The 112,374-nt window shown below is 37.9% G+C and overlaps 3 protein-coding genes across 3 annotated transcripts; 1 reads left to right on the top strand and 2 right to left on the bottom strand.

The window, feature by feature from the left end:
• Positions 1–2,330: 2,330 nt before the first annotated feature.
• stab1 (stabilin 1) lies at positions 2,331–78,232 on the top strand. The gene is made up of 69 exons (XM_088636143.1): positions 2,331–2,641; positions 3,224–3,360; positions 4,186–4,301; positions 4,656–4,741; positions 6,913–6,982; positions 7,179–7,274; positions 7,497–7,613; positions 7,844–8,040; positions 8,364–8,494; positions 9,278–9,405; positions 12,579–12,655; positions 13,350–13,472; positions 14,316–14,450; positions 14,528–14,599; positions 15,571–15,684; positions 15,828–15,881; positions 16,130–16,210; positions 16,908–17,066; positions 17,355–17,417; positions 18,242–18,331; positions 20,566–20,652; positions 21,180–21,291; positions 21,369–21,555; positions 21,940–22,033; positions 22,371–22,529; positions 22,708–22,803; positions 23,158–23,253; positions 23,487–23,534; positions 25,308–25,435; positions 25,580–25,691; positions 25,992–26,069; positions 30,257–30,358; positions 30,634–30,741; positions 31,039–31,173; positions 31,307–31,435; positions 31,756–31,809; positions 33,690–33,797; positions 34,528–34,723; positions 40,348–40,443; positions 40,932–40,977; positions 41,994–42,073; positions 42,601–42,726; positions 43,215–43,288; positions 45,370–45,441; positions 45,524–45,643; positions 46,222–46,269; positions 48,005–48,085; positions 49,504–49,650; positions 49,921–50,055; positions 50,857–50,916; positions 54,969–55,145; positions 60,884–60,970; positions 61,422–61,568; positions 62,015–62,071; positions 64,681–64,891; positions 65,371–65,520; positions 69,373–69,477; positions 69,977–70,084; positions 70,188–70,381; positions 71,369–71,513; positions 71,612–71,745; positions 71,931–72,093; positions 72,803–72,909; positions 73,370–73,489; positions 73,953–74,105; positions 74,517–74,621; positions 76,973–77,131; positions 77,440–77,553; positions 77,898–78,232. The coding sequence occupies exons 1-69, from the start codon at positions 2,567–2,569 to the stop codon at positions 77,943–77,945; spliced, it is 7,719 nt and encodes a 2,572-aa protein (XP_088492269.1). The 5' UTR covers positions 2,331–2,566; the 3' UTR covers positions 77,946–78,232.
• LOC148661814 (5'-nucleotidase domain-containing protein 2-like) lies at positions 74,687–104,705 on the bottom strand. The gene is given in 16 exon segments (XM_088636144.1): positions 74,687–80,450; positions 80,660–80,724; positions 94,652–94,792; positions 95,151–95,237; positions 96,719–96,800; positions 97,122–97,223; positions 97,582–97,653; positions 97,655–97,682; positions 98,281–98,341; positions 100,027–100,155; positions 100,526–100,584; positions 100,587–100,615; positions 101,900–101,955; positions 102,278–102,352; positions 102,490–102,674; positions 104,238–104,705. Coding segments are annotated over 16 exon segments (1,680 nt in total). The 5' UTR covers positions 104,485–104,705; the 3' UTR covers positions 74,687–80,188.
• A 2,000-nt stretch (positions 104,706–106,705) lies between these two features.
• On the bottom strand, positions 106,706–107,741 carry uqcc5 (ubiquinol-cytochrome c reductase complex assembly factor 5). Its single transcript, XM_088636145.1, has 2 exons — positions 107,306–107,741; positions 106,706–106,967 (listed from the first exon to the last, which is right to left on the bottom strand). Exons 1-2 carry the CDS (start codon positions 107,457–107,459, stop codon positions 106,885–106,887), a joined length of 237 nt encoding a protein of 78 aa, XP_088492271.1. The 5' UTR covers positions 107,460–107,741; the 3' UTR covers positions 106,706–106,884.
• Between the last annotated feature and the right edge of the window lie 4,633 nt (positions 107,742–112,374).

Consider the following 112,374-nt stretch of genomic DNA (forward strand, 5'->3'; position numbering starts at 1 on the left):
TGTTGTTCTTGGTGCAAAATCTCTTCTGGGTTTAATATCTCACAGTGTAACCTTTGTAATTCTGCTGCCTCGGTCTTGTAAATGTAGATTTTTGTATTGTCATTCCTGTACTCTGGAGGTTGTTGACAATTCCAGTGGCAATGTTTTAGTATTCCTGACAGCTTTAAATGTTTCCATTCCATTAACTGCAATGTTTTTCTTGGCCATTCCAGTCTGGTCTGATTGGTACTGTATTTATACTTGTGATTTTTAGCTTCTTGAGTACATTCCAAATTGTTTATTTTGGATGCCTTGTTTGCGTGTTATAGTTCTGATTGCATTTTCTTTTCTTTCAGATTTACTGTTGCCTACTTTTTATTACAAATATTTTTGGTTCAGGGTGGCATGGTGGCACAGTGGTTAGCATTGCTGCCTTGTAGTACTAGGGCCCCAGCTTAATTGTGGACTTGGGCTGCTCTCAGCGTAGAATTTGTATGTTCTCCCTGTGCTCACACGAGTTTCCTCCAGGTTCTCCAGTTTCCTCCCACAGTCCCAAAATATACAGGCAGGTTAATTGGCTTCTGGGAAAATTGGCCCTGGTTGTGTCTGTGTCAACACTCATGGATGCATCAGCTCTTGCCTGCCCTGTGATGGACTGAGTGTACCCTGCCTTGCACCTGTTGCTTGGATAGCAGGATAGGTTTCAGCTCCCATACAACCCTAATTGGAAGAAGATTAGAAAATGGATGGATGGGTGTTTGGTTCATAGTGAAAATCCTAGTTTAGAAGCCACAGTTTGTTTGGCAGGCACTGTAGAAAGAAGTACTGAAATATAATTTCACTTATATAAAGACAAATATAGTCTCACTTTTTTTAGAAATCTGAACTCAAAAGTTTTAAAGGATATGTACACAATTTTTCTGCTGCACTGAAAACAGGCTTTCTGATTCACTGGATGTGAAGGGCTAATATAAGGAAGTGTAGCACCAGGCTACATTCGAACACTTTTTACATTGGAAGGCCAGTGGAGGTGGCTCAGCAGATCATCATTCAAGCAATTGTAAGAGAAGGCTATGCTCTTAGAGCATCCTGTGGCCTTTCAAGATGATATGCATAACAAGCTTTTCAGAGTCAATACTTACAGTATGGCTGCCTTTTTAGAATGAGCTTCATAAGTGATTTTTAGAACTGAGATCTAGGTTCTCTGTACATTTTTTAACAAAAGCAGTTCAATCAGAATAAAGTAGTGCGGTAAGAAAAATTTCTTACTGCAAGCAATTTGGCATGCATGGAAAAATCTCTTGCAAAACCAAGATCATTTCTCTTGGCCATGAGATGCTTGTGTAACACTCATGGATGCATCAACTCTTTCTTCATATTATGCTAAAAACCATTTAAATTGAAATGTCATGTTAAAATTGCAGTTTCAGCAGTTCTTCTAATTCTCCCATTTCAGCAAAAATTAACTTTTACTTACTCATCAATTAAAAAAGAATAGGTGGAAATGTCTCTCAACATTCACATGCAATAAATGGCGATGAAGCTTTTTTATCTAGGTGGAAGAGAAGGGCAGAGTAGTTCTACACTCCCTCATTGTTACTATTTGACCCTGGAAGTCACAAGATGTTTGTCTCCATTGGAAGATCAGTATTTAAGACTTGCTAAGAAATATTTGTATTTCTCCATTTTTCAGTTCTTATTTTACTTCTGACAGATTACATATTATTATACGTTCAATTTTGAAAATAGCTGTAAAGAAGACTATCTCAAAATTCTTATTTTGTAAATTTTACTTTATAAAGACACATCTTAAAACTTTTCTATTATGCTTAATTTTATTAAAAGTAAATATATTCTCACACATATGCTCATTAAGAGCATTTTTGTTTTGTTTTGTGGTTCTATATCAAATCCTCTTTATTGATCAAACTAAATCATCCACATCTAAAATAGACTGAAGGAGAAATGTGTATTGAAGAGGAAAGATGGCAAGTCTAACAAGAGTTAGACAAAGTATCCAAGTAGAATATCAATTTATCATAAATTAGCATTAAATATACTGTAGTATTAAAATTAAAAATTGTCATTTTAAAAATGACTTTATTGGTTTTATAAATATATACATGATGTGATCATATGTAAATATAAAAATCAGTTTATTATGCATTCATATCCCGGTATGAAAAATAATCGTTAAGATTACTGAATTCAAAAAAATTGGTAGACAGCAAGCTATACTTATTTTTTAACAGATCCTTTGTTCTTTAATGGTGCTGAATTTTGCAATCTTATCGGCTGACAGGCAAGGATTTCCGCCTAATGCTTTGAGCTGATATAAAAGAGGAAATCGGTAGACTTTCCTGTTTGGAAAAGATTTTTCTACTCTTTTCTCTGTTGAAACATACATTCAGTTATTTCACCTTGCAGTAACTCAGATAAGCTGGAATGTGTTTAAACTAGATTTACTTCTTAAAAATAAAAGGTGGAATGTGAAATACACAATATATTTTCTACAGCTTAGTTCCTGTTTATGTCTCTCAGGAAATTTTGAGGGAAATTTCTCTGATGCACTCTGGGCAATCACTGTATGCTTACTGGATACATAATGCATTTTTTTCTTATTTTAGGTTTAATGGTTTCATCTAATGCACAAAACAATGAGGTAAGGCAATTTATTTTTTCATTTAGAAATTTTCAAACCGTGTCACCTTCTTTGTGAAATTTAAAATTGTTTTGTTTTACTGTATAGTTTTTATATGACAATAAATGCTTCTGTGCATTTCCATTTAAGTTAAACCTGTAAATATCAATTATAAACTAAAAGAAAAGCAATTTTGAACTTTTCCTCTTCTTGTTACATGGCTTTAATAAAATAAAACATTAGGTTTAAATATGCAGTTCCTCACTCTGGTTATGGGAGGTTTTCCCCATTCCATAAGACATCAACAGCTTAGTACCACAGAGATGATGAGCAGTTTACCTCGGGGGTTTATAACTTCCAAAGACAAAAAACACCTGTTGGATTTTGTATCTTAAAACCAGAGATGGGAACTCCTGATTTTAAATTTATAAAATTATTTTAAATGCTGATTTGAATGTTGTCATTGAAGACCATAGCAGAAGATTCTTAAAAGTAATTTTGAGCAACAGGCAAGAATGGAAAGAGATTGTAGATATTTTTCAGTTCACCACATTTATTTAGAACCCTGTGCACTGTGGTAAAAAAAAAGCTCATTTTTTAAAGACAACACCAAATCGCTGTGATGTGGTCAGTACTGTCCAGTTCATGACTCCTTGCACATCCTGTGCTGCATCACCAACTGTGCTGTGTCCCAGAGGCTCACGCAAAACAACAAAGAACATTGGAATCAGAGACTGCAGGTAAAACTTGGTGTTAATTCTCGAGCAGTACTGACAAACCTAAGAAAAAAGTGGATATGACTTTAGAGCTGGTAAACACATTGGATAGAAGGCATACAGTATATTTGGAACAAGTAATAGGTTTATTCCATGCTGAAAAGAGACAAAATACAGTATATTTTACATGCAGACATTGTTGGTCCTCCTTAGCAGCTGATCATATGTGAAATACACTTTTAGATTAGCATGACGATTGACTAGAATGTTTTTAAGATGACAAAGTAAATTATGACAATATATGATATTGCGACCTAGGTCAGGGTTTTATAGTTCTAGTACACAGACCTTGTAATTTTGGACTGCCAATTATTATACCTACCCAATCTGAAATAGCGGCTGTGTTTTTCACACTATGGGCTCGCACCTATGAACCTCACAACTGCAGGCAGGCTAGAACAAGGAATTGCAGGCTCACTTCTCCAACCAGCCCACCTTCTAGGCACATGTCATAGGTAGCACAGCTCTGTAACGCAGGATCAGATTGGATGATTGGCATGTCCTTCAACAGCAGCACTGAATGCTTGCAAGCACATGGGAGGCTACATGGGATGCTATTATGGCAGATTAATCCCACTTTTCCCTCAATTGCACTTGCAAAATACTGATCAAAGCTTGAACTGGATCATAGAGCTCAAAGTACTCAGAGGAGTCTCTTCAGCACATCGGGCTTCTAAAATCCACACCCTGGTCTAAAGAAGATGAAAATTGAAAGAAACACATGAAACCAACAGATTTTGAGGTGCACTGCTGTTTGTGGCCGTGCTCTTTCCCCCTTCTGTATTCCAGTTATTCCATAGAACAGGCAGGCAAGAGCATTACCCTGCCTGGGTGCAGACACTCCTGTGAGAAGACTATTACCGAGCACAGGTGTTGTCCAGATTACTGGGGTCCTGACTGTCTAGGTAAGTCATTAATTGCTTTTGTATAAAAGTTTTTCTCACAAGCATTATATATTTTGTAACCCCCGCCGCTCATCAATTTCTTACAGCTTTTCCCTTCTGGCATTAATGGATCTGATAAAATATCTGTAGGAGTTAAAGTTTTGCTGTAGTTCTGGTAGGGAGAATGAAAGTGGTTTGAGTTATGCAACCATAAAAAGGATGGTTTGGAACTGGGCTTTTGCAATGGTTATATTTTCATTGCTGTAGTTGAAATTTCTGGGACCACCTTTACCCCGGTGTCTAAGAATTACTGACATTTAAACAAGCTATAGCAGTTTTTCACCTGCATTTTTTCTGTTTATCTTGTTTTGTCAGCATGCCCCAGCTGGTCAGGCAGAACATGTAATTGGCATGGCACCTGCATGGATGGAGCCACAGGCAATGGAGCATGCAAGTGTGAGGTAATAAGAATATGAGAATGGGTATAGACTAGACAGGGCATTCAGTTCATTCATCCTGTTTAGTAGTTATTAGCTATTTGATTCAATGTACAGTAGCTGTATCTTGACAGATGCCGGGGTATCTTTAACAGCATGTCTGGGTAGTTTGTTCCATACCCCCATTTCTCTTTGCCTAAAGAAATGCCTCATTTTATTAGTTCTAAATGCACTAAAAGCAATTTCAAACTTTTTCTTTATTTTGTGTTTTGGATCGACTGGCGTGACCACTTGAATCAGGTCTTCCCTGTTCAATACTAAAAAGGCTCAGTTCCTTCAGCCATTGCCTTAAGTTTCATAATGTATCTGGGCTGATTCCACAGCAGCAATATCTTTTCAATAATGTGGTGAACAAAACTGTAAAAATTATTTTCAATAAGGTGCTACAAGTGCATTGCACATTTTTAATTTAAAAACACTTGATGTTATTGATTTAAAGTTCTGTACATCTTTTATCTATATATCCTAATATTTTTTTTGTCTTTTAATTGCTTCCCCACATTTTTAGCAGATGATGGTCACACATAAACATCTAAGTCTCAGTATTTCCCATTTTTATTGATTGTTTATGCTTTATTGTTACCAGCATGTACAGTAGATTTCTGCACATTTACATTCTAAAGCAGCTGCCAGCTGTTTGCCCAGTACTGAATCTCATTTATTGCTTTACAATGTTTGCTAATCATCTCATTTTGATATTGTCAGTTTCACTGGGTTCCTAACTGTACCTAAATCTGAATTAATTTTAATCAATATAAATTAGGACGAGCAGTAAGACAACAGTTCTAATACAGATGCCCATAGTATCCTACAAATTACTATGATACCATTTGAGAATTCACCCCATATCTGTACTCACTATTTTCTGTTAACCAGTTCTCAGTCAAAAACTATTTCCCTGAAAGCTTAATGCCTGTAAATTGAGAATTATTGTTTTATGAGGAAGTTTGTCAAAAACATTCTGAAAAGGTCAGTACTGCATACTTTTTGTGTGTCCACTACTGTTGTTGCTTATTTAGAAACAGTTAAATAAAACCTAAATTTTTTTACATAACCAATCATATAACATGAGTAAGACTCATTGGTTTTAAATTACTTAGTTTAGTTTGTCACCCTCTTGTACGGATAGACTTTGCTTTAGTAATTTTTATCATGGCTACTTCTCTGGTCTTGAGTGCCTGTTGGAAGAGTTGACCTATGAATAGCATTTGTTAATCTTAAGTGCTAGTAATACCCAAAACACAGTGGCCTATTCTATGCAATTACTGTTTAATACTGAACTTTGTCCTTCCTCTGCCCAGGGCATGGTGTTTGACGCCTTCCTTGTTAAAACACCTGAATGAAATACTTAGATAATCAGCTATTTTCCTTTCATTGTCTTTTGTTTCCTGTTATTAACCCAGATAAATGTTAGTTCATCCTTTACTGTTCTTTTGCTGTTTTAGTACTGAAAAAAAAAATATTTTAGCATCCATTACAATATTATTTTTCTTGGCCTCTCTAATATGCTTTTTAACTTACAATTCATTATGTTCATTTTTTTAACTGAAGCCTGTTACTTTTTAATTATTTCAAAAAATTCTTTATTCGTATATTTTTCAAATCAATTTGCTGCTGCTTTGTAGCTATTTTTTGTTAGATGATATCAGAGCAGTTTCTTACTCATGAGATACATCAGTTTTGTAATTGAATTGTTACAAAAAATGTAATTGTCTTTTATCGTACATTTTATTACATTTGCATAATTTTACAGTACATGATTTACAAAAATTACAGAATACAGTCAGAATTGTGAAACTGGTAAACCAACATTATTTGGATGTATGTAGAATCTTTGGATTCTTTGGTTCTTTGGATGTAGTTAATACTGTGTTGTATTTGAGGAGTCATAAATGTTTAGCTATGCAACAGATGAAAACCCAGAACTGGAGAGTTTTTCATTGTAATTAAGAATGCAAAGTACATTTTTCTCTATATATACTTTGCACAGACCTGATTTTCCTAAGAATTCAGAATAAACTTGTGGCAGAAAACCACACAGAATCAGAAAAGTAAAATATGTTTAGGATGTTAAAGATAACTAACCGTTCATCATCTTTTCAACCTGCTCTTTTTCAATTTCCTTGTTTATTTAGGATGGATTCTCTGGCATTGCATGTCAAGAGTGTAAGAATAAAAATACTTATGGAGAGCATTGTAATTCAGGTGAGTTAATATGATTTTTAATTTGAAATTTCTAACGGTGAGATCCATAACCATAATTAAAACACTCTAGATATTCTTTTCCTCCTTATTAAAATCTGAAGCAAATAAAGCTGAATAAAAAGGTAATATTAACTTAGTGTGAGTGCTACTGTTCAATTATCTATGAACTCACAATAGCTTTGCTGCTCCTCTGCAGAATGTGACTGTGGCGGTATGATGTGTGACACTGGCCCCAGTGGAACTGGAATGTGCTTTTGTCAGGCTTCAATCAGTGGACCAAACTGCAAACAAGGTAACCCAAAGACTTACTCTTTTTTTATATCCTCTTTCTACTCTTGTTATTGTGATGACAGGATAAGGATATTAAAAAACGTTATACAGTATGTACAGTACTTTAACTTTCATTGTTCATTGTAATGAATTTTTAACATAAACTTATCAGTTTGCACATAAGATCATTTGTATTTTACTAACATTTATATTGTGCTTTCCAACATATTGTTCTTTCCTCCAGAGAATCCAGCCTGTCTCCTGCTGAACTGTAGCACCTACTCATTTTGTGTGGTACATGGATCTACAGTAGCCTGTGAATGTATTCCTGGCTTTGAGAAGGTTGGAAAGATATGCACAGGTGAACATTAATAAATGTTTCTATTATGATGATGATTATGGTGATTATTATTATTACTATTATTATCATTATCATTATTATTATTATTATTATTATTATTATTATTATTTTCTTATATTATTATATTGCACCTTGCAAGTCAAAGAAAATGCAAAACCCAGTGGTAGCATCTTGATGTTTTCTGTTTTAAGTAAATGCTGCTCAGTGAATAAAAATGTGTTTGATTCTAGATAGGAATATTTGCTCGAAGAATGTCTGTGATCGGAATGCTGAGTGCATCTATCATGGACCACAGAAATATGATTGCATATGTAAAACTGGTTATGAAGGAGATGGCAAAGTGTGTATCCCTGTAAACCCTTGTGCCACGGACAATGGAGGGTGTCCTACCAACTCAACCAACTGTGTATTTATAGGCCCTGGCAAGGTAAACAATTTTACGTGCACAATATTTATGAAGCATTATGAAATGATTTCATGTGACTGCAATATTGGATTACTAACAGAATAATACTAGTATTTGTTAATTTTGTTATAATAATATTATAACAATTTCCAATATGAAAACTACGTGCTTGGGTGTTTGGTATTACAACCATACATAAATAGTTCTGAAGCTGGCAAAACCTATTTGTTGGGTGATATCAGAGCAGTTTCTTGTAATTTAAATATCTGCATTGACAACACAATACTGAAGAAATATTTATCAGTCACCACAAACCAGTAATTGTCTGCCTACTGCTGTTTCAGTCTCGTTGTGCTTGTAAGAGTGGAATGGAAAGGTCAACACCAACTGCTGGCTGCACACTGAGGTCTGCATGCACTGAAAAATCCTGTCACAAAAGTGCAACGTGTGAAACCGGCCAGGATGGTACAGCCAGGTAATACTAAAGACTAGGAATAAACAGAGAGTATGCTATTTCTGACCAGGTTGAGAGACAGCAAAGAGAAACAAACCCTGACACTGGGCATCACAAGCAGGCCTGCCTGGAGAGGACAGGCTATGTTCCCACTGCCAACAGAGAGAAGCAAAGGCAGAGATGCACTTTCAGCTGGACTGTGAAAAAAAGAGAGATTAGACAGACACTTGGCTAAAATAACAAATGTAATCACAAAATTCCTGCCAGAATCTGAACAGCTTCCAATCATACTAGGGGATGGGGGAGGAAATTAAATACAGCTGCAGCCTTTCACAACCTGGGAAACAGACAGCGAGCCTGTCTCACAATAATGTTTTATGTGATGCATGTACGTGTCCAGTAATACATGCTGAAAAGAGATGAAAAGAAACATTTGAAACTCTTGAACTACTGTCCAATAATATGTTTGTGCTGTAGACGTCTGTAAATATTGCACTAATTTTATCTGATTTGGCAACACTGTAATTCATTGGTAATGCCAGTGATGGTTTATTGATTTGTATTTACATTTATAAGAATTGTACCTGGAATCCAAACTTTCATCATTTAAAAAAATAGATCCCTTGATTTGAATGATTTCTGCTTTCAAGAAAAACTACATTGCAGGTTATTTTCCTAATTAGAAAGTGTTCAGTATGATATTCTTGATATCACGATTTCAGGATGATATTCATTATATCAAGGCCTTCAGTGTGAAGGTCTCCTTTGTTCAAATAAAATACATTTTAACCTTTTCATTTGAAGCTGTGTTTGTCAGAAGCACCAGATGGCTGATGGCTGGCGCTGCTATGGAGACATTATGGAAAGGATTCTGGAGCTGGATAGAGAGGGCGGACAGAAAGGGAGAATCTCTGGGAGTATTCAGCTGTTTGGTATTTCTCTTTGTAAACCTGTTCTGTGTATTTTAGTGAAACAATAGTTTGTCTTTTGAATTTTTGGAAAGTGAGTATTAATAAGTTCCTCACATGTCACATACAAAAAAACAGAGACATCTAAGTAGATTTCTAATAATGATTTTGTATTAAAAGTCAAAGTAAGAAGCTGATGTCTGTTATGTCTGTTTATGAAATTATTCTTTTAATACCAGTATAAAGTTGTTAACATCTATTTTAGGAATTCTTTTGGAATACAGTAACAGTTACAGTGACAAAAATGAGTGTAGGACAATATGTTTTTGGGTGGGGACTATATTGATTATAAGTATGATATAAGTATTGCTGGAAGTTGAATTAGGTCAAGACCAGATGTCTCTAGAATGCGAAAGGAGCTATATAACATACATAGTTACACCAGGGAATCTACAATTAATCTAAAATAACCCCCATCCTTAAGCTCTGCCTACATGCAAGACCAGAAATACACCAAACCCACATTTTTTAGTCCTGAGCCTTTATAGGCATTGGTCAGGAGGACTCACGGCAGCATAATTCAAGAAGAACTTCTAGGGCACATATTAATCAACTGGACATAGAAGAGGACACAAACATCAGAGGGGGAATCTACAAAGAGTGTCAGAGGAAGTCTAAGGCATCATCTGCCCCCACCCAATATTGCACTCAGAGAAAACAGGGTAGGGGGGGCTTATTAGGGAAAATAGGAAGGGTAGTCTGGATGGCCACAACTGAAGAGAAAATTTTGGTGGAACCAAATTACAAGATGGAGTGTCATTGTTTCTTTTATTTGGCTGCAAGGGATAGGACACCAACCAGAGCTGTTTTTGGAGGATATCCCTGCTGCAGGGGCATAGCCAGGAATTGATTTTTGGGTGGGCTTGTGCAAAAGTGGGTGCCCCGGGCTCTAACTGACCATCCTGCCAGCATAGCAGCACCCCTCCAATTTACAATCCAATCCTCGAGTGGTATTATCAAACATCAGAATTAGCAGAGCCTTATACAGTATATTGTAACGCAACGGGGGTTCAGGTGGGCGGCCTTGCCACATTAGGTCGGCCCCGCACTGTCGGGGGCTTGAACCCAGGACTCCCGCATCACTCAACAGGGACCCAGCCTGGTGAGCCAGAGATCTCTCCACAGCCCAGTAGCTGTAGTCCTGCTATCACAGGGAAGATCACTGCTCTGGTAAGCCGGCTCTTACACACCCTGATGGCCGTATGCGTTACAATATATACATACTGTCTCTCTCTTACACACACACAACTTAAGCTGCCGAATGCAACTACGCCAGGGCGGACACACACAAAAAAACAATCAGTGACTACCTCTTATGTGAGATTTTGGCCTTCTAGAGCAGACACAGGCGTCGGGGCTTGGAATTGAATATGGCGATAATCTCGTCACTGTTTAGAGTTGGCAAATTTCCCGTTCAAATGACAGCTAGTTTGCAAAGGTGTCTCATATGAGGACTTTAGTTCAAGAAAACCTGCAAGATCTCATTTTCACTTGTTGCTTGTAACAGTTCTAAGTATTTCGTATGCCTGCTCTTAGATTGTTTAGTAGTTTTACTAGTTACTCTGAAATTAATATTTTATTGCAAAACACAGTGAACACAACGCAAAACACAAGATTCAAAATCCGTCCGAAATATTGTATTTACAATCCCATGAAGGGTTTACCTTGCCTTTAAATATTCAGCGGACTTTGCATAACATACCAGAAGAACTATGGGTTCCTCGCCCCAAGGGTAATATGGAGTGAGGGACCATGAGAAAAAAAACTGCAAAGGTATTAATATATTAAGTTCTGAAGATCTTGTTTGATCCTTCATGATGTTTTTAAACTTGTATGAAACCCACGAAATTAGTATTCTATTTTTGATGGCAAAAGATACCTCACTTGGAAATTCGTGACTTACTTCCCACAAGACTTGACACTGAATTAGTATAGTCGCATTACAGTGTTAACCAATTCACCGTACCTTTCATTGCAAGAATGGTCTGCTAATAAAAGTGTCAAATACATACTTTGGATGTATTCTAGCTCTGTAAACGTCGTTTACTTAAAAATACTGCAGGGCATTTAGAGGCGATATGAATAGTTATCTGTAAAATGCACACTCGCATTTATCCGTCAATACTATCTTAATGTTATTCATGCATTCCAAAACTTGTAATTTGCTAACAGGAGAAATTTTAGAACCTCATCTTTCTTAACTCATACAGGTCGAGCATGTATCGAGCTGCTACAAGCAAACGCGTGCACTGCCCCTTGCGTTCCAGAAACACTTGTATTCAGGAAGCCAGGCTGTACTCCTTAAAACCCAAGATGCCTGTAACATCTCATGTGTCTTATTTGTTTCGGGACTGGTCTAGTCATCTAAACGTGGCTTTTTGAAAAACGTAGATTTATAGTATCCATTTGTTTTGCCATGTTGGCAAATAAACCAAAAACCTAGCCCTAGATAGCTCAAAGAGTGTCTGACGACAACGATAGCCAATTGGGCTACGGCTACGCATGCACCACCCCACTGCATTTACATAATTTTCTTATTGGTCACAAAAGATACAGTGAGCGAATAGCAAATCACAATGAAAAAATCAAATACGTAACATTAAAAAGCAGATCATGTAACGCAAACAAGGACAAAAAAATTTTAATTCCTTTGGACTGATTGGGTTGGCCTAGGATCAATCAGGGTGGGCTACGCCCCTGCTCTGCTGTATTTCCCATGCTGTGTCCTTCTTTGAGATTTTCATTTTGGGTTACTAGGGTCCATGGGGATTTTGTGTATTTCTGTGAGTGTGTGTCCCTTATGGATACTTTTTTGTATGTTCTTTTATGAATATATGTCAGATTGTAGTTGATAAAGGAATACAACTCCAATCATGTAGTATTACTGCCTATTACTGTCTCTGGAAGATAGAAAATAACCTGTTGTGGGTAAAAGGGTCCTCAGGACCTTCAAAGCGATAGGTTGCTAAAATCTACAAAGTTTATGCATTATGAGGTAACTTTATACTAGCTTTTACAATACTATTTCATTCTCAACCTAAATTGCATTGCTTCTTTAGTTGGCATTTGATAAGCTAGTTATTGAAATGTATGTGAACATCTAAACAGTTGCTTAAAGTGTTTCTATTTTATTTCAGAGAAGGGTTGTCCTCTGACCTTAAGTACACTGGGGCCATTCACAGTATTTGTTCCTACTTTGAAATCGCCATTGTCCGTAAGTCATTACCAAGGTTTTAGTTGTGAACTTTGTGAAAGTACTGTATGGTCGCTATGTTGCCATGGGTGAGAGCTACAGTTTGAGCAAATTGTGATGTGAAGCAGCCCTTCCTGCTCACTAGTCACTGTAATGACTAATGAAATGCGATGTACAAGTGAATAAGTACATGTTGTACACCACAGAAATGTTCCAATGTAATCTGCATGCACAGTTAAATTGTATTTGTTGGCAAAACTGCCTCAAAGTTAATAGGAATATGTCTATTGGTTTAAAAGAGGTGTATTCAGAAGCCTGCATGTTTACAATGTAATAGGGCCACTTCACCTTACCAAAATTTGTATTGCCTCGTTCTGAATTGCAGACAATGACGGCAATATGGCGCTGCACATACCAGGAAATTTAGTCTATTTAGTGATGTTAATTGGAGGTTTTGCACATTGCTTTTAACAGTACATTTTACTTTCATTGTGGTTTGAAATGCACTAATCCGTGTTGATTCTTTCTAAAACTGCAATATAAAAAATAGCATTCCAATTCCCCTTTAATAACTACAGGAAAGTAGGATATCAGTGTACCAAAGGGAAAACTAATCATGATGTTAAAGCATAATTGATCAATGTGAAATATCGAAAACTTTTAAACAGTGTGTCTGAGTTCGGTGAATATTTTGATGTTTTTTTTTCTTATGCAGGGAGTCTTAGAAACAAGCCTGTGCAAACTGCATATTATAATTGGCCAGCATCTCTACAGAGACCTGCAGGACAAAACTTTTTGGACTCTTGGCGGTGAAGAAATTAGATTCAAAGCCAATAAGGTATAAACAGTTCTGACAATTTGTGTTCATCCAGTGTTCATACCATACATCCCTGTGTCATAAAGAGTCAAAAAGAAATAGGATGTTTTATGATATGCTTTTGGTTCAGCTTTAGCCTTCAGACAGATGGTCGAAAATTTTCTGCATTTTCTGGTACAGTATGGATAGCATGGTAGACTCGATGATAGCAAGGTCTAGCTCCATCAGGAGGCCCAAACAATCTCACCACCACCATCATACTTGATTGTTATGATTCCTCTAGTGAAAGGCAGTGTTTTATTTTCAACAAATATGACGTTTAGCACTATGGCAAAACATCTCCACTTTTGACTCTGTTCAGAGCACGTAGTTCTAGAAGTCTTTGTTTTTCATTCAAGTGCTGTTTTGCAAACTTACGTCATGCAGCAGTGATCTTCTTGGAGAGCAGAGGTGTCTTACTGGATATTCTTTCATGAAACCCACTTATCTTACATGGCCTGATAGTGGCCACATGAATTCTCACATTTACTGTTGTTGAGAGAGGCCTGTAGATCCGTGAATGTAACCTTAGTGTTCTCTGAGACCTCTAGGCGCATTGTAAGGTCTATCTTGGAGAGAATTTGGTAGCAGGGCCACTCCTGGGTAGATTGGCAACTGTCTAGAATTTGCAGATTTTTTTTTTGATGGACTTCATACGGTGTGGAAATAGCTCGGCAAACTAATGTTCATCTGCAATCACTCCCCAAAGGCTATCACATTATTCATTATATAATTATACAATTTTGGATTTATTAAGTATCTATTACTTAATAATTGTCCTGTACGTTTGTCATGTCTTTGTCTTGTTTTGCTGTTTTCTCATAGAAATTTATCTTCAGAAGAGACCCAGACACCCAATATTCAATTATTCAGAGTGATGTTGCCGCAGCCAATGGTATTATCCACATTACTGATAAGCCTATAACAAACATTCATCCTAAGTATTCTGAAAATTATGAGGTAAGGGCAATTTTACCTACTTGCTGTCAGATTTGTCTGCTCTTCATGTCGTAGTCAACCTGTGTTTGTTTCCACAGGATGCCAATAAAACCATTGGAGAAATTCTTGCAAAGAATCCAAAATACAACAGATTTCAGTCCTTGGTAGATGTAAGTCCTCAACCATGAGATGATCATATATAATATGTTGTGAAAATAATACTGTCATCTGAAGTTCAATAGTTTTTACTGTCAATGTATTGGATGCCAATAACTTATACCTGTAACTCTACAGATACACATAGCTTTGCAGATGTAATCATTGATAAATGTTCCAGTAATTCAGTGTAGTTAGTGCAGTGATTATCAAAACATTATATTTAACAAAACACATAAATGGAGCTTACGAATTACTTGTTTCCAGATACCCTTGGGAAATCAGTGTCTTCGATTGTACTGTAGTTACCTTGTATTTTGTAATCTGATTACACCTTAGATATTACTTTCAGGCAAACATGGACTATACCTGCCAAGCTCTATAGGGCATGATGAGCTGTAGTTCAAAGCAACTTTTCTAATGACAATGAGACTCTATACAAGATGCAGACAAATTCCACATGGTGTGCAAAACTGTCCGATCCAAAACATTTTATCTCTTGCCAGTACTGTTGTCATCCTGCAGAACATTTTAGCCAGCTGGCATACAGCATTTTTCTTTCCTGACATAGTGTCTCTGTGAGAAAACTGCTTTAACTTTCATTTACATTTTACAAAATACATTTATGATCATTGCAATAAACTGGTGCACAGTGAACAAAGAACAGTGTATGACTTTTTAAATAGTGAACAGAAAGTTTTATTGATTGTATGGTACTGTAGTATTGGTCTAGTACTCATTAGTTATGTTTCAGGCTATCAGAATATATATTTATGCTGTACTGTATAGATGCAGACTGTTTCACAATTTAATTTGTTTGTTTTTTTTATCTTAACAAGTGCACCATATCGTAGCATGCACCATATCGGGTATTCAGAAATAATTTGTAGGGCGCTTAACTATAGGAAATATTATACTTCAGAATGACTTCAACAAAAGACATGACTTTATTGATGAGATACATTTCTGCCTGTTGTATTTACAGAACTGTGGCACATCTCTACATTTGAAAAGCCCTGGATCTTTCACTGTCTTTGTGCCAACTAACGATGCAGTGGATCAATTTAGAGATGGCAGTTTAATATACATGCTTACTAATGTGAGTACGGCTTGGTACTTTTCAAGGTATTTGATGTACCCCCAAACACTAGAGCATGAAACAAAATCTTCTTTTATGTTTATACTGTTCTTCATGTAGTTCCTGTATGATGTCATCATTGTTTTTGTTTCTTTTTCTTCAAGGCAAAACACAAGCTTCAGGAACTTTTGAAACATCACATTTACTCATCTGCTGCGGTAATGAATTTTCACATTTAAGGATTTCTGTGATTTTGAAGATAAATAATTTTGTGTAGTTGTGTGATATTCAAATTACAAGTAAAGATTACTGTTACTATTTAATATTATGACACCAATACAAAATATTAATATGACTAATAAGACTAGACCGAGTAGCTATTGTAAAAAATCTTTTCATGAAAGATAACAGTACAAACACTTTACTGAAATTAATGCAATATATTATTTTCTTTTCCCTTTTCTAGGTTACAGTGGACCAGCTCTCAAGTATGTCTCAAATCCAAACCATGGCACATCAAGTGATCTTGGTTAATGTCACCAGTGATGTAAGTTGTTCATTTTGAAAGTCACTTTTTGATATTTTTACTACAAACCAGATTGGTTAGTGGGATTTGCATTTCAGCCATGAGCACACAGGAAGTACATTAGGGACTCTCTATGCAAATCAAATATTTTATTGTTTATAAGCTTGCACATATAAATCTTGGTGCTTTACATTCTTCTCTGGGATTCTGCAACCATAGATTCAGAGTTATGAAAGTGTTAAAAATAACAGTGGAGTCTCACAGAGATGAATAATGACGAGTGGAACACTGATTGCTTTTGGATTAAGTTTATTAAATGTCATTGTTCATGCCAGATAGTACCTAAACCAGAACAAGCTGTACAGTATTCTGATGACTAAAACTGTGGTACATTTGACATGAGGTAAACAAACACAAGTTGTGGCCTCAAAGCATTTCCTGAGAAGGTCACTGAATGATGAAGAATTATTGGTTTCTTCTTAAGGAAACTGTTGACCTAATTTAAGAAGGATTTTGACAGTTTTAAATAATTTCATAAATGTTCATAAATAAAAACACTGACATTTCTTTCTGCATATGCACATTTATTTTTAGTTGACTATCAAGGAGTTATTATACACTAGGTACGTCGAAAATATTAAATATTGTACCCTCTAACTACATAGCATACATAATAATTCTGTTATTCTTTTCATTGTTTTTCCTTTGCTGTGTGCAGGGAAGACTCTTGTTGGGTGACAAAGGGGTAATGTTAGATACCCAGGATATAGTTGCCTCCAATGGAATAATTCATCTGATAAATGGAGTTTTTGTGCCTCCTTCCATTGTTCCAATCCTGCCACATAGATGTGATGTGAAGGAACACAAAATTACAGTGGTGTGTTGGGTTCTCATTTTATTGTTTAGTCCAGCTGTTTTTTTTTTCAAGCCTGATGTTTACTTAAACATATTATCTACCTTCTGATATGTTTATACAGTATTTGCTAGTAACCTTCTATTGATAGTATACTAACAAATAACTTACTAATAAAATAGCTTTTTCAGCATCTTTTGTAGTTTCAAAGTGAAGCAATTATTCTCATTCTCATAAATACAGTACCCTTGCTGTTTGCTCTGTGTAAAATATATTAAAATCTTAAACACATTAAATTATATTAAATTTCAGGGTCCATGTGTTAGCTGCAGTTATATTTCTTCAACTCAGTGCCCAAATGGAAGCATTGAACTGGTAAGATTATACTTCTAAACTGAATAAAATATTAAATATCCTTTTTTATTAATTTATTGCTTATTTAATTAGTTCAACCAGGGTGGCCAGTATCTGGATGGGAGGCCTCCTGGGAAAGATAAGGTTACTACTGGAAGAGGTGTTAGTGGGACGAATACGGTTTACTCACCCTGAGGTCGGTGTGGGTCCTAATGCCCCAGTATACAGTAGTAATGCAGACACTGTAAAAAGGATGAGATGTAAAACCGAGGTCCTGTCTCTCTGTGATAAGGGGTGTTACCCCGGCGTGCTGGCCATATTTCCCCCTGGCCTTTACCAGTCTTTACCCTGGCCTCCTAATAATACCCATCTATGAATTGGCTTCATTACCGTGCTCTCATTCCCACTGATAGCTGATGTGTGGCAAGTGTACTCACACACTTTAGCTGCCATACCATCATCCAGGTGGGTGTTACACTTTGGTGGTGGAGGGGAGTCCCCCTTACCTATAAAGCACTTTGAGTAAAGCACTATATAAAGGTAAGTATTATTAAGATTAGTTTTATGCAAATACAGTGTGGCCTGTTTTTGCAACAATATTAACTTCACTTGCACACCACTGTTCAAAGGATTACAGTGATTTATTTAAGGAGAAATTTAGGCATATAATTTTCCAACTCCTCTGTCTGCTTAGCCAGTTGTGCTGTAGACATTATAAGTAACACTACCCAGTCTTCCATATGGTATAAAAAGTTATTTCATATCTTTCTGGCTGTTTGTGTTAATAATTGTTGTGTTGGTTATGTTATGTAATGGTTGTGACTACATATCTTTTAAATCTGCAGGATTATGTTGACTGTAACTATCAGTCTTCTCCTTTAAATACTGTTCTGAACAGGAAAGGATGTGCCAAATACTGTAACACAACTAGAATGGTGAGTTCTTGTTTTCTTAGGTTTCCTAAGTTCCCAAGGTCTTCACCTGGTGTTAATATTTCCTGAGATAATTTGAATTCTAATATGTCTTATCTCTATTTATTTCCTTCCTGACAAGATTTGACATAGTTGTAGTTTCCCCAGAAACTAAGAAGACACCATTTCACTGAAGCACTTGACTTGCAGAATTTAATGTATTCCACCAACTAATAGGGTACTTCATACCTACTGAGATGATTCAACCAGCTGAAAAAGTATACAGTATATACCCACCAAATGTCTGCCATTAATGAGGCTTATGTTACACTGTTTAATATAGGAAACACAGCAGAAGAAAGACAGTCGTAAAGTCTCCACAGCCAGCGTTGTTTCTTTTCTTCTTTTTTCAGACTGGAATAAACCTTTACTAGTTATTATATACAGTATTGCTATGTTTATTAAAAGTCATATAGTAGATCCATTATGCTAGATAGAACTTTAAGGTTTCAAAAGTGAAGAGGTGATCCGGCCATTCTTGTTTGTGCATTAGTTTAGTATCTAGTTGAATCTAAAATTTCACCTTGCCCCTTTTAAAGAACCCCAAAGATTGGGCCTCCAATACCTTGTGACAAATCTTGTTCCAGTTATCCACAACTCTGTGTAAAGAAGTGTTTCCTATTCTCTTTCACTCAAATTCACAAACACACATTCACACCTGGGTCAATTTTTCCAAAACCTGTTAATCTACCAGTCTTTGGACTGTGGGAGGAAACCAGAAAATCAGTGTGAACACGGGAAGAACATACTAACTCATACTAACGCAGATATACAGAAACCCAGTAATTGAACCCAGGGCCCCAGCACTGCCAGGCACAAGGTAGCACTGCAAAGCACCCTGCTCCCATTTCCTCTCTGGAGGAAATCATATAATAATAAAAACATGGAACTGTGAAAAACTGTTCTATATTTCTAAATACACAATGTTCGTATTTATTCATAACCTGTACATATATTGAAATATATCATATATATCAAATATATATATCAGGGTAGTTTCACTGAATAATTTCAGATATTCATAACCTGGTTATTTTGTTTATTCATAATTGGAATAATTTGGTTATTATTTGGTTATTCATAATTGGAATTGGTTATTCATAACCGATATATTCATAACCTGTACATATATTGAAAATGCATACTGTAAGTGTAATCGTCTGATGTTGTTTAGTCTTCGGGTAGTTTCACTGAATATTTTCAGAATAAGCTCATGAACTCGGTGTCCTTTATGGAAGCTTATTAGAAAATAAATATATTTTTTTACAGGATAACTGCGTTAAAACATTAAACGGAATACACTGAACAGTAACAGTAAACCAACAGTATGTATAAGTCTTACTTAAGTCATAGAAAATGTATTGCGTTCAATGTTTAAAGAGTAGACAAAAATCTACAGCACCTTTCTCTAGTTTCACATCAAGAATAATGTACAGTACGTTTGGAAAGCATTTCTACTTTTCACATAAACGGCTGAAACTACATGTATTTAACCTGCAAATGCTCACTATCACTGTGTTGTACTGTATATATACTAAAGACAGTAGTGCATGAGCTTTTTCTTACAAAAAGAGGAGTGTGTCAATATTCTTCTGTTGTTAAAATCAGTGCCACTTTGCATTTGACAATATTATTGAATATACAATGCAAGATATTATCATACAATAGGCAATTTTGTTAAAAAATTATCGAGTTTTAACGCAAAGTTATCTTGTATAAACTCAATAAGTTTCTTGTTTAAATACTATTTAACATAGCTTTCAACAGAGTTCCAGGGAAATTAAAAAAGAAAAGAGGTCACTCAAGTAATTGGCTTGTTTGCTTTATGCAACTAAATTAATTTAGTTTTTTGATAGCAAGGGTTTTGAATACAGTACTTATACAATCATGATTTTTCCATTTTATTTCATATTAATTATTAATATTAATATTTCATATTAAATTATATTTTTTGTTTTTGATTAGAATATGTGTGGAGGTTGTGTATATAACAAATATTAAATGCTTCTTCAACCTGTCACGACTGCAAGCTTTAAAGTAACAAATTCTGAAAACTGCAAGGGTTTGAATATTTTGCTAGGTACTATAGCCTTGCTGTCATCTCAGTTATAGCTTTCTGTCACTTAAATTATAATTACTTAACTTAGTTTAAACATATAGCAAATTAGGTGACAACTTGTTTAATTTTTCACTTGTAGAGACAAGAATGCTGTAAAGGGTTTTACGGTCCTGAATGTAAGCCTTGTTTAGGAGGATTTCAGAACCCCTGCTATGATCATGGGACTGTAAGTATGTTTCTAAAACCAGGTAAAACGTATTTTCTTCAGCACAGATCTGCAAAGTATTGATCAAGGCCAAACATGGGTTTGGGGAAGCTAAAACCCATCAAAGCTTTAAAAATAATTTGTAATTATAGCAAATATTGTAAATATTAATAACTGTGGAATATATCTAAACCCAATGTAGCTTGCTGGGACAGCTAGTGATTCTGTTTATTACTTAAGAAGCTGTGACAGGATAGATCTTCACGGAAGAAATACCTCAATTTTCTTCTTCCTTCAACAGGGTCATGGCCAAGTATTGCACAGTTTGAACAACATTAACTGTAGTTACCATTTTTATATCAGGAGCTGGTGTTTGTTATTAGTGCCATGTTACCAGAATCAGTGCCATAAAGTGACTTTCTATGCATTTTAAAGTTTAGTTACAAAGGCAATCCATTTTCTTTTAAATGAATTGTTTACATTCAAGTGATGATTACCATGCCCTGACTTGCTATTGTAAGAAAAATGTTGTTCTCTTGCTTTTGCAGTGCAATGACGGGATTGAAGGGAATGGAACATGTAACTGTGCACCAGGCTTTAAGGGCATTGCCTGTCATATATGTTCAGACCCAAACAAACATGGAGAAATGTGCGATGAAGGTGTGTAAGAAATTAAAAAATACTTTTATTGTGACATAAATTCTTTTTGTGACCATTCCTGTTTCTCTGCCTGCCAGATTGCCAGTGCCTGCATGGCATGTGTGACAACAGGCCAGGCAGCCAAGGAGTGTGCAGGGCAGGGTCATGTAAGGAGGGATATACAGGAGACTTCTGTGAGAAGACTTCAAAGCCCTGTGGCCCTGTGGGCTTGCTGGAATACTGTCACATTCACGCTTACTGTAGCTACACTGGAGACAGCACAAAGTGAATATTATCTATTTCTTTATCTATTTACATACTTATACAGTATATACAATATTTGTTTGATAGATTACTTGCTTCATATACACTATTTGTATATGTAAAGAGAGAGAATATTAATTCTTCAAAGTTAAAATATGTTAAAGCTTATTCTTTTTTTTCTGAGGACAGTTTTTAAAAAAATATGCTTAAATGAGAATGAATCAGCACAATACATTAGATAACAGTATATTAAATTCACAAATGATAATTACATTAATCAACCAGAAGACAATTTAATCTAGAGTGGCATCAACCAGAAATGGCCTGAGTGCTATTACATCATGACTGAATGAAATGAGAAGAGCTCTAAATAGATCAGTATATCTTGATCTGTCTCTCCTGCAGGTGTGTTTGCATGTCAGGGTATGAGGGAGATGGACATTCCTGCCTGCCCATTAATCCTTGTAAGAAACCCAATAGAGGTGGATGTTCAGCTAATGTAAGTCACACATTTATTGGCAAGGTGTTTATGCCATTGTTATTTGCTCTTCATGTTTTTGAGATTTGTGGTTTCAAATAATTCAAATCAGTTCTAGCATCAAGGCTTCATTGTGAGTAGAGGTTTGCTCTGTGCATAGATTGCGAGTTATTTAAGGACTTTCTACTAAGGATCAAAGAAGCATAAAACTCTATTCACTATTGCTCTTAATTTATCAATAACACTGTATTGGACAGAAATAATGTTTTTCAATGGAAAATGCTGAAGTATATTAAATACATATTACTGAAGAATATTGAATTTACATTTTTAATGATATCACTGTCTTTGCTTTAAGGCAAATTGTGTCTATGTGGGCCCAGGAAATGCCTCTTGTGTGTGTAATGAAGGCTGGTCAGGAGATGGACATGTGTGCGCAGAGATTAATAACTGCCTGCTGGAGAGCAGGGGTGGCTGCCATAGCAATGCAGATTGCACTTACTTAGGCCCAGGACAGGTATTCTCCCCTTCCTTTTACAGAAAATAAATTTGCTAGGCTTTTCAATACATTCAGATATCAATAATGCACATTTATTTTGCATTTAGCTTTATAAAAGCATATTCGTTGCAGTTGAGAAATAACCTGTATTTTCACCAACTAACTTACCTCATACTGTTCTACATCTATTTTTTAGAGTGAGTGTGTTTGTAAGAAAGGCTACATGGGAGATGGTACGACATGTGATCTTATAAATCCTTGTTTGTCTGACAATGGAGGCTGCCATTCATTGGTTTGTATAACTATTTTGACTATTTGCTTAAGTGCACATGCAAGGAAAAGTTTAAAATGGTTTCTTTTATATGCAAAATTATTTTTCCTTTGAAGTCAGAAGATGTATTATCCATAGAATAATAATAATAATAATAATTGCTTACACTTATATAGCGCTTTTCTGGACACTCCACTCAAAGCGCTTTACAGGTAATGGGGACTCCCCTCCACCACCACCAATGTGCAGCATCCACCTGGATGAATAAAAAACTATTATTAAAATCATGTGCCACTGATGGGGTAAGAATGAAAATAGAATGGAATGTTTTCCTTTTCTGACATGTTTAGTTATTTGCATTTTATTACTGCACAGGCCAAGTGTAAGCCTTTGGAAGACGGTGGACGTGAATGTGTCTGCCCTCAGGACTATGGGGGGAATGGAGAAATATGCTTTGGCAACATCTTAATAGTAAGAAAATTACATCATAAAATATTCTAATATTTTAGATAGAGAAGAAAACTTCAGCACAATGCTTTCATATACTGTAAATGTCTGAAAAATAATAGTGGTATAGTGCTTTTCATTCTTCAATACTACATAACCATATAAAGTATGTACAATTTTTGTCCTCATTGTTTTAACAAGTTGTTCTTGTATAAGATAATGTATGTTTAGAAATGTGTTTTTTGTCATTTATTTAGGAGCTGGAAGGCAATTCAGATTTTTCCAGCTTTCACCAATGGATCAAGGTGTGTATTTATAATTTCCCTGCATCTCTGAAAGGCAGCAGCATTGTGGTAAGTGCTGCTGCCTCACAGTTCTTAGATCCTCAGTTCAATTCTAGCCTGGGCACATGGTTCTCTCCATGCCCATATTGCTTTTCTTCTGGTGTACCAGTTTCCACACACTCTCCAAAGATGTGCTATTGAGGTTAATTGGCCTCTCCTAATCATCTCCAACACATACAGTATTTGAAGGTAAAGTTGTGTGTACCCTCCCATTGACTGTCCCATACAGGGTATATCCTGCCCTGTGCCAGTTGTCTGTTTGGTTAATATGTGCTTCACTGTGACCCTGTACTGAACTAAACTACTGTAAGTGTTTACTGGAAATGGATGGAGACACATTACAGCTGTACAGTATATTTTTTTAACTATTGAATCCTTTTCTTTCATTGGATTTAGAATGCAAAAATGATTGAGACATTCAGACCTAATGTAACTTCAGTAAAAATTTTTATTGTTTTTCAAGTTCAAGTGTATTGTCATTATACTCATATACAGGTATATGGTATACTGAAATGCTATTTAGCTAGCTCTCAGACGTTAAGTAGTACAAAAAAAGACAACAGGTAATGTGCAAAACAACATTAGATGTGAAAAAAACATACATTAACAGAATGAAATAAAGGATAGAGAATTATGGGGAGTGAGCTTTTTGACATGTAAGGTAGAGGTAGATTTCAATGTATGTTTGAGTTTTTGGTAAGAAAGAAGGCACTGTGTGCTCAGATCGTAGGTGAGAGAGGCTGGGAGTTTAATAGTTTGATAGTGCAGGGGTAAAAGCTGTCTCTGAGTCTGGTAGTCCGGGCCCGAATGCTCCGGTACCGTTTTCCAGATGGTAGAGGGTCATACAGTCTGTAGCTGGGGTGTGTGGGGTCTTTGATGATGCTTAGAGCTTTCCTCAAGCACCGTATGTCATAAATGTCCTGTATGGATGGGAGGGCAACCCCAGTGATGGACTGGGCAGTTTTCACCACCAGCTGTAGGGCTTTGCGGTCAGCAGCACTGCAGTTGCCATACCACACTGTGATGCAACCTGTCAGTGTGCTTTCTCTAGTGTATCTATAAAAGTTAGTGAGGATCTGGGGACATACTGTATCTTAGCCTTCTTCAAACCGTCTTTGGAAGTACAGGCGCTGTTGCGCTTTCTTGATCAGACAGGTGGCATTGAGAGATCATGTGAGATCCTTAGTGCTATGGACACCAAGGAATTTGAAGTTACTGACCCTTTCCACTTCAGTCCCTTTGATGTGGATAGGGGCATGTCCGTTTTGGAATTTGCTGAAATCAACGATCAGCTCCTTGGTTTTGCTGACATTGAGGGTGAGCTTGTTGTCTTCACACCACGTTGTAAGGAGATTGACCTCCTCCCTGTAGGTCCTCTCATCATTGTCTGTGATCAGACCTACAACTGTGGTGTCATCTGCAAACTTGATGATGGAGTTGGTGTTGTGTTTGGCCTTACAGTCATGGGTGTAGAGGGAGTAGAGTAATGGACTAAGCACACACGCCTGAGGTCTGCCTGTCAGAAAGTCCTGAATCCAGTTGCAGAGGGTGGTGTCGAGACCCAGTGCACCGATTTTCTTGTCTAGTTTCTCTGGAATTATAGTGTTAAAAGCTGAGCTGTAGTCGATGAATAATAGTCTTGCGTATGTGTTCTTTTTATCCAGATGGGATAGGGCAGTGTGTATGGAAAGGGAGATTGCGTCATCTGTGGATTTTTGTTGTATCTTTGAGCAGAAACTTTCCGATTTTGATCCTGGAAGCAATGTAACAGCTCTCGTTCCATCTGAAGATGCTATTAGAAGTTTAAATGAAGAGGACGTGCAGTTTTGGACAGACCCTTATTGGCTACAATATTTAATTAAGTAAGTGCTAGCAAAAAAAAATTAAGAATTTATTTAAGAATTTAAGTATTGTACAAATACATTTTGTACAAACTACTTATGTGACTAAAAGAGCATCGTTATTGTAATTTCTTTTTTGCTAAGAGTATGGTTCTCTGTTCCTAGAGTACACTTTTTGGAAGGGGTATTTACCAGCGATGACCTAAAACTTCCAGCAAATAAGAATCTTTTGACACTCAACCCACACACAAAATGGGAAATAAAGAATAGAAGTGGGGTATGTTGTGCAATTTCTTGCTTTAAAATGGAGAAACAAAAGTGTTTCTTCTAATTTTCAAGGAATCTCTTTCATGATGTTAATAGATGCCTCAGATTAAAAACCTCTATTACTGTAGATCATATGTGTGGCTCATAAGCCAGATATCTGTAATGTGAGAGAAATTATTTTTGTGCTTACTTTCTTACAAATATGAAGGCTTTCCTGTCATTAAAATGTACACATTGAGATATTATTATTTAATGATAACAAAGATGGATCAAGTTAATAGTTTTAAAGAGATGTACTTTGCTTTTGCAGGAAGTAATGATACAGAATGCAAGTATTTTCATTGCTGACATTCCTGCAGTGAATGGAATGATTCACATAATAGATAAGGTAAGCCCAGATTCTTTTGACTGCACACCAGACTACAGACAATAGCAAACCACTCTATGTTTCAAAGGAACATGATACAATGAAGCTGTACATAAGGGGTTTGCAAACATTTAAGAGCAAGGGCCACTAAAAGTTTTTTTACTAACCTTGCTGGGCCACCTGAGTGAAATCCCCTATCTAGCCAAAAAACTCACCGACTGGAATAGGTCGCGTTTCTCCGAGCACATCTCCTCCGCGATGTCTTGCATACACTGCTTAATAAACTCACTGTCCATGAAGGGTTTGGCAGCTGCTTCTAGAAGCTGTGATACTTGATAACTAGCTCGGGTAGCCGCAACATTTTCTTCGAATTCTCTTGAAAAGTTTTTGCTGCCCCTGAAGCGACTTTTTCAACTGTTCTATTTTTTCCCTCCATCCATCTCCTGTGTATTCCGAAAACTGATGTTTTGTCTCGTTATGCCTTTTTATATTGTATTTTTTAATCCTGACGGATAAGACAAGGCTGAAATTGGCTTCTTATTCACGTTTTTCGTTCCACCTTAAATGCTGTCACTGTGTTGTTATGTCGCCTTTCGCCTGTAGATGGCTCTCTACAGTCATTTTTAAATGTTCTAATCCGGATGGATTTCTGTACATAATGTATCATCAGTACAGGGAAATAGTAAATAGTGACTGTCCAAATTGCATTTTTGTATGAAACACATTTCAGAAACTCGAAAACCAAGTTTCAAAACTCACAATAACACAAACTGGCATTTTAGACAACGAGTAAATAAGACAAAGGCAAAACGTTAATTAACTGGCACTATGCATATTTACCAGGACATTGCCTTCTGATCATTAAAAGTATCATATTCTTGCATTTTACAAGATATTTAAATATAGCAGTATTAAATGGGACATTTAGAACATGGCATATGAGAATAAATGGTTATCTGAGGATGAGCAAAGGGTGTTTGCACTTTCTGCTTATTGCTATGAACCTACCCCCTGGTTATAAAAACGTCTCACAATTCTAAAAGTGAGATAAGAGAGACAATGTAACAGAATATCAAAATCCTGAACTTCAGGAAATTTTAAAATATGACCCTCTGAACATGGCATGAGAGAATGCATTGGGAAAACCTGATTGCACTTTCTGCAGTATTGCTATGGCCCTCCCTCCTGATTACAAACTCGTCTCACAATTCTGACACTGAGCTGTAAGAGACAACGTAGCAGACCATCGAAATCCTGAACTTCAGGAATTTTTACTGTACCGTTTTTTAAATATGACCCTCTGAACATGACATGAGAGAATGCATTGGGAAAAAGTGATTGCACTTTCTGCTTAATTGCTATGGCTCTCCCTCCTGATTATAAAAACGTCTCAAAATTCTGACACTGAGGTCACTCCTACCCCCTCCATGACATTCTTGTTGGAATAAAGAGCACTTTCAGCAACAGGCTGATCCTAGCACGGTGTGACAGGCAGCATTACAGAAGGTCATTCGTGCCTACTGCCATAAGACTTTACGACCCAACCACCCTATGTCTGGGCAGTGGCAACACTGACCTGTTGTGGCACCATACCTGTACACCTGAAACCTGATTCCTCTGTAACAACTGGTGCTCTGTCTACATCTGGTTTATAGAAGTGCAATACATGGAAGTGGAATGGGCAATTTATTTATTATTCCCAACTCTGCAATAGTTGCAATGGTTACCTACTATGTGCAATATGCTTGGGAGTGTGTAATATCTATACTGTGTATTACATCTTCCTTGTGTTCGGTATATTTATACTTTTTTGTGCGTGTGCTTTTTTCTGTTTTTTTTTTGTAATTCTTTATTCCTTTTTTAAAATGTATTTACTGTTTCGCATTACTAAATTTGTACTGTACTGTGTTGATTGTGATATATCAGGTGGGTAGCTGCATCAGCATGCATAGGCAGCAAAGGAACAAGTAATAGGTTTATTCCATGCTGAAAAGAGAAGAAAGGAAACACAACATTTCAGCTGTGGAGCCTTCTTCAGGTGTAAGAAAGATAGGGCAGTCAGCAACGATAATTATCTTTTTATCTTTGCTGACTGCAGTTTATCTTTGGTGACAACATCAAAAAAGTTAAAGAACTTTTATGGGTAACCGCTCCACATCTTCTTCCTTTTATAACTAACCACATCAGATCCCTCAACTCCCACTCTATCAGTTTCTCACTTCAGAGAACGATTAAAAAACACAATCATCTTATACTGGGCAAAACCATCAACACTCCTCCCACTTCCACCAGACCTAACCTTGTTGTTATCATACCCTCTGACCTTTCCCTTTCGCGGGTTGAGCGATCTCTTCTCAGCAAAAGCCTTAATTTTGTACTAGCCCCCAAGAAGCTGGACATCCCCCAAACCCAAGTCAACCTCAACTGCCTTTTACCAAATGATTATCTTTTCTGACTGCCCTATCTTTCTTACACCTGAATATGATGAGTGATTTTGTCTCTCTTACCTTAGTGTTGGAATGTTAGGATATTTTGGTAATGAGGAAGGAGGGACAAGGCAAGGTGCAGAAGGTGCGCTATTTTGTTGACTATAAATTCTCACATGCAAGGTTCAGTTTTTATAATCAGGAGGGAGGGCCATAGCAATACAGCAGAAAGTTCAATCAGTTTTCCCCAATGCATTCTCTCATGCCATGTTCAGAGGGTCATATTAAAAAAACGGTACAGTAAATTTTCCTGTACTTCAGGGTTTTGACAGTCTGTTACATTGTCTCTCACACCTCAGGGTCAGAATTGTGAGACGATTTTGTAATCAGGAGGGAGGGCCATAGCAATTCAGCAGAAAGTGCAATCACTTTTTCCCAATGCATTCTCTCATGCCATGTTCAGAGGGTCACATTTAAAAAACGGTACAGTATAATTTCCTGAAGTTCAGGATTTTGCGTCTGTCAAATTGTCTCTCACACATTGGTGTCAGGATTGTGAGACGATTTTGTAATCAACAGAAAGTGCAATCACTTTTTCCCAATGAATTCTCACATGCCATGTTCAGAGGGTCATATTTAAAGAACTGAACAGTAAAATTTCTTGTACTTCAGGATTTTGATAGTCTGTTACATTGTTTTTCACGCCTCAGTGTCAGAATTGTGAAACATTTTTATAATCGGGGGAGGGCCATAGTAAGAAGAAGAAAGTGCATCACCTTTTCCCAGTGTAAGTTCGTGTTATTGTGAGTTTTTAAAATTGGTTTGCAGTTTTCTGAGATATATTCAATACAAAAATACAGTTCGCACAGTCGCTATTTATTTGGAAATTCCCTTTCACTCTGGATGTCTACAGTATTCCATCCGGATTAGTACCGAAGAGAGCCATCTACAGGCAAAAGGCGATATAACATCACAGCAGAAACATTTAAGGTAAAACGAAATACGCGAATAAGAAGCTGGCAAATATGAAGCCAACTTCAGCCTCGTACAGAAAAGACACATTACCTTTTCTTTCCAAGGGACACGAAAGTACTCTCTGACCATTTGCTGTTGAATTTTCAACCCTCTGCATCGATCTTTCTTTTTTTCAACATGGCAGGGATAACTTACAGATAGTCTCTTGTCAGTTACAACCTGCTTTCAAACAAGATAGCATACAATACACGTCATTTGCTTGACTGAGCCAATCACGGCAGGCAGCAAAAATCCAAATGAATTTACGGTAAGAATTAGTTGAAGCACAGGCGTACTGTATGTAACCTAGGCTAAAGCTGACGTCTGATACGCTAAAAGTAAAATGCATCGAGGTGCTGTTCTGCAATTGACTGTTAGTGCTGAGAGAGAGCAGCAGAGCTAACAAGTAGAGAACATTGGATTTTCAATATCTGATGCAAAAAGTAACACTCGAGATTCAGACAGTAGTGAGCTGCGGGCCACTCAGAAAAGCGGGCCGTAGTTTGCCGACCCCTGCTGTACATGAATGAAGATACTGTACGTATGTATAGCTATTTAGAAATATTAAGGCAAAGTAATGTTATTTTTTCCCATTTATTTTTAAATTAGTGAAAAGATTTGGAACCAGCTTATTAGGAAAAGTAACATGATTTTTGATAAACTGGTAGTAACTTTTGTCTCAACAGCACCGAAAAGTGTCTATGTTTGAAAATGTCTACATTTATAAGTATGTAAATATAAGCCTTAATGGCATCTCTTTGTTTAAAGGTTTTAAGGCCACCGCTCACAGATATCCCCCCGCCACCCCCACCTCTGATGGAGGTCCTTAATAAAACACCTGCTTTCAGCCTCTTCAGAGATGCCTTGTGGGTAAGACTGCAGTACCCTAAGTGAGATTGGTATTTGGTATTTTGGAAAGCGTACTGTTCTTTTTTTTAACATGATTATGTTTTATTAGTATGGCTATTTCATGGTCTATTTAAACAAATTCAATTAACATGTTTTTTAAAAATACTTTTATAATTACATATATTCTAACTAGCAAATGTATCTCTGCAGTTTTCTTGTGGTAAAGCAATCTTGCATACTGCTATATAACTCCTAAAAGAAGATGGTACAACAGTTCTCTTTTCTGTTCCCTTTAGCACTACAACCTAATTAGTGAGATCCTTTCATCAAAAAAATTCACCATTCTTGTTCCTTTTGATAAGGCCATTGAGAACCACCTCAACAAAACAAATTCCAATGCTCTGGTAAGTTAACTGTTCCTAAAACATCATGATGGTTTAGACCTTATTCTTGGTTCAAGTACAGTAAGTACATCTTAGCCAATTCCAAACTACCTTTTTCTAGACCAGCCAGGGAAGATCAATTTTAATCAATACTCTTTAATAAAGATAATACAGGGAAAAAAGCAGTGTTGTTAAGGAATTTTACTAATCCTGTAAAAGAATTCAAGAAAATAATTCACTTTATCTTGGTCTTTAGTATTATGAAAAGAAAAGAACAGGTGATAATCTTAAGCTTCTTCAATTCATGTGTATCAACAGGATGAAGATGTGTTAAGATACCACATTATAGTTAAAGAAAGACTTTTTCCTGAAGACTTGAAAAATGGAATCCTAAAAAGCACTTTGATGGGTCAATCTTATCAGATTATGTTTCACAATAATAAGCAAAATCAGGTAAGTCATACCAGAAAGATGTTCTGATCCAGTTTAGTTTCTGTCCACCTCCTAAAAGTGATACCTAATTAATGAAAGACATTTCAAAAACATATTTTCTGATTAATTACTATTTTATATTTCCTCTTTTTAGACATTTGCCAATGAAGTTCCTATGAATTTACATTTTAATGAAACAAGAAATGGTGTGTTAATAGGCATAAACCAGATTTTAGAAATTCATAAAAACCGCTGCGACAAGAATGTTACATTAAAAGCCAAGGTAAATCTGACACTTCCCTTTAAAAATTTGTCCTTTTTGATAAAAATGGGAAACATGATACCAATAATGTTTCTATTTTTCAATGTCATAAAATGAAAATAAAGTATTAAACAACATGCTATTCCTACTGATTATTTTCAAAGTCCTGTAGCATTAACTCTTTTCATTTCCAATTTAAAACTGGTAGGCAGTGCAATCATTGTTCTGTATGCTGTTTCAAGCGACACATTTGTGTTAAAGCAAGGTTATAATCTTATGTACAGTACCACTCTGCATGTGAAAGTACCTCATCGTGTCTTTCCTGGTGTGTGTATTTTCAGGGGCGATGTGGTGCTTGTGATGGATATCCCAGGTGCTCAGAAGGGTCCACTCCTGTGAGAGTTACTCATTCCCTAGTCTCAAACTTCAACACACAGTATTGTATAAATCTGTGGCAATGGTTCTATCTACAGTGGATATAAAAAGTCTACACACCCTGAAATTGCAGGTTTTTGTGATGTAAACCCAGAAATCAAGATAAATCATGTCAGACATGTTCCATCTTTAATGTGACCTTGCAACCAACAAAATTCAAGAGAAAAACAAATAGATAATTATTTGGAAAAATAATTGAAATTAAAAAGCCTACAAAACCCTGGTTGCATAAGTGTGCACCCCCCATCCAACTAATACTTTGTGGAAGCACTTTTTGCATTTATTACAACAGTATGTCTTTGTGAATAGGTCTCTATCAACTTAACATACCTGGACTTTGCAATTTTATCCCACTTCATGCTCCTTCAAATTTTATGAGGCATTTGATGTGCACAGCCCTCTTAAGGTAATTCCACAGGTTTTCTATGAGATTGAGGTCTGGGCTCTGACCAGGCCATCCCAAGACTTTGATCTTCCTTTTCTGAAGCCATTCCTTGGTTGACTTGGATGTGTGCTTTGGGTCGTTATCATGTTGGAAGCTGAAATTCCTCTTCATCTTCAGCTTTTTGACAGAGGCCGGCAGGTTTTGTGCAAAAAATCTCCTGTTATTTTGAGCTAGTCTTCATCCCATTTATCTTGACTAGAGCCCCTGTCCCAGCTGAAGAGAAGCAGCCCCAAAGCATGATGCTGCCACCACCATGCTTCACATTAGGTATGGTGTTCTTTGGATGATGGGCTGTGTTGTCTTTGCGCCATACATATCTTTTAGAATTAAGGCCAAAAAGTTTAACCTTTGTCTATCAGACCATAAGACATTTTCCCACATGATTTGGGGTGATTAGACGGGCTTGGATGTTCTTTTTTATGAAAAATGGCTTCCGTCTTGCCTCCCTACCCCAAAGCCCAGACATGTGCAAAATATGGGTTGTCACATGCAAAGAGTGACCAGTGCCTGCCAGAAATTCCTGCAACTCCTTTAATGTTGCTGTAGGACTGTTGGTAGCCTCCCTGATAAGTTTTCTCCTTGTCCTGTCATCAACTTTGGAGGGTCATCCTGATCTTGGCAAAGCCCCTGTGTCTCCACTTATTGATGATAGTCTTCAGAGTGCTGCATGGTACATCCAATGCCTTTGATATTCTTTTATACCCCTCTTCTGATCAGTACCTTTCAACTATAAGATCCCGTAGATGTTTTGTCAGCACCTTGCGGACCATGGTTATCCCAGTAGGATGCAACCCGAAAGTTTCAAGGAAATCCTACAGGAACAAATGATTTTTATTTGGGGTTAATCAGAATCATTTTCATTAATGGCAGGTGTATGCTACTTACCTTTGGACATGATTTTGAATGAGATTGGTTAACTCTAAACACAGCTACAGCCCCCATTATAAAAGGGTGTGCATACTTATGCAACCAGGGTGTTGTAGGTTTTTTAATTTCAATTATTTTTCCTAATAATTATCTATTTATTTTTCTTTTGAATTTTGTTGTTTGCAAGGTCACATTAAAGATGGAAAAATGTCTGACATGATTTTTCTTGATTTCTGGATTTGCATCACAAAAACCTGCAATTTCAATAAGGGTGTGCACACTGTTTTTATATCCACTGTATCTAAAGCAGTAATATTTTTAAAACATTGCATTAAAATGTGAAAAGGCAAAGAGGCATTACAGTATGTATCTATTGTATTTCAGTATTTTAAACAATGACTATTTTATTACACCTAAACTTGATTTCAGAAACATACAGACCGAGGTTTGGGACATTTCAGGAAGTTGTAAAATTGACTTGCTGTGCCTAATGTAAAGTTCTAATACTTTATATCTGTTCACTAAAAGCTAAAGCCTCTATCAGCGACTGACTGCAAATACAGAAAACCAAGAAGAGGGAAAAAAAAAACAACATGGCGGACAGGTTGCGCCTACGAATGTTTGAAAACAACTCTGGTAATTTGTGGATCATAAATATTTTTATTTATATTAAATACAGTAGTCTCTTTTACTGCTGAAGTAAGTAATTGCCTACCAAAGTAAGTAAAAAAAAATATTTTATTTTTTTTTGCAATGGGAGTGTAGTGCATTACATACAGTTTACAGTATAGAGTATGTTTGTGCCATTTGCTTAGATATATTTAAATTGCCATACATTTTTGAATGTTGATCAAGTAAAATAAATGGAATGATGGTTTATCAGATATCTGCAAAATTATTTTAATGTAACTTAATACTGCATATATTTGCTTTGAAAACGTGTATCTTGATTTACAGTATTATCTGCACGGTTTACTTTTTCAATTATACAAACTGTATACGTATGTTGCTCCAATCAGATGATGGTCAGAACTGTCCAAAATGGCTGCCATCCCAGCCACCTCTGTGAAGGGAACAGGGCACAAATATAGAAGACTGTCAAAATGCATTTAATGAAAATAGTCTTGCAGTCTTACAAGCTGTGACCTGATGTGCACTTTCAGTGAACCCAGTCTGAATAATATTGAGATATGAATGCAGTTAATGGAAAAAACTGTGGTTTCTGTTGGTTCCTGATTGCACTGCACAGACTGTCTAGTGCAAATTGAACAAAATGTATAATATCTATTTTTAAATTGTTATAACAATTATAATACTTTGCTAGTGAGTTTTCATAAATGTTTTGTAATATTTTTGCATTTGAAAGGACCACAGCTGTTGTCCAGGTTATTTTGGACATTATTGTTATAAATGTCCTGGAAAACCAGGAAGCTGGTGTTCAAACAATGGCAAGTGCCATGATGGCATTTTTGGGAATGGAGAGTGTCTGTGCAATGAAGGTTTTCATGGTACAGCTTGTGAAAACTGTGAACCTGGACGGTATGCAAAGGACTGTAAATCAGGTAATTTAAGTTTTGTTGTTGTTTGTGGAGTATAAATCAATGCGTTTGTTCTGGGGAAGGGTTACAAGTATATCACATATTTCAGACCCTATTGTTTCAAATAGTTTTTAAGATGTGGTAATTTAAAGCAGTTTTTTGTACAGTTAGTGCCTAGGATATAGACATGGCATTGTAAAACACTTTGTCTGCCCTAATACAGGGGTTATTGATGGTACTGCAGGGGGTTCGTGAGTTTGTGATGGAAACGTCAATGTCAAATTCAGTTCAATTTTAAATATATATATATTTTAAAGTAAAATACATTACATTAAAACAATCGAATGTAACACTTTAGTCTGACTTTATAAGCAAAAACCAATGACCAATTAGCTGATAGAATTAGCCTGTCATGTTGTTAGCACATTTTCATCATATGCGATCATGTGTATCTTGATGTGAAAGATGAGATGAGAGTATGTCTGTCAAAGATTGCCCCCAGGATTGATGATCTGTGCAAGACTCACAGATGTCCCATTAAAAAGGTAGGTCTATGCCAGTGCAATTGATCCACTGAGTGAGCTTTAAATGTTTGTTTTGAGTTGTTAAATAGTCCTATTAATAAATAACAATGTAATAATAAGTCGTTTTTACAAAGTGAAAAGAAGCATGTTAAGAGGGTTGCTGTAGCATTTATCTACATTAATTGAATGGTTTGATTTAGTTAAAATCTCAAGGGGGTACTTGAGGCAAATAATCTAGGTTGAAGGGGTTCAGTTGACAAAAAAGGTTGGGAACCCCTGCCTTTATAGACTGTCAGTCCTTGACTTTATTAAGAAATTATGCGTATTTAGTCTTTCATATTTTAAAAATGGTTTTGAATCTTTCAAAAAGACTATATTGTTCTTTATGTTCAGTCAGATGTTTTGCAGACTCTAATGTATGAGCGAATAAATAAATACTGATGGAAAAAAGAAACACAACATTCTGCAATGAGAACATAGTTATAGCTTATGTACTTTCACAAAAAGTTGTCAATTTGTTTTAAGCCCTCTGACCAGCAATACAGCTTGTGCAGTGAGGCATTGCAACTTACCAATCACACAAAGCTCATTAGGTGCACTTTTACCCAACGAGGTCTAGGTGGAACAATGCCTGATCAGTTCACCTTTAAAAAGGCCTTAATTCAAAGCTTAGGTCACTGCAAGAAAAAGGCCAAACTTTCAGTTTTCTGTGCATTCCATAATGCCTCGAATGTCACCAGAAGCAAGGGAGAGGGCCATTGGCATGCTGCAGGCAGGCATGTCATGTGCCAGCGTTGCCAGACACTATGGAGTAGGCAACTCCACTGTGTCTCGACTGCAGAGAAGGTTTCAGCAGACCGGCAGGACAGATGACCATCCAAGATAATAATAATAATAATAATAATAATAATAATAATAATAATAAAAAACTTTATTTTATATAGCGCCTTTAAAGGTGGCTTCTCAAAGCACTTCACAGAATGACAATAACAATAAATAAAAATAATACACAAGATATAACACAATTACAATATACAGGGGAGACCGTGGATGGTGGTACTAAGAAAAGTAGAAGCAGAGGGGTAAAGAATGGAACCAGTTAAGTAAAAGCTAAAGAAGTAAAGAAAGTGGTTTTGAGTCTGGATTTGAAGGATTTTAGAGAAGGTGACTTTCTAATATCCTTGGGCAAAGAGTTCCAGAGCTTGAGGGCATAACAGGAAAAGGCCCTGTCACCCATAGAATGTAGATGGGCTTGGGGGACAGTAAGGATACCAGAATTAGAAGAGTGAAGGTTGCGAGGTGGGAAGTAGGGCAATAATAGTGCAGACAGGTACTGAGGTGCCAAGCCATGTAGAGCATGAGCATGAGCATGAGGATTTTAAAGTCTACACAGAATTTGACAGGAAGCCAGTACAAGGACTCCAGGATAGGAGTAATGTGATCACTTGCACTAGACCTGGTCAGGATTCTGGCTGCCGAATTTTGATCCAGTCACCCTCGAGTGACCACACCGGAGCAGGACCGGCACATCAGACCGGTCCATCTGAGTGCTTGTTTCAGACCTGCCACTCATACTGCTGCAAAAACTGCCAGCAGACACAATGCCTGCATCAGTGACAGGACAGTGAGGCTCCATGCTGCTGGCCTTGACCTGTCAGAGGCCCTCTGCTCAGACCTCCTAGAGGTCACACCCGACTGGCTTGGGCCAGACAGAGGCTGCGATGGACTCTTCATCAGTGGCATCAGGTCCTCTTCATGGATGAGTCACTCTTCAGCCTGGTCCATGCAGACGGGAGGGGCAGAGTGTGGAGGAGTAGGTGTTTACTTTCTTATTTCCATCAGTATATAATGGGGTAGGGGTGATGTAATTCAAATTAAGTCAGTAAGTTATTTATCACATGCAGGAAATTCAAAACTCTTGATCCTGTAATTCTTACCTTCACAAGCATATATTCAAAATTAATATTACTCAAATGACAATTAATCTAGTAAGGCATACAAGGATCTTTAAAATGAGACCAAGATTCAGTCTGTTGATCAGAAATTATAATATTCTTGAAGCCTGAGTAGGTACAGAAATTCCTAAAGAAGACCATATCTGTTTTGACTGTGCCATTTGCAGTATTAATATTTAATTTTGTCTCATGTCCTTCCTCTACTAGACAAATTTATTTACAAGTTATGCTTTAACAGGCTGGTCATAAAACAGATAGCACAAGGGGGTTAGGTATTACGTTTTTGTTTTTGTGACCTTTACTCAGTGAACCAAATCAAAAATAAAAAAAACATCTTCAGCATGGTGGTAAGGCCTTGATCTCTCTAGGCACATTGGTAGGAGAGGGTTATTTTCTTTTCATCAATATCGATCTACTCCATTTTGTAGCGGGGTTTAAGAAGACAGTGTAACAACACAATGATGAAACACAAATGTCAATGTGCCCTCCTTTCTTTTATGCTGAACTGAAGCTAAGCAGGTGTGAGCCTGGTCAGTACCTGGATGAGAGACCTCCTGGGAAAAACTAAGGTTGCTACTGGAAGAGGTGTTAGCGGGGCCAGCAGGGGGCGCTCACCCTGCGGCTCATGTGGGTCCTAATGCCCCAGTGTAGTGACGGGGACACTATACTGTAAACAGGCGCCGTCCTTCGGATGAGACGTAAAACCGAGGTCCTGACTCTCTGTGGTCATTAAAAATCCCAGGGTGTTTCTCGAAAAGAGTAGGGGTGTAACCCCGGCATCCTGGCCAAATTTCCCCATCGGCTGTTATCAATCATGGCCTCCTAACAATCCCCCTCTGTGAATTGGCTTCATTACTCTGCCATCCTCCCCACTGATAGCTGATGTGTGGTGAGCGTTCTGGCGCACTATGGCTGCCGTCGCAGCATCCAGGTGGATGCTGCACATTGGTGGTGGTGGAGGGGAGTCCCCATTACCTGTAAAGCGCTTTGAGTGGAGTGTCCAGAAAAAGCGCTATATAAGTGTAAGCAATTATTATTATTATAATTATTAACACAGTGTGTCCATAAATTCCTTTTCCCTTATGTTTTAGGAAAAATCAGAATGCAGGCTGTATTGGCTTTCTGTTTTTTTTGCATTTTTGAGACTTAATTCTGTATGTACTGTAAATATTGTCCATAAATTCTGAAAGCATATATTTTTATATATATATATTAATGTCTTACTAGCATACAGTATATCATTTTACCTCAACTATACTTTCTCTCTAGGCTTTCATCTCTAAATATTCATAACTCTGTATCATACCTCTGTGCATTGTAACTCAAAACAGGAGAACTACACAATGAAAACATTGCAAGCTGCTAATTGGCTGCCCTCATAGCGGCTCTTCTGTAGCTCATTGCCTGGTCTCTTTTACTCTTTCATCATCAACACTGCTAGTCTCACCCTCAATGGCTCTGACCTTCAGTCCATTTGTTCTGTCTCTTAGTTGATCTGTCACTGTAAGCCACTCTGATCACTGTTTCAGCAGCTTGAAGTCTTCTGCTCATGAATCAGTTCTGGAACTCTCCTGCAGAGCTCCTGGGTGTGTAGTTCTCACCCCGTTACTCGCTAACTCACACTCCAGTTTACAGAGAGCAAACATTTAAATAGAGAGGAGAACAGCTTTCAGGTTTGTAAGGACTGACAGCTTTTCTCTTAAATGATAACTGGGCTAACTGCCTTTCAATGATGTATAAACATTTTTTTAAATTAATGTGATTCAATACCTGAATGTTCAAACTGAAGACTCCTAAGGGTAAGATAAGTTACACGAAGTATTAGTAAAAACTCAAGAGAAAAAAAAAACTGAAATATGTTATCTGTATAAGTATTCTGCCCTGTGAACTCAAATTTTGATAGAATCAACGTTGGTTGCAATTATAGCCACAAGTCTCTGTTTAAAGCTTGATTAATTTTGCACACAAACTTGGTGCAATTTTTGCCTGTTCTTCTTGATAGATTTACTCAAGTTGCTTGGGAATCGCTTATGGACTTTATTGTTTACACTGATTTTGAAAAGGATTTCAGTCAGCACTTTAACTGGACGACTCAAGGACTGTTACTTTTGTACACAGTCCTGTGTTCATCTGGCTTTTTGCTTTTGGTTATTGTCCTGCTGCAAATTGAGTTGTCATCCCAGTTTTAGGTCTGAAGCAGGTGTTCCTCTGTAAATAATTTCTCTAATAATTTACTTCCCAGACCCTGCATATGAAAAGCAGAGCTATAATGTTTTTAGGCCAAAAAGTTTACATTTTGTCTTGTTTGACCTTTTGTCAAATATTTGTGGGATATGAGATGTTTTCCACTATGCCATACAGACCAACTTTGTGGATTGACTGGAATATTGTTGACTGACTCATGGAAAATTTGTTCTATCCCTGCCATTGAACTCAGTAGCTGTTTCAAAGTCACAGTTGGCTCACTATACAGTGTGTGCTAAATCTAAGAAAAAAATCTAGATTTAGGGGTGTCCCACTAGAGTGTATCCTACTGTACCTTTCACCTGTTGCTTGCCACAATAGGCTTTGGCTCTATCACAACCCCATGTTGGATAAAACAGTTAGAAAGTGGATGGATGAATGGATAACCCATGAATTAGTAAAGTTAATATACACACAGTACCTTTTTGTTTTTCATTTTCTTTCACAAAAATTGTTCCTGTTTTTTCATTGTGTTAAGTATAGGACATAGGAAGATGATATAGATCTTCAGTTTATAATTTAAAGTAGGAAATGATTTACAATTGGATTGTAGGTGCCTAAACAATCTGCCTTGTATTACCTTGTAGTAATCCCTTCTTATTATTTTATACAGTATGTCACTTCTTATTTTCTTGTGAATACATTTGTTTTAGCAGAGATATACACATGCTTAGATTACTCTCTTATGGACAAATTTGCAGTTGTGTAGTGGGATCTTCAAAATCCAGGAACAAATTACATAGTCATCCACTAGCAATATTTAGTTTTATGATACCACAGCTTTTATCTATATTAAATTATTTGTTTAAATATATTGTATTCTTTTTTCATACTCACAACTGTAACTCTATTTATATCACCTAATTTCCTTCTTGCCAATATGGCAATATGGTAAACTGCTTCATTTTCATTTGCCCCTTCTTAGTATGCACCTGTAGTCATGGAAAATGTATGGATGGGATAAAAGGAGATGGGAGATGTCTGTGTTACAAAGGTTGGAAAGGAGCAAATTGTACGGTGGGTAAGTATGGGGCAGGTCAATTTCAATGCACACAGGAGAACTTTGACTATTCTTTTGTGTTTAGTTGTTTTTTAAACTTTAATATCTGTCAAAAGCATAAAATTATAGCACACAGATTCTTCTAGGCATGCAATGTGAGATAGAGGGTTCTCTTAAAAAAACATATTTCAAATACTTTTCTCAAGGTTAGATCAATTTCATAGTCTTCAGCTGAGATGCCCACTCAGTGGATATCAACAGCAACTAAATATAGTGTTGCTCACCAAGTTTGTTTTTGTTATTGTGGTCTCCCACAGATATAATTAAGAATCAGGGCCTCACTTATATAACTTCTTTGCTGTCTTGTTATTATGTTAATAATATTATGTTATTATGTTTATGTAAGTTAGTTAGTAAAAAACAGTGCCAATAACTGCACAAGGAAACTTGTTGAAACCAATCTTGAAAGAGGTAGTATTACATTGTGTAACCTGTTTCATTCTTTACAGAAATTGTGGCTGATGCATGCAATGGTACCTGTGACCAAAATGCCAAGTAAGTGGCAAGGTTTGAGGATAACTTGCACTCAAGCAGAAATCTTAAGACTATTTTGCAGTATCGGAACAGTTACATTCACATAAAATCTAGGATGCTGGAAAATTTAGAAATGAGGTTATTACACTGTTGGCAAGGTTAACCTCCAACAGGACAACAAAATAAATAAATTAATAAAGGATTAAACATTCTCAATCATCAGAGTCTTGTTCCCCACAACCTAACACAACGTGTACATACTGTAGTAGATTAAATCTACATTTCCAGTGCAGTGTTCTAGCTACTACAACTGTTATCTGAAGGGGTTTATGCAGATATGTGACCCTGTCTTGTGTTAGGGTTGTTATGGACATACTGGATGTGCATAGCCAGAAAGTGGCTCTTAAGTGGCCATAATCATTTACACTATGGCTGGTTTTATAAGCCAGTCCAATAATGGTGTTCATGTGATATCACTGGATGAACATAGCATCATTGTGCCTGAGAATTTTTTGTGAAAACTATTTCTTGTCATGAATGTATCATCTTGTCTTCCAAAATCCTACACTTCTACCACATATGGTGCAATAATTAAATTATTTTAGCATTTTATATGTACAATTTAAGTAATTTGAGATGTCAAGCTTCTACAAAAGAGAGGAGGTCAGCCTATTTGTTTCTAGTTTACAATTTGATTGGTTTGATGATTGGTTTCTATTTGGTTTCTACTACCAGCAAAAACCCATCCAGTTATTTTCTGAAAGAAGCAATTGTATTTTAGTTTTCATTTGTTACTGGTTTATGTATCAAGAACATTTTGGTACAGAATATTCCTGACCTTCAGTGAATCTTCATGCTCAGGTATGACTAATCGTGGTGCTTCTTCCATTGTCAGCATATTTATTTATTATTTATAGTGGCTAATAGTGGTCCCCAGTTTCCACCTTTGGTCCTTAAACCTGCAGATCAGAACTCTAAAATCCAAATCACAGATTTTCCAAATGCATTGCAATTATACCATTTTTTTTTTATTTCAGCTGCATCACAGAAAAATTAGGGGCAACTCCTACCTGCTCCTGTTCAGCTGGGTACCAAGGAAATGGGACATTTTGTACAGGTGAGAGATCTGTAAATATATCAGTTTAAGATATTCATCCTGACACCAAGTATTTCATAAAGGTTATTGTTGATTAGTTTAATAAATTTCAGCACATGTAGAGCATAAAGTACATATACTCTGAGCTTCAATGTTAAGATCCAGATAGATAAAAATACCGTAATTTTCACAAAATTCCCAGGAGCAAAAACACTGCGAAAAATAGTGTAAGTTAGTTAAGTGGGTCAAAACCAACCATTTGAAACATAATATATGGCCCTGACTACTTAGTTATTGAAGATCAAGGCATTGTTCAGAAGAGTTCATAAAAGTAAGGTTGTTGACCTCAGTGTCCTGGCTAAATTCCAGAGATGTGTTCAACACAATCTGGCCTCCATAGTTTTTCCTTAAATTTGACTTGATCTGCTGTGTGGTGGAGTTAATGATGGAGAATGGCTCTACAAAAGTGTATTTGCAGTGATACAATTGTTTTGTATTTTTAATTTAAAATAATAGTACATTTAAAAAGTGTAAAATTTCCCTCTTAGAGATCAATCTGTGTGACACCGATAATGGGGGCTGCTCGCAATATGCAAATTGTAGTGAAACAATACCTGGGGAGAGGAGCTGTACTTGTCAAGAAGGCTATACTGGAGATGGTGTCGTGTGCCTGGGTATGTACCAAAATAGGATTTCTTTTCCATTATGCCATCTTTCAACTGTAATCTGTATCTGAGGTATCTCTGAGGGGTACATCCTGATAGGCGTCCTTTAAAACTACTCTAAGTGTTTGACCAAAAAGGCGCTTCTGGAAAAATAAGAATATTTTGGTCACCCTATGTGTCAATGCCAAATGGCAAAGAGAATTATTTTTATGGCTGAGTTACCCCTTACATGACACATTGATAGAAAGAGGGGTGTGGGAATGGGGTAGGTGGTGAAATAGAAAAGTTGACTGTGATTAATAGAATTATCTTTCTATAACTAGACCAAGTTTGTAAATAATCATGCATTACACAGTCACATCCATGGTGATTTAAAAGTAATAGAAATATACAGACAATAAAAGCCAGTGGTTTAAAAGATCATACAAGAAGACTTCTACTCTGACATTGCCTGTGATCAACATGTTCATATCCCCATTTGCTCTTCTGTACTGCAGAGATAGATGGCTGTTTGGAAGACAATGGAGGGTGTCATCCCAAAGCTGACTGCATTAAAACTGGGCCTAATTTAGTAAGACTTACTTTCTCTCTACTCTGTGTTGGAACATATGTGTATAATTGATTTATCTGTCTAAACAATTAATTGATTATCAATCATACATGCTTCCCAGGTGTAGAAGACCTTGGCCATCATTTTTATCTCGAAAGCTCCAGCCTCAGAGAGCTTCTATCATCAGTCCTGAGTAATTGTTATGTTGCAGGATAATATCCTTTTACCTCAGAGAACACAGCTCTCTGATGTTGGAACTTTAATAATGACAATAACGTCTGGGTGTAGGGAAAGGAAAGGCATAGCACTACTTCATTACAAGAACCTTAAGATTATATGGATATGTGAGAGAACTATTTTGAAAAATAAAAGGTCTGTGCTCCATCACTGAAACCTGGTGCACGGTTCCTAAATTCACTTTATTAATTGAATTACTTTCTTATGTATATGAAAATATTAAGGATGGAAAAAAAACTAAGCATGCTGTATAAAGAATACAGTGGAGACTAATTCAAGTACAGTAGACAAGGGAAAAAAGGTCAGATCAGCCAAGAGAGAGAGATACTGAAAAAAGACTTAATGGTGGGAACAGGTATCTGTTATTGCCGAATGCCCATTAAATCATGATTAACCTTTTTTTCAGCCCCAAAACACACTATTAAATCAGAAATACATATATACATATGTATATATGTATATATACATATATTCATATTCATATATGTATATATTCTGACGGATACGGCCACTCTAATCTCTCCGTCTGTGTTCTCAAAGACGGTTTTCCGAACTCATACATCAGAAAGACCACCGAAACTAAAATGATTCTGCAGCTAGGATCACACATTCTCCCTTCCCTTAACGACAGATTACTGTTCTTTTAAATTTTCTCCATTCATTGGAAGTTTCATTTCACACCTCTCTGCACCCATTCTGACTTCACACCTCTTGATTGGCCTCTCTTTCTGTCCCCTGCTTCCGCCTCTCACTCCTCCTCCCTCCCAACCTTTGTTCTCCCGCTACTTTACCTTTGCCTACTGCCCTGTCTCTCTCACACCTGAAGAAGGCTCCACGGCCGAAACGTTGTGTTCTCTTTCTTCTTTTTTTCAGCATGGAATAAACCTATTACTTGTTCCTATACATATCTTTTGACTTATGTGTTATTTGTTAGATAAGGTTAGATCTATCTACTCTTAGGATTTGGTTGATGTTTAGATATGTCTTAATATGTAAAACCACAGAAACCATTATTTTTTACCTTGTGTTATTATGTGTGCATTTCCTTGTTATTGCAAGGAAAGCCCTGTATCTTTGTACTTACAAAACATACAAAACTCACCTTCAGCAGATTTTGACCGAAGTCAATCCAAAGTCCGCTAAAGCAAAGTCCATTAAATGACGGGTTTACTGTACTCATTTAGTACATCAGCTATTTCTATTTCATTGTCTAGTTTCTATAACATCTATTCCCTTAATTTTATCCTGTTTTTTTTTTTAAAGATCAAGTCAATAAGAACATCTCTCCTTGTTGCTGCTTTTACAAACTGGAGATGAAATAATCTTTAGCCATTTCAATCACATCCACTTCTGCTTCTGTGTTCCCCAGCGCAAAAGTCAAATTTATGTGCGGAATGTTAAAATCTCCCAGTAATATAACATCAGTGTTTAAGTAGATTCCAGACAGAAAAGATTAGATACTTTACACAGAGGACTGTGTGGGTCAGTCACTAGTCAAGTTTCTCTCTAGTCCAAGTGGTTGAAGCTAATGAGTTCCTTTAAGAACCTCATAAACAAAATGCTTAGATGATTAAAATCAGAAATTTGCTATATTAATTTGTGTCTTATATTCCACATTAGAACACATCTTTTTTAATTGGAAAGTGACCTTGATTTGAGATCACTTTGCAATTCACACGAATGAAACAATGGAATTTACTTATTCGTATATATTTTTGTATTATTCATACATTTTGTATATTTTTGCATTCATTAATACATAGTCATTATTTCATAGTAAGTAGATCATTCCTTCTTACTTTAACTGTAATTTTTTTCTATGTAAGTTTGCAAAAATACATCTTGTTTACCCTTTTGTGTTATAGGTTGGTTGTAACTGTAAAAGTGGCTACTCTGGTAATGGAAAATACTGTTTTCCTGTCAATCCCTGCAGAGTGGTAGGTATCTCAAGTTACACTAGAATTTGCTGTTGACCATTTTTTTTCTTCTAAGATGCCTTGATCTTCTCCTGTTTTACAGCTCAATGGAGGCTGCAGTATACATGCCTGGTGTGAGTACACAGGACCAGGGACTCGGAACTGCACCTGTAGAAGAGACTACATAGGAGATGGCTTCAACTGTAAAGGCAATGTCAACCAGGTAACATGTCCTTAGACACTCTTTTTAATTAGACTTATTCTAATTCAGTTCTGGGACAAAAGAAATTGGGAGTTGGAACAGTTTTATAATGCATTTATATCACACAATAATCTCAACCATTAATTAATAGAATCATTTAAACCTTATTCTGAGTGTAAATCCCATTTATTATTTTGCATAATACATTAGTATGTAGATAAACATTTAAATATAAAAGTTAATATCTAAAACTCAAGGAAAAAAAATCAAACCAGAGATCAAATGCTTTGTTTGCCACATTCCAGGAGCAAAACTTGGAACAATCTATTAGCCATTCTAATAAGAGTCAAGTCAAGTGGACATTGTTTATCTTTTTAGTTTGAATCTATTGCAATGGCTTTGTTCTTCTATTTAAATATTAGAATGAAAGAATATTAAGTCCTTTAAAGCCTGAAAATGTAGTCTTTGCCTAGTATCCTTCAGTATCTGCAGGCTCCTGACTGCAGTCAACACAGATGTTTCCTACAGTGCCATAGAAATATCTGGTCTGCTTTGTCTACTAATGGATGTTTCATTGACATGTATTGTTCTTGTTCTAGGAAATCTTACGTCACCCAGCAGCTGCTTGGTTCTACAGACATCTAAGGGTAGGTATTACATAGAAGAATTGGATTGGGTGGCTAGTCTCTCATGGATACTATGCTGAAAGTATAAATAAATCATGGCAGAATACAGATAAGTTGCACTTTAGTCTTTTGAATTCTGTGAGATATGGATATTGAGCTCTATTCTCAATCAGTTTTTTTCTTCATTTAATAATTAGAGACAAGAGCACATTCAGTTCAGGTTCATCACTGAATACCAAATCTCTCCAAATCTAAATTCTTCAGAATCTGACCTGGATCTCCTGTTGCCTTATTTCATAATTCCAGGTTCAGGTCTAACTTTAACTCTGTTTTCACACCTGAAGAAGGCTCCACAGCTGAAACGTTATGTTTCCCTTCTAGCCAACACTATTGTAATTTGTATTGGCATTGTAATTTAAATTACAAAATATTCTCACTCATCACAACAGAGTATAGAGCAAAGTAATATGGTTTCTTTTTTTTCTTGTGAATATTTTTTCAGCTTAGAAGGTAAAAATGTAATAGTTTAAGCAAACACTGTATTTATTAAAACTACAACACAAACACTTTAACTACTTGCCACACATAAACTGCTTTACAAACTGATCACCTGGATAGAGTTCCAAAGCTCAGAGAATACATCAAAATCTCTACATTCTGAATTATACCCACTGAGTTAAATTTCTAAAACAGTGAAAAGCAGACACAGATACTTTATCTAGGAATAATTAAATTTCTACAGACTATCTGACTCTCTGTGGTAAAAAGGAGATAATTAAGATTACAAGATTACAAATAAGAGTGAAAAGGTTTGCCTGGCAGAATTTAATTAAAAAATAACTACGTTATTTCGACAAATAGACATATAGCTTTTTTTTTTAAAGTCACCTCTGTGCCAATGGTCAGTTTCGATTCATTTATGATTTTAGATGATGAAGATAACTGCATAGTGAAATGATCTTGCTTTTTGCATGCATCCTTCTCTTCTTTCATCTCTTCTGTCCATCCATTTTCAACCACCTTTCTACCACAGGGTCAAGGGGAATCCAGAGCTTATCCCTGAAAACTTTTTTCTTCTCTGATACTTAAATATTAAGTTGAACACATGAGTGGTCAGACAAACCTGACATCAGAACCAGGTTAACAGATTTCTGAGATTTCAGTGATTTATCATTATTAATATATAACAAACTCATTGTTTGGAGAGGGTGCAACATTTGGGCCTCAGACCCCTATGTATATTTTCTCCTACTGTGCATTTGTGTTTTCCTCTCCTCAATGACCACATTGCTGTACAATATGGCCAACTGCTGTATAATTCTGTAAAGCCCTCTGTTTCAAACGGTTGAAAAGGTTTGAAACTAAATAACAATAGTTGGTTGATTGATTGACAGACCAATCAGTCCCAGTGAATTTGCTCAGAATACAGCATGCTTGGCTAGTAAGTAAACCAATATTTTAGTTTGTGTCACTTGCTTGTCTTTTCCATTTTGGTTTTATCTTGGGTTTTTTTCCTTGAATTATTGATTTGATTGTTCTTGCAATAATGATAAATATTTTTGTTTTACTATTGCATTCCTTTAACAGATGTAAATAGAGATAATCTAGATAAAAAGTTATGGGTTAAAAAGTAATTGCAATTAGTTAATCAGACCTTAAAAAGGGCTTAGGTCTAAGATCATAATGTAATGTGGTATAAAGGCATTTATAGTTTGTACTAATGCTGGTGTGTGTGGCTGTATGTTTTTTTCAACAGAAAAACAGCCTCAATGACTTATCAGGCAAGGGGCCTTTCACAGTCTTTCTTCCTCATCAAGATTATGTTCAAAATGTCACGGTATTGCAGTTTTCTCTGATAACTTTCTTTCATGTCATACTCTTTTCTTTTTATAAATGTGGAACATTCTGAGATGCAGTGATAGATTGCTTGCTTTTCAGATTCATATTAAATACTACAGATTTTACACACATGAGCATGAAAAAATAAAGGGTTTTTAAAGAAATATCTCTGATGTTTATAGCAACAGAGAAAACCTCCATAGCAATGTGTCACCAAAACATGTGTAAATGGTTAGTTGATCATCAGGAAGTGAGTCCACAGGTATATAAAGTCAGACACTTTGTGAGTTTGGTCTTAGGTTTGTGGTAACACATCATGCACAGACAAAAGAAATCTCTGACAGTCTTAGAGAACCAATTGTTGCTGCTTATCAGCCTGTGATGGGTTGCAAAGTCTTGTCCAAACAATAAGAAGTTCATAATTCCACCATAACAAAGATCATCTACAAATTCAAGATTGTTGCTAAGCTACCCAGGAGTGCCCATCCTACCACATTCTCCCCAAGCTATGACCATATGATGCACCTAGAAGTCTCAAAGAAAGGCTACATCCAGGGATCAACAGGCCTCTCTTGCTATGACAAATGTCAAATGTCATGAGTCCATCATCAGAAAACAGTTGAATAAGAATGGCTTACATGAAAGGATAGCCAAGAGGAAAGTTCTCTAAGAAGAACATACTGTAGCTGCATGGCTAAAGTTTTTAAACAAGACTTCTGCAACAATGTACCCTGGATAGATTAATCAAAAGTGGAATTGTTTGGCCATAGTGCAAAACATCATGTCTACCATGATATCCATACTATACCAGAGTATTCTAGAGGAAAATGTGAGACCATCTGTCTGATGGGTAAGGCTAAAAGAAAAGTGGATCATGAAAAAGGTCAACCATCCAAAACACACAAGCAAATCTATGACAGACTGGCTAAGAAAGAAAAAAAATCAGTATTTCAGAATGGCCAAATCAAGGTCCATAACTCCATAGAGATGCTTCTAAACATCTAAAAAGATCTGTGCATGCATGAAAGCCCTCAAACATCAAAGAGTTGAAGCAATTCTGTGTCATTTCCTCTTAGGCAATATGAGAAACTGATCAAACCTTACAGGAAATGTTTAATTTTAGTTATTACTGCTAAAAGGGGGTATCTACTATTTCTACTATTAGGACTTTAAGAGGACTAGGTGAAGGTAAATTATGGCTAAATGTATTATATCATAAAAAAGGGGTGTACTTATTTTTTCACCATATTGTATGCTGTGCGTAAATTTCAAGTGGAGTTTGTTTTAGAATGATCTTCCATTTCTGAGAATATGATTTGGGATTTTAAATAGAGAAGTCTCTTGAGAAATATATATGCAATAAAATTCTTTTCATGTACTACACAAATTTTCAACCACAAGTCTCTCTTTCTGCAGCTGGAAGACTGGACAAACACAAATCGCACTCCTCACCTGCTGAGGTATCACCTTGTAGGCTGCCAGAGTCTACAGCTGTCTGACCTCCAATCTGTAAAGAAACTCATCAGCCTGTCTGGACACTCCCTGCACATCTCTGTTAAAGAGGTACTTCTGTTGTGTGAGTGAGGGTGTTTTTAAAGTTTGTACTGAATCGTTAAATTCATACTTTAGAATTCCCATATTTTTGTTAACATACCAATGTGAGCTCAGTTGGAAGAATGCTGCTATCAAGCAAAGGATATATTTACTCTATGATGTATTAAAAATGTTCAAATAGATTTGTCTATTGTCTAAAATAAAGAGAACAATACATTGAATCAAAGATCTCTTTTGGTATAGCTCAATGAAAAATTTAAGTGTTTTTCATCCATACAGGACACTGTTTACATAAATGAGGAAACAAAGATTGTCATCAGTGACTATGTTACATCCAATGGGGTACTGCATTTTATTGATAAGGTTTTAATACCTTATGATTTAAAGAACAAAAGTGGAGCACTACAGACCTCGGTATGTGATATAAGAAAGATAATGTTTCTAAAATTAATTTTTTATGTATCTTTTTGGTGAAAAATCATAACTATACCAAATGTTGTGGGAATATTTTGAACAGTCTTTCATTTGTCTTCCAAAACCTTTCAGTAGGCTTGCATAAACCATTTATCTCCTGACACCAGTCATTGTAGCAATAGCTTTACCACCCTGTAGCCAGTATCTCAGAAGCTAAGTAAGGATGTGTTTGGTCAGTATTGGGGATACTGCTGTTGGAGGTATCATCCTGAAAAATGCCAAGTAGCATTCACTCTTTTCTCTGTGTCCTGTCCCTGGGACACAACCAATGAAAGGTTCTTCAGATAAGATGCCCTGTCTTTAAGATGAAGTTCTGGCTACACGGTCATTAAAGTTCCCTGGGTATCTTTGCAAAAGAGTACAGATGTTATCTCCATCTTATGCACAATCTGGTCTACCTAAAATTCTTCACTTAACTGGTGAAGCAGCTTCTGACTTCTCCCCATTTTCAACATGATCTGCTATGTAGTGGGGTTGCTGGTGCAGAATGGCTGCTAATTGTCACCCAGGTGGGGCTGCACTTCTTAGAATTTCCTACTGTAAATAAAGTACTTTGGGTTTCTTTGAGATGAAACACGCTACACAACTTTATAGTTTATAGCATTTAGAGTTATTATTGGGTTAAGCTTTCCATGACAACATTAACACTATTGCACCAATGAAATGCATTAATCTTACAAAAAGTACTGACCAAATAAATGGAGCTATGTTTTAAAGCAGCTATCTGGCTTTTCATTTCAGATGAATCTTACTGCTACAGCAGAAGCTCATGGGTACTCCATATTCAGCAAACTACTTCAGGTATTTAAGAAGTTTTGTTAATCCTTTATTATCTCATATCTATATTGATATATCAGTATTGAATAATTAATATTAATATATTAATATGATATTAATTAGCTCTGACCATTGTTGTGAGTTAAATGCTTTGACCATACAGCTGTCTCATACGCCTGACTAAATAACTTGCTCTTCATTGATAATATAATGGTCCCCCTTATTCTGGTTTCCAGTGAAGCTGCAATGGGTATCAGCCCTCAGACCAAGCTCCTCTGTGTCCTCTTTTACTTTTCCAATGTCTATTCATTTGAAAGTGTAAACTGTTTTTAGTTTTTATATTTTAAATGTCATGAAGTATGGTTGTTAGTTTGTTGACTCATGCTTTGACAAAATTTGTGAAAGATCTCCAATATGCATACTGTTGCATATGAGAGTAAATACACAAAACATTCCACCAACAGAATGATTTAATTAATCCTGATTTTGTTATGGGCATCTTTATTTAACCCACTATATTATTCAAATTTAAAAGTTATTATAAATAAAAGAACAACAAATGCCTAGCAAGGGAATATACACAAGTCTTACCTGAGACCTTCTCATTTCATATAGCAAGTTTCTTGGGTAAGCAGAAGAACTAGATACTACCTACAGCTACAAGTTACAGCTTTCAGGATACCGTAACCAGGAGACTGTTCCACTCGCGTCTCTGTTCCTTCTTGCATTGACCTACGGAGTGTCTACAACCTCATTCGCATCCGTGAGGGTGATGAGTGGAAGACAGCCTTCATTACTACACTTGGTCATTATGAATATCAGGTCATGCCCTTTGGCCTGGCTAATGCTCTTGCGGTATTCCAGGGCTTTATGAATGACATTTTTAGGGACATCGTTCAGAAGTATGTTCTGGTTTACCTTGATGATATTTTAATTTTTTCTCGCAACATGGATGATCATGTCCTTCACGTCCGCGAAGTTCTCACCCGACTCATCAATAACCACCTCTATGCCAAGTTGGAGAAGTGTACTTTCCATACTTCCAGGATCCACTTTCTAGGATATATAATCTCCTCTCTGGGTGTTGAGATGGACCCTGCTAAGGTCTCTGCTGTCCTGGACTGGCCCACACCCAAGAACCTGAAACAAGTGCAGCGTTTCCTAGGCTTTGCCAACTATTACCGCCGTTTCATCTGAAACTTGTAGCACCCATCACCTCCCTTACTTGTAAAGGCCCTGGGACAGGGACAGAGGCAGATTTCTTCGTCTCAAGCAGAACTTCTCCTCGGCCCCAGTTCTCCATCATCATGATCCCTCTCTTCCTTTTGTGCTCGAGGTCGATGCCTCCGCTCTTCGTGTTGGTGCCATTTTTTCTCAACGCCATGGTCAGAAGGGCACGCGCCTTCTTTTCAAGACGCCTATCCCCTTCCGAGATGAATTATGATGTTGGGAACAGGGAACTCTTGGCCATTAAGCTTGCCCTGGAAGAGTGGAGACACTGGCTGGAGGGGGCCCTCCATCCCTTTACTATCCTCACTGACCACAAGAACTTGGCCTACCTGCAATCTGCTAAACACCTCAACCCCCGCTTGGCTAGGTGGTCCCTGTTCTTCTCCAGGTTCCATTTTTTCATTACCTATACTCCAGGCTCTAAGAATGTCAAAGCTGATGCCCTTTCCCGCCTTCACGACCCCACGGACTCCGAAGACCCTCCAGTGCCCATCGTGTCTCCTGACAGGTTTCTCGCAGCTGTGCATTGGGACATCGAAGACAAGGTGAGACGGGCTCTCCGAAACCTCACAGTTACTCCCCAGTGCCCCCCGGACCTGTTCCAGTTCCTGATTCAGTGCGCTCCGCAGTTCTTCAATGGGGCAATGACTCCCGCTTCGCTGCTTACTCTGGCACCCGTCGTTCCATCGAATTCATCTCCAGGGACTTCTGGTGGCCTTCCCTAAAGTCTGATGTAACAGAATACGTGCGAGCATGCCCCACCTGTGCTAGGAGCAAGACCCCTCGGCAGAAGAGGGCTGGTCTCTTACAACCTCTTTCCATCCCTTCATGGCCTTGGTCTCATCTCTCGGTCGACTTTCTGACGGATCTCCCAAAAAGCCACGGTAAAACGACGATCATGGTGGTCATCGACCATTTCCCTAAAGCTGGGCATTTCGTTCCTTTTCCAGCCCTCCCATCAGCCCGAGAGATGGCAGACCTTTTTGTCCAGCATGTTTTCCACCTCCATGGCATTCCGAAGGATATTGTTTCTGACAGGGGTCCGCAGTTCATATCAAGATTTTGGAAGGCTTTCTGCCATACCTTAGGGGCATCCTCCTCCCTCACTTCTGGTTACCACCCCGAAGCCAATGGTCAGGCGGAAAGGATTAACCAGGACCTGCTGACTTACCTCAGGTCCTACGGCTCCACTGCCCATGATAACTGGGCTTCCCTTCTCCCCTGGGCTGAATATGCCCACAATTCTCTATATACCTCCTCCACTGACATGTCTCCGTTCCTCTGTTCACTGGGCTATCAACCCTCGCTCTTCCCCGACACTATTCCCGATGCCGATGTCCCTGCTGTTCGGGCATATTTTTCTCCCCTCCCAGAACTCTGGAAGAAGGCCAGGACTGTACTGCTTAAGACCTCTCGGAGACAGAAGACTTCTGCTGATAGACGCCCCTTTCCCCGTCTACGTCAAGGCCAATTAGTCTGGTTCTCATCCAAGAACATTCCACTCCAGCAACCTTCCCGCAAGTTGGCCCCTCGCTTCATTGGGCCTTTCAGAGTACTATCCCGTGTTACCTCTGTTTCTTACCGCCTCATCCTCCCCCCCACCCTCAGGATTCACCCCACCTTCCATGTATCCCTCCTGAAGCCTTACCACAGATCCCTACTTTTTGTTCGTCAACCTCGCCCGCCTCCCCCCCGACTAATGGACGGATCTCCCACCTATACTGTGAATAAGATCTTGGACACCCAATGGCGTAGAGGTTTCCGCCAGTTTTTGATTGACTGGGAGGGTTATGGTCCAGAGGAACGTTTCTGGGTTTCTGAAGCGGACATACTGGATCAAAACCTAATTCGAGACTTCCTTCGCACCCATCCCACTCCGGCTACCGGGTCGTCAGGAGCCGACCCTGAGGGGGGGGGGTACTGTTACGCACCCTGTAACAAACGCTAATGCCGCAAGTAACACGCCAATCACCTTTCTCTCCCGTCCCTATTTTAGTTCTCCTTTTTCCTCTTTTCCCCGCTCACTATTGCGGATTCTCCTCGAGCTCCCTAGTGCGCGTTTTTCTCTTGATTTTCACCGGCTCTGATCTCCTTACTTGCTTCTCGTTTCCGATTTCGCCTACTGTTTTGGATTGTAGCTTTCTCGTTGTTCTTCCGTGTTCCGACCTACTCACCTGCTTCCTGGTTTTGACTACGCCTAGTGTTTTGGATTGTTGCTTCGTCCCTGACTCTCCGTGTTCAGACCTTCTTTCCGGCTTCCTGGTTTTCCTTTTGCATGGCGATTTCGGCTTTGTGTCTTTTTCACTCTCCTGAGTCCTGCACAGGATCCACTGACCAGATCAGCCCCATTCTAACAGACTTCAAGTTTTCCTTGAAGTCAAGGTTTCAAATTTCCCTGTACTGTGCTGGAAGGAGTATTTAAGGCTTGTTTGGTCCTCTTGTACAGCCACATAAAGGACTTTGTCACAGCTTTGAGCTGTGAGTCTGTCAGACTTACTGTATATGTTGGCTGTCTGGGCCACACTGCCATGCCAAGCCCAACCCTTTAACCTGACACTTGATTATCTCAAGTCAGCCTATAACACATTCTTCAAATAAGCAGATTAGTTGAATAATATATTCTTGTTTATAGCGATTCTAACATCCAGAAATATCCACAAATGTCACAAAATAAAATCTGTGCTGCTATGAAGCTTGCTGATAAAATTATATGCTGTTATGTTACCATTTATCAGCTCTGATCTGCCCATTTATTGTATCAAAATGTTAACCCTTTGAAGTATTTAGTATGTTGTTGCAAGTTGAAGCATTTTTAAATCTCTAAACTGTATTACATTTTCTGCTAGGATGCTGAATTGCTGGGTATGGTGCAAAATGCTCTGCATCAGCCTTTCACAATGCTCTGGCCAACAGATGAGGTTTTCAATGGTCTTCCTGAGGAAAGGAAAAAATGGCTCTACAGTGAAGATCACAGGGACAAACTAGCAGCATATATCAAAGTGCACATGATCAGGGATGCAAAAGTAAGTGTGTGGATGATGATAAACTTTATCAGTTTGTTACAGCCCAGAAAATGGAAATTTAACTAGCATTAGATGTTCATTTGTTGTTAGTGTGATAGTTAATTTTGTAAAATTCATAAACTGTAACTGGTAACTTCTGAGTCCAGGCACAAATTCATTGGGGAATGGGGTGCAGGGATTTAAATAAATCAGTCCTAATGTGACATTTAGCCTTTAACTGTATCCGTCAATTGGTCAAGATCAGAAATTGAATGCTTAAACAAGTCGCAATCTTTACAGTAATAACAATCCTGCAGTCACTGTACAGAAAGTACCCTGCATTCAACTCTACATGTCTTCAGGGCAGTTTTTTAGGTCAGAACCAAATACACCACATTGTTGTTAAGCTTTAGCAGTGGAGTTGTACGCTTCATTAATTGATACTGTTGTAACAGAAAGAATAAGGTTCTGGATCCCGAGATGAAGTAAAACAGATGAGTTTATTGCATGCAAGGAACAATAAAGCCAAAGTCTTGTTTCCCGCAAGAAACAACAAAACCGAAGTATTGTTCGATGTGCCGGTACAAACTTTTAGGTTATATAGTCCTTGCTTGCTGCTTCAGACGTAATTCGGTGTTATGGTAAGGGGAGGGGGTCATGGTATTTGGCCAGTTAAAAGACCCTGGCCAAATGGTCAGTTTAAGATTACGCCCCCAGGGGGTTCCTAGCTCGCATCTGGAATCCTTATCAGTTAACCCCCTTTCCTGCCATAAACCCCTGTTGCTTAGAAGTCTAATTTTCAGGCAGAACTGACTTAAGTTAACCCTTTTTACATCTTGTCTCTTACTTCAATACTCTATTATGCCTTGTTGGAAATACTGATGAAAATGATTAACAGACTTTTGCCAGATACAGAAGTTAAAATCTCCCATGATGAAATTAGGAGTGTCGGGCGATTTTCTCTACCACCATAATTGTATGGCTTTAGGATGAATGTACTGTAGACCACAGGTACAAAATTGTGAGGAAACGCTCTAGAAAGGTAAAATGGATGCAGTGAGACTGATAAGCGTTTGTGAGACTCGCAAACCCTTTCTCTTATGACCACTGTGTTGCACCAGCATTTGTTGATGTACAAACAGACATCTCTGCCATGTGCCTTACTGGTCTCACAGGTATCTCGGTCCTGGCACACAGGTGCTCCAAAGTCATCAACTTTCATATCAGTATCTGAATTCTGCTCTTTTAGCGATGTATGTTCTCCCTGTATTTGCTTGGGTTTCCTCCCACACTCCAAAATTAATTGGCTTCTGGGAAAACTGGCTCTGGTAGTCATGTTTGTGTCTCTGTATGCCCCCAAACGTACAAATGGGACACCATAGAAAAGGTCTGAATACTTTTAAAGGGTCCACATATCTAAAGATGAGGCATTCTGTATCTCTTAACAGTATAAATACTAAAGGTTTTAAGATTAGATTTAAAGACTTTTCCATAAATAGAAGCCCACAAATAAGTTTTAAATTGTAAAATAAATGGTCTGTTTTCGAGGTGTGTGAATCAGAGGCGCAGCCAGGATCTGATTTTTGGGTGGGCCTGTGCAAAAGTGGGTGCCCCGGGCTCTTACTAACTGTCCTGCCAGCATAGTGGCACCCCTCCAATTTACAATCCAATCCTCGAGCATTATAATCAAACATCAGAATTAGCAGAGCCTTATACAGTATACAGTATATACATACTGTCTCTCTCTTACACATACACAGGTTAAGCAACAATTACCTAGGCTGCCGAACGCTACTATGCCACGACGGACACACACAAAAATACAATCAGTGCCTACCTCTGTTGTGAGGTTTTGGCCTTCTACACCAGACGCAGGCGTCGGGGCTTGGAATTGAATATGGCGATAATCTCGTCACTGTCTACAGTCGGAAATTTTCGCATTCAAATAACAGCTAGTTTGCAAAGGTCTCTCATATAAGGACTTTGTCTTTAGTTCACGAAAAGCCGCAGGAGCTCATTTTCACTTGTTGCTTGTAACAGTTCTAAGTATTTCGTATGCCTGCTTTTAGATTGTTCAGTAGTTTTACGAGTTACTCTGAAATTAATATTTTATTGCAAAACACAATGAACACAACGCAAAACGCAAGATTCAAAATCCGTCCGAAATATTGTATTTAAAATACCATGAAGAGTTTACCTTGCCTTTAAATATTCAGCGGACTTTGCATAACATACCAGAAGAACTATGGCTTTAAGAGGTTGGAGTAAATTCCTCGCCCCAAGGGTAATATCGAGTAAGGCAAAAAAAAACTGCGAAGGTATTAATACATTAAGTTCTGAAGATCTTGTTTGATCCTTCATGATGCTTTTAAACTTGTATGAAACCCACGAAATTAGTATTATATTTTCGATGCCAAAAGACACCTCGTTTGGAAATTCGTGACTTACTTCCCACAAGACTTGAAACTTAATTGGTATAGTCGCATTGCAGTGCTAACCAATTCATCGTAGCTTTCATTGCAAGAATGATCTGCTAAAAGCGTCAAATACATATTTTGGATGTATTTTAGCTCTGTAAACGTCGTTCACTTAAAAATACTGCAGGGCGTTTAGAGGCGATATGAATAGTTATCTGTAAAATGCACACTCGCATCTATCCGTCGATACTATCTTAATGTTATTCATGCATTCCAAAAGATGTAATTTGATTACAGGAAAAAATTTAAAACCTCTTCTTGCTTAACTCCTACAGGTCGAGCATGTATCGAGCTGCTACAAGCAAACGCGCGCACTGCCCCTTGCGTTCCAGAAACACTTGTATTCGGGAAGCTAAACTGTGCTCCTTAAAACCCAAGACGCCTGTAACATCTCATGTGTCTTATTTGTTTCGGGACTGTACTAGTCATCTACACGCGGCTTTTTGAAAAACAAAAAGATACACGAGGCAAAAGCAAATCACATACAATGAAAACAAATCAAACAAGAAACATTAAATAGCAGATCATGTAGCGCCAACAAGGAAAACAAATCTTAAATAACTTTGGACTGATTAGGTAGGCCCCTGATGTGAAGTAACTAGAACTTCACTACAGAACTTAAGTACTCGGGTTCGGCGAGGACGGACACAGTGACTCAGACTTCGTGGAGTGAACACCAGCGCTTTATTTATTTCGGTACACCCAGCCAGCCTGCAGTCCCGCGCACGGCAGCAGGGAGAGAGAGGAAACACACAGAGGTCTATTCGGGTAGTTACACAGGTATAGGGTGTGAATTGGGTACAAGCAAAACAGGGGTGCGAAACCAGGGAACTATTTACGAATCCTCCCGTTAGACAGTGGGTCAGCTGTGGGACTATCCTAGTCCCCGCCCTGACCACTACTACTCTCGTCCTGCCCCTGTCCGTGTACCCCAGCCTGGCGCTCTTCGGCCGTAGCGCCGGGCGAATGCGCTACAGTACATTTTTCAAGATCTGTACTTTACTTAAGTGTTGTTTTTTTTACTTTGACTTTTACTTAAGTACGATGGTTAAGAAAAAATGTACTGCACTACATTTCCCAAAAGCATCTCGTTTCTTGTTACCTTTGGTATACTGACGTATTTTTTTTTTAAAAAAAACATAACCATTCAGAAAGCACACCAATACCCGGGAATTAAGTGGTCCACGTGTAACGTCGTTAATGTGTATCGTAAAACATTGATGTTAAGTGGGAATTATTTCCAAAAAGAAATAATGGGTAGGATTAATAGGGACTGGGAGGACGTAAATATTCCTTTGAGGCTCATGTGCAACATATTTGTAAGAATCAAAGTATTCTAACATTAATAATAGGGACCAGGACATGACAACGGAATGTCACATTTACATTCACATTGTCGAGAATAAACAGAACGCTCTAATGACTAGTTAACTTGAGCGCGTAAATGTAGTTTAACCTTATTTGAAATGTTTTAGAAATGCTCGGGATTTTAAAAATTACCATGGTGTATCACGTACAAAAAGTACATGTAATGCACGGGATGGTAAAAGCAATATTAAAATACTTGAATTTTTACGTACATTATAAATTATTTCATTATTCTGCTAAAGTATTAAATTGAATTAAATATTGTAAATATGATTAACAGGGAAATCCTATACAGTATATAGTAAAATTAGTTCAGTTTATCCAACAACGTAGTCTGTGTTTCTTGACTGCTCTGTGAATTTTGTGAGGAAGCTTTGTGTTTAGGGGACGTAAAGTCGGACCACAGAGAAATGCAAGCATTACATATACATCTTAAACACATATAGTAAGAACACATACCTTTTATCCAATACATAGCAATGATATTAGTAGAAATGTACCGTTTTGTATGGTGCGTTTACATTCAAGTTGGGGAATTAATGTCCACAGACCGTAATATATACCCCTGTTTATTATTAGTGCAATGAGTGCGAGTGATGAAAGTCTCAGCCTTCATTAACTCACTAACAAATTTAAAGAAACATGGAGGTATGTGCCATTTGTTCTTCAGCTAAAAGGTTTAATTTAAACAGCTAGCCAACACGATTAGGGTGGTAGAGACGCTCCCAATTTCATCATGGGAGATTTTAACCTCTGTACCTGGCAAAAGTCTGTTAATCATTTTCATCACTATGTAGAACGAGGCATAACAGAGCATCAGTTAATGAAGCATAATTATAAAAGGTTGGGAAAAGTAGTAAAAATAAGTAAGTAAATAATAAAGTAATGGTAACATCAGAAAGAATGGCTACATTTTACTTTCTAAAACTTGAGTAACTGATAAGAGAAGATACTTTTGTTTACTTGAGTAATTTTCTTGAATAAGATACATTTTCGGCCAAATTGATTTTTTTTATTCCATGATTGTTTCTTTATGAAAGGGTCTTTCTCTCATGTGGAATAGCAGCAATTAATGAATACTTGATTATATAAGATTCTTATGTAGCCAAAGTTGTATGTCCCAATGAAAGCTTATACAGTATATGCCCCAATATTAATTGAAATAAAAAATAATTTAGAACAGAGAAAATGTGTGTCCAGTTAATCTTTTCTACCTTTTACTGAACTCCACCTCAACGATTTATTTTTGTTTTGCTAAAAACAAAAGACCATTAAACAAAGAACAGCTAAACATTGCAGCTCTATACAGTATTTGACCTTGACAATCGTAAGACAGGAGATATTTAACATTTAAAGAAATATATTCAATTGCAATGTACATATTACATAATTAAGCTTTGTAAATGAATGTTTTAGTAGTGATTGCTACCAATATTAGTGTTATTTATTCTACCTTTTAAGAGTTGTGAACACATTATAACACTTGTATAGATATTTAAATTAATTATTCATTTGTATGATTCAATTAGTTATTTTGTGTATATTTATAACAGACTAATTCTCTGTTAGTTTAATTTAGAAATCTTAATCTTAATAGAATGCCTTTATCACACCAATATATTTTAGGCAATATAAGATCTGTGTTGATCCTGATACAGTATGTGTACAGTATGTCATGATAAAGACCATTTCATTCCAAAACATTGACAATGTTTAAATTATTGTGGAGCATAGAGTGTTTGTAGAGTGTAAAGTATTGTGGAGACATCCAACTTTTGAAATTGTTTTTGATTCTCATTGGACAGAACTTCATTAACTTTAGGTGTACATTCATTTTTTCTGTTTTTGAGGATGCTCACACAAAATAAAAGAAAAACCTAATGTCAGTTTCCTTTCCCTTTTTACTTTTTACAGCTTTTGGCTGTGAATTTACCTCATCAGCAGAGTCTCAGAACTATGTATGGGTCATCGATCTCATTTAGTTGTGACAAGAATTTGTATGTAAGTACATATTATTATTGTCTTTTTTATTTGCTTTACCAGCCCCCCCTTGAAAAGCACTGTGATATCAAGTGCATATGTTCACTCTTCAAAGAGGTGCCACCCATAGTGGGGGTGGGAGGTGATTTCTTATACTGCTTTGTTTTTTATGTTCTGTCTTTGAACAAAATTGATACTTATAATGAATCACAGAAGTAATGAATCACAGAAGTGCGCATATGTTCATTAAGAGGGCTGTAATTAAGAGGTGGCATTTCCATACTGTATATAAATAAGTCTATTTCTTCTGCAGAATTACAGATCGGTGCACTTTTATTCATCTTGGTGAAGTTATATGACAGTATAAACATAATAGAGAACTATTCTTTTCAACAGCTTTTATGACATACATACAAAGGTCTTTGTATCAAGTTTCAGGTCTTTTTTTAAATAATCATTGATTTTGTTTTAGGGAGATGTTTTGGTTGATGATGGGAATGCTAAAATTATTGAACGACACATCATGTTTGATGTTGGAATCGCTCATGGGATTGATCAGCTCCTGGAACCTCCGAATCTGGGCGCTCGTTGTGACAATTTTACTGAAACAAAGTCTTATGTGAGTCCTTATCTCTCAAGTCTTTTGAGGAGTGGAATGAACTGTCACATTTTGTAAGGAAATCTCTGTTGCTGTTTTTACAACAATATTAAAAGCACTTTTTTATAACCCAGAATATTGACCTTTGCAAAAGGTGCCTGTTGTTTGATAGTGCTTTTAGTACAGTATATTTATTTTATATTTGCATTGATGTTGTTGTTGCTCTTCTTTATTCTTGTCACTTTCAATTTCAAGGTAGAAGACTTTTATAGTCCTTTTTATTTTCTCTCCTGAGGTTACAGTACTTTAAATATTTTCCTTTTTTGGTCTTTACTTCAGGATGATCCTTTTGTGATAAGTGCTGTTCAAACATATAGATTGATTAACTGATTAATCCAGATGGACACAGGGTTCGGTTTTTGGTAAGATAAACCAACATTGACTAAAGACTTCTTTTCTCTTTTCAGGGACGTTGTGGCAGCTGCCTTTATCCCCCATCCTGTTATTACGGAACGGTACCAACTGTAAGTATAACAAAATTTGCTTAATCATCTTTTTATTTTTTATTGAGCTGTTTGATGGAGTAGTGGTTAGCATTGCAGCGGTGGAGCCTTGAATTCAGTTCTGGACCTGCGGTGTTATCTGTATGGACTTTGTTTGTGCTTCCCATGTTTGTGTGTTTTTTACTGGGTACTCCGGTTTCCTCCCACAGTCCAAAGATACTAGCAGGTTAATCAACTTCTGAGAAAATTGGCCCTGATGTGACTGTGAGTGTCTGTGTTTGTGTCTGCATCTGTATCTGCCCTGTGATGAACTGGTGTCCCATCCAGGATGGATCCCACCTTGTGTGCATTGCTTGCTGGGATAGGCTCTAGCTTCATGAGTGGTTCGATGGATTTTTCATTTAATTATATTTTAAATGCAAAGTGCACCAGACACTTTTTTCATCAGATTCATGTTTTGAAAGTAGAAGTAAAAAGTGCCCTATCACTGTCATATTATTTACAAGGGTAATGCAAGTCACAGTTTCTGGCATTGAACAACAGAAGCAGCTATGGCTCAGTTTACATGAGGATTTTGTAAGCAGTGAGCTCACAGTCGCTGACTCAGTTTAACAAACTACACCTGCTGCTCATTGACTGTGTAAAGGGGGGTTGCTGGTAGGAGGAGAGGGGTACTTGCTAAAAAAAGAATAAAACAACACTATACTATCAATAGAACGTGACCTGCACTGCAGAGGGCTTAATGAATGCACAAATAGCTTTCCAGATTGTCACACCAACAGGACAAAAACAGTAAGAAAATCAAATAAGTAAGCATCTTCCATCTTTCTTCTTCCTTTTCCCTTCCTTAAATCTCTAAATTTACTTAGTAGTTTAAGTTTCTCTGTAGATCACCCACAGAAAAATACAATCCAAGCCAGAAATAATTCCAAGTTTTAATCAGCCCCTAACAGTTCGTGTATACATTATCATCAAAAACATAAATATTTTTTTTTAATTTAAAACGCCAAACATTTGGTAAAGCAATCAAAATGTTCCCATATATGAAGCCAGTAAAAATTAATATAACACTGAGCACAATTAAAAAGGACCAGACATATAGAGAACCTGAGCTGGGAGGCACTAGCATCAACTAGAAATAAACAACTTAATTTACCAAACACCACCCCATTGTAATACTGCATTTCAGTTTTCCATCTACCTCTCAACAATCACACAGTGCTTCCTCCCTTCTCAAGTTCCCCATAAAAAAGAATTGCCAGCTGACAGCTATCCCAAACACAGGTCAATTTATTTAGTCAACCCCATCTTTTAGTCATCATCACAGCATAAACAACATCAGCACGTAGTTATAGTAACCCAATCACATGGCTGCTCATAATAAGAAAAAGAGAAAATCTATTGCTTAAACATTTAGAACTTTTCCCCCCTTAGAACAGAATGAGCAGTGAGGCCGTTTTATTTAGTTCAGCATAGTCAAAGTCACTTTCAAGTCAAGTCACTTTCGAAGGACTAAGTCTCCGCTGAACCCTGTTTCCATCCAGGGTGAGGACATAGAGGGGGTGCAGTCCTACAAGTACTTAGGGGTACACCTGGATGACAAGCTGGAGTGGTCTGGTAACACTGACACCCTGTACAAGAAAGGTCTTGTGTGCTGGAGCAGCAGCATCATGACAAGAGATGCAAATAGGCTCAATAAACTCATCAAGAAAGCTGTCTCTGTGTTCGGGCTGAGCCTTGACCCCCTGGAGGTGGTGGCTGAGAGGAGAATGCTGACCAAGCTCACAGCCATCATGAACAACGCCTCTCATCTGCTTCATGGGACTGTTATTGGGCAGCGGAGCACTTTTAGCAACAGACTGCTCCAGCTATGGTGTTCAAGGGAACGTTTCTGCAGGTCTTTCCTCCCGGCGGCTATCAGGGTGTATAACGCTGACCTAGGCTAGGACTGTTAGCCCTTCATTTACTCATCTATGGACAGCATGTTGCTCCATTATACCTTTTTTTGGACACTCAATCTGTATATGCACATTTTGCACATATTTTATTGTTTTTACAGTGACTATGTATTTATTTATTTTATATTTATTTTGTATTGCTGTACGTATTTTAATTTTTCATCTATTCTGATGTTTGTTTGTTTTTTTGCTTGTCTTGGGCTGGACTGCTATAACACATCAGTTTCCCTTTGGGATCAATAAAGTCTCATCTATCTATCTAAATCTGTTCAGCTCTTTCTTAAAAATGGAAGATTCGAGCAGAGAAACAGTCCTAGTGGAAATTCATTTTTTTGTTTTGTTGGGTGAGTTGATTTTGTTTCATGTAGCCCAAGATGGGGGTTGCAACATGGGTTCTGGAGAATACCAGTCTGGCAGGTTTACAGATTATCACTGAATTGTCAATAATCAAAGACATGGAACAGGGTCACTGTGATTAATAACTTTCCAGTGTTCCTAATCTTTTAAAAACAAGTGATAAAGGGTGACCTACAGTGTAAGACAAAGAGGATTTCTAGCATGCCAGGACAAGGGCTGCATGTCTCGGTTACCAGACACCTGTCTGTTATCCAGCTTGCCTTTCCCCTGTTAAACTCAGAAATATTGTTCTTTTTTTATCCATATTCTTTTCAGGGTGAAATTGACAGATGCAGATATGAAGATTTCCTATTCAGTCAACCATGGAGAAGAAGATACAGTCTGTTTGATGATGACATCATACCATATCGTTATGGTAGACACTTTGGGAGATTCCGTACTCATTCAGAAGGCTGTAGGAAAGAATGTGTTTATGTCACCTGGGTCCCTAAGTGCTGCAAAAACCATTATGGAAGAGACTGTCAAGGTAAGGACAAATGCCCTGCATTAAATGTTAGTGTATTTCATCTTTAAATATTTAATTTTAAGCTGTAGTATTATGTTTAAAAGTTTTAGAACTAATATTGTTATTTTTAAAATAAAACAAATAATCCACTCAATGGGTAGCAGGAAAAAAACATTGAATTCAGAAATAAATGTCCTAACATTCTCTTTATTTCAAATATTATTTTTAATATTACTGCTTGATTTGTAGGTAGTTTTTAAAACTTAAATTAGTTCATTCAAATTTATATTTCTGAAAGGTATGTAGCATTAATGTTTCTCAATCCGTTTTTGGAATGAAGTCTGAGTGGTGCTATGAATAAAAGGTAATTGTTCTCAATAGCAAGCACAAGGAGTTGTTGAAATTCATTTTTTTCGTGTGGATGCTTTACTTCTTGAAAAGACATTGATACAAACTGCATTTTACTGCAAAGTCATACTCTATCACCCCTGGTGTTGCAGTGTGTCCCGGAGGTCTGGATTCTCCTTGCAGCAACCATGGAGTTTGTACAGATGGGAAATATGGGACAGGAAATTGCACTTGTGAGGCAGGCTTCACTGGGACAGCCTGTGAACTCTGTGCACCCAAACGCTATGGGCCAAACTGTACAGGTACCCTTTACTGCCCTTTTTCTTTCATTATAATTAACAACTTAATGAGATATTTTATTAATTTTATTAATTTGTATCAAAATAATTTTGTTTTGAAAAAATCATAAACACTATTACAAATGTGCACACAAATTATCTATTCAAAATTAACTAAAGCTCTGAACACAATTTGTCAGTAGTACTCTGTGGCCGTAGCAGTCTCAGCTCAGTGTATTTACATGTATAGTGAATCGTCAGTTATTATTAATTAAAATACTAGCTACTCATGATCAAAATCCTGCAGTAACAGCAGCTGTGAACCTTTTTAGTATTGATCAGAGAAGTATGAGTGGACCTGGTTCAGGTATCCAAAATCAGTGCAAAAACATTGTGAGCCAACCCCAGTGAACTTGTTTAGTATCAACAGTGAAACACAAACCAGAGACAAAGGTTTGTGGGAGTGTGCGACATTAACCATTTTGTTGAAGCTGATACCCTGCCATATTTCAAGTAACCACTAGCTGTGATCCTTCCTCTTTATCCAACAGTGTTATGTTTGGGAGTATGGAGTGAGTTACCCAGCCATGATGCTGAAGTAAATGGGCTTGTTTTCAAGAATCAGCTGGATAAGGTCCTTGCAACAGAATAAGCTAGATAGTTGAATTCTCAGCATTGTAAATAGTTTGGTGATAGTAAATAGTTTGAAGACAGAGGACATCCTTGTCTGGACTCCTGAAGTTTGGGCACCCCTGGCCAAATTTCATGTTTTGTTGATTTTCTAAGTCAAAAGAAGTTAACACAACCTCCGCAGTGAATAAACCTAAACTTGACATATTTCTGCAAATATTAATGGAGTTACTATTTATTTGCTGAATTTAACAGATAACAAAAAAAATAGTAAATGTGGCATGTGAAAAAGTTTGGGCACCCTATCAATCAGTACTTAGTAACACCACCTTTGGCAGAAATCACAACCTCCAAACGTTTCTTGTAGCCAGCTAACTTGAATATTGTTGAATAATATTCAATAATATATAATGAATAATATTAAAAATATTGACATTTCCCCTTCACTTCAATTTCTTAATGACATTTTGGACAGTGGAAATCGCAAGCAGGAAGCATTTAGATATTTTTTATAGCCTTCCTCTGCTTTGTAAGAGTCAATCATCTTTATTTTCTGATCCTCAGTCAGCTGCTTAGAAGAGCCCCTGGTGTTGAGTGTAAGCACAACACCCTGAGTGGTTTGACGAGTCAGAGAATTCATTAAGCTCTGGAATTGTCATCACCTGACTTTGATTAAGGCTTAATGAGTCAATTAAGTTATGAGACCTTACAAAAAAAATAACACTAGTGGAAGGGTGCATTAATATTTGCAGAAATATGTCAAGTTTAAGTGTGTTTGCTGCAGAGGTGGTGTTAACTTCTTTTCACCTAGAAGATCAACAAAACATGTTAATTTGGCAAGGGGTCCCCAAACTTTCGCATAAAACTGTAGATGTGTGTTATATAGCGTTTGTGCTGTGTTAATAAAGTATATCCAGAGCCAAATTTAAAAATCTAAATGAACACACTGAATATCACTGGAATCTAATCTGCCTTTCATAAAACTGATCCGACCAAAATGCCTTAACAATGTGTGACTCCATTTTGGTAACAAGCATGCCACCATACAGCTAAACAATATTTGAGATAGAGTTACAGCTTGACAAGAGATCTTTACATTTTTAGTAACAGTTTTCTGATCAACCATGTGGTTAAAACACTTTTAAGCAGCGACTCATAGACTGACTTAATTATAAAAAGAACTATATATCAAAATTTCTAGGACCTCTGAAATAAACACATTAGAATAAAAAAACCTTAGAAACAGAGAAAGAATCTTAGGTTCAATATAGTTAAATAAATTTACTTTCATATAGTAAATTACATACCTGCTTTACCCTTTTCTCAGTAAACCATACAACTCTGGTAAATCAAGGTGGAGATTTTTTTATTGTAATAAAGAAAGGAGGACAGACAAAAGTATTGGGTTAACCTTGTCTCTCACTCACTTTCCTAAGGACAGCAATTGAATTTTGTTCTTGAAGATGAGCTAATTTTCCATACAAAAACATACATTTATAATTGGTCAGTAACAGTTTGTTAACGAAAAAAAAAAGTTCATCAGCTGAGAGTTTGTGTGTTTATTTCGTCTTTATTTCATATGCATATGGAAGTCTTGCGTTGGGACACAAGACTTAAAAGACAATGCTTACAGTGCTCTTTATACAGTGAAACAAATGATACAAGATACACTCCCACATGACTCTCTGCTTGCATTGTGGCTTTATATGGTCATCCTAGAAAGCTGACCAGTACATATATTTTCTTTACTGCCAGCTTGCGTGACAAGCAGCCCCTTCTGCTGAATAGACCATTTGTTCCAGGAGAGGTCACTGGTCATTTCCCTGAGAACTATGCCAGCTATGCGTAAAGACCCCATATGGCTATGTTATTTCTTGAGACCAGACATGCTGGGACGGATTTAGTAAAATCTAAGTAAAAAGATACATAGCTAACAAGATATAATACAAACTTTTAGTAAATTCCCTCACATATATAGTATAAAAAAGGTCAGAAAGTTAGGTAGTTTGGTCAGCCTTGCACTGTTAACCAAGAGTCATAATTAGCTAAGACCCCCATTCCCTTTCATGTTGCTAAACCCAGATGTAGGATACTTGTGTTACACCTTCACTCAAAATACCTTTCTAAATGTTTCTAAATAGATAAATATTCATGTAAAAAAAACAATGAAATGGGCTTCCATCTAGATCACAAAAGTTCCAGCCTCTCATGACAACAAGAACATCATTTTCTTTAGGAAAATTGATTTAGATATTTTGAGTGTAGCAGCTCAAGAAAACTTTCAGCCCCTCTGTCACTAACCTCTTCCTGATTGATGTGGATTCCTTTGAGTATTACTGGTTTTACCATGTCCTACAGTGACAACAGTTTCCCCTAATAATGTGATCTGTCACTATAAGTGGATTGAATATCAGCAGATGACAGTTCACTTTATTATTCTTTGTAGAGCTGCACAGTCTGTGCACCTTTTCTATGCTTAAGCATGACAATTCTCCCAGGAAGGCATCCACTATGATAGCACCCCTGATTCAGGCTGATTCTATCCTTTTGTTTGACCTTACTGTAGAAATACAGTGTGAAAATCTTCCTTAAATCTTTTAATCCTGTTACTTGAGGTTTATTTGTCCAAGTGTCAAAATGTCCAAGTTCCAAGGAGTTTGTCTTCGTAGTATGAGTGTCTTCCAGGTCATCTCTCATGGTTTGTCTAATCAAAACAACATTATCATTCTCAGTTTCTATCAAAAATATCATTATGAGTTAAAAACAATTGACTGCTGTGAATACTTTTATAAATGTATTTAAGTGAACAGCTTGAAATGAGCCTTGGCTTAAGCACACATCCCTGTCAGAAGGTCATTTAGTCTCACTCTTCTTTTTTATAGGACTCAACCAGAAATATTTTCAATATTTCATGGTGTAAGATATATCATATATAATGGTGTGAGATATTATTAATGTTTGTGTATGGTGAGTGCATCCAAGCACAAATGACTCATTTACAATAGCCACCTGAGGTAAGGAATGGGGAAGTGTAAGCTGAGTCAATAAAAAGAAGGAACCAAAAGACGTTCTACCTACAAAGATAAATGAAGCATCAGGTTGTACAAACTGTCAGCTCACGTAGTTCAGTAGATGACCATTACACTGGATGCCTGCATGCACAGATTCTCCAGCCTTTTCATTCAGAAAGCTACGGACCCATCAAGAGCGCTTGTGTACCTAACCAAATGGTTTTCATGGTCTCAGAATGTACATGTGCTGAAAATGGCAAGTGTGATGAAGGCCTTGAGGGGGATGGAAGCTGCTTTTGCCAAGAGGGATGGACTGGGGACCGATGTGAGATCAAACTGGGTAAGGAGACAAATAGGGTGTGTAATTCTGCTCTACTGAATAGGAAGTAAGGCGTGTCTGCTGAGATGTTCTGCAGCTAAATCTTTTCTCAGGATGTTTAGTCAAAAGCGACAGATCATAAAAGCAGTAGAAACTACTAGCGACACAATATAACATAATATAAATACAGACGGGTTGTTGCAAGAAATATACAATAAAGTTGTGTTAACATAAACTCTCTGCCAAAAATCATCTCTGTATTTTCTCTATAAATCGAAGTAGGTGTTTGAATTTTAAATTTAGGAAGTCATTAACTTACCAAGAGTGAAATAATAGTAAAAGAGACCGTTCCAGCTGGTGTGGGGATTTTGTATAGTTGGTTAAGGAGCTATTATTATGCTTGTAGATCAGCATAGTTGCTTCAATGGAGAGGCAGTGGTGGAACACATTTTATTATTTAATAAATAAAGATTGGAATGCATTTTAAATGTTTAAGTCTTTTCTTTTAAATAATTTGTAGGAATGAAGCCTATTTGTGAACCCAAATGCGATCCTAATGCAGTTTGCCAACCTGGAAACATTTGTGTTTGTGATACATTATATGAGGGGGATGGGAGAAACTGCACTGGTAAGACTGTGTTTTAATTTTCTACTTTAAAGCAAGCATTTCATTAGGAAATGAAAGAAGAAAAAATGCGCTAAAGACACCTTTGTTTTTGTTTTATGAACAGCTCCAGATTTCTGCAGCGATAACAGTGGAGTGTGCCATGAGCATGCTGACTGCACTCAGATAGATGTCAATGTCACATGCTTGTGCAAGCTGGGCTATACTGGGGACGGCTACTCCTGTTCGGCTATTAACAGATGTGTGGAGGAGGACAATGGTGGATGTGATGATTTTGCTACGTGCATTTTCACTGGTCCTGTAAGCGATTCAGTGTGGGACATTGGCAATGGTTTCAGCATATGATTTACAGAAACAGTTTAATACTAACTTTCTAGAATAAATCACACAGTTAATTCAAATAACTCTTTACTACATTGAACTGAACATACTAACTGAACACATACAGTAAGTAGTGTTAAGAAGCCACATTTTCATTTAAATTATCTAGCAACATTTAATAAGCATAGAATTAGTGCAAATAAACTTTTCACAGTTTGTTTTTCTTTTTGTTTAGATAATATGTACAACAGTGCTTGTAAAGTTAGGAGCCGAAAATCTAAAGTGTCTTCTCAGGGATTTGATCAGTTTGACTTGCCCATTGCAGCAAGTTGAAATATGGAGATTTAACATGTGGTCTAAAGAATAAAGGTGTAAAAGGTGGTGTTAAGTTTTAGAGGCATTGGGGGTATCAAGACCTGTAGAAGCAGGACAGGGTGCATATGAACACTGATTTCCAGGGGAAGAGTATGTGTAAAGTAGCTGAGAAGTATTTAAAGTAGGGAAATGGAAGCTTAAAATATGTCAGTTCTGTTGAGATCAGGAAAACCCGGACAATACTAACAGCAAATATAAATCAAACGACACATCGAATAAGTTTGGTTTTAAAAGATGAATGCAAGAATGTATAACATGTACAGTAGTTCTGATATTTAGGAGGAACTGAAACATAGCTGGGGGAGAATCACAAGAATGAATGTAAACTGGGTTCAGGCAATATATAAAAAATAATCTGCAAGCTACAGTACTGAAATAAGAGGATACATTTCAAAATCTATATGGGTGAAACTTAACAAAAGACGTAACTACTGACACAGGTACAGGTGCAAACAGCTTACTGTATATTGCAATCGATTGAACTGCAATTGATTGTTGAAAGATCTCTAAGCAAGACCTAGAGTACCTTTTTGAAATCCCTGTTGACTAATCCCCTAGAAGCTTCACTTCTGTGCCTGTCTTGTTTTACAGAATGAGAGAAGATGTGAATGTAATGTAGGTTATGTGGGAAATGGCATTCAGTGCTTGGAAAAGGCTGTTCCACCTGTTGATCGGTGTGAGGAGGAGAATGGAGGGTGCCACCCTGAAGCCACCTGCACTGATGTGCATTTTCACGGTGAGGAATCACTGCCTAAAAATATGGGAATTTTTCTGATAAGCCTATTTCTGTCCCAAGGTCTTGACTTTTCTGATCTGAAATTATCTTTGTTTTAGAAAGAACTGCTGGGGTGTTTCACTTAAGATCTACTGCAGGAAAGTACAAATTAAACTACACTGAAGCTAAGGCTGCATGCCAGGCTGAAGGAGCTACATTAGCAACATTTTCTCAAATGTCTGCAGCACAGCAGGTAAATTAATGCATTTAAATATGTCATGTATCACATGATTCTTTAGTCACAATGCTTTTCTGTCTCTTTTGTGTGCTTCACACTATTGTTTTAGAGGAAGTTATACACCAAAATTGTTAATTTTGTTTTGCCCATCTCAAACATTTTTTTAACGCAGTGTGAAATTATCTTCTTTTTACTCCAAGCTTGGTTTCCATTTATGCACTGCTGGCTGGATAGACGGCACACGTGTTGGGTATCCAGTCACATTCCCTTCTGTCAAATGTGGCAATAACCATGTGGGAATAGTTGAGTACAAAGATCCAGTTGAATCAAACAAGTATGATGCTTTCTGCTTCAGACTTAAAGGTATTGGAAAGTTATTTTGTTCTCATAATTCATTAGGAATAACAGGAAGATAAAAACTCTTTACAAAAATCTGAACTAGAAGGACTACTGCCTATTCTGTGGTATTAAAATTTATTAGTGTCAAACATTAAACCTTACTTATGCATGTATAGTAAGTGGAACTAAAGTATGACCTAGTCTTTTTTGAAACTGGAAATTATTATTAATGCAAATCTTGAATGATATGGGTATATTCTCACAAATGTGCTTTGTAATCACTTTAATGCCACCAGGGGCAGTACTAACATGCTGTCCTTTTCTGAAAATATAGAAGCACACTGCGCACAAAACAATTGCTACAGTGGTAAAAAAATGGTATTGTAAAAGCACATTTGTTCGGTTTGTGCTTCATAAGCTCAAAGCAAGGGCCCAGAATTTTGTCCTGCCAAATGCCAACTGTGAAGCTGGTATTTGGTGGCAGATTTAGTTTATTAAAGACCTCTTTCATCTACTCAACGGACATCAACCATTAATCAGCGAGTTTGTTTCAGAATGGTGTGTGGTTTCAAATTTTTATTTCATCCATGCCTTTGTTTGGGTTACCTTTTTCTAAGAATAATAAAACGAATAAACTTACTTTTGCTAGAAGAAAATATCGATATTTAAATCTAACCTTCAGGCTTTTCCAAGTGCAGAGTGAAATGTAAATCACTATACTCTTTTTTTCCAGAGGTGAAATGTGTTTGTAGAAATGGATACATAGGTGATGGAGATTTCTGCAATGGAAACTTTCTGAATGTAGTGGCTACCCAAGCTAATTTTTCACTGTTTTATTCTGTGAGTATTCATCTTTACTGTTTGTAATGTTTGTAATGTTTGTAATGTTTGTAATGTGCTGCCTTGCACTTCTGGGACCATAGGCTTAATTCTAGACCTGGGGGGTCGTCTGTGTGGAGGTTTATATGTTCTCCCCATGTTTGCATGGGTTTCCTATGAGTGCTCCGGTTTCCTCCCACAGTCAAATAAATACTAGTAAATTAAATGGCTTCTGGAAAAACTGACCCAGGTATGAGTATGTGCATGTCTATGTCTGCTTGCCATGATAAACTCTGGCTCCCCCGAAACCCTGAATTTGAAAAAGTGGTTAGAAAGTAGGTGGATAGGAGCACATGGATTACCATTTAGGTAGAAATAGATAGCACAATTATTGTATTACTTAAATACCCATGTCTATAAGGCTATGTAAAAAGGATGTTGAAAGTTCCAGTCCTTAATTTCTTCTTGTGTTTTTTTCTAGAAATTGTTGGAGTATGCCAATTCATCTGTAAAGGGAGACGAGTTTATTAATTTTCTTTCCAATGCATCTATATTTGAAACCTTGTTTGTACCTGCAAATTCTGGATTTGGAGGAAATGAGGTAACTTATTTGGTGTAGCTTTTAAGGATGGACATTGACTGGATTAAATAACAGCTGGATTCAATCCTGCAATCAAAGTTCAGATCTCTGATAGCTTTTGAAATAAAAAATTATTAATAATAATAAATTTGTATTATTAAACGTTTATGACACTTTGTTTGGACACTCCACTCAAAGTGCTTTACAGGCAAAGGGGACTCTCCTCTACCATCACCAATGTGTAGCCCCACCAGGGTGATGCAACGGTAGCCAAAGTTTGCCAGTGCGCTCACCACACTCCAGCTATCATTTGGGAGGGGAACTTGTGGTTTTTCTTTTAACACACCAAGTCACTAAGTGACTGCACTGATCACAGTGCAAAAATTCACTGAAGAGGAAAATACCATAGCCTCATCCTGGGAGGTCAGAGGGCTACTCTGAAGGTTTATGATGAATACTTTGACAATGTGAAATATTTTTCTAGACATTATCCTGGAGGGACCTGGAGTATCATGTCTCTGTTAACAACAGCTTCACTTTCTATGCTGACCTATCCCATGGCAAAGTCATACCTTCTAGACTGGGTTACAACCTCTCTGTGGCAGATACTAGCCTCATAGGCAGATCACTCACAAATGTAAGTATCACTGTGCATTCCTCTTTTTGTCTGCACAGGGGACAGAACTTCCATGCAAGAGTATAAACTAATAATTTCTTAATAAGTTTTGAGTGTATTGTTACGTGACAAGGTTTTTTCGTTTTTGAAAATTGTATCTATAGACATATTAAAACTTCAATATTAAAAATTCAAAGCTAAACTCAAAGCTAATAAATGATGACAAAAATACCAGAACAACACTATTAAATCTGTTATACTGCTGGCTGGTCGTAGCCGGTTAGTTTATTACAATGCCACGCTACGATGAGCAACAAACTGCACCTTCTGTCTTAGGAAAGAATATTATAAGTTTTTTAAACATGCATTCAGGTAATCAAAGCAGATGATAATTTAGTGAAGTGTTACTATGAAGCTGTCTTTTGTCTATAGGGGTCCAAACTGATAAATGAACAGCTGATCATAGAGTGGGATATCCCAGCTACCAATGGAATCATCCATGTAATTGAAAAGCCACTGAGGGCACCACCTGTACCAGTGAGTATTGTTGGTATTTTCAATAGATTCCAAAAATATGCACATGAAGAAGTAAAAACGTTAAATAGGTTCCATATCTTGTATTTATTGTTTATTATATGCAGTACAATCCTTTACAGAAATGAAACCATGCATAGTGTACTTTACCTCAAATCCAATTTGGTACCCTGTGCACGCATAGCATACCTGTACAATGTATGTGCTGTATGAATCATTCCAACATTTTTGCAATGTCACCATGTGATCTTTGTGCTAATGATACTGCTGAATCCACTGCTAACTACAGAGGCTCTGTAACTTTGAAAACAAGGGCAGTGCAAGGCAGATGTACTGATTACGTAATTATATAACTCAGTAAATGATCCAAAACCAAAACAATCCAACATTAAAATATATATAAAAATATATTTAAAAACCCTTAGTAACTACTGTATATATGTAGACTGATTAGAAAAATACATAACAAAAGAAACATTTAAACATGCAATCCAAGTGCAAATTGAATACAAAATAAACATCACCACTTTTATTTTAAACTAAGTTCATTAATGCTTGCAAAGCAGTTTTGTACTATTTCAACTTTTTGAATTTTCTTTACTCAGTGCAACACAGCATCAGAAACACAATCCAAAATTTTAATTTAGATTCACAAATGCAACAAATCAATTCAATTGAATTTAGTGTAACAATCATGAACAATCAACATGTCATGATCAGTAAATGCAAAATGAAAATTAAATTTAATGTTTATTCTCAATGCTAATGCTTAATATAAGGGCGGATCATGAACTTCAACACCAGGTCAAGCTGGGCCAAAAATGGACATTCCAATGGAACTATGATCCAAATAGATAAATATGTTTTAACTGCACACATAAATAAATAAACAAATAAATAAATAATGAACAAGTAATAGGTTTATTCCATGCTGAAAAGAGAAGAAAGAAATAATGTTTCGGCTGTGGAGCCTTCTTCGGGTGTGAGAAAGACACGGCAGTGGAGGATGTGGGAACAGGAGAAAGGCAGAGAGGCCACACACAGGTGGTGCGAAGTGGAGAGTGGTGAAGAGAGGTGTGAAGTCGAAACCTGCATGTGAATAGAGAAGATTACACGAAAACAAGTCTGTCATTGAGAGAAGGGGGAAGGTGTGAACCAAGTTTCAGGATAATTTCTGTTTTTGATGTCTCTCTGCTATGAAAGTTAAGAGACCTTCTTTGAGAACGCAGAGAGATCAGTGTGATCAGGGCCGTCTGAGATGAAATGAGAAACTATGGACTTAGAGAAATCTTTAATCTTCACAGCCCTGACATGTTCTCTGAAGCAGTCTCCTAGTCTCCTTTTCTGCTTTCCCCAACGTAGATAACTCGGCATTTCCTGCAAGAGATACAGTAAATGAGGTTGCTGGAGGTACAAGAGGTTCGCCTGGGTGATCCAAAATTGTCCCGAGGGGCCTTGAATGAGTGTGGTGTTAGATGTGTACTTGCAGGTGATGCAACGAGCTCTGTTGCAGGGGAATGTACCTGGTGTGGATGATTGTTGAGGGAGTCAAGGGAGCTGTGAACAAGAAAGCTAAACTACTTCCAAATAAATAAATAGTCTCCAAAGGCAATCTCAACAGCCAACCTTTAATCCATTTGTGATTCATACTCAAGATGGTTGTTCACAAACAAAAACCAAATAATCTGAAGCATGTAGAGCATTTCTGTCTAGAGCTTTGTCCCTCCTTATAAATTCCTTGTGGTCCCTTGACCAGTTATGAAGGTAGAAGGTAAGTGAACAGGACTCTGCAGGAGAGCAGAGCAGAGTAGCAGCCTGAGGAGCTAACAGCTATAAGAGAGAGATGCACAAAAATTAACAAACCACACTGAAACAAGGTTATTAAATCAGCTTGTGGGTGAAATGGGTGAAAGACTGATGTAGAAATCAAAATAGTTTTTCCGTTTCTTTTTTCTGTTAGGAAATAAGGAGTGCTGCCAAGTCATACACTGTCATTATTTCAATAGCTACGGCGATAACACAGTTACAGTGATAACAATGACCTTGCTTGTGCTGTGCTACAGAGATTACAGCATAACATTTTTAAAGTCTTTTAAGTAAGACATTTTCCATTCAGTAGATTTTTTTGTAATGTTTTCAGTTCCATTTAATTATTTTCATTTCTATTTCATTAGGGGTAAGAATAGCAATGGAGACTGTATATATATACACTGTATATTCTTAAGCTCATTTTATGAGGCATGGGGAGCATAAATGTTACATAATCTTATGGGACCTAAACACTTCTTAATGAACCATCCATATCAAATCAACTCCTGACCATCACAGTAAAGAACATGTAATTGTTTTTACAGCCTCTGGCCAACACAGAAGACCCTCAGACTCAGTCCAAGTCTCCTGGTCCCGCTGTGGCCGCTGTTCTGGGTGTGGTCCTTTTCACTGTAATTGTTGGAGGTCTTCTGTACTATTATTTTAAACACAAGAACGATGGATTCCAGTTTCACTATTTCAAGGTTTGCAATTAACATCTTCTAAACCACCAAACTGATTTTGATAGATCAGTTCTTCTACTATTAAACTGAAAATCTGTCAAAGACTTGCTTTTAATGTGTTAAGAGAGCTGCTAATTTAACTGCACAGTATATTCAAATATCTGCTTTGACGTATGCCTTCTTTTAGAATACAGTATATACTGAATTTAGAGTCCAATAAATAATTCTTTAACTAACTGGTTTAAACTGACTGGAACTCTAACCCTGAATGTGTGTTTAGTTGTTGGTCCTCACTGACTAATATTAACCCTGAACTTTGCAACAATCAGAGTGATGAGGATGATGATGACAGCTTGTCCACGGGAAGAGAAGAGAATCCAGCACTGGTGTCCATTCCCAACCCCCTCTATAGTGGATACAACTCATTTGCAGAGCCATTTGCTGTAAGTTTAATTCTTATTTCTTACTAAGAAAAAAAGGAAACACAAAAGCCACTTATCTGATTACTCTAATTGGTAGTTCAAAAACATGCACCTTTATAAAGCAAACTGCAAACAATATAAGCTGTACCCTCTTTTTGCAAGCCTCAGTGAAAACACTTTTTCTGTCATTTATAATTTAACGCCAAATGCATCTTAGCAGGTTTAGTGGCATAAAACATTTTCTGATATCTTCCTAAAATATGATTTAGAAAAAATAATGTGTTGGAAATGAACATGTTTTTCTCCTTAGAAAAGAGGTGAGGTTCGTAACTAGCATATTGCTTTTCAAAACCACTTTTTTCCAGGAGGAACCAGAAGGGGATGTTGCAGACACACACCATATTCTTGACTAGCCTGAGGAATATCAAGGACAAGCTCACTGCTCAGTTTCCTGTTGGAGTGCACATCCTGAGGAGAACAGCCTTGACCTCCTGGAGTAAAAATAAAATGCACTGGCTACAGTGTTTATCAGGCATCACTGGAAATAAGCTGGAAAATAAGAGATACCAGATCACTAATTAACCCAGGAGTGGTGATACAAGTTGATTTAGTTGGTAAAGCACTTTTATCTAAACAGCGCTGAACGTACAAACTACATATAAATGTAAGTGACTAAACACTTAATAAAAGCTGTTCTATAGTCTTGTGTGAGTTTTTGGTGATATTTCCATTAATTCTAGAAAAACGGGATGTTATTCTGAGCAGAGGCTCTATTGCACAATCTAAAGGGCACTTTGCTCAAAAGCAAACCTCTTTATCAATATAAAGATATATTGTCAAACAAAGATAAATTAAGATTACACTTATAAATAATAAGACAGTAAACAAATGCAAGTGCAGAATAAAAACATCAGGCAGTTTTCTTTTTTCACTAAAGATAACTTTGAATTCACTACATAGTTTGCAGCTTAATATCTGTAAGAGCACATCAAAGCTCTTGGTATGTAGCATTCAAGAATTTCTACTTTCAATGTTTAGCTTGTATATAATGAATGTAAATTCAAGGCTAACAAGCTAAGGTAGTTCTACCTAGACATAGTATTAAGATAAAAAACAGGATTATAGATTACTACTTATCTCATTCCAGTAAGGAACTTTTTTTGCTTTTTAAGCAGCACAACCCTACAAGTACTGTAACAGTTATCGTTGATGTGGTTCAAAGCATGAGAATAAACACTTCACCCTTGTGAGCAGCTAATTTTGCAGCTACTGTAAACGCCTGTTAGACCTACAAATGTATGGGATGATTATACTGTAGCAGGATATGAGGAGACCACAGACAAAGGGTCACTCAATGGTATAGCACAAAAATGTAATAACATCACCTGCTTATTAAACTTGTTCTGAGTAGGAAGAAAAAAAACTAAATATAAAAGGTGAATGCCATCTGCTAAATTGGACACTAAATAAGCTCTATTTATTTATCCCAATTGATAAAATCATTGAACTCAGAAGACATTATCTAAAGTAGAGGTTTACACACTATGTGACACTGGTATTAACTTGACCATGTTTTCTCTGCTTCAAGTGACCTTACTACCTGTAACAACATTCAGAGCTCTGTAGTCTAGATGACATTGCCTTGATGTCAATCTCAGACACTGTTCTCAGGACTCCAACAGCTCAGTGTCAAGGTCAACTCCCTCCAGGCCTGAGGACATCAGAAAACTGTTAGTGCATCCACACCAGGAAGCTCTTCAACAGTGTTGATGATGTTAAAAGGAGAAAGAGGCCTCCCGCCAGCTCCTGTCCTTGCACTCTTCCCTACATTGCTATCTCACACAGCCCGTGTCCTCCCAATGACCACACAATGGCAGCGATTACAGGTCCACCAGCTGTTCTCTGTGCTGGGCTGTCTCATACTAGCCTCAACATTAACACCCAACAAAAATAAAAGCTTTATCCTAGATCAGCAGTCATCTGTGGCTAGAGATTGTTTCAGTGTCAAGACATTGAATTAGCGCATGAGCACCTATTGCTTCATACTGATGGCCGGTAGCTATCCTGTGGCACAACCCTAGTGAGACTGTTTGAACTTCACACCGAGGTATGTGCTTTTCTGAAGGAGCACCTGCACCCCCTTGCTACACTGTCTGAGGACCCAGAGTGGGTTGCACATCTGGCATATCTTGCTGATGTGTTCACTAAACTGGATGAACTCAACTTATCACTACAAGGTAAAGACACACACATCCTGAACATGTATGACAAGGTGAATAGATTCATAAGAAAGGTCAAACTGTGGGAGAGGAAATGTGAGCTGTTTCCCACAGCTTGATGCCCATCTTACCACCACTGACAGACAGAGCTGCTGTAGTGAAAATTGTGAAAGCACGTGTATCTAAACTCAACAGTGAGTTGAACTATATAGCAATATGGCATTCCTTATACTCCAGGTCATGGAAGCAAAGTGATTTACCAGAGAAGTGGTTATTTCTTTTCTAGCAGGGAACATGTTTCAGAGGCCTCATGACGGAAGAAAGGGTGGTGAAGTGATCAGAAGAGGAGTCAGAAGTGGAGACGACAAGCGAAAGTGTGTTCAGAGTATCACTGGTGCCAAATGTTGCCAGCCTAACATGCTACCTGGTTGTCACTATCAACGGATGTGCACCATCTCCTCCAAGAAGGGAGTCTTCATGCAGCCTGTACATAGCTGGTCCATCCACAGGGGAGCTTCGTGCTGCAGGGGTGTGCGACAGGGGTAGAAGGTGTACTGCAGGTCATAGTTGAGCAGGCAGCTGATGGATGACATGTAGAGGTCAGAGAACTGGCACAGCCTTCGAGAGAAGTAGGTGGGGTTGTGAAAGGTCCTGAAAATGCTCCCAAACTGACGATTGAAAAGGTTCTTTGTTAGAGACCTAGAAAAGAAAGGCTCTTTTAAAATGTTCTAAACAGCAATTATATTTGACATCAACTAACTTAATGTTAAATGAAAACTAAGGATAAGACCTTCCTGTGCATCCTAAACATTAACCAAAGCCTTACTGTGCAAACCATGACCAGATCACATAGTTTTTTTGCTTATATATAATGCTTGCAAGGGTGCAGAAATTAAAAGGATTTTCACCTTAGTTCTTGCCTCTCCTTTATCCACTCCTGTAAGACTTTTATCAATTCTGTATCACGGTGCACCTGAAAGCACAACACTCACTGTGAGAAGAGTGACGAGAACACGACAGATTAAACTCCTCTTTTTCATTGTACAGTATATTTTGTTTGCCCTAAAACAGCATAGTTGCACTTGTTTTTGTAAATATATTCAGAATGTAGACAGATCAAATGCAAAACAGCCCCCGCTCCATCACGTCCTCTCCTGTCAGCGGTCACACCCTTGCAAATTTTCTGCCAAAAGACTCCAGAGAAGTTACAGAAGTGCAGCAATAAAGATCAGCAATGATACCAGGGAAGAGATGCACAAGAAAACACCAACAACCTGGGTGAGGCCAGCTAGATCCTTTTCTAGTAGTTCAGGTGGGTAGCTGCACCAGCATGCGTAGGCTGCAAAGGAACAAGTAATAGCCTTTTTCCATGCTGAAAAGAGGAAAACACAATGTTCCGGCTGTGGAGCCTTCTTCGGTTGTGAGAAAGACAGGGCAGACAGCTAAGATTAAATAGCATAGGACAGTGGTTCTCAAACTGTGGTACGCGTACCAGCAGTGGTAAGCGGAGCGCCGCCAGCTGGTATGCCATATGATCCATAGAACTTTGTTGTGTGCGCTGAAGAATCGGGATGGTTTTCATATTTTCTATTTTAATATGTGTCGAATACGCAGCCTACGTACTGCGATACAGTGCGCGCTACTACTTCAGTGGACAAGAGATACTCTGTAATTCTATACCACTCTATAGGAATGCATGCTATGGACGAAGTGACCGATTGTATTTAAAAAAAAACTATATCTCGAGCAAATAGGGAGGTAGGAGAATGTGCTCGATTTGGAACAATGCCAATGTTGTAAACACAGGAATGCATAGAAATACGTGCAACTAATGCTTGTAATCTTGTGAGCACAGGAAAGCGTGATACATAACAGAAAAATATTTAAGAACTGTTCTAAGTTAATTTGAGAAAAATACACAGAGCGTCTCTGCGTTTCGCTCCCATGCGCATGAAATAAAAACTTAAATACGGAAATAAAAACGGAAACGGGGAAAAATGCAAGCTTGCGGATTGCTAAAGCAGGTAAGCTCCACACTATTTTTGAAGAACCTTATTTACCATTGGCAAAAGCTGACATTATGTGCGGAGAAAAGGCTGCTAAACAGATCGACCTGCTGCCCCCCCTGAAAGACACGGTCATTCATAGAATTATTTAAATTATATCAAAAGTACGCTGATAGAGCGCGTTAAGATGAGCAGATGTTTTTCACTGCAATTAGCTGAGTCTGTAGTCAATTTGGCCAATTCACTCATTTACGTTAGATACGAGTTTGAGGGTACGTCCCATGAGGACTTTCTGTTATGTAAGCCGCTACCAACAGGAACTACAGGAGAGCGCATATTTCAGCTTCTGAATTAATTTTTCGAAGAGAATGGCATCGACTGGATAAAATGTGTCGGAGTTTGTACAGATGGTGCTAGAGCGATGACAAGCCGACATAGTGGTGTAGTTGCACGAATTAAAGAGGTTGCTCCAGAAATTAATGGACGCATTGCAACATTCACCGCGAGACCTTTGCCATCAAGAAAAGGCCTGACGATTTAAAATCTGTTAGACTCTGTTGTGAATTGTATCAAGGCTCGAAAAATGTATTCACATCTGCTTTGCTCGACTAAACAGGCTCACCCCTCTCACTGAAATGGTGCTTTTTTATTATTTTTATTTGTTGTTTTTTCTGTAAAACGCTTTGAGAAGCCACATTTAAAGGCGCTATATCAAAGTTTATTATTATAATATTTATTATATGTATGTGTGAGTGTGTGCACGCACACTCATGTTGGTCATTGAGAATTTCTGGGGTTCCTATGAGATGATGACTTGTAGGTGGTACTTGGATGCTTTGTTTGGATTAGGGGTGGTCCTTGGTCCAAAAAGTTTGAGAACCACTGGCATAGGAGAACAAAAGTTGGGAGAGTGGAGGAGGTGGGAGAAGGGGAGAGGCAGAGAGGCCACTCAGGTGGTGCGAAGTGGAGAGGGGTGAAGAGAGGTGTGAAGTCGAAACCTGCATGTGATTAGAGAAGATTACACGAAAACAAGTCTGTCATTGAGTGAAGGGGGAAGGTGTGAAACAAGTTTCAACACCTTCTGGACTGCCTGATGAGACAGCTGGTTGAAAGGCTCCCTTCATATATCAAGGACACTAACCATACCCTCCAAATTTTTAACAATTTCCAGTTTCAGGGTCCAGAATGCTACATTTTTACAATGGATATTACGTCTCTCTACACTGTTTTCCTGACAATAACGGTCTTACAGCCCTCAAGCACACGCTGGATAAACGCATAGTGCTCGATCCACCCATCCACACCCTTGTATCTCACACTCAATGCCTTCTCATCCGATAACCTTTTTTACCAACAGGTGAGTGGAGTCACCATGGTCACTAGAATGTGATCCAGCCATGCCAATATTTTTATTGGCTAGGTAGAAGAACGCTTCTTCACTTCCTACACTGGCTTTGTCCAGCGATACATCAATGACTGCATCAGTGCTGCCACATGCTCTGTTAGAGTGTTAGAGCACTTCCTGCATCACTTCACCAACTTCCATGTAGATAACATATCTTCCACTACTCTTCCATTTCTAGGCATAAACCTATCCACTAACCATCCCCTACTCTCTACTTGGGTTTATTACAAACCCACGGATTCATACAACTATCTCCTGCACAGGTCATTTCATCCCAAACACCAAATACTCTCCATTTTTCACAGTTCCTTCGGTTACGACAACTCTGTAGTGATGACTTGGATTTTCCAGAACCAAGCACTCAAATGCACTCCTTTTTCCATAAACAGAGGATACCCCACCCATGTTATTGACAGGACCCTCATCCGAGCCAAAAACAGCCCCCGGACCATCAACTCGATCAGGAGCCCCCGGCCTAACAACCGTATTCCTTTGGTGCTTCCCTTTCACCCTAACACACTTTCTACCCCCAAAACCATTAACGACAACTTTTCCATCCTACAGGATAATACCTCCATTGGGGCCCTCTTTTCTGACCGCCCCATCATCTCATATCGCCGACCACATAACCTGTGTAACCTTCTTGTTCATAGCTCCGTTGACCACCCTCAACAATCATCCACACCAGGTACTTTTCCCTGCAACAGAGCTCGTTGCATCACCTGCAAGTACATATCTACATAAGTACATATCTACTGACCAGCTGCATCACAGTCTGGTACAGCAACTGCACTGCATCTGACCGTAAGGCACTACAGCGGGTGGTCAAAACTGCCCAACACATCATCGGCAGTGCCTTACCATCCAGGAAATATACAACACCAGGAGTCTGAAAAAAGCCACCAAAATTATGTCTGACCCCACTCACCCCAGTCATAACTTGTTTGTTCCCCTACCAGCTGGCAGAAGGTTCCAGTCACTTCAGTGGCACACATCTAGACTCCAAAATACCTTCTTCCCCAGAGCTGTCAAGTTGGTGATGCCCCCACTCCCTCCCATCATAGTATGATCTCTCCTAACGTCTCCCTATACCCACAAGGACTGTACTCCTACACAACTACACACACGTAAGCTGAAATTGTACTGTCCCCTCGATAGCCCAGTAAAACTGTACTGGTCGTAATATTTATTAATTAACCATTCTATTTTTAACCATACTATTTTTGCACTGTTCCAAGAATTACCTTGCACTGTTTTTGTCCTGTTATATTTTCTCTGTTTGTGGAATTTTGCAAAGTTCTGATTACTTGATTACATGTTATTTATGTTATGTTATTAACACTTTTCATTATACTATGCACCTGTGTAAGTATAATGACAATAAAGTTGAATTGAATTGAATCTACCACACTTATTCAAGGAAGGCCCCTCGGGACAATTCAGGATCACCCAGGCGACCTCTTGTACCTCTAGCAACCTCATTTACTGTATCTCTTGCAGGAAATGCCCAGCTATCTAGGTTGGGAAAAGCTGAAAGGAGACTAGGAGACTGCTTCAGAGAACATTTTAGGGCTGTGAAGATTAAAGATTTCTCCAAGCCCATAGTTTCTCATTTCACCTCAGAAGGCCATGATCACACTGATCTCTCAAAGAAGGGTTTCTTAACTCCCACAGCAGAAAGACATCAGAAACAAAAATTATCCTGAAACTTGGTTCACACCTTCCCCCTTCTCTCAATGACAGATTTGTTTTTTATGTAATCTTCTCTATTCACATGCAGGTTTCAACTTCACACCTCTCTCGCCTCTCTCCACTTCGCACCACCTGAGTGGCCTCTCTGACTCTCCCCTGCTCCCGCCTTCTCTGCTCTCCCAGATTTTGTTCTCCTATGCTATTTAATCTTGGTTGTCTGCCCTGTCTTTCTCACACCCAAAGAAGGCTCCACAGTCGAAACGTTGTGTTTTTTCTCTTTTCAGCATGGAATAAACCTATTACTTGTACCTTTAGATTACAAGTAATCTTGTAATCTTTCAGTGAAAATATGTATCCCTTATAAACAGCACCGGTGAAGAACACTTCATTTTTACCACCACTGCTGAACAATTGGTGAACAAATTACTAAATCATATTAGAAAGCCTCATGTTGGACTTCCGGTTAGGATACGGACGGGAATGGCAGCATAATACGGATCACCGCCCGACAATTTTGTAATAAAGCCCTGAAAAAGTTTTTTTTTTCTACACTACATTTGAAAAAATAATAACTATGGCTGAAGGGACCGTCAGGAGAAAACTACTGACTTTGGAAAATGTCGAAACTGCGACCTCTGACTGCAGTCAGAGCAGCTCAGCGAGTTCTGAACAAGATGGCGCAGACACCAGTCTTCAGAAAATATTATACGAACTTAGAGACTTCAGACGGGTCAATAAAGAGCAGTTTACGGCTATTAAACAGGAGCTGAGCAAGATTAATAAGAGACTAGATAAGGCAGAGGGAGGGATCAAGGAGTGGAAACAAGGGTCTTAACAGCAGAAACTATGATAAAGAAACTCAAATTACTTTTGAAACGAAATTAACAGACCAGGAAGGAAGATCGCGAGAAAACATTTGGATTTACGGAATCTCAGAGAATCGGAGGGTTCCTCCATGGTCACCTTCCTTGAAAATTTGCTGAGGGGGATCTTGATTTACTGAAGGCATGGAACTGGGAATTGAAAGGGCACATAGAGCATTAGCGCCAAGACCTAAAGGCCCTGACGGCAAACTGCGCTCCATTGTCACCAAGTATTTAAGCTACAAGGTTAAAGAGGAAGTGTTACGTAAAGCTTGGCAAAAGAAAGAACTTTTCCGTAATAACAAACGATTTTATGTGGATCATAATTACCCACCGACAGTACTAAAAAAACGTATGGAATATTCTGAAGTAAAAAAGGTGTTGAAATCACAGAAAACAATTTTAGACTCCATTTCCAGTGAGGCTACAGGTGTTTTACGAAGATGGAACCCGCCTATACCCTTCAGCAGCAGAAGCCACAAAGGACATGGCAGAGCGGGGACTTAAAGTACAAGTTATACCGCCAGCGCCTTCACTGGAAAAAGAAATCGAGTGACTGTTAACTTGGCAGAAGGCTGGCAGACAGGGTGGCCCTGGGAAAGACCAGTCCTCGAAAAAGCAATATATGGAGGAAATACAGAGTTTCAGGCAGAGATCCCCCTCGCAAGATTGAAGAAAATTGATACAGTGAGTTGTTAAAAGTCAGTTGGGATTTAATTGTTTAGTTTTTTTTGGAATAAGTTTCCTGCGATCTTTAAGAGAATTTGTAAATGTCGGGATATATATCTGGTGATTACGACTAGAGTCACTTTTTATTTTTCTGGTTACCCTCTTTTATCTTTTTATAATACGTTTGGATTTGCCATCGCGCCGCCTGCTTGCTCTCCTCCAGAGGAGAAGGACTTCCCTAACGGACTTTCCTTTTTAAAGAAAAAAAGAAAAGCCCATACAGGGTTCGTTTGAAAAGAACCCCACAGTTGGAAGAAAGTACTGTGAACGAGACGGAGATGGATACAGTTTTGTTTAAGAGTCTTTGGTTAATGTTTTTGTTTATGATGCATTATTAGGAAAAAAAGATGGGAAGAGGATGTTTAACAATTTAAAACATATGTCTTATGGGAGAGAGGTTGAAAGTTCTACCACTTACATAAAATATGTCCAAGCAAGACCTTAAAATAGTTAATGGAGTACTTAACCCTATTAAGAGAAGTAAGATTTTGTCTAAAATGAAGAAAGACGGGGCTCATATTGCATACATTTGAGTGTACTGGAACATGAGAAATTAAGGAGAATGGGTTTCTCAAAAATCTATTTCTCTTCAAATAAATTTGGCCATAGGAGAGGAGTGGCTATACTGATATCTCAAAAGGTTCAATTTGAGTTGTTTACAGAAGTTAAAGATAAGAAGGGGAGATATGTATTAGCATTGGGAAAAATGGAAGGGGAATTACTAACATTACTTAATGTATATGCCCCACCTGGTCGTGATTTAAATTTTTATTAAAAAATGTTCTATTTGATGGTTAATGCACAAGGAATACTGATTTGTGGAGGTGATTGGAATGTGCGTCTTAACCCCAAGCTCGATTCTACAAATATTTCTCAGAGAAATAAGTCATTGCATAAAGGGATTAATGTACTGATGGGGTAATGGGAATAATCGCTCTTTGGAGAGATTTCTATCCAAGTGGGTGAGATTACACTCACTATTCCTTCCCTCATTCAGTTTATTCAAGGATTGATTATTTTTTTATACACAAGAAAGATAGACATAGGATTCAACATTGCTATATTGGTAGAATTGATTTTTCAGACCATTTCCTGTGTCATTGTCCATACGATTAAGTAATAATCGTGGAAATACAACATGGAGGATTAACTCCAGTCTGTTGAACGATCCACAATGTAAAGCACAGATAAAACAAGAAATACAAATATTTTTGGAGCAGAATGATAATGGGGAAGTGGGACCAGAGATGATATGGGACACATTAAAGCCATATTATAGGTTATAAGGGGGAAAATTATTGCTCTGAGCAGTCATAAGAAGGTGAGGCAATTACAATTATCTAATCTGAATATTAAGTTAAAAGAGTTAGAGAAAAAACATCAAGTAAAACAGGATTCAAAAATCATGCAAGAAATAAAGAAGATTAGAAACAAAATAGATGTCTTATATACACAGGAAATTGAAAATATATATATATTTACTAGACAAAAATTCTGAGTCAGGGTCAAAATCACTTAAGCTGTTGGCAAGAAAATTAAAAAAACAGGCCGATAATACAATATATAAAATAAGAGACCAGAAATGTAATGGTGTATTATATAAATGGGAAGAAATCCAAAACACTTTTATAAATTACAGAAAACTATATACACAACCCCATTCAGAAAGTGAAGAAAAGATGGATACTTTTTGGAATCTCTCAGTTTACCAACTCTTACAGAAGATCAATATAATATATTAAAAGCGACGATAACACCAGAAGAAATGAATTCAGTGATTACGAGCCTCAGAGCTTATTAATACCAAATCTTCTTTCTGCTTGTAACTTGGCATTAATTGATGGAAAAATGCCCCCCCATCATAGAAAGAGGCTATTATCTCAGTTATCCCTGGAGGGGAAAGATACTGTAGATTAGATTGTGGATTGTTCAAACCAATCTCAGTCCTTAATGTGGATTATTAAATTTATACAGCAATACTGGCTAAAAGAATTGAAAAGATTCTCCCTCATTTGATACACTATGATCAAACAGGGTTTATTCAAGATAGACAAACCCATGATAACATTGACGCACATTGCATATCATGAACCATATTCAACAATATAATTTAGAAGCTTCTTTGATGAGCCTAGATGCTGAGAAAGCTTTTGACTCTGTTAGTTGGAAATAACCCTATAGGGTCTTAGGTAGGTTTGGTTTTTGTGAAAATATGATCAAAGGTATTCAAACCTTATATGATAGACCAACAGCACGAATTAAAATAAATGGGTACTTATCTGATAGAATAACTTTAGAACGAGGGACTAGACAAGGCAGAGCTTATCTGCATTGCTTTTTGCTCTATATACAGTGCCTTGCGAAAGTATTCGGCCCCCTTGAACTTTTCAACCTTTTGCCACATTTCAGGCTTCAAACAAAGATATAAACTTATTTTATGTGAAGAATCACCAACAAGTGGGACACAATTGTGAAGTGGAACGAAATCTATTGGATTTTTGAAACTTTAACTAATAAAAAAAATGAAAAGTGGGGCGTGCAAAATTATTCGGCCCCCTTGCGTTAATACTTTGTAGAGCCACCTTTTGCTGCGATTACAGCTGCAAGTCGCTTGGGGTATGTCTCTATCAGTTTTGCACATCGAGAGACTGAAATTCTTGCCCATTCTTCCTTGCAAAACAGCTCGAGCTCAGTGAGGTTGGATGGAGAGCGTTTGTGAACAGAAGTTTTCAGCTCTTTCCACAGATTCTCGATTGGATTCAGGTCTGGACTTTGACTTGGCCATTCAAACACCTGGATACGTTTATTTGTGAACCATTCCTTTGTAGATTTTGCTGTATGTTTGGGATCATTGTCTTGTTGGAAGATAAATCTCCGTCCCAGTTTCAGGTCTTTTGCAGACTCCAACAGGTTTTCATCCAGAATGGTCCTGTATTTGGCTGCATCCATCTTCCCCTCAATTTTAACCATCTTCCCTGTCCCTGCTGAAGAAAAGCAGGCCCAAACCATGATGCTGCCACCACCATGTTTGACAGTGGGGATGGTGTGTTGAGGGTGATGAGCTGTGTTGCTTTTACGCCAAACATATCGTTTTGCATTGTGGCCAAAAAGTTCGATTTTGGTTTCATCTGACCAGAGCACCTTCTTCCACATGTTTGGGGTGTCTCCCAGGTGGCTTGTGGCAAACTTTAGACGAGACTTTTTATGGATATCTTTGAGAAATGGCTTTCTTCTTGCCACTCTTCCATAAAGGCCAGATTTGTGCAGTGTAAGACTGATTGTTGTCCTATGGACAGACTCTCCCACCTCAGCTGTAGTTCTCTGCAGTTCATCCAGAGTGATCATGGGCCTCTTGGCTGCATCTCTGATCAGTCTTCTCCTTGTCTGAGCTGAAAGTTTAGAGGGACGGCCAGGTCTTGGTAGATTTGCAGTGGTCTGATACTCCTTCCATTTCAAGATGATCGCTTGCACAGTGCTCCTTGGGATGTTTGAAGCTTGGGAAATCTTTTTGTATCCAAATCCGGCTTTAAACTTCTCCACAACAGTATTACGGACCTGCCTGGTGTGTTCCTTGGTCTTCATGATGCTCTCTGCGCTTTCAACAGAACCTTGAGACTATCACAGAGCAGGTGCATTTATACAGAGACTTGATTACACACAGGTGGATTCTATTTATCACCATCAGTCATTTAGGACAACATTGGATCATTCAGAGATCCTCGCTGAACTTCTGGAGTGAGTTTGCTGCACTGAAAGTAAAGGGGCCGAATAATTTTGCACGCCCCACTTTTCATTTTTTTATTAGTTAAAAAAGTTTCAAAAATCCAATAGATTTCGTTCCACTTCACAATTGTGTCCCACTTGTTGGTGATTCTTCACATAAAATAAAAAATTTATATCTTTATGTTTGAAGCCTGAAATGTGGCAAAAGGTTGAAAAGTTCGAGGGGGCCGAATACTTTCGCAAGGCACTGTATAGAGCCACTAGCTCAGTGGATACGACAAAATATCAAAATAAAAGGTATTTCTATACAAGGGAATGAGCACAAGATAGCACTGTACGCAGATGACGTTTTATTATATCTGGGGGATCCCACTGGTTCATTTCTAGAACTAATGAAACTTAGATAGATTTAGCTTGCTGGCAGGCTATAAGCTAAATGTTCAAAAAACACAAATTCTAACTTTTAATTACAACCCTCCCGATTTTTTAAAAAGCAAATACCACCTTAAGTGGGACCAAAGTTCAATGAGATATCTAGGAGTATATTTACCAAAATATATTTCTGTATTATCCAAGAGTCATCCAGGTGGATGCTGCACATTGGTGGTGGTGGAGGGGAGTCCCCATTACCTGTAAAGCGCTTTGAGTGGAATGTCCAGAAAAGCACTATATAAGTGTAAGCAATTATTAATTATTATTAGCAACAATTAATTATGGACCCCTTATAACTAAACTTAAAGCAGATATATTGAAATGGTACCTAATCCCTTTTATGAGTTTCAGTTCTAGAATTGAATCTGTAAAAATGAATCTACTGCCCCGATTACTCTTCCTATTTCAAGCTCTCCCTGTAGAAGTCTCTGCAAAACAATTTTCAGAATCGGATAAGATGATTTCTAGGTTTATTTGGCAGGGATGAAAACCTAGAATTATATTTAAAACATTGCAACTTTCAAAAGATAAAAGGTAGTATGGCTTCACCAAATTTGAAAGATTATTATTATGCATCTCAAGTTAAACCTCTCATTAATTCTTGTAATCCAGAATATCAAGCCAGATGGAAAGATATTGAATTATCCCTTTTAATAGCCCTCCAATTCAGGCATTATTAGGTAATAGGAATTTAGACAAAATTACTGAAAAAATATTAAATCCATGGATAAAGTTTCAACTAAGGACATTGAATACGATTACAAAAGAGCATAATTTAGATGAGGCAATAAAGATACTCAGATGGTGCGCCTATGGTACAGAGTTTAGACCAAATAAATTGGATAATAGATTTAAAATTTGTATCACAAAAGGAATAACTGCATTTTGTAATATAATTGATAAGAATCAGTTACAAAGTTTTCAGTATTTAAAGGAGAAATGCAATTTTGAGAATTCAGATTTATATAGATATCTTCAAATGCACCACTATTTTAATAAGATTATAAGGGGAGATTTAGATATTGTTAATGATGGGGTAGTGAAAATAGTTACAGAAGCCTACAAATCAGAATTAGGTAAAGGTATTATATCTAGAGTATATAAAAGTTTTAGGGGAAATAAATAATTTTCTACAGAGTATATAAAAGATAAATGGGCGAAGGAAAGTGAAGTTAGAATTTCGAATGAAGAGTGGCTTAAAATTTGTGAGATGTACTAACTCGCATTTATAGAGAGAGTTTTGCTGAAAAACATTGTTCGATTTTTCATTACTCTGAGTCAGAAGGTGCACCATACTGAGAAAAACTCTAAATGTTGGAGACAGTGCAGAAACCAAGGTAATCATTGGCATATATTCTGGAACTGCCCTAAAATAAGGCTTTTCTGGAAGGAGTTACATGAGTCCCTGGAAACATTTGAAAGGAATGTACCCTTTACATTTGAGGCTTTATAATTTTGGTAAACTGGATTTTGATTGGAGGGGAATTGACAAATATTTGTTTGGAATCCTTATATCAGCAGGGAAGAAAGCTATAACAAGAAAGTGGCTTCTCACAGATCTACCAACAATGAATGATTGGATTTAATTAATAAAGGAAATATATATAATGGGAAAAATTCACGAAAACTACAAATGAAAAAATGTGTCAGATATTGGTCTACATGGGTTCAGTACATTAAACCTTTAAGGTTGGATTTTGTTGAGATACAAAATAACTGATCTCCTCCCTTTTCATATTCATAAATGTATACATCTTCCTTCTTTTGAATGTATATAGTTTTGTTTAAAAGTTATATAATTGTAAAATACTAGGGAACAAACAGGAATAGACAATTTTTGCCTGTGATGTAAGGCTGAATAATGGTGGGTTTTATGTAAAACACTTGTTTTGTTCTCTAAAATAAATAATTAAAAAAGAAAGCCTCATGTTAAGTCTACACAGACTTCCAAGCACATTTCCTTATCATGAAACACTATAAGAGTGCCACTCACTTTCCCCTACCGCACGTCTACTGTCTAGCATCAGATGTGCTGAGCGTCTTTGACCTGATGCATTAAATGATAATAACTGAAATTAGTAACAGGAGGAATCATGATTAGAGAACAAAGAATGAAGTCATGGAGATTTGCAGTCTCAGATGGAGGAAGGGCTAAAAACTTTAGTTACTAGTGAAACAGCAATTGACTTTGGAATGAGATCAAACATCAAAGATCAAAACAAAAGTGATGAGTGTGTCCAGACGCAAAGGCAGATAATTAAAGATTAGCACTGAAGGCAAAAAGGAGGAAGATTTGCCTCTATTTAGTTAACTTTATTACATCAGATGGAGGATGCTCTAAGGGTGGCACAGTGGTTAGCATTCCTGCCTCAACCACCATCATCCCAATACCAAAGAAAACCACAGTGACATGTCTTAATGACTACCGACCGGTGGCACTAACACCTGTCATCACGAAGTGCGTCGAGAGGCTGGTCATGAAGCACATTAAGGACACCATTCCAGACACACTGGACCCGTACCAGTTTGCCTACCTGCCCAACAGATCCACAGATGACAATCTCCATTGCCATACACATGGCCCTATCCCATCTGGACAAAAAGAACACATAGGCAAGACTACTATTCATCAACTTCAGCTCAGCTTTTAACACTATCATTCCAGAGAAACTAGTCAAGAAACTCGGTGCACTGGGTCTCAACACCACCCTCTGCAACTGGATTCGGAACTTTCTTACAGGCAGACCTCAGGCTGTCAGGCTTGGAAACCACACCTCCGGCACACTAACTCTAAGGTGTGTGCTTAGTCCATTACTCTACTCCCTCTACACCCATGATCCCCAACCCCATCATCAAGTTTGCCGATGACACCACAGTTGTAGGTCTGATCACTGACAATGATGGAAGGGCCTACAGGGAGGAGGTCAATCTCCTTACAATGTGGTGTGAAGACAACAACCTCACCCTCAACGTCAGCAAATCCAAGGAGCTGATTGTTGATTTCAGGAAACTGCAAAACAGACATGCCCCTATCCACATCAACAGGACTGAAGTAACTTTAAATTCCTTGGCGTCCATATCACCGAGGACCTCACATGGTCTCTCAGCGCCACCTGTCTGATCAAGAAAGCGCAACAGCGCCTGTACTTCCTAAGACGGTTGAAGAAGGCTAAGATATGTCCCCAGATTCTCACTAACTTTTACAGACGCACTACAGAAAGCACACTGACTGGTTGCATCACAGTGTGGTATGGCAACTGCAGTATTGCTGACCGCAAAGCCCTATAGCGGGTGGTGAAAACTGCTCAGTCCATCACTGAGGTTGCCCTCCCATCCATACAGGACATTTATGACAGATGGTGGTTGAGGAAAGCTCTAAGTATCAAAGACCCCACACACCCCAGCTACCGACTGTATGACCCTCTACCATCTGGAAAACGATACCGGAGCATTCGGGGCCGGACTACCAGACTCAGAGACAGTTTTTACCCCTGCACTATCAAACTATTAAACTCCCAGCCTCTCTCACCTCACCTCTCACCTATGATCTGAACCTCACAGTGCCTTCTTTCTTACCAAAAACTCAAACACTGGATCTGGCGAATGCTGATGAAATTGTGTTGGATGGAGAGAAAAACAAATGAAGAGGTTCTACGCCAAGTGTGAGAGAAATGTGAACGTGTCTCTTCTTGAAGAGAAAACAAGTCTGACTGGCAATATGAAAGAAGCAATTGAGGAAAAATTCCTAGGAAGAATGTTAATGTTCAATAACATCTAAAGAGAGAAGAGAGCTGCTGGAGAAAAAGATGTACTTCATGCTGATGATGTGTTACACTCACAGCCCTTGTGTTTCCTCTTTTAGCTCCTGTAAAAGGTGAACACAGGTGACAGAGGGAGGAAAGAGGGCAATAGAGAATAGAGGGCACTGTTTAGGAGACCCAGTGTTCTCTTACAGATTTCCTATTTCCTCATGTCAACAGACTACAGCTTTTGAAAGGAGGAAAGACTTACACACTATAACTTAAAAGGAAATTTTCCCACATTGAGTACCTGCATTCTTTCCAGCAGTCCAGTGAGGGCTTGCAGCCAGGTCAGCGAGTGCATGTACTGCTCCATGTTGATGATCTGAATTTCTGCCTGCAGTTCTGGCACAATTGCACCCGTCCTCTACCCGTGACGCAGCATGAGGTCCTAGATAAACAACACATCGCAGCAACCATCACAACAACGCTTGGAAAGCAAACAAAAATATTTATCAAAAAAGACTAGTATTATTACTGTGTAAAAGGATGGGTGCAACTGCAGACTCACAAAAAACACTAAACATGGAGTACTTTTCCTTTTTGGAGTTTTTTGTATAGTTGTAAGTCATGTCACATATTGGATCACATATTTTCCTATCATGAAACGATACCCTACTGTGTAAAAGCTGCATTACATGTTCATAACCACACAGTCTATGGAACTACAGGCTTACAGACATTGACTCCCCCTGACAGGCATTTCACCTGGAAACCAGTAATCACTGGAATAGATCAGCGATACTCACTGCCAGGACACTGTACAAGTGGTCACCGAAATACAGAACTTTCGATCCACTCCAGCCAGTCAACTGCAGAAAATCAAACAGATTTCCCTACACAGAAACAAAGGAGAAGTTTACAGATAATTCAGGTACATGCATGTGAAGGTCTGGCCATCAGCCATTAAATAAACTTACTTTAGTAGGGTTATTAAAATCGGTGAAAAGTATTCTCTATTTAACATCTATTCTTATCTATTATCTATAAAACAGAATAAAATGTATGACCAAAAGATGTTAGAAACATGTAATCTGTACAGAGTATCTCATTTCAGAATGTCACAAGACAAAACAGATATCAGAACTTTATTCTGAATTCTTTTTTGAAAGAATGAAAATCTAACATTGATGGAAAATGACTAAAACTGTAAATGTCTCCCATAATATATTGAAAAGTAGGACGTTCATTCTAAAAAAGAAATTCTCTCCCGATGTTCCCAAGTATCTTGCTCAGCTGAATGTACCAACACAAGATGTTCAGTTTCAGAATTAAATGCATTAGATATTAAATTACCATTTCTGTGGCACAGTCTTCAAAAACAGAGGGTATTTATGCTTTTAACCAGGTATACAGCAAATGAATATATCCAGTCCAGCAGTCTCATCTAATCAGTACTTTGGCAATGTGAGAAAATCAAAAGTTGTTCTCCAGAACCACCAGGACTCCTAACTCCTCAGAAAAGTTATTAATTGGAGATCTGCTTTATATCACTGAATTCAAACAATGACTTACATAAGAAATGTAAGTACTGGACAAGTAAAGCAATAACAAACATTATTTTGAGGAAAATACATCTTCAAAGTAGAACCTACATGTAAATGTAAATGTGCTAAAATGTAATAATCTATAATAAAATTGAAGGAAGACAAAAGGAAAATTTATAATATCATTTCAATTCTTGTAACAGGTGTTAAACCCAGGCTAAAGGCATTGAAAAAATGAAAAAAAACTAAACAATATTGTGATGAAAGGAAAAAAAATCTGTAATTTCGGAAGATGAACAGTACTGGTCTAGTAAATTGTAAATATTTGCCTCGTTTTAGATATCTGCACTGTCTAATGAGACTCAGGGCAACTGTTCCTCTCTAAGTGAGGGAGAAACATGCTTTGATTCGACAAATTGCCTACCAATCTACTGCACCTTCATGGCTAACAACTATAGAAACTGCAGTTGTAGCACCACAATCTCATTAATTAAGCTTGTACAAGGTGACATCCCTTAAAACTACTACTGTTCATGCATAAAATACAACAATAAGTAAAAAGGGCCTGACCTTGCAGTACGAATTAAATAAAGTTTAAAAACACAAACTGAATGCAAGTATACACACAAGTTTTCTTCCAGCATGAAAAGATGGTTCCATCTTGTCACAGGACTGTTGTATAAAACCCTCGACTGTAGCTGTCCCTTGGACCTTGGTAATAAAACCTTTCACTCTAGTTCAGATGGTATCTGACTGTGTCCCTGCTGAGCAGTGCTGGAACAATATGTTACCAGAGTTGCAGAGTAGGTTTTCAATAGTTGCAATCTCACCTGTCTATATATCTTCCCTTTCTCCATTTTAGTGATTCGGTCCCACTGGAGGGACCCGCTCTCATCTAGTTTCCTGAAGGGACTTTGAAAAAACAAATAAATTCACAATTTTTCAAGGTTTTCAAGTATTATTTATGTATGACGGTCATGTTCATCTGGGTACCAAAATTCAGTCAGTTTTGCTGACCATAATTTCATTATAGTGTAATAACACTATTTTAAGAAATGTTCTTACTGTCTAGTAATATTTAATAAGCTGATATAACTGTAGACATAGCAGAACACCCAGGTTAAATAAATATTAACTTTTTCCTAATGGGTTTCTTTTAGACAGATTCATGAAACTAGGATTTCACTAAGATTCAGTAAAGTGCCAACCCACAGAAAGTTTCACATACAGTACTTGCGTCTGTCTGTGAAAAAGCTGGGTTTGTCAGCTTGGACAATGACAGCATCGAACAACTCCCTCCAGTTCTTTCCACCCATGTATTTCAACCCTTTGTCACTAGCACAGATGAGAAAAGCAACATTCAGTTCCTGATTTATTATGTTGCTACTTGCAAAAGCTTATCTGTGTTTTGCTCTTAATATTTAGATTTGGAACAAATGTCAAATGTTGTTTAGACATACAAACTAGATTAATGACAATGTTTCAGAACAGTGGAGGGCGTTTAGCAAATTACTGTAATGCCTGTTAATGTCTCTAAAAGACAAACAAGGTGTTCTTCATCTGGCACAGAGAAAGTTTAGAGAAAAATAAGAGTTCAAAAATGTATTCCAGAATGAACACGATCTCACTCACCGTAATCCCACAGACACTTCACACATCACTGCAGCAGGCAAGAGCAGGAAGACTGGCACTCACAAAGCTGAAAGGGCTGTTTGTAATGAGAAAAAAATTATTTCCGTCGTTCACCAGTCTGTTCAATACAGCACGTTTCATCTCCATGGAGAATGTATTTCTCTAAAAGAAATAACTTTGTCACTAGTAATACACCAACCATACTTTGATATTTTCACTGTAACTGGTATTTATATCCAAACAGGGCTTCTGTGGGGACAGCTAAGAATCTCACACTGCTGAATATTAGAAAAGGGTTTGTACTGGTTTGGAAAGCCAGAGAATGAATTGAAAACTAAGCAGTGACTAGTGTAAAAGAAAAATATGGAACAACTAATTTTATTATATGTACAGTACCTTTTTTCTCTGTATTGTATTTGCATAGGAAATTGTTTACCCTCCTAGCAATGCCTTCACAGTACTGTAGGTTTTCAAGTGTAATTTTCCATCATCCCATAATCAGCTTGTAAAACATTAACAAACTTTTTATGACTAAGGTGACTTTTTAAAGAGAAGTCATGTGGAAGACCATGTGACTTTTTTACTCCTACACAGATCTTAATTACATTTTCAGCTGTTTTTTTTGTTAGGCAGATGGGCTGATAAATGTTGACAACTTACCCAGTCCCATAAAAGCATTTTTAATCCTTCACTCTCATAATGTTGGACCAGAACTTTATAGTCAGAGATCATCACATCTGCAACAGCAGTTTCCTCTTACCCATGTCTCTCTCGATCCATTTGTGCATCATTCCTTTGACATGGATGTCCTTGATGGCATCCTGCAATAACAGGGGGAAAGTTTTTTTTATTCTTCAGTTTGCATCAAAGATACCTTCACATTTTATGGGACCATCCCTGCCCTGTATCCCCTCTAATCTTTGGAGAGATCAGGCAGAGCTGTTCTTCGAGATCCCGCTCCATCCCTACAGCACATGACCAATTTATATAGCCTTCCAGACCAGCAACACTTTCACAAAGTTCTCTGCAATCATTCTAACTAAGATGTATTGTTATAATTTATTAATGATTACATACCAATTCATATTTCCCTTATATTAAATCCTAAAATGCATAATTCAGTATTTTTTCTTTAACCCACAGGAATGAGAAAATTACTTTTTAAGAAGTAATATCTCTTTAACATAATATTGAGAATAACAGCAGCTGTGCAATAAAGGCCCATTAAAGGCTTCTGTTCTAAATATTTTCTCTTACTGCATAGTTCACATCATCTCAGATGTAGCTGTATGGAAGAACTACTGTATCAAGACTAGTTTGACATTTTAAATACACTGATCGGAGAACCAAGCCAGAACCATCTAGAAAAAACATTTTAAATATAGTTTGTATTATGCATTAAGCCAGTCTTACAATGTACTGTTATCATGCAGTGGTGAAGTATCAGTTTAATTTTCTCACTTTTGTTCTGAGATACTTTATAATCCTCTCCTCAAGTCAGTCTGGCTATTAAATTGAAAACACAGACACCTGGCATCCATTCAGGCCTGCAGCCTTTCTTCTGTAACTGCAGTCATCTGAGTATCCTAAGTGATTTTGCTGTGCTAAATCTGTATTAGAGCTTTTAGTAAAACAATTTAGCTAAAATGATCACTTTTTTTTCCTCGGCAAACCTAATTTCACTCATGTTTCCAAATGAAGTTGAAGAATATGGAGAATTACAGAGCGTACATATTTCTCTATACTGCTGTTAGCCATTATTTTCTGATTGTCTGCAACATGCAATACGTGCTAGAACTGGATTTGATTTAAACAATTCTTTGATTCGAGACAAACATTTACTGTATACAAGCAATAAACTATTAAAAAGCAGCTAGATGCAGATAATACAATTAAGGCAGCATGGTGGCACAGTGGTTAGCATTGCTGCTTTACAGCCTTGGAGTTAAATTCTGGACCTATCTACTGTATCTGCGTGGAGTCAGTATGCTCTCCCTATGTTCACTTGAGTTTCCTCCAAGTACTCCTGTTTCCTCCCACAGTCCAAAGTCCAAAGGCATACTGGTAGGTTAATAGGTTTCCAGGAAAATTGGCCTTGGTGTGTGTGTGTGTCTGTTTGTGTCTGTTTGCACCCTGTGTTGGACTGGCTTCCATTCAGCATGTATCCTGCTTGGCTCCAGCTACCTCATGTCCCTAAATTGGATGAAGCAATTAGAAAATGTATGGATGGAAAATACAATTAATATAGTGATGTGAATGTTACCATAATTCACAAAGTTGGAAAAAAACACAGCTAGAAAGAAGTTAAATTAAACCTCAGTCATTTTACAAAAATGAAAAAAAGTCTCTAACAATTTTATCACTTTCAATTTCATAAGAGAAAAGAAAGCATTTTCATAGAAAAGGAAAGGTCTAGTTTTGCAAAGACATTTTTGAGACAATGACCTAAAGTTTTTAACACAACACAAGAATTCACAGCTGAACTAAAAGTGTTAGTTTCACTTACAGTGACATCTTTGAAGAGGTGAGCTGGGTCAAACTCAATGCTATGAGTGATGAAATAGTCATTGACACAGGACAGTAGAGTCATTTCTGGAAGAGAAAATATATCCATGAATTGTTTGATGGAGGGACCCTGAACATAAAAATATCAAGGCTCTGTTACATTGCTCTGGCTAGATTTTCTCTAGATATCCAGTGCAACCTAACAACCTTCATGATCCTGCTTTCCACACCTGTCAAAACACAGGAATTTCAATAAACAAAGATTACATCTGGAATAACCAATTCTTTTTTTAAATAGGTACAAGTTTCAATGTAAGATTGTTCATATGCACAAAAACACCCCTAAAACATGGATTTTGTAATTGAAAATGTATCAAAACTACTTTAATCAAAACTGCAGTTAAATCAATATGTAAAGCAAGTACCTGCCTGTATTACATGTAGATTGCAAGCTTTTTTTTGTCACATTTCATCATTACGCAAAATGATATACAGTATACCTTCCCATAGAAATTGCTCATCTGATACAAGGGGATGTGCTGAGTCCCTCCATACACTCAGCAGCTTCATCAGATACAGGCTGCAGGCCCCTACCAGAGACTGGTACAGGAAATAGCATCTGCTACTCAGCACATGGTTAATAATAATAATTACTTACACTTATATAGCACTTTTCTGGACACTACACTCAAAGCACTTTACAGGTAATGGGGACTCCCCTCCACCACCACCAATGTGCAGCATCCACCTGGATGATGCGACGGCAGCCATAGTGCGCCAGAACGCTCACCACACATCAGCTATCAGTGGGGAGGAGAGCAGAGTAATGAAGACAAATAATAGATGGGGATTATTAGGAGGCCATGATTGGTAAGGGCCAATGGGAAATTTGGCCAGGACACCGGGGTTACACCCCTACTCTTTTCGAGAAACGCCCTGGGATCTCTCCACAGAGAGCCAGGACCTCGGTTTTACTTCTCATCCAAAGGACAGCACCTGTTTTTACAGTATAGTGTCCCCGTCCCTATACTGGGGCATTAGGACCCACATGGACCTCTTCCAGCAGCAACCTTAGTTTTTCATTAAGCAGATGTGAACTGACCAGGTTCACACCTGCTTAGCTTCAGTGGGTTGCCAGTTCTGATTTGCAGAGTGATATGGCTACTGGTTAATGTACATCTTGTCCTCTTCAGGTACCACAAAAGCCATTTTAAGAGACATAGCTGATATAGTTCATGCAGCCATTATATTCCGAAGCTTCTCAGTTGGCTTTTCATTTCTTTGGGCAGCACATAAAGTACAGAGCTCTGATGAGTCATGTGATGGGGCTTTTTTTCTTTTTTATCCCAATGTGTATGAAATGATCCTCTGTTGGCTCCTTTAAGTGCAATTCCTTTAAGTGCAAGTGGGCGGAACAGTGTCTTTGTAGCAAAGGATCTGCTCTTGTGGCTGGAATTTGCCGGTTCAAATCCTGTGGCCGGCAGAGGAATCCTACTCCTTTGGGCTCCTGAGCAAGGCCCTCAACCCCAGCTGCTCCAGGGGGTGATGTACAATGGCTGACCCTATGCTCTGACCCCAAGCTTCTCTCCCTGTCTGTGTGTCTCATGGAGTCAAAGTTGGGGTATGCGAAAAGGATGAATTCCTAATGCAAGAAATCGTATAAGTCTGGCAAGGGGTGCCTGAATTGTACAGAATTCACAGTTGCAAAAAACTAATTGTTAGATCAAGCTGCAACTCAAAACTATTTATGTCTGCGTAGCAGTAAGTGGCAATAAAAAGGAAAATGTGTATCATCATGAAAGGCAAACTGAGGTGAAGTTAATACATTAATAACCAAGGAAAACATTCAACTGAAGTAGCAGGCAAAGAGTTACCTATATGCCGTTCCAGACTGAATGTAGTGGAAAGCATCGATCTTCATCAGAAGGCTCTGTAAAGAAGACTGTTGTTATATTGATGGAAAAGTATTTCTGATCAAACATTTAAATACAATAACCAATGAACCTCAGAGTTTCTGCCACTATGCTAATATTTGCTAAAGCTTTTTCACTTACGTGACAGCTTGTTGTGAAGGGCTCTTTAAATATAAAATTTGATTGGAACGTTTATGTCACTTGACAACTGTAGCACCTTTGATGCATACAGAACATTAGTACATTTGATAAATAATGAACCCATCAAGACTTGTACAGCTTTCAAGACTCAAAACCCATCCAGAGAACTTATGACATAGCAATTGAAAAGTCAGTTACCTTCTGCACATCATAGTGGAGACCTCTTATAGCAAACATAAGAATATATTCATAGGTCCTAATGCCTTTTGGATACTGCAAATAAGAGAAAAGTGACTATAAATGCAGAACAGATTAACCATATTTAATTAGCTTATTCTGAAAAGACAAAGACAAAAAAAGGAGCATGCCCAAGGCTGTAACTCTTCATTAGTGCTGAGAGTGTATTGTACCTTGAACTTTTCAACCAGGATTTCTTTGGCAGTACTGAAGATCATTTTGTGCAAGGAACTTGAATACTGAGCGAGGGTGTAGTTATATTCGAAACCATAGATCTCAACTTCACCCAGGCGGATCTCATTGTTAGCGTATATTGTGGCTGGATTCAGGAGGTTACACACACCAGGGGGCAGGAGATCTGAAAAGTAAAGCATTTTACAATTAAAAGCATTTTACAAACAAGTCCATAGACCTGTACCGAGGACACAGAATGTTTTTCACATATTATGGAGAACAAACTTCAAAAATGTTTAGCTAGATGTCCTGAGAAACAACAATTTCACTTTTATCAAACAATTGTTTCAGCATATACTTAAAAGACATCATTTTACTGACTACTGGTAGAGGTCATATCAGTGACTGTTCCCAGCAAAAACTAAACCACTTTATGTCAAGGCTAACACAGTTTCACAGTTAATACCAACTGTGGGATTTCATCTCAGAAAGCCTAAGGACAATCAGAAATTTTCTCCATAAATGAAGATGAATTAGAGGGCAGGAAACTAGTTTTAAAATCTGAATTGAAGATTTTAAAATATACTAAACAGGGTTGCTGTATATGTACTGTAGTTATGGACAGCAAAATTGAAAACTTCGTCAATTTTGTCAGCACATAATTACCACTTTCAGTTCAGGCCTGCTGACCCCAGTGTTTCTCTCTAACTACTGTAAAACGGTATAGCCTTTTGACATTGGGATAACAGTTTACTTATCAATGATTTATAACTATTATTGTTCTCTAAAACACTGCAATAAATACAGTGGGCCATTGTGTACTTAAAGATCAACCAGAATACTTGCAGAAAGTATTCAGCAGTTAACAAAAATGTGCCTACATCTGTATTTTTATCTCAATCTTAAAAGAAATATCCAAAATCTCAAAAGAACCCTACTAAAATAAAATAGTAATTTACATTGAAAACTAACATGGAAAACAGACAAAAGTGCTCTGTATGTTCTAACTTACAAAACTGTGTGGTTATGTTTAGTCACATATTGTAACGATGCTCTGTAGAGGTGAAAAGGATCCGATGCAGATGCAGGAGTCGCAGGGAGGTAAGTAAACGTACCGAGCAAATCCAGGAGCTGAGCCGTAGTCCGAAGGCGAAGGTAAGTCGAAATCCGGTAAAGGCACTGGTGGCGAACAATCCAAAACGTGAGACAGAATCGTAGTCGAAAGGAGAGCTTCAGGGTCAAATCCAAAACAGGCAATGATAGCAAACAATCCAAAGGGCGAGACGAGATCCGAAGTCCGAAGGCAAAAGGTGCAGGCAGAATTCCAGGAAGGCAAAAGAGGGGTGAGACCGCTAGGCTGAGCAACAAGAAGAGAACCCAATACCGAGCAACGGGAATCAGGTGCGAATGGTATAAATAACCCGGCGTGCCGCACGGTAGAGCAATTGCAGGTGTGTTAACTCGTGCGGCGGCGCTTGTTAGTAGTAATCCGCTGCTGGTGCTGATTGGCTCGCTTACGTGTTGATCTCCGCTGGCTGGTGGTCGTGACACATATCCTCTGCGGCACGTCCACATCGCACAAAGCAGCACTTTGTCCAGCACACCAGTTGTTCAAACCCAACACAATAACACGCTCTCGTCTACTGTCCTCCAATGAAATGGAAAACGCTACCAACACTCCAAAATAAATAACACTTAAAGGGCAACATTATACTGTCTTTAAACATCGTCGCCTGTCGAGACTTACCATAAACAAGCCTTTTTATTTCATTATATCTTGCCCAAAGATACGTTGTGCTGTCTAATCTTTCAGCTGCACTGCTAACCGAGCTGCTGTAGTCGCCAGCCTTCTTCAAAGCAGGGTGGTGGTGATGATGCGGAATGCACCCTGTACACTTTCCTTCTGCAGCAGCTGGGCGGCTGGCTTTCGTGCTGCATCCCGCCGCGTTCTTCCGCAAAAACCGATGGAACGGCTTCAACACCCCAGTTGCCATTTCTGGGTATGAAGTAAAAGGAGAGCGTGGCACTTTTTACAGCATTATGCTTTTAACTTGATAAAGGCACTTTCGCTTGAATGGGCAATACGTGGCACAACCCCCGCCGGTTCTGGCAGCCTGAATGTTATTTGACAGCAAGCACACAGAGGCTAGAAAGGGTTTCCAGTTGTTTATCCAACAAATTGCAGCACCCAATCAATACCTCGTGGTTCAACAGTATCCCAAACCAAGAAGAGTCGAACACGAGATCTCCACCCCGCCCTCCCTGTCCTGCTGTGACTTGCAGTTCCTCAGTTAACAGACAAAAAGAAAACATTGATGGCAATGGAAATTTCTGCAATTAGAAAAACTCACCCTCAGAGAGCTGCGTAACGTTAGACAGCATTCATGATAAGTATTCTGTTTCTGTGCGTTTGAGATAGGCACCATGGTCTACTTTAATGTTCCGTCTTATTTGATTAATTTGAAAAATGCTGTCTTGTAAAGCCAGGTTTAAATTAATGCATTAATGTAATGAATTAATGTAAAGCCATTTGAATTAATATGTAATGATTTATGAAAAATACCTAAGTTCTTAGTTTAAAAAATTGATCCATTACGATATTATGTTCAAAATATACGGCCGTGTATTTTGTGTCATGTGGTGCTCCTTGGGGGCTGTTTACTTTAGTTATGCAATCATGTTCTGTGTTTTCCTAAACACAGCAGAAATAATATAACAGTCATCACAGATTGGCAAACTGTTTGCCTGGACACTCATCACTTACCACACAGTTACAGGCAGATGGAGAGACAAAAAACAAAGGAAGGAGGGACAGTGTGCTGTGACCCATGATAACTGCACTGCATACAGCCATTTCATGTGTCCCCTATTTAAGTCCTGAGTTTTGGCCAGAAATATAATATTATGGGGACATCCAAGGGAAGGTGGAACCGGGTCTGTGCCTTTCCCCCTATTCTTTATTTGTTGCAGACAGTAGAGTAGGGGGAGTATAATAGAAGATATTGTTTGGGACTGCTGGAACTGAAGAGGACGCTATATACAATTGAGGGACTGTGCTGTTTTGTCTCTGTCTTAAGTGCAGAGGAAGGATGTACACTAAGATACCAGACTGATCTGAGCTGGTTTGGGACAGGGGTGTTGCTGGATGTTTTGGTTACTCTGCACCACAATGTTCATTTTTTTGTGTATATGTCCCTTATGGATCTTTTTTTTCCTGCATTCTTTATATTGATTACACTGTGATAATGTTTTGTGGTTGCTAGAGGAATAAAAACTATTATTTCATATTCCTGCCTTGGGTGTGCTGACAGTTCTGTAGAATCCAATGAACCTGCATGGGGAGAAGGGCCCCAGCACCTTTAAAACGGCTAGATGGTGAATTCAGGACTATATGTGGTGATACCTTTAGCACAAATGCTTATTTCTCCAATAAGTGTACAATTCCAAAAGATCTTTACAGAGTCTTGTTCAAATCAAAATGTATAAAGTCACTCCTGAGGGGAAAGCTCTATACAGGCGCCGCACTCCATGCGCCCCAATAGTCCTGGGATGCTCTTCTGGAGGTGCAGGAGGATATTCAGCTCACATTGGAAAGCCTGTACACATCTCCCCTCCCTGTAAGAGCTGGCAACCTGCAGTGGAAGATCCTGCACTCCACCCTGGCTGTTACCTCCTTTAAATCTGTAGCTAGAGATTTAGAGGGAAACTCAGTTTTCCACAGCTATGGCACCTATTCTCACCCAGCACCCATATTTAGTCTTCTTATCTGGCTCTTTATCAACCCCGACCTAGTCTTCTGTACTACTATCTTTTCACGGTGGGTTACATTTAAAAGAGGAAGAAAGCTACCCATTTCTTATTACAATGGAAAATCTTATGATATCATTACAGCAGCAGCACAAAGCTGTGGGGGCGGTCCATGGTGTTTAGGGCCCCCAAGGGCGGCACAAACGCTAAAAGAAGTGCTTCAGCAGGATATCAAAATATCAAATGACTAGCACGCCTCACTGAGTAATGAAAATGGGCTTCAGTGTACTTGAAACAGTCTTCTCCAGGCTGATATTGTCCATAGTACCTATATTAAACCAGGTTCACCACAGTACCTATCACACCTAACCATGCTTCAAATTGTTTTGTGCAATCATATGAAAGCTTGAGCAAAAATATCAGTACTTACCTAATTTAAATTACACAGCCTTTAAAACAAGCAAATGATTAAATCTGAGAAATTATTTTATTAAAATCAACTGAGAAGTTAATTTCCATCAAACCTCTTCAGTGTACAAGGTAAAACATATTGTATTACAGAGAAAATAATGTGGAAATTAAGCATCTTTTCTTGACCAAGGGGGAGACGTGCTCTCTGAGAACTGATCCGTAGCCAGGCAGTTCATTTATCCATTTGCTTGGTTTGCCAGTCCCTCCTCTGTCTTCTTCTGATAGTTTCTCTCAGACTGTTTTCTCCTGTAAACATCATCTGGAAAACAACAACCAACTGCACCTTTATGACAGTAGGCGATTTGTTGCATATTGCATTATTAAACGAAATTTAAAAGTTAATTAACACCAGTTGCATCAAAAACTCAGTTGAAACGTTTACAATTTTAAATTTTGATAAATGAAAAAATGATATTTCTCGGATCATTGCAAAAACTTCGGATTGCGCAGTTCCATCACTCAAGACAAACGCTCCAAATAAACGTAGAAATGTTTTAGGATAATTAGAAAAGCGGAGCGGTTCACATTAAAATTTATACCTGACGTGCTATTACTAGAACTTTTAGTAAAAGAAGCAAGTGCTTTATGTTGACTTACAGAAAGTCTCCTTCCCGATCCTCACATTGATCATAATCCACTCCATCACTCCTCCCAGAACGAAAAATAGTGGCAGAAATCTGTACGTACCAAAGCGACGCTTTCCCGGAACTAAGCTTAGTACATATCTAATGCTTTGACTGTTCAGAAGCATTTTCTATTTTTAATACACTTCAGGAAACTCTGAATCTTTAGTCGAGACAGGAACCGTAAATAATAAACACTGAAAACACTTGTTAAAACATTTTAGTGGGTAGGCTGAACACCATGCAAAACTTCCATTGCTAAGGCAGACAAGTTCGGTTTGAATCAATCTGCAACTAAAAAAACTATTCCCCAGAACGCGTTCTCTCTCTCTGAAACCTCTACCACTTACATCAACACCACCACCACACAGAAAACGCTTTCTTTCACTTCCTAACAAACTAGTAGAAGTAGGTACGGAACCTCTACGGGGACAAACATCCCTTTTTTTCCTTTGTTATTGAATTCGATGATTACCATAAGCACCAACATGTTATGTTAAAAATGTTTGTCGTTACCCTTCTGCAATGTAATTATATAAATTTATTTTTTCAGCATGTTTTAATTAAAAAAGAAAATGTTAGAAAATGTTCAACATTTTACTTTAAACCTTGTACTCATGATCAAGTTACTCTTTTTAGTGGAGTTTACTGCTGGATGGTTTTTTTGTATATGAAACTCCTCACATTTATTGGCAGCCCTTTCTCTCCGTTGTTCATCATAGGTAACTAGGTAACTGAAACAAATTTGCCAAATACAATATCACAATAGTATATACTCTAGTGCAGTTTTTCTCAACCTGCGGCCTTCAATGTCCGACCCCTTTTTAATAAATTAGATTTGTTTGCAGTCGATTCCTTCGATAAAAAATAAAAAAATAGGTAGAACTCGCAGCACCAATAAGAGTGTGTTCTAGTCACGTAAACCCACTTTTGAATAGATTCGCTGGTGATCAGATTAATTTTCATTCATCTTTAATTTCATTAAAGTGCTGCACGTAGGCTATAACGTCCTGAGTCCTGAGCTTTGTCACCAGTTGGCTGGGTATCATGGAATTTAATGCTGAACTGTAGTCCACAAATAACAGGGAGTGGTAAATTGTTTCGGAGTGACGTTTGTCATGTATGGTGTTTTTACTTTGTGTGTTTCGTTTCTTTGTTGTTCCTTAGGTTAATTGTTATAAAAGAAGAACCTTTGGATGGACCTGTTTCACATGCGCTTTATTTTTCTCTGTAGGTATGTTGCTTTGTTTTTTTATTTTTCAATAATCAGTGCACAACGAGACATATGTGAAAAAACCTTTTCTGGTGTTTTTGTGTTAGTGAATAGTTCTATTTCTGGAGTTGTATCTGTAATTAATGCTTCTTTTACTGTATGTATTGGTTCTCTCTGTCCCACCCAGGGGTGCTCTCCGGCAGCCATATCACCCTGCAACTCACAACTGGCAACCCACCGAAGCTAAGCAGGTGTGAGCCTGGTCAGTACCTGGATGAGAGACCTCCTGGGAAAAACGAAGGTTGCTGCTGGAAGTTAGTGGGGCCTGCAGGTCCATGTGGGTCCTAATGCCCAGTGTAGTGACGGGAACACTATACTGTAAAACAGGCGCCGTCCTTCGGATGAGATGTAAAACTGAGGTCCTGACTCTCTGTGGTCATTAAAAATCCCAGGGCGTTTCTTGAAAAGAGTAGGGGTGTAACCGTCCTGGCCAAATTTCCAAGTTTCCCATTGGCCCTTACCAATCATGGCCTCCTAATAATCCCCTAATAATCCTAATAATCCCCATCTATGAATTGGTTTCATTACTCTGCTCTCCTCCCCACTGATAGCTGATGTATGGTGAGCGTTCTGGCGCACTATGGCTGCCGTTGCATCATCCAGGTGGATGCTGCACATTGGTGGTAGTGGAATGGAGTCCTCATTACCTGTAAAGCACTTTGAGTGGAGTGTCCAGAAAAGCGCTATATAAGTGTAAGCAATTATTATTTTTAATCGTTATAAAACAAGAACCTTTGGATGGACCCGTTTCACATGCGCTTTATTTTACTCTGTAGCGCTCTCCTGCTGGTCCAGGTAACTCATTTACACTACAACACAACGCAGAGCTAGGACAGTGATTTTGGCGGGTTTGCATCTGCTACACTAGTTTGTATAAAATAAGAAAGAAAATGTATCAGTTTGTTGTAAGGGGTTAAAAACGACATGGGCCAGAAGAAGAAAATGTCAATGAAACAAATACAGACAATGAAACGTGCAAACAGAAAAAAAGAGTCGGGGCATCAGCGATGAGGAAAGTAAAGTACTGGAAGAATGAAGGAGAAAATTTGCCTTGATTGATAAGAGATTGGCAGCCTTTCTGTTTGCTTTGTAATAAAATTATTGGCTCTTGCAAAATGTACAATGTAAAAAGATATTGTGATACTACTCGCAAGAGTTTTGACCAGCAATACCAAGTGATAAGTCTCTCAAGATAAGTAATCTAGAAAAAGCTGCTATTGCTGAGCAGAAAATCATGCAAGCTACTTTAAAAGTGTCCCAAGTGGTGATGCTAGCCACGTTCAAAATGTCATGGCTACCCGCTAAACATGGCAAACCATTCAGTGATGGTGAACTAGTAAATTACTGTTTTCTTGAATCACAATGTCACTTTGAGGACTTGAGCGACAACAGAGAGATAATTCACAGGATAAAAAGTTTACAGCTAAGCAATGACACAGTTACGTGATGAATTGCAGAAATGTCTGAGAACCTGACAGCACAGCTAAAGGATAAAGTAGCCGCTGCTTCTGCCTTAAGTTTAGCTGCAGACGAAACTGCGGATATATACATGTTTGAGAGACCTTCATCTGGAATCTCAACTTTGTTGTGCAGTCACACAATTAGAGCCCGACTACGTGGGTTTGGTCTCCTCCAGGCAGAATTAAGTATCCCATTCATGTGAGTACTATACTGTCAGAGTTAAGAATGTTAAGAATATATATGTTATATATAAGAAAATCCAGGGAGTAACTGCAGTGTACTTCAGTAGTAAATGTAGAGGTTGGAAAAGTTATGGTGTAGTGCACAAGGTTTCTTGAGAAATAGGATGTTTCGAAAGGAAGTCCTTCATCAGCTTTGCATGCAAAGTGCTTCTGAAGTTGCACAGCTGATGATGGACTTCCATCCGAAACATCCTATTTCTCAAGAAACCTTGTGTACTACACCATAACTTCCAACCTCTCTCTATGTATATATACACATGATTAATAGCTATTATGGATGCAGATAAGGTAGGCCTAGTTGTGATTAATACAGTTGCAAGAAAAAGTTTGTGAACCCTTTGGATTTACCTGGATTTCTGCATTAATTACTCATAAAAATGTGGTCTGATCTTCAACTAAGTCACAACAATAGACAAACAATCTGCTTAAACACACAAACAATTGTACTTCTTCTTGTCAGTACTGAACACATTGTTTAAACATTCACAGTCCAGGTTGGAAAAAGTATGTCAACCTCTAGCTAATTGGAGTCTGGTGTTCCAATCAATGAGATGAGATTGGAGGTGGGTTGGAGGTGCCCTGCCCTATAAAAAAGGCACACAAAGGCTGATTTCTGATAGAGTCTACTCTTCTCAAGAAAGAGGTGTTCATATGATCCATGCCCTGATCAAAAGAAATACAGACTGTAGAAGAAGAATTGTAGAGATGAATAAAGCTAGAAAAGGCTATAAAAGCATGTCTAAAGGGCTGGGTGTTCATCAGTCCACAGTAAGACAAATTGTCTACCAATGGAAGAAATTCAGTAATGTTGTTACTTTTCCTAGGAGCGGGCATCCTGCAAAGATCACGGCAAGAGCGCAGCTTGCAATGCTGAAGGAGGTAAAAAAGAACTCAGTTGATAAAAAAGGTTGGGAACCACTGTTCTAGTGGCTGACAAACCTTGTTCTACAAAGCTGTAGTCTAGCAGGTCTTGTAGGTCTCCCTTAAATCATAATATGTAATTAATATATAAATAATAAGCTTCTCAAAATGCTTTACAGAATGACAATAATAAAAAAACAACACAAGATATGCACAATGAGAGTAGATGGGGAGGACTGAATACAGAAGGTGACTCTGTGATATCTCTGGGGATAGAGTTCCACAGCTTTGAGGCATAACAGGAGAAGTCCATGTCACCCATAGACTGTAGACGGGCTTGGGGGACAGATAGGAGTGAGGGGACCAGAGAAGTGAAGGCTGCGAGGTGGGGAGTGGGACGATAGTAGCTCAGACAGGTACTGAGGTGCTGCGCTATACAGAGCCTTATAGGTGAGCAGGAGGATTTTTGAAGTAGACTCAAAACTTGATAAGAAGCCAGTGCAAGGACTCCCTCAGGAACACCACTTAAATCTGCCAAGAGAGACAAGGTTACAGTGATTAGTGAGTTAAGACCATCTGAGAGCAGTGCAAGAAACTCCAGTCTCAAGACGAGAAAGTCTTGAGTCTACTTGCTCGTCTTAAGACTTTGGAGTTTCTTATACTGCTCTCAAATGGTTTAAGTCTTACCTCACTAATCCATGGCTAGTTAACAGTGTCAAAAGCAGCACTGATATCAAGAAGTAAATGGTAGAAAGAGAACCAGAATCAGATGCTATTAGAAGGTCTTTAGTGACTTTGACCAGGGCAGTTTCTGTTCTGTGAAGTTGTCGGAAGCCAGACTGGAGGGGTTCAAAAAGGTTCATTGCAATGAAGTGTTTATTTAAGTGAATTGTAATAGCATGGTCTAGAATTTTCGGTTCTGGCTGAGACAGAATGCTGGTGCGTTTGGCTGCCGTTCCTCTCGCCTATTTTCATTTTTATCTACTTTTTATTTACTTTTTTTTTCTCTGCCATCCTTGTCGATGCCGACCTAAAAAAATGTAATTTCTCTAACGTGCCTGGAACCCACTCCGCTTCCCCCTGGATCCCCGAGACTGGCCAGATTAGCACTGCTGAACACCACCTCTGTGAACAATAAGGCTCTTCCCGTATGTGACTATATTACAGAAATAAAATTGACTTTTTGTGCTTTACCGAAACCTGGGA

This window comes from Lepisosteus platostomus, chromosome 6 (genome assembly GCF_059453375.1).
Source record: "Lepisosteus platostomus isolate fLepPlt1 chromosome 6, fLepPlt1.hap1, whole genome shotgun sequence".
Classification (NCBI taxonomy): Eukaryota; Metazoa; Chordata; class Actinopteri; order Semionotiformes; family Lepisosteidae; genus Lepisosteus; species Lepisosteus platostomus.

Bases quoted from the DNA above. Each gene is read 5' to 3' on its own strand.
- stab1 (XM_088636143.1), top strand. From the start codon at position 2,567: ATGCTTACTGGATACATAATGCATTTTTTTCTTATTTTAGGTTTAATG. The intron at 71,514-71,611 runs GTGAGGAATCAC...TCTTTGTTTTAG, and splicing joins CACTGATGTGCATTTTCACG to AAAGAACTGCTGGGGTGTTT. The intron at 73,490-73,952 runs GTAACTTATTTG...ATATTTTTCTAG, and splicing joins CTGGATTTGGAGGAAATGAG to ACATTATCCTGGAGGGACCT.
- uqcc5 (XM_088636145.1), bottom strand. From the start codon at position 107,459: ATGCTTCTGAACAGTCAAAGCATTAGATATGTACTAAGCTTAGTTCCG. The intron at 106,968-107,305 runs GTAAGTCAACAT...GTTGTTTTCCAG, and splicing joins GATCGGGAAGGAGACTTTCT to ATGATGTTTACAGGAGAAAA.